Consider the following 144,179-nt stretch of genomic DNA (forward strand, 5'->3'; position numbering starts at 1 on the left):
CACTCTGCCCCTGCATGAGGCGCCTTACAGAATTTTGTACTGGCTAATGGACTTTTTATTGAGCCCATTAACTGCTTATTATCTGTCCGCAGAGTTCTCACAGTGCTATCTGTGGTGTTACATACGACTGCAGGTGTCATCTAATACATTCTGTACTTAGAGAGTTATCAGTGTGTTATCTGTGATGTAGTTTATTTTGTGGTGGTGGTTGGAGGAAGTGTTTTTGGCAAAAAAAATTGTCTTGGGGCTTGAACCCTTTATCTTTATAGATCTTAACAACACCCCTGTCAGCATGTGATGCTCTGGCATAAGCACAAGACTTCAGAGTCCTGCCGATGTCAATGACAGCACGTTGGCCTGCCCGCGCTTTGTGGGATGGACTCATTGTGATCCTGGATTAGGTGAGTACAGGATTTTTTTTATTTTATTTAAAATGTGTGGTATGACTCTGGGGACATTGTAGGTATGGGGGACCCTCATACAGTGTAGGGGGCCCCTTCATATATTGTAGGTGTTGTGTTCTGCTACCAGAGCTAAGGAAAGAGAGGAGATCTGTCCCTACGATAGAACTCAGCTTAATCCCTACGATGTAACAGGGGACCTGATCCTGCGATCAGACCTGCTAAAGTCCTAAGCTAGTCTGTACGGAGACCTATAGATGTGGGGAAGGAATCCCTACAAGTACTAAGGACTGGGAGGAATATGGGACACCTCCTAACAGAAATAATAGCAGACAGACGAACAAACAAAATATATAGAACATAGAGATCAGTAGACCAAGCAAACTAACAGAGCAAGACACAGAGCACAGGCTAGCTAGAAAGTAGATATACAATGAAGTCCAGCAAAGCCAGAAGGGCGGAGCAGGATTAAATAGGCCAACAAGGTCATGTGACCAGCAAAGGAAAAAAAAACCTAAGAGCAAGGTTCTAACAGTACCCCCCCTTCTAAGAGGATCCTCCGGATCCCCTAGGACCAGGCTTATCAGGAAATCTCCTGTGAAACGCTCTGATAAGTCTGGACGCGGAAACATCATCCGACCTCACCCAAGAGTTATCCTCGGGACCGAAACCTTTCCAGGCCACAAGATACTGCAAACTACCTCTATACCGTCTAGAGTTAAGGATGCGAGAAATTTCATATTCCCCGTCCTCCACCACCGGAGGAACAGAGGCAGAGGCGTCACAATCCGATACAACAGCTTTTTTCAACAGAGAGACATGAAATACCGGATTAATTCTCCAGGAGGTAGGAACCTCCAACCTAACAGCAGATTGGTTGACAACCTGAAGCACCTTAAAGGGCCCTACAAACTTGGGACCCAATTTCTTTGAAGGAATCCTCAACCGCAGATTCCTAGAGGACAACCAAACCATGTCACCAACAGCGAACAAAACCTCCTGTCGTTTCCTATCAAAGTAGTCTTTAGATTTTCTGTTGGCCTCCTGAAGATTACCACGCACATCCGTCCAAACTCTCTCCAAATCACCGGAAAAATTCTCCTCCTCAGGCACGGCAGATCCCAACTTGGAGAACGACCCAAACGACGGATGTCTCCCAGAACAACAAAAAAAAGGCGAACAACCAGCAGAAGAAGATGTATGATTGTTCAGAGCAAATTCAGCAAGTGGCAGAAACTCAGACCACCCCTCTTGATTGTCTGCCACAAAACAACGCAAGAACTGCTCAACATCCTGGTTTTTCCTTTCTGTCTGGCCATTAGATTCTGGATGATATCCGGACGAGAACGACAAATGAACTCCCAACCTATCACAAAAGGCACGCCAAAAACGAGCCACGAACTGAGGACCCCTATCAGAAACAATGTCAGTAGGAACGCCATGAAGTCTGACAATTTCCTTGACAAAGGCCTTAGCGAGAGTTTTAGCGCAGGGCAGTTTGACGAAGGGAACCAAGTGACACATCTTGCTAAAACGGTCCACGACCACCCAGATGACAGTAAAACCCTCAGAGGGGGGAAGGTCAGTTATAAAGTCCATAGCCAAATGTGTCCAAGGAGCACTGGGGACCTCCAAAGGACAAAGCAACCCCGCAGCAGGAGTATGTGAGGACTTAGATCTAGCACATATAGTACATTGACGCACCCACTTAATGACTTCCTTCTGCCATCCAGGCCACCAAAAACTGCGACCCACCAGTCTCTTGGTCTCAGAGATTCCGGGATGACCTGCCAACCGAGATTCGTGACACTCAACAAACAAATCTCTCCTAAAGGTCCCAGGCACAAACAACCTCCCATGAGGAGTGTTAGAAGGGGCATTCTCCTGTGCTTTAAGAATCTCATTTTCCAAAACGGAGTCCAAAGCAGCTATCACAACACCTTCTTGTAAAATGTTCTCCTCTTTCTCAGCACCGACTATGGGAGAAAAACTGCGAGACAAGGCATCCGCCTTAACATTCTTAGTACCAGGGATGTAAGTAACGGAGAAATTAAACCCCGAGAAAAACAGTGCCCACCTAGCCTGACGGGCATTCAGGCGCTTGGCAGCATCAAGATATATCAGATTTTTATGATCCGTAAGAACCTGAACGGGAAATTCCGCACCTTCCAAGAAATGGCGCCAGTGTTCAAATGCGAGTTTAATAGCCAATAATTCCCGATTACCAATATCGTAATTCAGTTCAGTCTCCGAAAATTTTTTTGAAAAAAAGGCACAGGGATGTAATCCATCCCCGTTATCCTGAGACAATACTGCGCCAACCCCCACAGAGGAAGCATCAACCTCAACCAAAAACGGCCTAGTAACATCAGGCTGCATAAGGATGGGAGCAGAGGTGAACCTCTCCTTGAGATACACAAAAGCTTCAATGGCCTCAGAAGACCACTGAACCGCATCAGCACCTTTCCTGGTGAGATCAGTCAGAGGTTTGACAATACTAGAAAAATTTTTTATGAGTTTTCTATAGTAATTGGCGAAACCCAAAAACCTCTGTATCGATTTCAAACCAATAGGCCTAGGCCATTCCTGCACAGCCTGAACCTTAACCGGATCCATCTCAAAACCTTTGCTGGAGATAATGTAGCCCAAAAAACTAATTCTCTGTACAGCGAACTCACATTTCTCCAGCTTAGCAAAAAGCGAATTGTCCATTAATAACTGTAATACCTCACGCACGCTCCGCCAATGAGACTCCAGATCCGGCGAATAAATCAAAATGTCATCCAAATACACAACCACATTTTTACCGATCAAAGGTCTAAGGATGTCATTAATCAGATTCTGAAAAAATGCAGGAGCATTAGTAAGACCAAAAGGCATAACCAGATTCTCAAAATGACCCACAGGAGTGTTAAAAGCAGTCTTCCATTCGTCACCCTCCTTCATGCGCAACAGATTGTATGCCCCCTTAAGGTCAATTTTAGAGAACCACTTGGCCCCCATTAACTGGTTAAACAGATCAGGAATCAATGGCAGTGGGTAAGGATTGCGTACAGTAATTTTGTTAATCTCACGAAAATCCAGACAAGGACGTAAACCGCCGTCCTTTTTTTTTACAAAAAAAAATCCAACCGCCACAGGAGACTTAGAGGGCCTAATGTGACCGGCGGCCAAACTTGTCTGTATGTATTCCTCCAAAGCCTTCCTCTCAGGAATAGTAAGGTTAAATAAACGACTTTTAGGAAGAGTCGCTCCAGGGACAAATTCAATAGAACAATCATAGTCTCTATGGGGAGGCAAAACCTGCGATTCCTTCTCAGAAAAAACTCTCCAAAAATCCTGAATAGGAACAGGCAATTCTCCCCTATCCAAAGCTGCAATACGCCCGTTACAACACTTGTCATAACATTTATGGCTCTAGGATTTAATTTCACTGGTAGACCAATCCAGTACAGGATTGTGAAATTTTAACCAGGGCAATCCCAATATTACTGGAGAAAGCAAGTTATTCAACACTACCAAATCCAATTTCTCATGGTGAACACCATTAATAGTGAGAGGAAATTCACAGACCTTGAGAGTAATATTCTTCAAAGGGGAACCATCCACAGAAACCACAGCAATGGGGGATGATAAAGGTTCAGGTTTTAAATTGAGTCTTTCCACGAATCCCCCATCAATTACATTCAGAGTAGACCCACAATCGACAAACACCCGAAATTCCATTAATTTTTCCTGAGCAATCGTGGAAGCAGCTAAAAATACACCCTTGGAATTTAAACAGGCAATACGGGCATGACTGACCATTTTTTTTTCTTTCTTCATACGAAGCTCACAGCCTTTAATCAAATGACCAGATTTTCCGCAATAGAAACACAAGCCTTCAAAAAATCGACGGTCTTTTTCTTGAGAGCGAGGTGCCACCGATCCAATCTCCATCGGTTGACCACTGTTAGTACACACATTCTCATAACCATAAACTGACATAGCAGAGGATTTGCTCTCATTAACCCTTGCACGCAGTCTTCTATCCACCCGTATAGCTAATTGCATAGCCTGTTGCAAATCTTCAGGTGTAGGATAAGCAATTAGCAGGTCTTTAACCCTTTCACTGAGCCCAGCAAGAAATAGACTTTTCAGAGCAGAATCGTTCCACCCTGTTTGAGTAGACCAACGACGGAAATGAGTACAATATTTTTCCACATTACCTGATCCCTGTTTTAAACGTCTCAACTCAGTCTCAGCTGATGCGACACGGTCAGGATCATCATATAATAGTCCCAAAGCAGAAAAAAAACTATCCACTGATCTGAAGCATGTATCACTAGGTTGCAAAGAAAAGGCCCACTCCTGAGGCTCTTTGCGCAAAAGTGACATTATGAACCCTACGCGCTGGGATTCATCCCCAGAGGACTTAGGTCTCAAACGAAAATACAATAAGCAAGCATTTTTAAATGAAAAAAATTCTCGGTGTTCACCAAAAAATAAATCCGGCAAACATACCTTAGGCTCCAAGAAATGTGCTCCAGGACAGCTACTCACGTGCTGACGGAGCTCGGCCACCTCCAGAGAGAGTCCCTGCAGGCGATGAACCAAATCCTGAACCGACACCATGATGGAACAGAAAAATCTTTCCTTAGAGAATTTGCTGGCTGGACTTACTGTTGTGTTCTGCTACCAGAGCTAAGGAAAGAGAGGAGATCTGTCCCTACGATAGAACTCAGCTTAATCCCTACGATGTAACAGGGGACCTGATCCTGCGATCAGACCTGCTAAAGTCCTAAGCTAGTCTGTACGGAGACCTATAGATGTGGGGAAGGAATCCCTACAAGTACTAAGGACTGGGAGGAATATGGGACACCTCCTAACAGAAATAGTAGCAGACAGACGAACAAACAAAATATATAGAACATAGAGGTCAGTAGACCAAGCAAACTAACAGAGCAAGACACAGAGCACAGGCTAGCTAGAAAGTAGATATACAATGAAGTCCAGCAAAGCCAGAAGGGCGGAGCAGGATTAAATAGGCCAACAAGGTCATGTGACCAGCAAAGGAAAAAAAAACCTAAGAGCAAGGTTCTAACAGTAGGGACTACTGTGGGGGATCCATATACAGTGTGGTAGCTAAGGCGAGGGCCATTATAAAGCATGGGAGTTAATGCAGGGACTATTATACAGCATTGGAGCTAGTTCAGGGGCAATTATACAACGTAAAACTAATGCGGGGACCATCATACAGCACGGGAACTAATGCATAGGCCATTATACAGTGTGGCAACTAATGCAGGGCCATTATACAGCACGTGAGCTAACGAGGAGGCCATTATACAGCGTGGGAGTTAATACAGGAGCAATTATTCAGTTTGGGGCCTACCTTGGGTGCCGACAAACGATGTGAGGACTATTGTGCAGGCCATTATACAGTGTGGGTGCTAATTATACAGTTTGAAGGCTACTATCAGTGTCATCATACACTGTAGGTGCCTTTATACAGTATGGGAACTACTGTGGAGGGCTGTAATAAACCATGGGGGCCATAATACAATGTGAGCATTACAGTGGATTCTTTTATACAGTGTGGGAGCTACAGTATGGGGTGATCATAAACTGTGGGAACTACTTTGGGGGCCATTATTCAGTGTGGCAGCTAATATGAGGGCCATTATATAGTTTGGGGGCTACTGTGAGGGCCCTCAAAGTGTGGGAGCCATTATACAGTGTGACAGCTAATGTGAGTGCCATAATACAGCTGGGGTCTACTGTGGGGGCCATTATACAGTGTGGAGGCTACAGCTGTCATGTGATCTGAGCAACATGGAAAAGACTGGAAAAGTGAAGAAAGAACATCAGCTGTAAGTCACCATCTATAACTGTACTGTAATACATTGTTTGTTCTTCAGCACTGGTATCTACCACTATATGGCGGTAATATCAATGTTTTGTCTTTGTGTAGAGATTTTATTCCAGTATCGACGTGGTCATCTGTTAAGGTTTCCCTATGCCCACGATTAGGCTGCGGCACCATAGTTGTGATCAGGGTTACCGGTTAGGGGCCCACTCTCCGGTGGGCCTCTTGCTGACAGGCATTGATATGTTGTTTGACAGGCGTGGGGAGAAATTTCCATACCTTTGTAAGACAGGTACTTTAGATGCAGCGACACCGAAACACAGAGCAGCCAATACGGGGTTAATAAACAGGGGAAGTTTATAATAACAGGGTAAATCTCCACGCAGGGAGTATCAGGGGAAAATATGGGGGAAAAACAAGGGAAAAGCAGGTCAAAGTCTATCACTGACAGTTCACAGTTTAACTGGATGTAGCAGAGTCAAACAGTTTTTTTCCACTTAGCTGACTCTCGCTCCTCACAAGGCAGATGCACCCTGATGCCGGTGTTGATTTTTCAGGCGTCCCCGCCCAAACAATGCTCTGTCTTCTGGCGGCAGTAGGCGGTCTCCGGTTTTACCCGCTGAGCCCCTAGTCCATAACACGGCACCTCACGTGCCCGGCTCCACAGACCCTGTGTCTCTTCTCTAGTTGGCCTGACTCCTCCAGTCCACTGCACTTGGCTCTTGCTCCCAGTCCTGGAGCCAGGAGCCTGGACCCTCTCACACTGCTCTGCTGAGCCGGATCCAGCTCCGCTTTCCCGCGCAAAACGTACTCGTCTCTTCCTCTCTTCTGTCACACCAGGAGTTCCCCTGTCACCTGACCTCCCAGCTCTCTCTCTCGACACACCCCCTTCTTCCCTGTCACATGACTCCTCTGCTTGCAGTCTGTCTTCCCCCTGCAACAAGAGGTACGGCCCCTGCAGTTCCGGATCCCTTGCACTGAAAGCACTCACACCCCGGTCTTCCCCCTTACACTCCCGCTCTCCTTTAACTCGCCATTCCACGGGCGACAGTTCCTTCATCAAACGTTCACATTCTTGGACTTCCTGGACGATACGGTACCATATGAATTGATCTTGTTCGTAACGGTGAGGAGGCACTCCTGCTGTTGTCCGTTCTGACCGGCGTAACTCAGTTTGACCGATGGGGGGTGCAGGGTCACTCGGATTTCCAATCTCCACCTGCCCGGTGGCTTCAACCGATGTTGTTCCCTCTCCGCCTGCACTGGGGACTGCAGGTAATCGAGTGCTGGGGCTCGGAGGTAGAATCAACAACTCTTCTTCGTCCACATCGTGGCTTGGGGCAACTGTGACAGGTCCCTCTCTAGAAGCAGGTGATTCTTTTCCACCCTCGTCATCTTTAAACAGAGAGGGTCGCAGCATACATACTCTGGTACAGGCACCTTCAGCCCCCTCGGGTTGAATTTCATACACAGGTCCTTCAGCGCCAATCCTGCACTTCACTCGGTGCGGGGTCCGTTCCCACCACCTACTCAATTTTCCCCGGGGCCGCCTGTCCCGAACCAACACCCGCTCCCCGGTCCTCAGAGCTGTCCCTCGAAGAGGCAATGTCTCATGATGATTGAGCTCCTGAAACTTTTGTTGTACCAACCGTCGGAGGGTCTGCAGTCGATGCCGATGTTCTCGGACTCAGGAAGACACCCCCGTCCATGGGTAGTCCTCCTCGGGGTCCAGCTCTAACTCGGTGATCTCTCGCCCCTTTCATCCGAACAGCAAGGTATAAGGAGTGAACCCCGTCGTACTATTCACTCGGTTGTTGTAGACCCACACCAGCTCGGCTACAAACTCAGGCCATCGTACCTTCCGATCTTCCTCCAACGTGCGGAGCATTTGGATCAGTGTCCGATTAAATCGTTCACAGGCCCCATTTCCTTGAGGGTGGTAAGGAGTAGTCCGTGACTTCTCAATCTTGTACAACCGGTGCAGCTCTTCCATCACCCGGCCTTGGAAGCAGGCGCCTTGATCAGAATGAATCCTCTTTGGGCAGCCGTACACCCGAATGAAGTCTCGGCAGATGGCAGGCGCAGCTGACTCGGCGGTCTGGTCTCTGGTCAGAGTCACTACCGCAAACTTGGTGAAGTGGTCTGTCATTACCAGGCAATGTTGATACCCGAGATGCGCCGGTCCAACAGTCAAATAGTCGATCATTAGCACCTCCAAGGGGGCAGAAGTCACAATAGTTTGTATGGGGACCCGCTGCTCCAGGTGCTTTACCAGCTCACATCTCCGACATCTTCGACAAGTGTCTTCTATTGTTGCTCGCAGTCGGGGATGATACACCAGCCTCTGCAACCACTGAAATATCTTCTCTGGTCCGAAGTGAGCCCTTCGTTCATGAGCCTCCTTAGCCACTACTCTGACCAACTTCTCTGGGATCACCACTTGCCAGGAGGTCCCAAACTCTCGCAGTAGCTGCACCAGTCGGTATAGCAGCCCGTCTCGCAAACACAGTCTCTCTCATTGTCCCAGCATTTTCAGTGCTCCCGAGGACAGGATACTCCTCTCTTCTCGACTGGGGACTTGCCGCAAAGCCACCCATTGACGTAATTGAGCAACTTCTCTGTCAGTCTGTTGAAGTCGGATCCAGTCATCTCTTGGCCATCCTAGCACTTGTTCTTCCGATGTCTCCTGAGCCTGGGCAGTTCGGATTAGTTGTTGAAAGACCCTCTTTTGGGGAGTTCGCGGGTCCCACTGGTCTAGAGAAATCTCCTTCGGCTCACTAAGCAGGATTTGCCTGATCACTTTCAGCACATTCATTCCGAGGGTCACCGGGGGTCCACTTTCCGTTCCCCCTGCGACCAGTACGACTCCTTTTTTTCCCACATCTTTTCCACACACTCGTATCTTCATCCACACCACCCCTGCGACCGGGATGGGTAATTGATTAGCTGCCGTGAGTCTAATTACTGGTCCCCATTCAGGCTGCGCTATCTCTGGAAATCGCTGTTGAAAGTAGGCTTCTGTCATCGTAGTCACCTGGGATCCCGTGTCAACCAGGCAGTGAACAGCCCGACCGCTTATTTTGGCCCAGACAGTCGGGCTGCTGGAAACTAGGTCCTTGGGACTTCCTCTTTTTCTTTCCCCTTCCTCAGGCTCCATGCTGTGTCCCCCGAACACTGAGCCCGCTAGTTTAACGGCTGTCGCGACAGGGGCTGCCCTCGGCTAGCACAGCCCCTGGCGTAATGTCCTGCGCCTCCACACTTCCAGCAGGTCATGTCTCTGTCTGTGTAGGGCTGCCTCCCTCCTCTATGGAACTCTCCTGCAGGGGGGGTCCTGAATTCAATTCTTTCCTTAACTGGGGCAATCGATCTGGGTATCTCTGGTGTCGGGGCAGGGGTCTTCTTAAGACTGGACCATTCATCCCACATCTCCTGTATCTCCTTCCGCATCTCTCGAGCCCATTCCGGTTCAGCTGCAGGCGGGGTGGGTACTTCAGTACTCCGGATCATCCCTGCCAGGGCCGTCACCCCCATCTCCTGCTCTCTCACACGTGCCTCCACCCCCACTTCTAGAAAAGTCATACGTGGGTTGGCGCGCAGGCGCTCCCGCAAGGCCTGCTTCAGATGCACATCCCTGAGGCCAGCCACAAACTGGTCCCTTAAGATCACGTCAGGGGGGCCCATTCCCAAATTCCCCATGTCGCCTTTTCTAGTGATATAGGCATGCACCCTCTGTAAGGCATTAACATACTGCGTCACAGTCTCCCCCTCCTGCTGCACTTGGTGAAACAGCCGTATCCTCAGGTCTCCTACATTGGTGGGATCCCCATACATCTCCTCCAGTATCTGCACCACTTTTTCTACAGTATCCAGGACATGGGGAGGGCGGTACATCACGGACTGTCGGGCCTCGCCGTCCAGGGCCAGTAAGGCTATTTCGGCTTGCATAGCTGGGGTCATCGGATGCATACGTAACATACTCCTAACTCTCTCAGTCCAGTCCCACAGCATCATATTGTCCCCGGTGAACTTTAGGAGATTGCTGAGCAAGGCCCCCAGCGGCAAGCTAGATCTACGGGCTCCCAGGATGGACTGCTCTGCAGTGTCTGTGTCTAACGACTGCATCCTGCCGACTACGCCAAATGTAACACAGGTACTTTAGATGCAGCGACACCGAAACACAGAGCAGCCAATACGGGGTAAATAAACAGGGGAAGTTTATAATAACAGGGTAAATCTCAACGCAGGGAGTATCAGGGGAAAATATGGGGGAAAAACAAGGGAAAAGCAGGTCAAAGTCTATCACTGACAGTTCACAGTTTAACTGGATGTAGCAGAATCAAACCGGTTATAATCAATAGTTTTTTTCACTTAGCTGACTCTCGCTCCTCACAAGGCAGATGCACCCTGATGCCGGTGTTGATTTTTCAGGCGTCCCCGCCCAAACAATGCTCTGTCTTCTGGCGGCAGCGGGCGGTCTCCGGTTTTACCCGCTGAGCCCCTAGTCCATAACACGGCACCTCACGTGCCCGGCTCCACAGACCCTGTGTCTCTTCTCTAGTCGGCCTGACTCCTCCGGTCCGCTGCACTCGGCTCTTGCTCCCAGTCCTGGAGCCAGGAGCCTGGACCCTCTCACACTGCTCTGCTGAGCCGGATCCAGCTCCACTTTCCCGCTCAAAACGTACTCGTCTCTTCCTCTCTTCTGTCACACCAGGAGCTCCCCTCTCACCTGACCTCCCAGCCCTCTCTCTCGACACACCCTCTGCTTCCCTGTCACATGACTCCTCTGCTTGCAGTCTGTCTTCCCCCTGCAACAAGAGGTACGGCCCCGGCAGTTCCGGATCCCTTGCTCTGAAAGCACTCACACCCCAGTCTTCCCCCTTACACCTTTGCCCCTCTGTCTGAGTCTTGTCAGAGATGGATTCTGTGTCTCCCTGATCTTCATTCTGCTCATCAGCTGTAGCAGATACACATGCTGGAGGAGTCAGTGAGGGGATCACAGCTACAGGGGAACTTGACCAGGTGCGATGGAGGTAACTTAAACCCCTTTGCTTCACTGTAGGAGACTCATCATGTCCTGCAATGTCTAAGGGGGGGTCTTCTGAGCAGGGTCTTCTGTTCCTTCTCTTTCAGAGAGACAGAGCCATTCTCTTTGTGTGCAGAGATGTTTTTCAGCTTGCCAGGCTTCAGTGAGGATGACTCAGCAGATGTGCTATTTGTTACAGCCAGTCTTCTCCCAGAGGAGTCAGATAAAGGCTATGTGCCCACGATGCAGAAGTGCTCCGGATTTTTTACTGAGCGTTTCTGCATCTCCCTGGCAGAAAAAACGCATGCGGATTGTACATGTGTTTTCCTGCCAGGGACATGCGGATGTGAAGCGTTCTTCACATGCATTTCCGCATGCGGGTTGTCAAGCGCTTTCCAAGCAATTTTAGCATCACTTGGAAAGTGCTTGTCAACTTGATCACACTATATAAATCCATGCAAAAGGCATGGATTTATTTTGCATGGATTTATATACTGTGGCCTTAAAGAATGGTATAAAATAAAAAATAAATCTATACTTACCTTCCGATGGCCCCCGGAGTCTTGCTTCGCTCCGTCCTGGCTGCTGGCAGCTCGCTGTACACTACACTGAAGGACCTGCCGTCACATGACTATGATGTCAGCGCAGGTCCTCCAGTCCACCGCGAGTTGCCGGCAAGTGAAGACAAGAAGAGCGGGGGCCATCAGAAGGTAAATATAATATTTATTTTTTATTTTATTCTTTTTTTCACAGGTTCTATGGTACCCGGGTCCGGAGGAGAGTCTCTTCTCCTCCACACCCGGGTACCATCCGCACATTGGAACGCATTGGAATCCGCATGTACAGATGCAGTGATGCGGATTCCATGAGTTCCAATGCAAGTCAATGGCGGCGAAAACGCAGCGCTTCCACAAAATAATTGGTAGTGCTGCGTTTTTTTCCGCATTGATAACCCGCAGCGGAAGTTTCCGCAGCATGCGTTTCTGCAGCGTTTTTGCCACTGCGGAAACGCTTAAAAAACGCATCGTGGGCACACAGCCAAAAAGTGTTTCTTCTTTTTTTCAGCAGGCTCCTTGCTTGTAATCCTTTTGAACATGGTCCAGGTACTCTTCCTTATCAATTGGTCCAAAAAAGTCCAGTTAAAAAGGTGAAAAAGTAGCTTTTTTCAAGGGTTTGTCTGGAGCTCAGTAAAAGTGCTACTGCTAAGTAAACTATGCCCCAACACAATTGATTTTACCATATAGTGTACTGGAAAACATTCCAAGTGATGTGAAATTGCAAGAAAAAAGTGCAATTCCCTTTTTTTTTACCATGTTCACTAAATGCTAAAACTGACCTGCCATTATGATAGTAGATACCAAACATGTATAGGTTCTTTTTCATTTATGTGGTGAAAAAAAAATCCAGAGTTTGTAAAGAAAAAAAAAATTGTGTCATTTTCCGAGATCCGTAGCATCTCCATTTTTCAGGATCTGGGGCCGGGTGAGGGCTTTTTTTTAGCATGCCAAGCTGACGTTTTTATTGATATAATTTTGGGATAGATACGATGTTTTGATCGCCTGTTATTGCATTTAATTGCAATGTTGAGGCTGCCAAAAAAACTTAATTCTGGTGTTTTGATTTCTTTTCTCATTACACCATTTACCAATCGGAGTAATTGTTTTTATGCAGTGGGTATGGAAAGTATTCAGAGCCCTTTAAATTTTTCACTCTTTGTTTCATTGCAGCCATTTGGTAAATTCTAAAAAGTTCATTTTTTTTTCTCGTTAAAGTACACTCTGCACCCCATCTTGACTGAACAAAAACAGAAATGTAGAAATTTTTTGCAAATTTATTAAAAAAAAACAACTGAAATATCACATGGTCATAAGTATTCAGACCCTTTTATCAGACACTCATATTTAAATCACATGCTGTCCATTTCCTTGTGATAATCCTTGAGATGGTTCCACTCCTTCATTGGAGTCCAGCTGTGTTTAATTAAACTGATAGAACTTGATTTGGAAAGGCACACACCTGTCTATATAAGACCTCACAGCTCACAGTGCATGTCAGACCAAATGAGAATCATGAGCTCAAAGGAACTGCCCAACGAGCTCAGAGACAGAATTGTGGCAATGCACAGATCTGGCCAAGGTTACAAAATAATTTCTGCATTACTCTAGGTTCTTAAGAGCACAGTGGCCTCCATAATACTTAAATGGAAGAAGTTTGGGACCACCAGATGTCTTCCTAGACCTGGGCGTCCAGCAAACTGAGCAAATGTGGGAGAAGAGCCTTGGTGAGAGAGGTAAAGAAGAACCCCAAGATCACTGTGGCTGAGCTCCAGAGATGCAGTAGGGAGATGCGAGAAAGTTCCACAAAGTCAACTATCACTGCAGTCCTCCACCACTTGGACCTTTATGGCAGAGTGACCCGACGGAAGCCTCTCCTCAGTGCAAGACATATGAAAGCCCACATAGAGTTTGCTCAAGAACACATGAAGGACTCCCAGACTATGAGAAATAAGATTCTCTGGTCTGATGAGACGAAGGTAAAACTTTTTGGTGATAATTGTAAGCGGTATGTGTGGAGAAAAACAGGCACTGCTCATCACCTGCCCAATACAATCCCAACAGTGAAACATGGTGGTGGCAGCATCATGCTATGGGGGTGTTTTTCAGCTGCAGGACAGGATGACTAGATGCAGTTGAAGGAAACATGAATGCAGCCAAGTACAGAGATATCCTGGATGAAAACCTATTCCAGAGTGCTCTGGACCTCAGACTTGGCCGAAGGTTCACCTTCCAACAAGACAATGACCCTAAGCACACAGCTAAAATAACAAAGGAGTGGCTTCAGAACAACTCTGTGACCATTCTTGACTGGTCCAGCCAGAGCCTTGACCTAAACCCAAATGAGCATCTCTGGAGAGACCTGAAAATGGCTGTCCACCAACGTTCACCATCCAACCTGACGGAACTGGAGAGGATCTGCAAGGAAGAATGGCAGAAGATCCCCAAATCCAGGTGTGGAAAACTTGTTGCATCATTCCCAAGAAGACTCATGGCTGTACTAGCTCAAAAGGGTGCTTCTACTCAATACTGAGCAAAGGGTCTGAATACTTATGACCATGTTATATGTCAGTTTTTCTTTTTTAAGAAATATGCAAAAATTTCTACATTTCTGTTTTTTTCAGTCAAGATGGTGTGCAGAGTGTACTTTAATGAGAAAAAAAAAGAATTTTTTAGAATTTACCAAATGGCTGCAATGAAACAAAGAGTGAAACATTTAAAGGGGTCAGAATACTTTCCGTACCCACTGTATGTCGATAGATCGGGTGATTCTGAACGTGGCGATACCAAATATGCTCATATTCTATAGGCGGCGGCCACTGGACAGCGCTATGTCGGCAATGACAACAACAGGGGTCTCCTGCAGATCATGTTAAATGCCACTGTCAGAGATTGACAGCGGCATTTAACATGCTAACAGCTACGGGTGGATCGCGATTCCACCTGCGGTTGTTAGGGGCAGGTGACCTATGATGTACCTATATGTCATAGGTTGTAAAAGGGGTTAAAGGACTCTTGTCAGTACAGAAGGACTGTTCAAACCAAGTATAAAATCTCGGTGCTGTATAATGACCCCTGTATTAGTCCCCAAACTGTATAATGGTCCCCCTCATTAGTCCCTAAGCTATATAGTGGCCCCCACATTAGTCCCCAAACTGTATAATGGCCCCACATTAGTCCCCAACTGTATAATGACTCTTGCATTAGTGCCTAAGCTGTATAATGGCCCCCACATTAGTCCCCAAACTATATAGTGGCCCCACACATTAGTCCCCAAGCTGTATAATGACCCCTCCATTAGTTCTCAAGCTGTATAATGACACTTGCATTAGTCTCCAAACAGTATAATGGCCCTCACATTAGTCCTCAAGCTGTATAATAACCCCTGCTTTTGTCCCCCGGAAGTGTAATGGCCCTCACATTAGTCCCTAGCTGTGTAATGGCCCCTGCATTAGTCCACAAGCTGTATAATGGCCCCCACATTAGCTCCCACACTGTATAATAGCCCCCACATTAGTCCCAAAGCCGTATAATGCCCCCCCCCTGCATTAGTCCACAAGCTGTGTAATGGTCCCTGCATTAGGCCCCAAACTATATAATGGCCCCTGCTTTAGGCCGCAAGCTGTATAATGGTCCCTGCTTTAGTCCTGAAGCTGTATAATGGCCCATGTATTAGTTCCTAAATTGTATGATGGCCTCTCAAAACGGTTTCAGGGTCTCCTATACCATGTATAAGGGTCCCCCATTATTTATGATGCCCCCACAACACACCACAAGTTTTAATAATAAAAAAAATCATATACTCACCTAATCCCGGATCCCGACGACTCCATCAGCAAGGCAAAGCACTACTCTGTCACAGCGCCGATGCTTGTACAGAACATCAGAGTCCCAGCGCGGTGTGATGATGTGTGCTAATGATGAAGCCACACATTTAGTGACGATATTCATGGGGTCTGTACCCCTATCTGCCTCTTTGATTTTTGCACAGGTTGCCTCCACATCTTTATCTTTTATCCAACTAATGATCCCTTGGTTGTGATAGTAGTATGCTGCATTTATCTATTTATTTTTTCAAATTTTTGCAATTTTTGCATATATTCTTTTTCATTTGTGCCAGAGCGACTGTATTTGTATTTGTTCTGGCATTTTATTATTGTTATTCTTCAAGTTTATTGTGTCTGTTTAATTTAGGTGTAACATCCCTTTAAGCCGCCTCCGTGGGCAGGGTGTCCGGTAGTTCTCACTTCAATATGGCGCAGTGCCTCCACCCGAATCTTGCTGGGAGCTGTAATGGGATGCAAGAGGGTCTTCCTCTTCTGCTTGGGGTCGACTCGGGAAACCCCTGTCCACACTCCGTATGCATGCACACACAAGAGATTAAGTTGGAACAATTAACAGGTTTATTTATAAAGCGGATAAATGGTAAATAGGGTGAGGGGAATAGCAAGTAACAATAAAACAAATAGTTTTACACAATCTAAAAATACAAATACAATATAGGGATTTGCAGTTAACCTGAATGTTAGGGATAACACTTGACCTTTAAATCGCAACAAGCACACTCCTAACTAATGCTGCTTAAACTATAAATGGCTGCAGCAATGGAAACAACAAAGTTCAATGTTGGGGCCTGGTTGCCGTGGGTGATGGCACACTTTCAGAGTCCGTTGGTGCACGTAATGCCATAGGAAAAAAGATCCCCTCCACAGCTGGTTCTACTATAACTCCTAGTGCGTTGAACCACAAGTCCCAGCAATGCTCCCTTATAAGTAACTATTATATACTTCTCCCCATTGGAACCACAAGCCCAGCAAGCTACTCTTTGATGAAGCATTTCTGCAATCACACAGGTTTCCAGACTGGGCTTCAGGATTCAGTTGCTTAAAGGGAATCTGTCACCCCCCTGGGACCTATCATCCCTCTAATATGGGCATACAGGTGATAGAAATGTGAATCTATACTTACCTGTATGTCCCATATTAGAGGTTTGCTTGCTGTGAAATACCTTTTTATTAAATTCGTTTTGACAAGCTTCGCGTCCGGGGGAAACTTGTGCGCAGGCGCCGGTGAGTCACTCTGCCTTCCCGGCGCCTGTGCACAAGTTTCCTGCTCCACAAGGCTACACAGATGGCAGGGATTACTGCCCCTTCCGTACAAGGTAAATTGCGCAGGCGCGGGATCTGGCCGGGAACTGGACGTCACAGGGCAGGGGGAGAATTTGGAAATGAAGTTAACAGGTGGGGATTTCTTCGCGTCCCCCAGACGGGAAGCTTGTCAAAACTAATTTAATATAAAGGTATTTCAAAGCAAGTAAACCTCTAATATGGGACATACAGGTAAGTATAGATTCACATTTCTATCACCCATATTAAAGGTCTGATAGGTCCCAGGGGGGTGACAGATTCCCTTTAAGGATGCAAGGCAGAGTTCTTTTCCTTGATGGAAAGCCAGGAGGAAGTGGGCATTCCCGGGTACCCTGGCTGGTCTGTGGTTGTAGTGCATCTCGAAAGCGCACTGTCCTCTCACATGGAGCAGCAGAACTATCAGTCTGTGCACTGTGCTCGCCTTCTGGTTCACTGCTGTCTCTACTCAGTAATAACTGACAACCCTCATGTCCTCTAGTATTGTCTCCTCCCCCCTCTTCTCCAGCTTGCTCAGCCAGTCAGTCCTGTCCTCTTCTGTTGCTCCTCCTCTTACAGCTTGCCAAGGCAATGAAGGGATTAATGTCTCTTACTGAGAAACTCTGTCTGCTCCTATCAGACTCAGTTTCTGTGCACCAGTCTCCCCCCACAAGGTTTACATAAGGTGTTTAGTGTTTTGTCGCTCTGTATATTTTTTCACAAACAAGCACTGCATTACATTCAGTCAGACATGTTTTATTGGCAGGCTTTCTGTTAAATCTGATGCTATCAGGCTGGGAAGGTCAATGGTTATTGGGTCCTTCCAAGCCTAAAATTACCAAGAAGGAGAGTGATGGGGTGCTACGCCAGATGACCTGGCCTCCACCGTCACCAGACCTGAACCCAATCGAGATGGTTTGGGGTGAGCTGGACCGCAGAGTGAAGGCAAAAGGGCCAACAAGTGCTAAGCATCTCTGGGAACTCCTTCAAGATTGTTGGAAGACCATTTCCGGTGACTACCTCTTGAAGCTCATCAAGAGAATGCCAAGAGTGTGCAAAGCAGTCATCAAAGCAAAAGGTGGCTACTTTGAAGAACCTAGAATATAAGACATATTTTCAGTTGTTTCACACTTTTTTGTTAAGTATATAATTCCACATGTGTTAATTCATAGTTTTGATGCCTTCAGTGTGAAAGTACAATTTTCAAAGTCATGAAAATACAGAAAAATCTTTAAATGAGAAGGTGTGTCCAAACTTTTGGTCTGTACTGTATACCAATGGACAGACAGTAACATCCAATTACATAGTAAAAATAGTAGATCAATGTTGCAATGGCAAAAAAACGTACTTCTTGTGTTTTGATTACTTTTCTTGTTACACCGTTTACCAATGGGATTAATTTCTTTTATACTTTGATAGATCAGTTTTTTATGAACGTAGCAATGCCAAATATGTTTATTTTTTAAGTTTTAGTTTTATTTTTAATGGGGCAAAAAAGGGTGATTTCAACATTTATATTTTTTAAAAAAAAATTCTAACTTTTTCCTGTATTTGTTAGTCCCCTTAAGGTACTTGAAGTTCTTATCGCTTGTACTATACATAGCAATACATCAGCACTGCTATATATAGTGAAATCACGGTTTCCAGCTAAACGCTGGCTTTCACATGAGAATCGTCATGACAAACACAGAGGTTTTGCAGCAGACCCCCAGCTGTCATGGCAACCTATTGGTGCCCCGCGATCGTGTGACATGGAATGACGCACCCCCTGCCAGCGCTCATTAAATGCCGCTGTCAGAGACTGGCTCTCCTTCCCTTGTGAGCCTTGACTAGTGCCCAAACAGTAGTTTTTTATCCCCTATGGGGTATCGGTGTACTCAGGAAAAATTGTACAACAAATTGAACAGTTCACTTTCTCCTGTTACCCTTGTGAAAATGAAAAATTTTGGGCAAAATCAAAATTTTTGCAGGAAAAGTGTATTTTTTTCATTTTCACAGCTCAATGTTATAAAATTCTGTGAGGCACTTGTGGGTTCAAGGTGCTCACCACACCTCTAGATTAGTTCCTTGAGGGGTGTAGTTTCAATAATGTGGTCACTTTTGTGGGGTTTCCACTGTTTAGGCACAGCAAGGGCTCTGCAAACGCGACATGGCGTCTTCTATGTATTCCAGCCAATTTTGCGCTCCAAAAGTCAAATAGTTCTCCTTCCTTTCCGAGCCCTGAAGTGCGCCCAAACAGTAGTTTTCCAACACATATGGAGTATCGGTGTACCCAGGATAATTTCGACAACAAATTGTACCATTTTTCTCCTGTTACCCTTGTGAAAATGATAAATTTGGGGAAAAGACTAAATTTTTGCAGGAAAAAGTAAAATTTTTATTTTTTCCTTCCACTTTGCTTTAATTCCTGTGAAGCACCTGAAGGGTTAATAAACATCTTGAATGTGGTTTTGAGCACTTTGAGGGGTACAGTTTTTTTTAGAATGGGGTCACTTTTGGGTATTTTCTGTCATATAGGCCACTACAAAAATTGGTTTTGTAAATTTTGCTGGAAAATTGAGAAATTGCTTCTAACCCTTCTAACTTCCTAAAAAAAAATTATGTTTCACAAATAATTCTTATGTAAAATAGACATGTGGCAAATATGATTTCTGGTTTAAGGGCATAAAAGTTTGAAAATTGCGAAATTTTCAAAATTGTGGCCAAATTTCCAATTTTTTCACAAATCAACAGAAAAAATATTGGCCTAAATTTACTACTAACATGAAGTAGTAACATGTCGTGAGAAAACAATCTCAGAATCACTGGGATAAGTTGAAGCGTTCCAGAGTTGTTACCACATAAAGTGACACTGGTCAGAATTGTAAAATTTGGCCTGATCAGGAAGGTGAAAACAGGCTCAGGGTTGAAGGTGTTAAATAATTTTACAAAAGATCAATAATATTTATTTCCCTTATAGGAATCGAGCCAGTTAGTGATATGTAGCTAGGTAAGAAGCAGTTCTACAATTTCATATTGACCAGTAAGTGGCTGCAAGAAGCTTTACACAAGTTCTGCTACTAACTATACATGCTGTAATTAGAAAACATGATCTTCTGGACAGCAGTAATGAAACACATTCTCTTTAGTACCATACATACATAGCCCAGACGTTGCAGACTGGGTCTGATATGTGTCAATGAAGAAGACAAGGCTGTAGGAGAAAGATTTGTTACAGAATGTTACAGGCATCTATTCATCAATTTCTTTTGTATTTGCAAGATTTACAGGCATGCTCCTCGCCTTTTTGCACATTTTCTGATTATAGTGTATTCCAGTCAACTCATTCGTTCTCCATTTAGTACAGATATCTGTGTCCCATCCACAGCGGTCTTCGGCATCTAACTTTCAGTCTACGAGGCTTCTCTAGACACAAGGTTGAGTATAATAGGTTTAGTTGTCTTCAGGAATCCTCGGGTGTCAATTTCCAGAGGTATCTGTAAAATTAGATTTATCAGATTAAGGGTAGGTTCACATGAGAGTATAAAAATCGTTTACAGTTTCATCCAGAAAAGTGGGACGTTTTATTTCTCACTTGTCATCCGTGTGCAGTCCATATACAATCCGTTTTTTTATAGCAGCAGCTATTAATCATTCACAAAACCATTTAGTTTCCTATGTTACAAAATAGTAATGTATCCGTAAACATCAGATGCCATACTATGGCTCCATTTGGCATATGATTTATTTTTACGCACCCATAGACTTGAATGGGCAAGTGTAATCGGATTTATGCAAGAAACTAGTGAATGCTGCTATTTGTTTCACACGCAGTGAAAAAATCACCCATCTGCACTGCCTCATTGAATAACATTGGTCCAAGTTCTGTCCGTTTTTTCACAGACTGGACTCAGACTGAGAATATGGTCATGTGAACGAGCCCTAAGACTTGTAAAACCAGCTTCTGTATAATGGTAATAAATGTTAATAATTTTTTAAAGGGAATCTGAGAATCTGCAGGGTTGGGATGTGTAAAACCTTTCCAGGTATATTTTTGTCTGAATTTAATGCTCCTTTGCTGTGGAATTCATATATAAATTCATATGCAAATTAGCTTTGCAAGTGCACTGATGGGCATATAAGTGCAGTTGCAGTCCCTGGCTCGTCTTCGCTTCTCCCTCCGGTACTGGCCCCCAGGTTTATATGCATTCTTTGTAGAGTTTATCACAGCTCTAGCCTACATCACCTATGCTTGCCTAGGGCAAATCTTACTGACATATTCCCATTATTCTCAGGAGGGCACTGCTCCCTTGCCTCCCACTTGATAGGGGGAGGTGGGCTCCTGAAGATCAACCGTACAGGCTGGCAGCATGAATGCGCCACTGGCCAGAACTGTGCACTCTCCTATTCTCCAAACAGAGGCAGCATTACTACTATAGCATCGTGGTAAGGCAAGGACATCAGATCCAGCAATCTGATCAGCTTTAGAGCAGCGCTTGAAAGCTCTAAAACAGGTGAGGATGGCCGTAGATTCTCTCATCTGAGAGAATCGGGTCGATTATGCAAATTACACACTGATCAAACTTTGACCATAGTGTAATCTGATTATCTCTTATAACAGAATCAGAGCACACTGAGGATAAGATCGAGAAAAAAATTTCACCATTTTCTCCATTGTGTCGGTGCACAGAAATAGGACTGCACTCAGATGTCATCTGAATGCAGTCCTATGATTTCCACGCACTCTTTGACTTGCATGTGTAAGCAGGTGACCGGATGCAATACGCAGTGAGGGACAAGGTGGAAGTAACCATTGAAACCGTTTAATTCTCTAGGGTGGCGGGAAATTGTGGGAACTATAGTAATGGTGAATAATACAAAGCAGAGTAATTACAGCGTGAAATATATATATATAGATATACAATGAATCTTCAGGTTCATGCTAACTATTACAACAGTCTCTTGTTATATATTCTTATAACTTTCCAACATGGGTAATGATCTCAGTACTATGAGAATCACTGAACTGCTTTTCCTTATCACAGGCCCCAACCAGAGGTCTCCGGTTCTTCCCACTAGGTCGCAAGTCCTCATGACAAAGACTCACTCGCATCTCCCATTCACCACCGCAGGCGTCCACCCCCAAACGGGTTTCCTCACAGATCTTTGGTGCTTGACCAACGGTGGATGTCTCCCGTACAATGTGGGATGAGGGCTGGGCCTCGGCTCTTGACTGCCGTTGTCTGGGCTCCAGATGTCAACAGGCGCAGGTCTGGCCTCTGGGTCTAGACTGGTGTAGCATGGGTTCCGGAGCTTGCTTGGCGCAGGTCTGGTCTTCTGGCCTTGATTGGTGGCATCTGGGTTCCAGAGCTTATCTGGCGCCACCTGAGTTCTGCTTACAGGTGCGCCACAGTCCACTGGTTCACGCTTCTTTTCATGGCCTGATACCCCGGCCTCAGTGTCTTCATCAACACACGTCCTAACCGTATCTTCTCTTGGTGCCAAATCCACTCCTGTTTTGGTTTTCTGTGACCTTTTATACCAGGGAACCACATCCTCAAGGTCATCTGACCGGTTACTCCATCCACACTTGTCCCTCCTGAAACTCTCCCTCTTCCAGTCAGTTTCGCAAGGTCCCATTTGGACAGTAGAAGACAGTTCTCGCACACAAATGCCACACAGTGCTGGGAATTCTCTGGAATCCTGAATGTTTGGCCCACAAGTGATTATCTAGTCCAGTATTTCCCAAACTTTTCAACTTTGGGGCACCACGATGAAAAAAAATTACCCCAGAGTACCCCTATAAATAATTTTTGTACAAGTGACCAAAATACATACACTTGGCACCCTTAATATCATAAAACATATTATGTGCCTCCTGTATCATGTATATAAAAATACACATAGTGCTTAAAGAATATATAAAACAAATTATGCACAGTGCACCCTGAATACCTGTGCCCCCTGGTATATAAAAAAATATACACCATGCCTCTTCAGTATATATACATATACACACACACTGAAGGGGTACAGTATATACTTACTGGAGTGTCTTTGCACGTTCGGAAAGAGAAGTTCTGCAGTAGCAGGGAGATGACTGATTTCATACTGATCATGGCAAATCTCATCCCTATGCAGTTCCGTGGTCCAGCTCCAAAGGGTAGGAAGGTATAAGGGTCTTGTGTCTCCCTGTTCTCTTTACTAAATCTGTGCATGAAAAAGATATAACACAAACCGTAAAAAAAATTAATAATGCATGACCAGCTTAGCATTTCAATCATAGTGTATAGACCCCAAACACATTAGAGTAAAGCTATCAGAACCCATTGATTGCAGCAGAATTGGACGGCTATTTAATATTCAATATGATTGAGTTTTTCTCTGTATACTCATTGGCCCCAATTCATCATTGCCTTTGCGCCTATTTTTTGCCTAGTTTTGTGTGATTTGCACCTTTTTTTTGCACTCAATTATTTATTCTATTTGTGCCTTTTTTAAACGATATTTTATAAGTGGTTGCCTGTTTTTTCTGCTTTGTGGGCAGAGTTTAGCAATTCCAGATGTTTTCTCCTGAATTTTAAAAATTTGCAAAATTTGGCGCAACTTCACTTTAGCGCCCCTGGTGTATTTTCATATATTCCCACAATCTGACACAATTTTTGCACCAAAAGTCCCAAATACAGTTCAAGACAGGAAAAAAGCCAATTTTTTACGTTGTGCCAAATTCATGAATTGTGTGCGTCATTTTGACGCAAAAATGGCAACTAATGCCACAAGACAAAAAAGAAAAGGGACTTAAAAAAACACAAAATGATGAATAGAGCCCATTGAGTTTTCAAGAAAATGTCCTTACATATATGATACCTTTCAGGTCGGAATTCCTCTGGATCAGGCCAGAACTCAGGGTCACGGTGCAGCACAAAGACTGGGATAACAGTCACCATGTCCTTTGGGATAGTCACTCCATTGATCTCAGTTGTGGTCTTACAAACACGTTCAATTCTCCCAGCTACGGGATAGAGTCGTAAGGTTTCATGAACCACCATATCAAGGTACTCCATCTGCATCAGAGCTTCATATGTCGGGGGAGCCTGAAGACAACGATGAATACATTGAATACTTTGCTTTTTCACCTTTGGTATACTCAAGGTCATCTTCTAATGTAATCAAAACATTCAGAAATTTCTACCACATTCCCAAATGATAGCAAGTTGTTACAAATTATGCTATTAGTAATTAATTTTCCGTGAGAGGGGTGTTTTGCTATTTTGGCCATTATTATGTCTATTCTGGCTTTAATGTGGAAGTTTGCTTAAAATCTTGCAACGTTGAAACGCAACATGTGAACAAGCCCTTAGAGCTGAAAACAGGAGCAGGTCATATTTAACTGAAAGAATATTTAGCTTCTTGACAGAAAAGCATGGATTTATGTCATTCTTCATCAACTAAGGAATGTGCTCCTCAGACCTGTGGGGGCATCACAAAACTGGCATGTTTCAATCACAGAACAATAAAACTTTCACACTCCTTATCTATGAACTATTCCAATATTTACGGCCACAAACTATTTATCCCTCTCCCATAATGATAGTTCTGCTTTACGTCACTTGTCTCATCTATTGCATTATTTCTGTGTCTTATTGGGTATAAATATGTGATTCTTCAGATTTTGTGTTATACTCGAAAGCTTGCAATTTGTTACCATCTTTTCAGTTAGCCATTAAAAGGTATCAACCACTGAGGACTCTCAAATCTAAAATATTTTTGACAAAAGAAGACAATTTTTTTGATTTTAACTGAAAAAAATGCTGTGTCTACAGTGCTGGACATAATGATAAATGCTATTTGCTGCATATATTAATAGGGCTACTATTAGAATGAAATAGGAATTTTCAATCATCACACTATTGATGAGAATGTGCTGGAAAATCGTTTACAAATATCATCAATATATATTTATATAAAGTAAATTACTTCATTACTTCTCTATATTGTACCATTATACTAGTTATTTTAATGAAAACAGAAATTGGAACCCTATGCAAAGTAGGGAGTCCAAATCCAAGACTATGAAACAAGATCCAAAAACCTGCAGCTACCAAAGTTGTTGTAAAAGCGTAAAAATTGGCTTTAATTAAATATAAGTTAAAAAGCATAAATATGTCCAACACAACAGGACCCCTGACAAAGTATTTGTGAAATGCTATTTTTCTGCTACTATTGCTTGTACCTTTTCTAACCCTCTTTTCACGAAATCATTCTTTTGGCACTTCAATTTAATTTAGTCTATATATCATTCTCATTTGGGCATTTTGTATACACTGTCTTATTATGGTGACTGGTTCCATGTTACTATGGGTGTTTTCCTGTAGGCTCACCCATCAATATGTCTTTGTGCCAGTTGTGTTGGATATATTTAAAGTAGTTGTAATTATTTTTCAGGGTAAATATTTTTGGCCTGGTTTGTATCTACGATTTTTGGCTCTGTACATGTCCCAAGTTTCCAAGCTTTTCTATTTCAAATTTTTGGGACCTTAGACACCCAAAACATTGTATTGAATATGAGACACCATATTGATACATATAGTATACAATTAGCGAGCACTATTTCGTGCCATTATTCCATATCGGTGTACCTTATTGGGAAGAAAGGTGTCAATGTCCTCCTGAAGTTTGGTTTGGACATCCGGATGAGTTGCCAGATGGTAAGCCAGAAACATGAGTGTAGTGCTGGTGGTGTCATAACCAGCCATAATGAAGATAAGTCCCTGAGCCATAATTTCCGTGTCTGTCAATTCTGTGAAGTACATAGAGTTGGTTATCTTACAAGTGAGTGGGCGTAAACCTTTCTGCACCAAAAACCTGAAAGTTATATTGGCTAACTTGTGCATCAAATCACAAATATGTCGATAGAGCACAAAGCAAAATAGAGTAGGCTATAGTCGCACTGGTCAATAAAAAGACAAAAACATATTTTTGTTGTTTAAGGGGTCTTATATTATTTTAAAATGCTGGGTTTCTTCTTCTACAATCCTAAGTGGTGTGCCAAAGACAAACAGGCAGTGGTCTTCTTGAAGGAACCCACCCGCCATCAGTATGCTTCGGATGCAATGAAGATTAGTGTCCAGTAAATTCTCTTCTACTAATGTTTTACGCCAAGTTACATAATAATACTGTACATTGTATCACGAAATTATTTTATAATAGGTTCTAGCAAAATTCTAATGTGTAAAAGCCCAATAGCGTCTGAAGGCCACATGGAACACCATTTAAGAAAGATACGGAAAGTCAGCCTTCATACCTTTATAGCCATGATCTGACTCTCCTGTACTGTTGCCTCTAGACTGTGCATCTACCATGAGTTGCAGGAAATCTACTCGATCCTGAAAGACATAAGAAAAGATCAGAACAAGCAAAGATGCAGTATTCTTATTCCTTTGCATTCTACTTTAGTACTATGTCTCAGATAATTGAGTGACTACCTTCACTACTTTTTACATTGTGGCATCATATATTATTCCCAGCCTTTTTATTAATGGAGTTCTCCAATATTTAAAAATCAACTTGGGCTCAGAATTATAAAATATCAACATTTTATCCCTTCCATAACAATCAAGATGGGTGGTAGAGGACAAAGAGGGAATCCCACCACTATATATTTCCCAGTTGGAATTACACATTCACAAGGGGGCGTGACCGGAAGGAAGTCAGACATGTTTGACTGAGCTCTGAACCCCAAACACTTTATCTCAAGCAATCCTCATGTCTTAATAGACATCCAGGAAATTAAATATCCACCTGATTACACCCCAACATCCAGCTTTCATTTGAACCCTTTTTTGACAGGATCAGCCTTATCAAGAGGAAGAATTGACTTGCGGCCTGCTACTAACACACAGCTGTGGCCTCTCCTGTGGGCATCCGACCACCGCTCATCTGGGGCCGGCTTGTCCCGTTGGCAGTGGAACCCAAGGACTCAGCGTGGGACACATAGGTGAAGAGGGGTCCCCTGAGATTTCCCTGATGCCCGTTGCGCGAGGACCTGGATATCGAAGCGGGTGCATGTGCGCCTTGGCCAGCAAGTGGCTGCGGCCTCTACGGTAGGGTGCCTGCCCACTTTCCAGACAACACCAGCTTACCCTGCCGGTGGCGGAGCTCAGAGTTGCGGCAAGGGGCATAGAGGTGAGGCGGTGCCTGCGCTTGTTGCTGCAGCAGAGCTTCTCTCTCCAGCAGCACTTCACTGCACCAGAACTGCTGCTCACCCTCAGAGTTTCCTCCGACGGCTGCGGCTGGCTTGGAGGTGATCCCCCTGCTGGCTTCCTGACTTTGCCCTCTGTGGGTTGTCTGCATCACTAATGGTGGTGCCCCTGCCTCAGTACCCAAGCCTCTCCATCTTAAACACTCAGTGCGGCAGTAGTTGAGAGCCCCCATCCTCTTGCCTCCCCCCTGCAAAATTGAGCCAGCCTGCCTTCAATACCATTATAGAACTTTATAAGACTTCAAAGCATCTTTTGAGTAGATTATATCAAACTCCCCCCCAACCTGATATTTTAGCCCTGGAGCAAAACATAAGAACTTTCTTTAGTCTATACAAAGAGAGAACAATATTTCACTTGCAAAACATTAAATTTGAAGCATCTCTATTTATAATATATCAGAACAGTACTTAGGGAGATCATAGTCTCTTCTTACCGGAACTGTACATTTTGTGAAAATGGTACTCGGCTGACACCGTGTGGCCAAAAGATACAACACATGCTATAATTTCATCATTCTTGGCTCTGCTACCTTTCCATTACAAACTAATATAATTACATTCTACATCGCCATGTAATCATTTCTGGCAGTAACACGGAACTCTATATAATGTGATACAACAACGAACAAATATCCCTTCAAAATGGTTAAAATTGGGGGTGGTCCAACTAAAGAAATGAATACAAACTTAAAAAGCACAAAGGGAGAGATGGGGAAATTCGTCAAGAAAACAAGTACTCCTTTTTCTGCATCTTCTAATAAAAATGCATCTCTCCCCAAAAAGGATCTAGATGACAATGACAATGATTGTACATTAGATTCAATGCCGATCTCCCAATCCTTCATTCAAGAAACTCTTGCTAGTGCATTAGACCCTCTTATGAAAGAAATTAAAGATGTTAGACAGGAAATTAAACAGCTGGGAACAAGAGTTGAATCAGTAGAAGCAACTCAAGAATTTTCAGTGGCGGCCTCAGAAGGACTTCAAAGATGTCAGCAATATATACAGTACAGACCAAAAGTTTGGACACACCTTCTCATTTAAAGATTTTTCTGTATTTTCATGACTATGAAAATTGTACATTCACACTGAAGGCATCAAAACTATGAATTAACACATGTGGAATTATATACTTAACAAAAAAGTGTGAAACAACTGAAAATATGTTTTATATTCTTGGTTCTTCAAAGTAGCCACCTTTTGCTTTGATGACTGCTTTGCACACTCTTGGCATTTTCTTGATGAGCTTCAAGAGGTATTCACCGGAAATGGTTTTCACTTCACAGGTGTGCCCTGTCAGGATTAATAAGTGGGATCTCTTGCCTTATAAATGGGGTTGGGACCATCAGTTGTGTTGTGCAGAAGTCAGTTGGATACACAGCTGATAGTCCCACTGAATAGACTGTTAGAATTTGTATTATGGCAAGAAAAAAGCAGCTAAGTAAAGAAAAACGAGTGGCCATCATTACTTTAAGAAATTAAGGTCAGTCAGTGCGAAAAATTGGGAAAACTTTGAAAGTGTCCCCAAGTGCAGTTGCAAAAATCATCAAGCGCTACAAAGAAACTGGCTCACATGAGGACAGCCCCAGGAAAGGAAGACCAAGAGTCACCTCTGCTCATGAGGATAAGTTTATCCGAGTCACCAGCCTCAGAAATCGCAGGTTAACAGCAGCTCAGATTAGAGACCAGGTCAATGCCACACAAGAGTTCTAGCAGCAGACACATCTTTTCAACAACTGTTAAGAGGAGACTTTGTGCAGCAGGCCTTCATGGTAAAATAGCTGCTAGGAAACCACTGCTAAGGACAGGCAACAAGCAGAAGAGACTTGTTTCGGCTAAAGAAAACAAGGAATGGACATTAGACCAGTGGAAATCTGTGCTTTGGTCTGATGAGTCCAAATTTGAGATCTTTGGTTCCAACCACCGTGTCTTTGTGCGACGTAGAAAAGGTGAACGGATGGACTCTTCATGCCGGGTTCCCACCGTGAAGCATGAAGGAGGAAATGTGATGGTGTGGGGGTACTTTGCTAGTGACACTGTTGGGGATTAATTCAAAATTGAAGGCATACTGAACCACATGGCTACCACAGCATCTTGCAGCGGCATGCTATTCCATCCGGTTTGCTTTTAGTTGGACCATCATTTATTTTTCAACAGGACAATGACCCCAGACACACCTCCAGGCTGTGTAAGGGCTATTTGACCAAGAAGGAGAGTGATGGGGTGCTACACCAGATGACCTGGCCTCCACAGTCACCAGACCTGAACCCAATCGAGATGGTTTGGGGTGAGCTGGACCGCAGAGTGAAGGCAAAAGGGCCAACAAGTGCTAAGCATCTCTGGGAACTCCTTCAAGATTGTTGGAAGACCATTTCCAGTGACTACCTCTTGAAGCTCATCAAGAGAATGCCAAGAGTGTGCAAAGCAGTCATCAAAGCAAAAGGTGGCTACTTTGAAGAACCTAGAATATAAGACATATTTTCAGTTGTTTCACACTTTTTTGTTAAGTATCTAATTCCACATGTGTTAATTCATAGTTTTGATGCCTTCAGTGTGAAAGTACAATTTTCATAGTCATGAAAATACAGAAAAATCTTTAAATGAGAAGGTGTGTCCAAACTTTAGGTCTGTACTGTAGACTAGAAGAACTTGCGAGTTGGGACTTGAAAAAACATACTTACTTTACGGATATCTGGTCTCCCTGGAGTAAGGCACACACTTGACTATCAATTGCTTTAGACATAAAATACATGTACCACGCCCCCCCACAAACCTTTTCCTACACTGTTTCCTCCCCCCCCTTGTAACTCAATTACTTATCCTGATATTTGCAATAATTAGACTTCTAGGATGATAAGGATTATACTTACCCTGTTTACTATTGTTGATTACTCTTAAGGATATGAACGAGTGTCCTTTTTAATGCGTATTGTTTATATGTTGATGTTGATGAGGTGACACCCGAATCATATACCTGTAATTTCCTTTGTTTATTCTTTATAATAAAAAATAATAAAAGAAACTTTAAAGAAAAGGGAATTACACATTCACTTACCTTATGAATTCCTTTCTGTCTGTTTTTCTTAATGCTTCTAATAGCATCTTGAAAAAAGTTGAGGACGCTCATTGGAAGGAAGCAGAAATTCAGTTTTTCCAAAAGAGGAATCAGGAATGGACACAGAACTGTAAGAAAAATTATGGAGACTGAAGAAGTGATGGCTATACTTGGTGTGAGGTGTAAATCAATCAATCAAGTGGCGCATATCATATGCCAAATGTAACTAAATCTGATTTCAAAGTATGACATTAAGACATCATCATAAAGTTTTTGCACAACATATGACCAAATCATACATAAGATCTTAAAGAGAACCTGTCATTTGCTATAAATATGTGATTTTTTTTCGGTATAAATTCTGCTGTTCTGCTGAATCTGGAATTGATTTTCTTTTGTTCATGTGCCCCTGTATTCCTGAGATATGGCCTTGTCTTCTCTATATATTAATCTAGTCATTTTAGCAAATTGAGCATGGTTCCCAACTCATCTCTACAGGAGTCTTCTTTTTAGCCATCTGGGTGTGGTCCTCGAGGCTAGCATTATGTAGAAAGATGAGGGGGCCATATCTCAGGAGCAGATAGGCATTGAAACAAATAATGACCCATTCCAGACTTTAGAAGATCAGCAACATTTACACCAGGTATAAAGTTGCCTATCTATCTTTAATAGATGTGATTGAATAGTGCATTAACTTACGTGTTGTTAAGAACAGAGGGTTGAAAACGGAGAAGGTGAAAAGTTTTTTTCCATTGGTCACAAATGGATCATTGGGATTGTTCAATGAATCCACATTCACACTGAATGATGTGCTCAGGATAATGTCCATGCTGTAGCTTCCAAAGATGCTGAAAAGACAAAATGGTGAAATACCCGGCTGAACTTAATAAACCTAATACCCTCATGTATCACCTTCATACTCTCCATCTACAAGAGAAGGATCCAAAAGTTTACACTGCAAATCACTTCCTATGTACTAGCTAAAAAGATAATGCTTGTCCTGTGCATGTATAATACAGTGCCTTGTGAAAGTATTTGGCCCCCTTCAACTTTTCTACCTTTTGCCACATTTCTGGCTTCAAACATAAAGATATAAAATTCTAATTTTTTTGGGGAAGAATCAACAACAAGTGGGACACAATCGTGAAGTGGAACGAAATGTATTGGATATTTTAAACTTTTTTAAAAAAATGTAAAACTGAAAAGTGGGGCGTGCAATATTATTCGACCCCTTTACTTTCAGTGCAGCAAACTCACTCCAGAAGTTCAGTGAGGATCTCTGAATGATCCAATAGGAATCTGGTAACAACTGTGCGGTAGTGCATGGAAACTGTAATAAATCTGTGTACTTACTCCTTTATGTCTAGAAATTCTTTGTTATCAACTTTCTTCTGAATATTCTTAACTAAAAGGTCTCCATACTGTTTTATTATCGGGAACATCTGTAAGGATGACAACAAATGGTTTGTTTCATGATGTATCATTTTCCTGAAAAAATTTCCAGTAGTCTACAACTGAGGCGCTTAATAAAGTATAAATGTAGAGATGGTGCAGACAATATGGCTCATATATCAATATTGGTTGACGCGGCCTGAAGGTGCACAGGAATGGTCGCATGTTTCTGAGGCTCTGAAGCCTGAGGTCCTGAAATTTACATTTAAGAACTAAATTGAAGACAGGGAACCTAGCACACTCAACTACAACCTCTCTGCATATTCCTGGATCATTTGGAGACCTCCCTGGACTATGTAGACCGTATAATAGCTGAAATATCGAAGAAAGAAGATTTCTGTGAGGAATTTCTGGATCCACAGCTGAAAGCCAGTGAGTATGTGAGTTAAATTTCCCCTCCTGCTTCAGTGCTTCCCTCATCACACTGCTCAGACCATCAAGGGACCCTGGAAACTCCCCCTCAAAACCCCATGGAACTATCTATGGTGGTCAGAAGAAAAATTACTCATCCTGCCAAAGAAGTCACTGCGCAGACTGGAGGATCCGAAGACACTGCTGCGGTGAGTGTAACTTCTTTCCCGCAGTGAAGCACATCACTTCCCAGCAGCAGTAGTGACACGGAGCGCCACGCAAATAACCGCGCAGGTTACTGTGGTGTTAGTATCAAAAAGGACTCTTATAGAAGCTCGCTGAAGTCCCTGCACTCTGGGAAATCCCTTCAGGGGAAAAATAGCAGCGCGTCGCAAGAGCTCACAATTCAAACTACGGCTCAACCAGGTGATTCTTGAGCTTAGGCTCAGAAAGACCCCACTGTCAGAGACACTAACACAGAGCAAAGGAACAATACTAAAAGAGGCTCTAAATATCCCACTAAAGCCATTGATCACAATAGGTCATTTTCCTCAGAGGAATCCCTCTCCAGGAATGAAAAAAATCGGCTAGCAATAATAAAGAAAATAAAAATCTAATGGAAATTCAGCATCAGAGACTGAGAAGGACTCTGAGGATATCTCTCTAAATGTCTCTCCATACAAACAGCGCCCAATTTTGGACACAATGAGTCCTCCTGCTTTTCATCCTACTAGTACATATGATTCCAAAATTTCTGAAGAAACACATGCTCTCTTGATTGGCAACCAGGAGTCAACTCAATCTGAGAGATTTCTGAACTATTTAAGTCCACAATCCAACAGCTGGACATTAACATGAATAAAAGATTTTACTGTATTCAAAATTCATTGCAAGAAATCAATTAGAAGCTTAACGTAACTGATGTGATGACACAGTGGAATCTGTTTCTATTAAGCAAATGTCCTTGAAAAAGATCACACGAGATTACTAATGATGACCAAGCACTAAAATGCTCGGGTACTCGTTGTTCGAGTCGAGCAAGTTGGGATGTTCGACCTGAGTAACGAGCCCAATGTAAGTCTATGGGAAACTCAAGCATTTTTCCAGCTGTCCCCCCGGTGGTCTGCAGGGGGCCTAGAAATTGCCGAAATCGATGGGAACAGTGCTCAAATGACATAGGAACAGCATGGAGAACAGGTCACTGCTGTGAATAATTTTGTCAGAGTATTACGCCACTTTTACGGACTCACATTAAAATATACAAAAATTAAACCATACTGGATTTTCCTGGGAAAAATGGTAAGGAACATCCATTCCATGGTAATGACATGTATATTAAGTAAAATACACAACCAAAATCAAAAATGCTCCTCCACACCTTGGGCTATGTTCACACGTAGCATTTTTGATGTGTTTTTTGCACTTTTGCATTGCTTTCAACAGTGAAAAATACATTTACAGGTAAATGTCATTTTAACATTTTACTACCTTATCTTCCCATGTGGTGTGCGAGACATGATCAGACACATCCTGTTTCATTTATGAAGGAGGGACTCTGAAAGTCACAAAGCCTATTTTTATAGGGCCTTCAGGCAGCCCTTACTATTGTTAGAGAGCCATCAGCCGGCTAAGCTTTGTTGTTCCCATTATTAAAGAGTGGGTCTGTTATACTGTTATTGCATATTGAGTGACTGCAAGGGCTGCCAAAAATTTGGATGCACCCCAATACCCCTTTGAAGAGACATACAGGAGGGCCTCAATAAAAAAAAAGTTCCCATTATAAAGGAGTGGGTCTCCTATAGTGGTAATGCCCATGCAGTGACTGCAAGAGCTGCCTAAATTTGGGAAAAACTTCAATACCAATTTAAAGACATATAGAGGAGGGCCTCCGTAATGACATGTTCCCATTAGAAAAGAGTGGTTCTGCTATACAGTTATTGCGTATACAGTGAGTACAACGGCTGCTTAAATTTGGGAAAAACCCCAATATAAATTTAAAGACACATAGAGGAGGGCCTCAGAAACGACATGTTACCATTAGAAATTAGTGGTTCTGCTATACAGTTATTGAGTATGCAGTGAGTACAATGGCTACATAAATTTGGGAAAAACCCCAATACCAATTTGAAGACACATAGAGCTTGACCTCAGTAACGGCGTTCCCATTAGAAAGGAGCAGTTCTGCTATACAGTTATTGCGTATGCAGTGAGTACAACGGCTGCCTAAATTTGGGAAAAACCCCAATACCAATTTGAAAACACATAGAGGTGGGCCTCAGTAATGACATGTTCTCATTACAAAGGAGCGGTTCTGCTATGCAGTTATTGCGAATGCAGTGAGTAGTGTTGAGTGAATTTGTTCGGCAAATGTTCGAAAGTTTCAAATTCGGCACGAATATGGCATGTTCGGATTCGTGATCGCAAAGGCGAGCAAATTTGAAAAGTTTGTCGAATTTGCGTGGCGTTTTGAACAGTTTTGTTAGCATAGTGCAAGTGTATGATGAGTGCTGACATGTGCCAGGTGAGTGTGGGGGCTGTGGAGAGCTTAGAACAGGTCAGATCAGCGGCGCACTGTTTTTTTTTCTTGTGGGCGGTAACTTTAACTGAGGAAAACGCGGCCAGTCAATCATAGCGCAGGAAGCATCTACACTATCCAGACATAAGGGCTTCTACAATTGGCTGCAGAAATCACATGTCGTCTCAATATAAAAAGCGGCCATGTTCCCTCAGCACCATTATATCCATGTCATTGCTGGAGACAGACGCAGCTCAGTGTTCTCCTGTGTAATGAGAGATATTAACTAGATAGATGGGCACTTGTGTGGTAGTCAGATAGTTTAGATAATTCCTGGCCTGTGTACCTCTGCAACCGCTGGTGCAGCACATTTTTGGTGTTCTTGTGCAAGTACTGAGATTCTGACAGAAACAGAAGGCCCATGCCATACAATAGTGCTGTGCACCGCTGGTATAGAGCTCCATGTTTCAGTATACCTTGAATCTTTTTTTGCGCTTGCTAATGTGATCAAGCAAGTGCAGTGCACCTTTTTCATTTAGTGGGGTTGAAATTGTGCTCTGCACAGTCTGCAGAGCTACTTATTGCAGAGCACAAATCTGTTTTTTTTTCTGTTGCTATTGTGATATTGAAAGCTGTGTGCACTAAAGTTTTTTTTAGTGTCAGATACTATTTTAGTGGCGTTGAACTTCAGGTGGTTTCAGAGTAAAAAAATAAGCCCAGTCCACAGTACTATAAGTCATACAGTGCTATAAGCCAGCTACTACATCAGTGGCGGTCAAATTCAGCTTGTACGCACAGTCAAACCTATATATATTTTTGGTTGGCAGGCAGAGTCCACCAAAGGTTTTTTTATTGTGGCAAAGTTGATCCAGTCTGCTAAAAGGCAGATCCTATTTTAGTGGCGTTGAACTTGTCCTGGTTTCACAGTAAGAAAAAAAAACTTCTCTTACTAGGCCCAGTCCAAAAAATATTTTTTCCTGTGCCAAAAGTCATACAGTGCTATAAGCCAGCTACTACGTCAGTGGCGATCAAAGTCAGCTGGACGCAGAGCTTATGCAGAATAACCCAAAAATATTTTTTGCTCTGAGTAAAGTGATACAGCTAGCTAGATCTGAGTTTGAAATATTTTGGAGCATATATTCTATGTCATACTGGCCTCATCCACATTAAAAAAAAAAATTCTTCTGTTCCTAAAGTAATACAGCAGGGGACATCTCAGTTTGAAATTGTTTGGAGAATATCTCGTAGGTTTTATCGGCCTCATGCACACTAACAAATTTCTTTTGTCTGTTAGTAACGTTATACGGCAGGCCATATCTTACCTTGTCATTTAGTGTTGCTGAAATTCAGGTGGGTGCAGAACTATTGCACAGGAAAAAAAAAATTCTTTAGTTAATTGCATGCTCCTACCACTGTATCTGACCAACATGAGTGGGAAAAAGAGAGGGCATGGTGGAAGGGGGAATAGGCTTGGTGTTCAAGGTGTACGTGGGGTATGTGGTAATGTTAGTGAAAGCACTAGTGAACCAACACAAACAGGTCCTATCCAAAGACAACTGACAACTTATGTTAGTGGACGGCCTACTGCACTCCCTTCCTTTGGCAGTCGCACAGCGATACGCCTTGTTGATGAGACCCAGAAAGAGCAGGTGCTCCATTGGACGGCAAGCTCTGCTTCCAGTGCCCTCTCGTCTTCTTCCTCCACCTCAACATCACATGCAGTACAGTCCACAGAGGTGGCACCCCAATTACCCATGCTTCCCCCCCGCGTCACAACTGGCCAACTGCCCAACTGACTGTAGCGAACCACAGATGGGCAAGTCTGTAGAACTCTTCACCCATTCTACACCATGGGCATCAGAAGTATACTCCAAACAGTCACAGAGTCAAGGGGAGGAAAGCATCTGCACTGATGCCCCAAATTTTTTTACCTTGGATTCGGGGCAGGACGAAGTAGGGTCCGAGTAAGTTCCTGACCCTCATCACCAGACGTTAACCGCAGGGGAGGTGATCCCGATGAGACTCAAGATACCTGAGGCTCATGCGGACTGTACTGTGCTGTCAGGGCAACAAGAGGAGAGGGGTCACTCTGAGGGCGAGGAATGGGATAACTCATTGGATGATGACGAGGTTGAAGATCCTGCTTGGTGTGAACCCAGAGTCACGCAGCCGAGTAGCTCATCTGAGGAGGTGGAGTAGGAAGATGAGAAGGTTACATTTCGCCCTAAGGCGCAGGCACGGAGTGATACAAGCACGAGGAGCACTGCATCCTTAGCCACAACCATAGCTGTGGCCAGCAGCGGTCAAGGGTCTGCAGCTCGCAGGGGCAGCAAGGGTTGCCTAGCATGGGCCTTTTTTGTCACTGCAAAGGATGAGCCAACTCACGTTATCTGCAAATTTTGCGATAAAAACTCAGTAGAGGGAAAAACTGCAATAATTTGACTACTACATGCATGAACGTTCACATGCTCAAACAACATTCTTTACACTGGGAATCTTACTGAGCTGAAATGCGGACCAGCGCACCTCAACAACCATCAGCTGCCCCATCAAACGCATCCGCTGCTTCTTCCTCCTCTTTTACCATGCCAAGTATTGTCACGCAGGTCTCCCATTGCAGAAACTGTGGTTCTTTAGCCGCTCTAGTCAGGCTGAGTGACAGCCCGTCACCTGTAACAGAAGCTTACACGCCTGCTGTGTTTGTTTCACCGAGCACACCGCATGTTTCTCAATCCACTGTAACACCTGCACTGCTCCACCAGTTTTTCCTGTTCACCATACTCCACCCTCTCTCAGAACCTTAGTCAACCCTTGGTCACGCAGTTGTAGTCACCTAAAAGATTGTTTCATCCCACGCATGACAAAGCTAAGAGGTTGAACTCCACCATCTCCAATCTGTTGGCCATGGAAATGCTGCCTTTCCGCCTGGTAGATACAGACGGTTTCAGAAAACTGATGGCCATCGCAGTCCCCCAGTACCAGTTGCCCAGTCGCCATTACTTCTCTAAGAAAGCTGTGCCTGGGCTACACCAGCATGTCGCAGACAACATCACCCGTTCCTTGTCTAAATCTATATGTGCCAGGGTGCATTTCACCACAGACACATGGAGGAGTAAGCATGGCCAAGGGCGTTAAATCTCGCTTACTGGGCACTGGGTGACTCTGGTGGCTGTGGGGGCAGGCGGGGAAGGGGCTGCCCCACAAATCTTGGAATCCCCAAGGCTTGCAGAAGAAACCTCTGTATTTCCCACTTCCTCCACTTCTTCTGCGTCCTCCGCCTCCTCTAGGGCCTCCACCTGTGCACTCAACCTCTGCCTTAACGAGACATGTGTTCCAAGGGTGCAGAGTGAATACACACCACCTCCGTACTGCACAGTCAGGGCTCACCGTAATCAGGCAGTCTTTAAATTAATATGCTTTGGAGATCGCAGTCATACAGCTGAAGAGTTGTGGGCAGCTCTCCAGGCTCAGTTTGAGCAATGGCTGTCTCCGCTGAACCTAGAGCCAGGGAAGGCCATGTGTGATAACGGTGCGAACCTGTTAGCGGCCCTATGCCGAGGCAAGCTCGCACATGTGTCTTGCATGGCTCACGTCCTCAACTTGGTGGTATAGCGATTTCTCCGGCACTATCCTGGCCTGGATGAGCTGCTTCACAAAGTACGGAAGCTGTGCGCTCACTTCCACCTTTCGCACCCCTCATGTCACCAACTTGCATCGATACAGAGGTCTTTGTCCGTGCCAGTTAACAGGCTGATCTGCGATGTGCTGACGCGGTGGAATTCCACTCTGCACATGTTGCAGCGACTGTGCCAGTAGCAACGAGCTCTGACGCAGTATGTCATGACGTATAGCTTGGGGCAACGCACTACGGACTTGGGGCATATCACGTTTGAGGTTAACGCTGACGATGCCATCATCAGCATCACTATTCCGGTCATATACATGCTGGATCAAACTGTGAATAAGGAGGAGGTGGTGGCCCCAGAAGAAGAGGAGGATGCGGAAGGGATACCAATGTCTCAAATATCCAGACTGTCGTCACACAGGCGGATGCCAAGTGACGGTGGATTACAGCAATCGAGGAGGGTTTGGTGATACTAGGCAAACTGTTAGTGAAGGCGCAAGAGCCAAGGAACTAATGGAGGAGGAAGAGGTAATGGGCGAGCAGCTGTCAGAGAATGAAGAGGATAATCATCCCCTCTCGTTTGAACGTGGTTGACAGGAGGGGACGGAGGAAACAAGCATCAGTGTTAAGCAGCCCACAGTACAGCCTGGCTTTGGACCTCCTGGAAGAGCCCGACATATGAGTGCCTTCTTGATGCTCTATCTGCAACATGATCCCCGTATACTTAGGATTCGAAATAATGCTGACTACTGGGTTGTCACTCCATTAGATCCACGTTATAAGAGTCAATTTTGCCAGATACTTCCCGCCCTGGAAACGGATCCGCTTATGTTGGAGTATCGAAATAAACTTTTAAGCAACCTTAATAGAGGTTTTCCCCAAGATAACACGGAGGCACACAGTGTGCATCGCAGCTGTAATCTTTCAACCTCCAGCACGTCAGTTCATCAACGCCAAAACATTAGCAGCATCAGCAGAGTAAGTGGCAGAAGCAATTTCTTTGAGTCCTTTCACACATTTTTTAGACCAGCTCATACAACAGAGTACAAGTCTGACACGTGGTGAATGACTGGAGAGGATGGTGCAGGAGTATCTAGAGTTCAATATAATTACCATCAGGGAGGGTTTGGACCCTTTTACATTTTGGTCTTCAAAAATGGATGAATGGTCTGAGCTTGCCTCTAACGCCTTGGAGGTTTTATCATGCCCAGCAGCCAGAGTTCTCTCTGAACGTGTCTTCAGCGCTGCTGGTAGTGTCTTGACGGATAAGTGTAGACCACCTAACTTTCATCAAGATGAACAAGTCATGGATCTCCAAGGACTTTTGCACCCCAATTGCAGACTGTACAGAGTAAGCGATGTTGTTGTTTTGAGTGTGCTGCATTGATCTCTTGAAATTGCAGTCTGTGATATGGCTTCTGTGCCTGCTCTTGCTGTTGCTGCTGCTGCAGGTTTTAGGCCCTAATTTTGGGAAATGTAGAGAATTCTGATTGTGTCTCCATCCATTGGGTTGGCTGTAGTGGGACAGGTTTGGGTCTGCGTTAAACTACTTGTAGTTGATGACATTGATGCCACTTCGGTCATGTTAGGCTCTCATTTAGGGCAATGTGACCACTCCTGGTTAGGTCTCCATCTCCTGGGTTGGCTGTACTGGAAGAGGTGTGGGTCTTATTTACACTATTTGTACAGTAGTGAAATTGATGCCACTTTGCTGGCGTCTGCCGCAAATTTTTTTAAATGTGGGGAATCCTGATTGGGTCTCCATCTATTGGGTTGGCTTTAGTGGAACCTTCCTGTTCTGCAATCTAAGTTGTGTAAGGTTGCGTACCAGTCCTTGCTGCACTCCTGATACAGATTCTGCCTGCTGCACTCCTGATACAGACTCTGCCTGCTGCACTCCTGATATAGACTCTGCCTGCTGCACTCCTGATACAGACGCTGCCTACCGCACTCCAGATACAGACTATGCCTGCTGCACTCCTGATACAGACTCTGCCTGCTGCACTCCTGATACAGACTCTGCTGGAGGGCCTCATGAAAAAAATGTTCCCATTATTAGGAAGTGGTTCTCCCATACTGTTATTGCCTATGCAGTGAAGGCAAGGGCTGCCAAAAATTTGGAGGCACTCCAATGCCCCTTTCAAGAGACGTAGAGGAGGGCCTCATGAAAAAAATGTTCCCATTATTAGGAAGTAGGTCTCCCATACTGTTATTGCCTATGCAGTGAATGCAAGGGCTGTCAAAAATTTGGAGGCACTCCAATGCCCCTTGTAAGAGATGTAGATATGGTGATATGGTAGATATGGTGGTGGAGGATGAGGAGAAGGAGGAGGACAACAGCAAATAGACAAAATCAGGAAGCGTATACCCATGTGTGAAGAGGTGCATGGGAATAGACCTTCCAAAAAGAAGACACTGGATTTGAGTTTATGTTACCCTGCTATCATTCGGTGGTGTTGAGAAATCTGGCCCAATCCAGCCCTTGTTCATTTTTATAAGAGTCAGCATTATCAGTTGATAGGTGGATGCGCCTATCAGTTATAATTTCCCCGGCGGCACTAAAAACCCGCTCTGACAAAATGCTAGCAGCAGGGCAGGCCAGGACCCCCAAGGTGTAGATGCCCTATTTACCATTACTGACCCAATTAATTCCTTAACAGCTGTCTCCTCAGTAATACTTTGCCTCGGTTTCTTACTATAAAATTAATGTTAAAAGTCAGAAATCCTAGGTTTTAAATTGGACTCCCACCTAAGATACTCAATCCAGAACAAGTTTCTTTACTATTGGGAAACATCTAAATATTCCTTATTTAGGAATGAAAATAACAAAACCACTATATAATACTCTGGATGAGAACCAGTCTAATATTTTAAAGCTGATCCAAAATTCCATTAACAAATTTGATAAAGTAAATACTCGTGGTTAGCAAGAATTGCCCTTTATATAATAATTATTTTACCGAAGTTACAATATTTTTTAGGACAATTCGTATCCTGATCCAAGATCTTTGGATTAAAAAGCTTCATAAGCAATTATCTAATTATATGACAAGCTAAATCGGCAGGAATTGCAAAAACACTACTATTTAAGTCCAAAGATAAAAAAGGTATTGGGTTACCTAATATCCAAGCCTATAGTGATACCAACAATTTTACAAATTAGAAATTGGTTTATAAAGGAAGGTAGGCCTTGTTGGGTAAGTATGGAGAAATCCTTTAACAAGAGTTCTCTTTTGTCATCTCTCATTTGCTAGATCATTATTTACCAATCCCAGATCACCCATTAATAGAATCTACTATACTTTTATGGAAAAAGTTGCAAAAACTTAGTCTTAGCTATTATCCTTTGGATAAACTTCCTTTAACTATATTTCAATCTGCACTCCCTAATTTTCCATTCGACAAATGGGGAAAATTTGGGATATCAAAGTGCTCAGCAGTAGTGTTGAGCGAATGTGCTCGGCATTTCAAATTCGGGTTCGTGTTCGGGGCTCAACTCTACTCAGCAGTTATTACAGTCCCCAATTTGGATACAATTATAAATTTTCATTCTTTAAAATTGTCTTACAATCTAACGGATGAGGAACTTTATAACTTTTTGGACTTGAGAAAATATATCAAAAAGGAGCTTTCTCTTCCCATTTCCCTTCCTCGATCCATAATTACTCTATTGTTGTTTTTTGGAATACAAAACTTATAGTGCTAGGAAAATTGCTTAAATCACCGCAGGCAAATCATTTTTTAGCTTATTACTTCATCTATGATCATAATAAATGTGCAAATACATACAGTGGTGACCAAAAGTTTAGTGTGATTACTTCTGTCTGGTTGTTGTGATGCCATTTTCCTGGTGATGAATTGAAAGTGCATGAAGTTCTCATCATGCAAGACCTTAATTTTAACCAAAATGCTTTTGAATATAGGTATGGTCATTTAATTAAAGAAAACTGACTGTCAAAAGTTTTGCATATACTATTTATTGATCATATCAGAGAGAAATTCATTGTTTACAATGCAATAACTTAGTATTTTGTATCATAACTAGAGATGAGCGAATGTTTCAATGTTCGGTTAGGATTACGATCGTCAAATTTGCAATATTTGCCGATTTATTCATCGAATATTCGCCGAACATTGCCAAACGCCATTGGATTCAATGGGGGGTAAAACCAAACGCATACAATACATCTTCAAACGGGCCCAAAAGCTGCCAAAACACATCAAATTAAGGGCAGACACCAGGAAAGTGTATCGATTGACCCAGAGTACAAGTACTATAATTATTATTTATTATTATAGCGACATTTATTCCATGGCGCTTTACATGTGAAATGGGGTCACCGACTGGTACAAGAGGACTAGGTGGCTTATAGCAGACTGTATCATGTTTGCCACACAAAAAAATATAGTTTTTACTCTGGCTAGCAACAGAAAAAAAATATATTTTTACTGTGCATACAGCTGAATTTCACACCCCAAAAATGACAAGGTGGGCTACTGTAGCTTGCGGTATCACATTAGCAAATGAAAAAAAAAATAGATTTTTGTACTCTGCACTCAGGAGCTCTGCATACAGATGAATTTCAACCCCACAAAATGAAAGGAGGGCTAGTAGGGCTAGCTTGCCGTATCACATTAGAAAGTGAAAAAATAGATTTTTTTAAGGGATACTCATGCATGGAGCACAATAGAAGCAGTGCACAACATAGTTCTATGACATGGGCCCTGCTGTCTTTGTCTGGACCTCAGTAATAGCACAAGGAAAAAATATCTGCTGGAAGGTCGATTTCACTGACACACAGGACACTAGTTATCTAAACTATCTGACTTAGAAGAAACCCTATCTATCTAGCTAACATCTCCAATCCAGCAGCAGCGTCTGTGATCACTTATAAGCATTAAATGGCGCTCACACAACATGTCCGCTCTTTATATAGAAGGACATATGATTTCAGCAGCCAATGGCACAAGCCCTTGTGTCTGGACAGTGTGGATGCTTCCTGCGCTCTGATTGGCTAGCCACGATTTGCACACATAAAGTTAGAAAAAAAAAATAGAAGCATGGTGCTGCTCTCAGCTTCTGTCTGCTCTCCCCCCAGCCCATCCCATCATCAAACACGTTCCCCCGCTCATCATACACAAGTAGTATGCTAGCCAAACTGTTAAAAACACTTTAGTTGCACAGCAATAATTTTTCTGCACTTTTTCACCAAATGTTACCGATTTCTGCCAATTTTAAAATTTAAAAATGCCTGCGTTTCCGATCACGAATCCGAATGTGCCATATTCGTGTCGAATTTAACATTTGCGATCGGATTTCGAACATATTCGCTCATCACTAATCATAACCTCTTGCTTTAATTACTGCACCACACCGACGGGGCATTGAAGTCATTAGGGTACTCAAGACATCTTGCTCCATTCCATTTGCAAATCTGCAAACAATTCATCTTTATTGCTATGGGTACGAGCTCCAACTCGTCGCTCTAACTCATCCCAAAGGTGCTCTATAGGGTTGAAATCAGGTGATTGGCTTGGCCATTGCAACCGGTGAACATTTTTCTTTGCTAACCAATTTTTGATTAAATTGGATGTGCGCTGAGGATCATTGTCTTGCTGGAATTTTCATACCTTGCCTACTTTGGTTTTACCATGTAGCAGCATTACATTCTACAGTATATCCTTGTACATGGTAGCATTCATATTTCATCAGAAAAGCAGTTGCAAACCATGACATTGCCACCAACATGTTTCACTGTAGGTGTTTGGTACCTTGCAGAATTACGTTTTCCAGTTGGGTGGTATATATAGTGCTTGCCATCACTACCAAACAGATTGAACTTGGATTCATTCGACCAATCTGCCTCTTTCTATTGGCTGTGTTCGTTGGCAATCTCAAGTTGGACCTTCTGGTCCTTTGCAGAGATGAAAGGCTTCTTGACTGGAACTCGTACATTCAACCCTACTGCTCTTAGCCGTCGCATCGCAGTTTGGCGACTCACTTTGACCCCATATTCTTCATTCATTTTATGCAAAATCTGTACAGCACTTTTATGGACATCAGATACTGACTTTTTCTTAATAATGTGATCAACTCTGGAGGAAGTTTTCCGTGGTCGTCCACTTCTAGGTTTGTCAGCTGTTCGATAACCTTCTTTTTCTTTTCTTTAATATCCGCGACACTTGACTTTGAGAACAGCTGAATTCCATAGCTACCTCTTTTTAGCTTTTGCCTGACTTCACTCTCAGAATAATAAGCTTCCTGACATCTGGTGATAAATTTGGCTTTGTCTTTACCATGTTTTAACCTAAAAATACACACTCACAAAAAAAAATGTAGGCAAAATTCGACTACTCATGACAAAATATGCAAAACATTTGGCCCAGGAAATGTTGAAAACTAACACATAAAGGGATAAAACAATGTCAAGCACAATTTTCGTCCTTATAGCTGACAACCATTTGCTTTCAATTTACTAAAATCACCAAGAAAATGGCATCACATCAACCAGACAGAGGTAATAATCACACTAAAAAATGCTAAACCTTTGGTCGCCACTGTATATACATCTTTATAATCTGTCTACATTTTACCTGCTTAAGTTTACCGCTGGTGAATGTTGGTGACAACACTGTCCGTATCCTTTTCCATTGATCATCAACAGCATTTGATACTGCAGATTCTAAAGGGCCATTAAGGCCAAAATTCTAAAAGGAAGCAATTTTTTTAAATTAATATACATAACAAGAATCACTAGAAATATACAATATCATACCAGGATTTGGTTGTAGGACTTACCCTTCTGTTGGTAAATATAGTATAGCATTCCTTAACTAGGATGGACTTAATGATTGCGGGGTCCATTACTGCCAGCACCGGCTGTCTCCCATCAAAGAACCTGGTTCAGAAAACAGATATGTTCAGGTATATTGTGAGACCAGCACTATAGACACAAGATGATTGCTTACATTTACCAAATACAAGTTGAACAGTCTCAGCCGTGTACATCAGTGATGAGATTACAGTACATGATCCTTTGTAATGTGTAATAAGCTCAGACTTACCTTACCGTTATTTCTATAGACAAAGGGATTTTACCAGGGTTGAAAGTTATTGACTATTCATAAAATGGGATAACGTACTGAGAGCTGGAGTCCAACCACTGGACCCCACTGATTCAGAAAATGGGGCCCTGTATAATGTTAAATGCAGAAGAGGTCAAGTGTGTGCACTTCCACTCATTCATAGTGTAAGGCAGAAATAGCCGAGCGCTGTACTCAGCTTTCTCCAGTAGTCCCATAATAGACAATGTATATAAGAAATCATCCAGTGTTCATTCTGCCTGTGAATTATAATGGCTGAGGGAAAGACTACACAGTCTCTACCAGATCCACTGTTAGATGAAGAATGTGTTGAGTTTAATTCCCAGTCCAGTGAGAAGACTACATTCTACAAAACCTACATGGAAAGTTAGAGAGAACTTTGAATCCATTAAACATGAACTTTCTTGTGTTATAGCAGACTTATGGTAAAAATTGCTGAGTCACATCAAAAGCCTCTCTCAGCCTGCTTCTCTCGAACTACCACAAGAGGGAGCCCTAGGACAACTGTGTTCAGATACCTATGCCAGAAAGAGAAACTAATACATTATAATTCTGTAAAGGCTTAATATTTCACTTGAAGAAGAGTTGCAGGTTTTCCAAAAACTTAACTCTGTCAGAGAATGCATAGTATGTGATATTAAAGCCAAGACAGAAGCAAGAATTGTACAAATAGCTGAGACGTCATCTCGCATTGCTAGATTCGCCAGGCAGTCAAAACAATTATCTAAGTCACACTCTTCGAAATCTTCAACGCTCAGCGAACAGCTTATAAGAGCACGTGCAGAAGCCAAAGCTACTAAGGTACAAGCCGCTTTTGCGCAAAATAAAACTAAAATGGAAGTGGAAGCAGCATGCTAGAAGGCAGAAATGGAAGCGAGCGCAGCAGCTGAAGCAGCACGCAAGAAGGCAGAAATGGAAGCGAGCGCAGCAGCTGAAGCAGCACACAAGAAGGCAGAAATGGAAGCGAGCGCAGCAGCTGAAGCAGCACGCAAGAAGCACACAGGAAGACAGAAATGGAAGCCAGCGCAGCACGCAAAAAAGCAGAAATAAAGGCCCTAGAAGAGAAATGTGAACATGCCACAGCCATGACAGCCATGACAAGGTTAAAGGTCCTGGAACAAGCTATCAGTGGGAGCCAAAGAGACAGCATCAGTTTAAGTGATTTTGATACGGAAGACCCTTTTAAGTGTACAAGAGACTAAGTACTAAAGCAAAATAGTGCACCCCCGACTCCAGCAATCTTTCCTGACAGCACAGACATCCCTCTAAGGCAACAGGATGCAGATTGTTCGCCAGCATCCTGCATTCAAGGTCAGTAAAACAGGCTGCTAACCCTACATCCTGAACCTTCTTCATGCACAAGAATGTACCAGGCCCCTGTAACTCACCAAACCCTATACACTGAAGCCCAAGTGCAAGCCAATATGCAGACAAGTCATCACATTCTGGTCAGCCACACAATTCCTGCTACATGCGTGGCAGAATCTTTGCACATTACACCAGTTACTGAACTGAATGCTTATGCTACACCATACTTCCCGGCGTTCCTAGGTCAAAACTTCACATGTCTGACAAGTCATGACATGTCTGAGTTTGCAAGGTACATGGTTCGTTGAAAACTTACTAAGTTTGGTCTCACAAACTTCGATCAACCTGAAAACTACAGAGGTTGGAAATGTACCTTTAGAACCATAATTAGGGGGCTTGGCATCACTGCTGCTGAAGAGCTAGATCTGCTGATCAGATGACTTGGTCCACAATCCACAGAACGGGTCAAGAGACTTAGATCTATTCACATCAATAATCCAGTGGCTGGTCTCATGGCTGCATGGGAGAGACTAGAATGAAGCTATGGTAGTCCTGAAGATATAGAAAATTCTCTGTTCAAGCATCTACGGGATTTTCCAAAAATATCTAGTAAGAACAGTTCAAAATTCCAAGAGCTCAGTGACCTCCTGATAGAGCTCCAGATGGCCAAAGCAGGCACGCACCTACCTGGCCTCAGCTACCTGGACACTGCTTATGGGGTAAACCTAATAGTTTCCAAGCTACCGTATAATATTCAAGAAAAGTGGACCATAATTGGATCAAGATACAAAACAGCTAACCAAGTCTCCTTTCCTCCATTTTCCTACTTCTGTGAGTTTATCAAGGACCTTGCAGAGTGTAAGACTGACCCAAGCTTTTCCTACGGAGCACCCAGCGGCCCTGGTTCATCCCCTCCTAAGTATGAAAGTCCAAGTTCAAGTAACAGAAACCGCAGCAGTTAAGTTTCAGGGAAAAAGACTGATGTTCTTCCCACACCTTCAACAGCTCCAATTGAAAATCCTAATTGAATGTGTCCCATGCATAAGAAGCCACATCCCTTAAAGAAGTGCATTGGCTTCAGAAAGAAACCGCTTCAGGAACACAAGGAGATTCTAAAGAACTTTGGGGTATGTTACAGATGTTGTGCTTCTAATGAACACTTTGCTAAGAGCTGTAAAATCCCTATTAAGTGTGTGGAGGGCGACAGTGAGGACCACATACAAGCACTCCATCCATCCCAATCTAACTCTGTACCGCTTACACCTTCTCCCACCACAACGCAAGACCGGTGAGGATGTAGATAAAGCAGTGAGTCATATCACAATATCTTCTTCATGCACAAAAGTCTGCGGGGAAGGCCTCTGGGACAAATCGTGTGCGAAGATATGCCTGGTAGTGTTGATTGAGCGTGTATTGTTAACCCTTTCGGTGAGCATGCTTGGGTACTCGCCGAGTATTTGCGGTGCGCTCGGCATCTATGTTAGTGTCACCGCGGCAGCATATGTCATGGCTGTTAAACAGCTGTGACACATGCAGGGATTGCCTAATAAACAGGCAATCCCTGCATGTGTCACAGCTGTTTAACAGCCATGAGACATGCAGCCGCGGTAACACTAACATACAGTGGCATGTAAAAGTTTGGGCACCCCTGGTCAAAATCACTGTTATTGTGAACAGTTAAGCAAGTTGAAGATGAAATGATCTCTAAAAGGCATATTGTTAAAGATCATAGAATCATAGAATGGTAGAGTTGGAAGGGACCTCCTGGGTCATCTGGTCCAACCCCCTGCTCAAAGCAGGATTCACTAGATCATCTCAGACAGATGTCTGTCCAGCCTCTGTTTGAAGACGTCCATTGAAGGGGAACTCACCACCTCTCGTGGCAGCCTGTTCCACTCATTAATCACCCTAACTGTCAAAAAGTTTTTTCTAATATCTAATCTGTGTCTCCTCCCATTTAGTTTCATCCCATTGCTTCTAGTCTTTCCTTGTGCAAATGAGAATAAAGATGATCCTTCTACAATGTGACAGCCCTTGACATATTTGTAGACAGCTATTAAGTCTCCTCTCAGTCTTCTTTTTTGCAAGCTAAACATTCCCAAATCCTGCAACCGTTCCTCATAGGACATGGTTTGCAGACCAGTCACCATTCTGGTCGCTCTTCTCTGAACTTGCTCCAGTTTGTCTATGTCTTTTTTAAAATGTGGTGCCCAAAACTGTACACAGTATTCCAGATGAGGTCTGACCAAAGAGGAGTAAAGACCGATAATGACTTCACGTGATCTAGACTGTATGCTTCTGTTAATACATCCCAGAATTGTATTTGCCTTTTTTGCTGCTGCATCACACTGTTGACTCATGTTCAGTCTATGATCTATTAGTATACCTAAGTCTTTTTCACATGTACTGTTGCTTAGCTCTATTCCTCCCATTCTGTATATGCTTTTTTCATTTTTATTGCCCAGATGTAGTACTTTGCATTTTTCCCTGTTAAAAACCATTCTGTTGGTTGCTGCCCACTGCTTCAGTTTATTTAGGTCTTTTTGAATCCTCTCTCTCTCTTCTCTAGTATTAGCTATCCCTCCTAGCTTTGTGTCATCAGCAAATTTAATCAGTTTACCCTCAATTCCTTCATCTAAATCATTGATAAAGATGTTGAACAATACAGGTCCCAGGACGGAGCCCTGTGACATATTTCAGTTGTATTTTAGGCAAATAAATATATATATTGTCTTTTTTTTTTCTTTTTAAAAAATTACAATAAGGGAAATGGGCCTATACAAAAGTTTGGGCACGCTTGGAGATTTGTGTGCTTTGATAATTTTGACCAAGGTTTCTGACCTTAATTAGCCTGTTAGGGTTATGTCTTGTTCACTACCTGTAATGCACACGCCCGGGCTGAGTGGCGTGTGCGTGTATATGTAGTGATTCCACTGGACCGTGCCGGAGAGTGAATGCTTGGAGGGGCGTAACTAAGTATCCACCCGATCTGACCAGGGTCGCTCGACGGCATACGACGCCAGTGCACCAAGGAGGAACCGAGCAGAGGGACCAGGTGCTACTCCAGGACAGACCCCGGACACGGCTGTTGACCCACACAGGGGAATACAGGAACAGGCAGGTTAGGCTGGCACACAGACTGCTGGGTATAGGCAGACACGGCTGGTATGCAGACTGGCGGATGCTGGTAAGCACGACTGGTATGCAGGCAGGGAGGTACTGGCAGGTACGACAGGTTGGAGCACCGAGTGGATAGGACCCAGTACAGACTGGGACTCAGGAACAGAACCACAGATGTGGTGGACAAACACAGCAGAGTGAGGCCGCCCAGAGCGGCGAGCAAGAGCAGAACAAGACGAGACCGCCTGGAGCGGTGGGCGAGAGAAGAGCAGGACAAGGCCGCCTGGAGCGGTGAGCGAGAGAGGAGCAGGACGAGACTGCCGGAGCAGCGAGCAAAGGGTCAGAGCAGAGCGAGACTGCCGGAGCAGCGAGCAAAGGGTCAGAGCAGAGCGAGACTACCGGAGCAGCGAGCAAAGGGTCAGAGCAGAGCGAGACTGCCGGAGCAGCGAGCAAAGGGTCAGAGCAGAGCGAGACTGCCGGAGCAGTGAGCAAAGGGTCAGAGTAGAGCGAGACTGCCGGAGCTGTGAGCAAGGCAGAGCAGGCAAGAACCGCCGGAGCGGTGAGCAAGGCAGAGCAGAGGGGACAGGGCTCTGTTCACACGGAACAGACAGGAAGGGAAAGGCAGAACCAGGTACACACAGGATACTAGCAATGAAGTAGCGAGTGGACTCTAAACTCACAAACGGGAGTACAGGGACAACGAGTAGGAGTAGGTACGGGATAGATTCTGCAGGAAAAGGGAAGGTACGGACATAGAGAAAAACAGGAAACAGGCTAGGAGAGTATTCAGACAAGAACAGCAGCAAGATACAGGAGCGGGTCTAGGTATGCGGCCCCTAGAAGGCGGAACGAAAAGGCTAGGAGCGTGTACACACTGGCCTGGAAATACAGCCTCCAGGATAGGCAGAAGACAACAGGCTAGAAGATAGTTCAGACAGGACACAGTTCAGACACGGGAACTGATACCGCAAGACAGGAAGCATAGACAGGACCTGGCACATCAGTGACCAGAAGCCAACTGACAGAACACAATGCTCAGGCAAGGATTCCAGGAAAGTGCTGGGTTAAATACCAGGTGACAGACAGCAATAGGCTGAGGACGCACAAGGGGTGTGCCTGCAGCAGCTACAAGAAGCAGGAAGTGATCGGGCGCCGCCCTTAAGCAGCAGAAACAGAGGCAAGCAGACAGCATGGAGGGAAGCCAGGCTAGCAGACTGGACTGGAGATCAAGTGCGCGCTCTTGCACAGTGGGAGATGGACCACTATGCAAGGACGCCGCCAGGTATGTTACACTACCATCGTTAGGAAATGCCAGGTGATGAAAATTTCCCAGCTTTATAAAAACCAAGCCTCCTCTAACTTTATGCCAAAAAATCAGCAGCCATGGGTTATTCTAAGCAGCTGCCTAGCACTCTGAAAATGAAAATGGTGGAGGCCCATAAAGCAGGAGAAGGCTAAAAGAAGATAGCAAAGTGTTTTCAAGTTGCCCTTTCCTCAGTTTGAAATGTAATTAAGAAATGGCAGTTAACAGGAACAGTGAAGGTCAAGATAAGGACTGGAAGACCAAGCAAAATTTCAGTGAGAGCTGTTCGTACGATTGCTAGAGAGGCAAATCAGAACCCCTGCTTAACCTCAAAAGACCTACAGAAAGATTTAGCAGACTCTAGCTTTGTGGTTCATTGTTCTACTGTTCAGAGACACCTGCACAAATATGACCTTCATGGAAGAGTCATCAGAAGAAAACCTCTCCTGCAGCCTCACCATAAAATTCAGCATCAGAAGTATGCAAAAGAACATCTAAACTACCCTGATACATTTTGGAAACAAGTTCTATCGACCGAAAAGGTTAAAATAGAAGTCTTTGGCCACAATGATCAAAGGTATGTGTGGAGAAAAAAGGCCACCAAATTTCAGGAAAATAACATCTCGCCAACTATTAAGCATGGGGGTGGATCAGTCATGCTTTGGGGTTGTGTTGCAGCCGATGGTGCAGGGGACATTTCACGGGTAGAGGGAACAATGGATTCAATGAAATTTCAACAAATTCTTAATGCAAACATAACACCATCTGTAAAAAAGCTGAAGTTGAAAGGAGGATGGCTTCTACAAATGGTTAATGATCCTAAACAAACATCAAAATCCACAATAGGCTACCTCAAAAGTTGCAAGCTGAAGGTTTTACAATGGCCCTCACAGTCCCCTCTTCTGAACATCAATGAAAATCTGTGGCTAGACCTCAAAATAGCAGTGCATGCAAGATGACCAAGGAATCTCACAGAACTGGAAGGATTTTCCAAGGAAGAATGGATGAAAATCCCTCAAACAAGAATTGAAAGACTCTTGTCTTGCTACAAAAAGCTTTTACAAGCTGTGATACTTTCAAAACCGGGTGCTACTAGGTACTAACCATGCAGGATGCCCAAACTTTTGCATTGGTCCATTTTCCTTTTTCGTCATTTTTAAAATGTAAAAGATTAAAAAATATATATTTTTTGCCTAAAATACAAAGGAAATCTGTTATCTTTAACTTCAGGCCTTTTAGAGATCATTTCATCTTCAACTTGCTTAACTGTTCACAATAACAATAACTTTGACCAGGGGTGCCCAAACTTTTACATGCCACTGTAGATGCTGAGCATGATACAAATACTTGGCGAGCCCCTGAGCGTGCTCACCAGAAGAGTTAACAATACACGCTTGATCAACACTAATTCCTGGTGAACGTGCATCACAAGGGTCAATCACAGAAAACTGCAAAGGTGTATGTCATCCTGGACATCAGAGTAACCGATCATTTGCAAGGTCAGAACTCTTTGATCTGTTTAACTTAAAGGGAAATGCTCATTCTTACACCCTGGGCACCTGTAGTGGCATTACGGAGGTCTCTGGGAGAAGGGCCAATGGACTCATAGTGTCTTCTTTCGGGAACAATGTGGAGATACTCCTACCCACTCTCGTTGAGTGCAACCAGATACCATCCAACAGAGAGGAGATCAAAACTCCAGAGGCTGCTCTTCCTCACTCTCATCTAAAAACTATAGCCAACAAGATACCAGTGCAAATATCCTGATTCTGCTTGGCAGAGACATTCTCCGGCTACACAAGGTACGTCAACAAATCAACGGACCACATAATTCTCCATTTTCTCAACATTTTGATCTAGGCTGGCTTATCATAGGTAATGTCTGCATAGAAAAGATGAAGAGACCTACAAGGATGATTCCTGGGTAGCACCTTTACCCTTTCATTCTCCAAGAACAAGGTTTCCTAAAAATCTGCAGCAAGCAACGGTGAGGTTTTCATGTTTAAAACGTAACATAAGAGAAAACAGAGATGGAGAAATATTTTGTCGACTTTATGCAGAATATCTTTGACAGAGGTCATGCAGAGCCTGCACCACCATTGAAGGAAGGAGAAGAATGCTGGTACCTTCCATCCTTTCGTGTCTATCACCCTCGCAAACCTAACCAAATCGGAGTGGTGTTTGACTCCAGTGCTCAGTATGAAGGCATCTCTCTCAATAGCTTGCTCCTAACTGGGCCTAACTTAAACAACATCCTTATAGGAGTACTGATATGCTTCAGACAAGAACCTGTTGCAGTAATCGCCAACAGTCAGCAAATGTTCCATTTTTTTTATTTTGAGAGAAGACAGTAGAAACTACCTCAGGTTTCTATGGCACAAGGACAATGACGTTCAAAAGGAGGTCGTAGACTACCGGATGAAGGTACTGTATATGTCTTCAGTAACAGACCCTCACCTGCCGTGGAAAACTATGGACTTGTGAGAGTGTGAAATGTGATAACAGCAGGAGAGCACTAGGACCCTGTGACTTTTGCCTGGCTAAGCTCAGAGGAGGGGCAGTGCAAGAAACTGTGTGTTTTAAGAGTGTCTTAGGTGTGAGAGGCTAGACAGGAAGTCTGTGAGAACTGAGCTGCAAGAAGATGCTGTCTTTACATGCTTCCCTGTGGAGTTTGTTTACCCCTTTCTCTGTTTAAGAACAAGTGCTGAACTGGGGAAAGCTGTGTGGCTCTGTGGAGTTTTGTGGAAGTCCATGCTGAGTGGATTAGAGACTTTGTGCTGAAGGAGTCACGTGTCGAGTGATAAAGGAAGGGACTGAGGAATCCATTTCTGTGACAGAGCACATGGTTGGTGTACTGGATAAGAGTGAGAGACTTCGGGAGGAAAGAAGGTATCTGGTGCCATTTCTACTGAGAGGATATTGACAAGTCTTTGTGAAGAGATCTTCCCAGACCTTAATCTGAGGCTACAGGACTAAAGTCCCCGGCGTGTGGGCTCGGCATCGGCTGACAAGACAAGGAATTTTTGCTGTTTTTGTGAACTTTGTTTTTGTTTTGGCGCCAAAGTTTTCCGGGACTAGCTGCAGCCACCGTGATTCACAGGCCTGTGATAGACTGCATCTGAGGTTAACGGTACCATAACTTTAAGATACCCGGGTATCCTGATAATAAGGGTATAAGAGCAATTTATATAGTTTCATGCATTATTATTGTTAATAGTGGTAGGATTGTATTCAGTGTGCCATCTCAGGGGGTCCCCATATACCGCCCTCACTAGACTGACTTTGTGTTTAGGTAAAATTGTTCCAGATCCCTAGAATAATTCACATAAGCTGGAAACCTTGAGATTGGCACATTGATTTCAGCTTTTGCTGATTGCGTGTATTTAGTAGAGACAGTGTCCCAGGCAGAACCTGAGACTGATTCATTCAATACTGAATTTTAGTCTAATCCCTGGTTTAGTAAAGAAAGTGTTGTTTATTTCTGCCTCTGTCTCAGTTTGTGACTCACTGGATCTCTCTCGGACCCCCGGTCATTAGAGTCAAACAGCCCAGGAAGGTGAGAGAGAGTATAGATCTGATGCTCATCTATTTGTGGAGAAGAACTTCTATGTAGATGATGGGCTTAAGTTTCTGCCCACAAGTGAAGAAGCAATTGATCTGCTCTCTAGAACTCAGGAAATGCTGTCGCCAGCAAACCTTAGACTTCACATGATCATCTTCAACAGCCAGGAGGTAATGAAAGCATTTCCATCTGAGGACCATGCAACGAGCCTAAAGGATATCGATTCTGACGTTCCTTCTATGCAATGCAGCCTTGCTCTGCTTCGGGACATTAAACAGGACAAGTTATTATTCCAGGTGTCAGTCTATAATAAACCCTTCACTAAATGAGGAGTCTTACCTGTTGTGAACAGCATCTGTGATCCTCTTGGGTTTATAGCACCCATCCCTATTCAAGGCAAGATACTGTTGAGACAGTTGACCTCTGAGAACACGGACTGCAACACTTCACTACCGTCCCAGAAACAACAAAGGTGGGAGACAAGGAAGACATCTCTGAAGATCTTAGAACATCCTATCTTGTTGCCACATTGTTCCGCCTTAAAGGGGTATTCCCTTCTCCAAGATCTTATCCCAATATGTAGTAGGTGTAATAATAATAATATTAGCAAATATCTCCAATTAGAAATGTAGAATAGTATTTTTGATTCGCTTTGCCACTTACCTCATGTGCAGGCATTGCAGGACCTTAGGTATCCAGGGTTACAACCACTAGCAGCGAGCTAACTAACTTTCGCTATATCAGTGGACGTAACCATGGATACCTAAGGTCCTGCAATGCCTGCACATGAGGAAAGAGACATAGCGAATCAAAAATGGTATACTACATTTCTAATTGTAGGTATTTGCTAATATTATTATTATTACACCCAGGGCCGACGTCAGCATCCGGCGCACCCGGGCAAGTGCCGGGGCCCTAAGCAGACGGGGGGCCCACTCACGGTCGGGCACCCCGCCAGGCTATGGGCGGAGGAGAGCGGTGCCAGCACCCGCCCTTCTCCCCCATTTGCTCAGGGCCCCGGCAGCCGGACACTTACCTCTCCCTGTGCCTCCAGAGATCCGCTGTCTTCCTGCTGTGCGCTCCCTGTGACGTCTCAGGTGAGAGGGTGCGGTGATGTCTTTCCACCGCGTCCTCCCCTGAGCCATCACAGGCAGCGCAGAGCGGGAAGACGCTAGCAACGAAGTCCAGACTTGAGCAGCGGCAGCAGGTGAGGAGGAGTGAGGTGAGTATTTGATTTTTTTTTTTTTTAATGTATGGAGGCATGGGGCATTATATGGTGGGGGTGACATCCGGCATGGGACATTATATGGGGGGGAAAGGGACATCCTGCATGGGGCATTATATGGGGGGGAAGGGACATCCTGCATGGGGCATTATATGGGGGGGAGAAGTGACATCCTGCATGGGGCATTATATGAGGGGTGACATCCTGCATGGGACATTATATGGGGGGGAGGGACATCCTGCATGGGGGCATTATATGGGGGGGAGGGACATCCTGCATGGGGCATTATATGGGGGGAAGGGACATCCTGCATGGGGCATTATATGGGGGGAAGGGACATCCTGCATGGGGCATTATATGGATGGGGGGACATCCTGCATGGGGCATTACATGGGGGGAGAAGTGACATCCTGCATGGGGCATTATATGGGGGAGAAGGGACATCCTGCATAGGGCATTATATGGGGGGGAAGGGACATCCTGCATAGGGCATTATATGGGGGGGAGAAGTGACATCCTGCATAGGGCATTATATGAGGGGTGACATCCTGCATGGGGCATTATATGGGGGGTGACATCCTGCATGGGGCATTATATGGGGGGGAAAGGGACATCCTGCATGGGGCATTATATGGGGGGAGTGACATCCTGCATGGGGCATTATATGGGGGTGACATCCTGCATGGGGCATTATATGGGGGGTGACATCCTGCATGGGGCATTATAAGGGGGGGGGAACAGCCTGCATGGGGCATTATAAGGGGGTTATAGCCTGCATAGGGCATTATGTGAGGGGAACGGAACAGCCTGCATGGAGCATTATATGGGGGTCAGTATCCTGTATGGAGCGTTATAAGGGGACCAGTATCCTGTACGGAGCATTTTATAGGGGCCAATATTCTGTATGGAGCGTTATATGGGGGCCAGTATTCTGTATGGAGCGTTATATGGAGGTCAGTATTCTGTATGGAGCGTTATATGGGGGCCAGTATTCTGTATGGAGCATTTTATGGGGGCCAGTATACTGTGTGAAGCGATTCACCAGTTTCTGAGCCATTGTGGAATTTACAATAGATATTGCTCATGTAATGTAAGAAGTGAAATCTTTGCATTGTACTATATATATTTCTCTGCGGTATCTGTGCATCATGAATCGTGGTATGTGTTAAAGGGGCCCACTGAGACTCTCTCGCCCGGGCCCAGAAAAACCTGGAGCCGGCCCTGATTACACCTACTACATATTGGGATAGGATCTTGGAGATGGGAATACCCCTTTAAGGTACCTTTCAGCCTCCACCAGAAGAGAAGTTCACATTTTCTCTGACTCATCTACAGAGGTTATACCTGCAGTAGCCTATCTGAAGACCTCAGAAGCCATCAACAGGGTACATTGTGGATTTGTCCTGGACAAAGCCAAACTAGCCTCAAGGCCTGCTCACTCTGTACCAAGACTTGGTCTTTGTGCTGCTGTACTGCTGGTGGAGGTTGCCGAAGTTGCCCCTGAACAGTGCCATCACAACTCCATTGACCTGCATCCAGCTTACCGAGGACTTGATTCATGGCTGCATCTAGCTTTTGTGACAACACCTGGCTGTCTTCCCCAACTTTCTACATGAGGACCCTTGTTCTGTTGATGCTAGCAGAACATTTGAACTTGAACAACCAGACACTGACGGAGAGATCAGACCAGCAGGCTCTAAACGCTGCATATCTATGACACCAAAGTTGAAGCTGAGGTCTCACCACTCTGGACACTTCTCAAGCTGGTCATCAGTCGTGCAGGCTGGTATTCACCTCACTTATATCTCCAAGTGCTTCATGAGAGAAGGCATCACATGAAGGACATTTGTACTGGACACAGCTTACGGCAGGGAGTATACCGCCATATACCTCCAGCTGTGTTAGGACATGGAACTTTCACCATTTTGATTGTTGGGTTGGTGGAAGTGTTTGCATGTTGCGGCTTCCCCAATCCGAAGATGGGTTTCCAATTGGACTTGGATTATCCTACTGTTGTGGACTTCAGGCCACCAACCGGAAAACTGGACTTACAACTGTTATAGCAATTGTTGTATGCTTGTGTGTTTCTTTTTTATCTTTTAGATTACAGATTGACGATGGACATCATCAGAAGACATCAAGTCAAAATGGATCATTGTGAAATCTAAAGATTTCAGATGGGGATTGTCATGTCCCATGATTTGGGAATCGTTCAGACAGTATTACACCATTATTGAGTTGTTTTATATTGCTGTTTCCTTGCTATTCAATAAGGTTTGCTGTCTTTAGAAGTTTATCCTTTCTCTCTCCCTGTCTCTCTCTGATGTAGCTATGAGGTCAGTAACCCCTCCCTTCTTCCCCATTCTTTTTCCTCATTCACCATCTTCATCCATGTTAGAGTATGTGCCCACGATAAGAAGTCGCTGCTGCCGCGACGCTGCTGAACATCCGCGTGGCTTCCACCCTCATTATGCAAAAGAACATCAGCAATTTTTTTTTTCACATGCGGACTCTCCTCATTGATGTTAGACTATGGGGAAAGTCCACATGCAGACCCGCAAGAGAAATTGACATGCTGCGGTCCTGAAAGACGCGCCGCATGTCAGTTTCCACGGGTGATCCACAGGTGCACGAAATTCCATACACTATGCTGTAACATCTGGAAGCTGCGGGTTTGACGCTGCATAAACACGCAGCTTCAAACCTGTAGCGGCTCCTGATTCTGGGCAGATACCCTTAGAAACTAGTGCTTTCAGCCTGTTTCTAAAAAAGTCCTTTTTACCTGATGTATGTTTGCAGATCATCAAGAATTCGGCTGGAAAAATAAATCCTCTTTTGAATCTTCATGCAGTCGAGTAAACTGTTATGCACACGCCCGGGCTGAGCGGCGTGTGCGTGTGATTGGTAGTGATTCCACTGGACCGTGCCGGAGAGTGAATGCCTGGAGGGGCGTGACTAGGTATTCACCCGATCCGACCAGGGTCGCACGACGGCATACGACGCCAGTGCACCAAGGAGGAACCGAGCAGAGGGACCAGGTGCTACTCCAGGACAGACCCCGGACACGGCTGTTGACCCACACAGGGGAATACAGGAACAGGCTGGTAGGCTGGCACACAGACTGGTGGGTATAGGCAGGCACGACTGGTATGCAGGCAGGCGGGTATGCAGGCAGGGGGGTAAAGGCAAGCACAGCTAGAGTGCAGACAGGGAGGCACTAGCAGGTAGGAACACAGGCGGGATAGGACCCAGTACACACCGGGACACAGGAACAATACAGGCAAAGGGGTACAGGCAAGCACGGCTAGAGTGCAGACAAGGCTGAGCAGGGAGGACAGGGCTCTGTTCACACGGAACAGACAGGAAGGGAAAGACAGAGCCAGACACCCACAGGGTACTTGCAGTGAAGTAGCGAGTGGACCACAAACTCACAAACGGGAGTACAGAGACAACTGGCAGGAGTTAGGTACGAGTTCAGACTCTGCAGAAAAAGGAAGGGAACGGACATAGAGGCAAAAACAGGTAAAGGATAGGAGAGAGTTCAGACTGGAACTGAGTGTACGGAGGAGACCGACACTGCAGCGGGATACAGGAGCGGGTCTGGGAATACTGCCCCCAGAGAGGCGGGACGAACAGGCAAGGAGCGTGTTCAGACAGGACAGACAAGATACAGGAGCGGGTCTAGGTAATCGGCCCCTAGAAGGCAGGAGGAACAGGCTAGGAGCGTGTTCAGACAGGACAGACAAGAGAACACAGAAAGGACTCAGTTCAGACACGGGAGCTGATACCGCAAAGCAGGAGACATACAGGACTCAGTTCAGACACGGGAGCTGAAACCGCAAAGCAGGAGACATACAGGACTCAGTTCAGACACGGGAGCTGATACCGCAAAGCAGGAGACATACAGGACACAGTTCAGACACGGGAGCTGATACCGCAAAGCAGGAGACATACAGGACTCAGTTCAGACACGGGAACTGATACAAAAAGCAGGAGACAAGAGACGGGACCTGGCACCTTCAGAGTGCAAGCACACACTGAAGGAAACACTATGCTCAGGCAGGGATAGAAGGGAGCTGCTGAGCTATATACCAGGTGACAGACAGCAATAGGCTGAGGACGCACAAGGGGTGTGACCCACAGCAGGTACAAAAGGCAGGAAGTGATCGGGCGCCGCCCTTAAGCAGCAGAAACAGACACAAACAGACAGCATGGAGGGAAGCCAGAGAGACATTCTGGACAGGAGATCAAGTGCGCCCTCTTGCACAGTGGGAGATGGACCACCATGCAAGGACGCCGCCAGGTATGTTACAGTACCTCCCCCCTTACGCCCCCTCTTCTTCAGGCCTGCCAGAATCTTCCGCAGGGAATTCGAGGGCCAGTCGTTCACTGGGTTGGAGGGGGACAGAGACTTAAGGGTAATCTCTGCTTCGAGGTACATCTTGTCAAGCTCACAGGAAGAAATAGACGGGTTATCAGGTACATAATGAGGAAAAGTCACTGTCTCTTTGTTATCTGGTGATATCCCGGAGGATTCAGGAAACAACTGGAGGTCCTCCGCCGGGTCAGAAGAGTGCAGAGGCTCAGAGAAAACAACTGCTTCAGAGTACACTAGGTCGGACTCACTGGAGGAAGCAGGCGAGGTATCGGGTACCGAGTATAGGAAAGTCTCTGTCCATTCACCACCAGGTGGCACCCCGAAGGGTTCTGGAGACAGCTGGCGGACCTCCGCCTGGTCAGAGGGGTGTAGAGACTCACGGGTAACCTCTGCTTCAGAGTACACTAGGTCGGACTCACTGGAGGAAGCAGGCGAGGTATCGGGTACCGAGTATAGGAAAGTCTCTGTCCATTCACCACCAGGTGGCACCCCGAAGGGTTCTGGAGACAGCTGGCGGTCCTCCGCCTGGTCAGAGGGGTGTAGAGACTCACGGGTAACCTCTGCTTCAGAGTACACTAGGTCGGACTCACTGGACGAAGCAAGCGAGGTATCAGATCCAGGATATAGGAAAGTCTCTGTCCATTCACCACCAGGTGGCACCCCGAAGGATTCTGAACACAACTGGAGGTCCTCCGCCTGGTCGGAGGGGTGTAGAGACTCAGGAGTAACCTCTGCTTCGGAGTACACTAAGTTGGACTCACTGGACGAAGCGAGCGAGGTATCAGTTACAGAGTATAGGAGAGTCTCTGTCCTTTCGCTACCAGGTAGCACCCCGAAGGGTTCAGGAGACAACTGGAGATCCTCCGCCTGGTCGGAGGGGTGTAGAGACTCGGAGGTAACTACCACTTTGGGGTACCCATTGTCAGGCTCACAGGACGAAGCGGACAAAGTATTGAGTACCGGGTGTAGAGAAGTCTCTCTCCATTTGTCATCGAGTGGTATCCCGGAGGGTTCAGGAGGCAACAGGGGATCCTCCGCCAGGTAGTAGAGGTGCACAGACTCTGAGGTAACCACAGCTTTGGAGCATCCTTGGACATGCACACCGGTTAAAGAGAAAGAAGCATCTGATGCCGGGTGCAGGAAGTTCTCCTGTGTGGAGTCTGGATGGGCAGAAGTCTCTTCGGCCAGGAGAACTGGTGCACTACCCACGCACATTACCCATTGGGGTTTCTCCGGGATACAGGGAGATGAAGCTTCAGTAGGGACTTCAAGGTTGGGGTCAGGAGGTCTCAGGGAGGACAGACCCTGGCGTGACGGCTTGCCTCTAAGTCTAGCACGTCTGGACTGCCTCTTGAGGTTGAGAGAAGTATTCCGGAAAGCGTAGTCACCCTGTGAGGATTCTGGGTGGGCAGTAGTCTCATTGGGCTGGAGGACTATTGCGCTACCCACACACATTACCCGTCGGGGCTGCTCCGGGATATTGGGAAGTGAAGCTTCAGCAGGGGCTTCAGAGTTAGGGTCCTCGAAGACCATACGAAAGGCCACCAGGAAGGCCTGCAGGTCAAGGATGACAGGATCCCATGCTTCCCATAGGGGGGTGACCCATTTCAAGGCATCACCCGCTAGGTAGTCAATCATAAAGGCCACTTTAGCCCAATCGGAAGGAAAATAGAGAGGGTAGGCCTTAAAGTGTAGCATGCATTGCTCCACAAATGCACGACACTGTCTTGGATCCCCATAGTAACGTGGCGGATCCGCAGGAACGAGGGCTGATAGATCCATCTGGACGGGTGCGTAATTCGCCTGGAACTCAGCTAAAGGGGGAAAAAAATTTATTTATTTTATTTTAATGCATGTATTCGCTGGAAAAACTTCTCAAAGAGCGAAGGCCGTGGGGCTCAACGGGAACCATGGCCTGAGCATGCTGTTATGCACACGCCCGGGCTGAGCGGCGTGTGCGTGTGATTGGTAGTGATTCCACTGGACCGTGCCGGAGAGTGAATGCCTGGAGGGGCGTGACTAGGTATTCACCCGATCCGACCAGGGTCGCACGACGGCATACGACGCCAGTGCACCAAGGAGGAACCGAGCAGAGGGACCAGGTGCTACTCCAGGACAGACCCCGGACACGGCTGTTGACCCACACAGGGGAATACAGGAACAGGCTGGTAGGCTGGCACACAGACTGGTGGGTATAGGCAGGCACGACTGGTATGCAGGCAGGCGGGTATGCAGGCAGGGGGGTAAAGGCAAGCACAGCTAGAGTGCAGACAGGGAGGCACTAGCAGGTAGGAACACAGGCGGGATAGGACCCAGTACACACCGGGACACAGGAACAATACAGGCAAAGGGGTACAGGCAAGCACGGCTAGAGTGCAGACAAGGCTGAGCAGGGAGGACAGGGCTCTGTTCACACGGAACAGACAGGAAGGGAAAGACAGAGCCAGACACCCACAGGGTACTTGCAGTGAAGTAGCGAGTGGACCACAAACTCACAAACGGGAGTACAGAGACAACTGGCAGGAGTTAGGTACGAGTTCAGACTCTGCAGAAAAAGGAAGGGAACGGACATAGAGGCAAAAACAGGTAAAGGATAGGAGAGAGTTCAGACTGGAACTGAGTGTACGGAGGAGACCGACACTGCAGCGGGATACAGGAGCGGGTCTGGGAATACTGCCCCCAGAGAGGCGGGACGAACAGGCAAGGAGCGTGTTCAGACAGGACAGACAAGATACAGGAGCGGGTCTAGGTAATCGGCCCCTAGAAGGCAGGAGGAACAGGCTAGGAGCGTGTTCAGACAGGACAGACAAGAGAACACAGAAAGGACTCAGTTCAGACACGGGAGCTGATACCGCAAAGCAGGAGACATACAGGACTCAGTTCAGACACGGGAGCTGAAACCGCAAAGCAGGAGACATACAGGACTCAGTTCAGACACGGGAGCTGATACCGCAAAGCAGGAGACATACAGGACACAGTTCAGACACGGGAGCTGATACCGCAAAGCAGGAGACATACAGGACTCAGTTCAGACACGGGAACTGATACAAAAAGCAGGAGACAAGAGACGGGACCTGGCACCTTCAGAGTGCAAGCACACACTGAAGGAAACACTATGCTCAGGCAGGGATAGAAGGGAGCTGCTGAGCTATATACCAGGTGACAGACAGCAATAGGCTGAGGACGCACAAGGGGTGTGACCCACAGCAGGTACAAAAGGCAGGAAGTGATCGGGCGCCGCCCTTAAGCAGCAGAAACAGACACAAACAGACAGCATGGAGGGAAGCCAGAGAGACATTCTGGACAGGAGATCAAGTGCGCCCTCTTGCACAGTGGGAGATGGACCACCATGCAAGGACGCCGCCAGGTATGTTACATAAACTATCTTAGGACATCACTTTGTGTGAGTACGGTTAAAAAGAGACAGCCTAGAAATGGTGTCTCACAGCGCTCTATGCTTGCAGCTAAGCCATGGAGTAAGAAGAGTAGAGGACTACATGGGGCTACATGGCTCACTGGATGGCCAAACAGAACCAATCTATTCAGTCTGGAGTATAGTCAGAAACTCAGTTAAGTTTAGCGGAGAATCAATATTCGCCCACACGGATCCCCAGTAGGTACCAGTGAGCACTCACCCAGTTCCTGCTGGTCTATAATTCTTGATCTCGACCTTGACACACTGAGAATTCCAAATGTGACATGCAGAAGTAGTGATGTTGCTTCAAAAGCATCCAGCAACTATAAGAGTTAACACAGTCACAAGAGACAGGAAGTGTTGTGCTTCAGAAGCATCCAGCAACTAGAGGGGTTAACACAGTCACAGGAGACAGGGAGTGTTTAGCAGAACCCTAGGGGAATTGTGGAGAACTTGTTTATTAGTCTGGCTGGAGTCTAAGAGAAAATTGGTGTGTGATCTGTATCTCACAGAAGGCAAGTGAACAGAATTCAGGTCAGGAGGAAAGCTAAACATGGGTCAGATAAACTCCCTGAGCTAACTGTGCAGAGTATTATCGAGCAGAAAGATAAGGACTGGAAGGAATCGTGTCACCGGGATCATCTCCCTCATCAAACCCTCCCCCCTTCCATCTCTATGCAGGATAAAGAATGCTGTGCACTATTGTATCCTTGTGAAGGAAAAACCTGTGGTTGTGTATGCATAGAAGTGTGCTTCAAAGAGATCTAATCTCTGCTGAATTACGCTACTGAAGAGACTAACGTTACTGTGCCTGCTTTAATAGACTGTACTGTGGTGAAGCCTGTTGCTTCAAAGAGTTAAATGGTACTGGCCGTACTTGATTAAACGTCACTGTTCAACTGTTTATGAAGACTCGTCAGATGTTTCTAGTCAGCAATTGAATCTATCGTGTGCCTGAGAGAAGCTGCAGGCTATGGTCGCCCTGGGTAACGGTTCCCCCAGGATTCCAACGAATTCATGAAACCCGTCTCGCCCTATCTAAACCTAGCGGCAAGCGTGTAACACAAACTAGAAAATAACTGGCTGCTGCGGTGACCTGACTTCACTCGTGACTGGCTGAGTGGACTTTTCAGGCCATTTTCAGTGTGTTGAGGATACAACTAGAGGGCGTCTGGGTGAGCTCCGGAGTGGTACCTGCTGGGCATCGATGAAGGTGAGTAATGATTATATTTTTTTAACCAGACTGAGTCTTAAGAAATTTTCATTACCTGGAAAACCTCTTTTATAAAGAAGAAAACACAAATTTACTTCACCTTGATAAGTCCCTTAAAAAGTATAGAATCTTAAAGCTACCTAAGTTTGCTTTGGTTGTATTGTTCTAGGTTTCTATCCATTATTTTCTAATTAAGGCACTGTTCTTTTTCATATCATATGTTAACATATTGGGTTAGAGGTTTTACTTCAACCTTAAAAATTATGAAACTATATCAAAAAGAGCACTGCCTCCAGTGTCCGAATTTTTAAGGTTGAAGTTTAACCTATAACCCAATATGTTAACATTAGTGTTGAGCGAGCACTAAAATGCTCGGGAGCTCGAAGCTCGGGCCGTGCTCGTCGTGATACTCGGGTGCTCGACCCGAGCAACGAGCCCAATGTTAGTCTATGGGAGACCCGAGCATTTTTGCGGCGGCACCCCCGGCAGTCTGTAGAAAGCCTAAAAAGTGCCCAAAACGATAGTGACAGTGCTCAAAAGACATGGGGACAGCATGGGCATCGCCCCAGTAAGCATTTCTGACCCCCAGGTCACTGCTGTCAACAACGTGGTCAGAGGTATTAAGCCACTTTTACGGGCTCACAATAAAACGTTCAAAAACTAAACTGAAACGGTTTTCCTGTGAAATATGTTAAGGAACTTCCTTTCCAGGGTAAAGACTTGTGTATAAGGTAAAATAAATAACCAAAAACAAAAATACTCCTCCACACCTTGGGCTATGTTCACAAGTAGAATTTTTTATGCGTTTTTGCACTTTTGTGTTGCTTTCAACCGTCACAAATGCATTCACCGGGAAATGTCATTTTAATATTTTACAATCTTATCTGGCCATGTGCTGTGCGACACATGCATACAGTGCTGAAAAGACATGAGAACAGCATGGGGAAGACCCCTGGAAGCATCTCTGACACCCAGGTCACTGCCTATAAGTGTGTCCATCAGAAGTGATCCTTTCCACATCAGAAGATGCAGACTTGCAACTATCCCCGTGCAAGTCCTTGTCCCAGGGCAGTGTTCAATTGTACCTCCCCCATTCCTTGCAATGCAAGCGCAAGTATGCAGCCTGCCACCCACCCACCCCCAGGCTGCAATACCATACTGCTAGCTTGCTTGCACTTGAAATGGGGCCTTTTAGTTTGGAGGAGGCCGAAGCTGGCCACTACCTCATGGTTGCTTCGGCAGCGAGGTATCCATACTCAGTCCCCAGCCGCCTGGCGGCCGGGTGTCCACGCTCGGTCCCCAGCCGCCAGGGGGCGGCCGGGTGTCCATACTTGGTCCCCAGCCGCCCCGCAGCCGGGTGTCCATACACGCTCTCCAGCCGCCTGGGGGGCGGCCGGGTGTCCATAAATGGTCCCCAGCCGCCACCATTTCTCCTTGGAACATCCCTCACACACTTTTCTTAGCCCGGCCTGCTTTAGGGCAGCATTTGATGAGCCCACCAGAGAACCAGACTCCTCCGGTGGGCCCTGGCTTCTCCATCAGGGGAGTTGAGAGTGCCAAGGTGAGGAGCATGATGATGATGATAGAAGTTAGCATCTGCTTTGTTTTCTTGGAATGCAAGCGTAAGTGTGCAACCAAACACCCACCCACCCCCAGGCTGCAATACCATACTGCTAGCTTGCACTTGAAATGGGGCCTTTTAGTTTGGAGGAGGCCGAAGCTGGCCACTACCTTATGGCTGCTTCAGCAGCGAGGTATCTATACTCAGTCCCCAGCCGCCCGGCGGCCGGGTGTCCACGCTCGGTTCCCAGCCGCCAGGGGGTGGCCGGGTGTCCATACTCGATCCCCAGCCGCCTAGGGGCGGCCGGGTGTACATAAACGGTCCCCAGCCGCCCCCATTTCTCCTTGGAACATCCCCCCACACAATTTTCTTAGCCCGGCCTGCTTTAGGACAGCATTGGACGAGCCCACCAGAGAACCACACTCCTCAGGTGGGCCCTGGCTTCTCCATCAGGGGATTTGAGAGTGCCAAGATGAGGAGCATGATGATCATGATAGAAGTTAGCATCTGCTTTGTTTTCTTGGAATGCAAGTGCATGTATGTAGTAGCGGCCAGGCCTGAGGTGGTCAGCGTTTTGGCGCATATCCTACCTCCTCCGAGGATTGCTGGATGTTTTCCTGCTACTATCCCAGTTCTATGACTCCCGTTAAAACAAAGCTTCAGGTGATGAATGATGGATGAGGTGGTGGCAAAGGAGAAGGAGCAGGAGGAACAGGGACCATTCACATCAATATCAGGCCAGTCAACCACACATGTCTTGTAGGATATGTTTCGGTACCAAAAGGACCAATACGGCTACACAGTTAAAGGGCATGCAGTGAGTGCAATGCCTACCAAAAATTTTGAGGCACTCCAATTCCCCTTGGAAGTGACATGGAGGTCAGAGGGCCTTAACTAAACTGTTTTTTCCATTTATAGAAACTGGGTCTCCTGTGCACTGTTGGCCTAAGCAGTGAATGGAAGGCTTTCCAAAAATTATGAGGAACTGAAATGCCCCTTGAAACAGACGTGGATTACAGCATACTAAAAACCTTCTACACATTATTGGGGAGTGGGTCTCCCTTAGTGTTCGCCTATGCATTGAAAAGCAAAAGCTGACTAAAATTAGGAAGAAATGCAATGTCCGTTGGAAGAATGGTGGAGATCGCAGTGGAATAAAAAGACAATATCAATGCCCCTTGGAAAAGTGGTGGAGGTCGCAGTAGCTTAACAAGATTGTTTCAATGCCCCTTGGAAGAGATGTGGAGGTTGCAGTAGCTTAACAAGATGGTTTAAATGCCCCTTAGAAGAGCCATGCAGTACAGCATCTTAAAAACATTATTCCCATTAATGGGGAGTGGGTCTCCCATAGTCTTTGCCTATGCCTTCCAAGCAAAAGCTGCCAAAAATTAGGATGGAGGAACTTGCAATGCTGGCAACAAGGACCAAGGTCACCCTGGTGGTATAGTGGTGGTGGAGGCTGAGGATAAGGAGAAGAGCAAAATACAGCCGAAATGAGGAAGCGTATACCCATGTGTGGGTGTGAAGCGGTGCATGTGAATACACCTCCCGAAATAACACAGTGGATTTGACTTTATGTTACTCTGCTGTCATTTGGTGGTGATGAGAAGTCTGGCCCAATCCAGCCCTTGTTCATTTTGATAAGGGTCAGCTTGTCAGCATTGTCAGTTGACAGGCGAGTGCGCTTATCTGTTATAATTCCCCCAGCGGCACTAAAAACAAGCTCCGATAACACGCTAGCGGCAGGGCAGGCCAGGACCTCCAAGGCGTACAGAGAGAGTTCATTCCAAGTGTCCAGCTTGGATACCCAATAATTAAAAGGCACAGAGGAATCACGGAGGACGCTGGTACGGTCGGCAAGGTACTCCCTCACCATCTTTTGAAACTTTCCACTCCTTGTGAGAGTACCCCACGCCTCAGGGCCTGTAAGCTGGGCGGGTCTCAGAAAACTGACCCAGAACGTGTTCCCCTGCCTCTGCTGGATTGGAGTTGCGTCTCTCTCGCCTGTATGTCTTGGTTGGGCAACTAACTGTGACCTCCGCCGCTAGCGTGTTCAGATGGGAATTTTTTTAACTGTTCTGCAGCAAGGGCCTTCTGGTACTGTTCCATTTTTGTAGACCTCTCCACCTCAGGAATAAGAGAGTGAAAGTTCTCCTTGTAGTGAGGGTCTAAAAGTGTCACCAGCCAGTAATGACTGTCACCCAACATTTTTACTACGCGAGGGTCACGGTTAAGGCAGCGTAACATAAAGTCAGCCATGCGTGCCAGACTGGTAACGGGCAAGACTTCCATGTCCTCACCAAGATGACGACTGACCATGCTCTCCTCCTCCTCCTCCCCCCTGTCCTCAGGCCACCCACGCTGAACCGACGGTATGACAGTTGTACAGGTACTACCGTCTACAGCGCAAGATACCAGCTCCTGTTCTTCCTCCTCCTCCTCCTCTCCCTCATTGTCCCCCAATGCACATTGTGATGAGATGAGGCTGGGCTGTGTGTAATCGCCCGCTACGGCTTCTTGATCCATCTCATCATACTCTGGCTGCAATGCCTCCTCTTTAATTCTCTGCAGAGAACGTTGCAAAAGACAGACAAGTGGGATGCTGATGCGAATGATGGCGTCATCGCCACTCACCATCTTGGTGGACTCCTCCAAGTTTGTCAGGATGGTACATATGTCAGACATCCAGGTCCACTCCTGAGGTCTTATGTGTGGAGTCTGACCTGAATATCGACGGACTTGTTGCAGTTGGTACTCCACAACTGCTCTCTTCTGCTCACAATTCCTTTGCAACATGTGGAGGGTAGAGTTCCAACGTGTTGGGACATCACACACCAGTCGGTGTGCTGGAAGCTGCAAACGCTGCTGCAACACAGCAAGGGCGGCGGAAGCTGTAGCCGACTTGCGAAAATGAGCACACAGGTGGCGTACTTTGACGAGCAGATCTGGCAACTCAGGGTACGATTTTAGAAACCGCTGAACCACGAGGTTAAGCACATGAGCCAGGCATGGTACGTGTGTGATCTCGCCTCGCCTCAGAGCCGCCACCAGGTTACGGCCATTGTCACACACGACCATGCCTGGATGTAGGTTCAGCAGTCTCAGCCACAGATCTGCCTGCTCTTCACAGCTGTCCACAACTCACAAGCAGTGTGAGGTTTCTCACCTAAGCTTATGAGTTTCAGCACAGCCTGTTGCCGCTTGGCTGAGGCAGTACTGCAGTGCTTCCAGCTTGTAACTGATGTGGTGATATCTGAGATGGTGGCTGAACATGAGGAAGAGGAGGATGATGATGCGCAGGAGCTGTACACTGTGGGGGCAACTCTGACTGACATAGGGCCCGCAATCCTCGGTGTGGGGAGGATGTGTTCCGTCCCAAGGTCCGACTGGGTCCCGGCTTCCACTATGTTTACCCAGTGTGCCGTCAGGGAGATGTACCGTCCCTGGCCACAAGCGCTTGTCCACGTGTCCGTTGTCAGGTGTACTCTCCCAGTAACTGCGTTGCTGAGGGCACGGCAGATGTTTTGGGACACGTGCTTGTGTAGTGCGGGGATAGCACACCGGGCAAAATAGTGTCGGCTGGGGACCGAGTACTGAGGGATAGCCACCGCCATAAGGTGGCGGAAGGATTCCGTCTCCACCAGCCTAAAAGGCAGCATTTCCAACGCAAGCAGTCGTGAAATGTGCGCATTTAGGACTGTGGCCTGTGGGGCGTTGGCTGCGAATTTGCGCTTTCGTTCAAAGCTCTGGGATATGGACAATTGAACGCTGCGGTGGGACGTGGATGTGGACGTTGATGCTGTTTCTTGAGAAACTGCCATAACAAGTGAAGACTGAGAGGAGGGGGCATCTTTGCATGCAATATGGACAGGGGATTGCCTTGCACGCACAACAGGGGGTTCTATTACACGCACAACAGCGGAAGAAGCAATGGTAACACCTGCTGACACTGGTCGTGGACCCTGGGGTATGCACCACAAAGTCGGGTGCTTTGCTGCCATGTGCCTGATCATGCTGGTGGTGGTCACCCCTGCTGATGCTGGCATGGCAGGTGGTACAAATGGCCTTTTTGGGGTTATCAGCAGAGTCTTTAAAAAAGTAGGAAGACCTACCGGTTGTACTGGCAACGTCCCTCGTGTTGGTGTTACGGGGAAAGGTTGCCTGCCTTCTGTCTGCGGCCACCACACTGCTTCTTCCTGCCTGTTGGGGTACTCTGCCTCCCTCCCCCTGTGTGCTGCTGGCCTCGCTCTGCGTGTCCTCCTGCCACGTTGGGTCAGTTACTAGATCATCCATCACCTCCTCCTCTTCCACACCACGATCCTCCTCCTCAGTTCGTAGCAATTGTGTCTCGTCATCGTCCACCTCTTGTGACAAATTGCCAGCGTCGACTTCCTGTGGCCGTGGCTGTTCAAATATTTGGGCATCGCTACATGGGATCTCCTCTTCCACCACTTCCAGCGGAGCAGGCGAGGGGCACAAATATGGAAATGGACCAATGAACAGCTCTTCAGAGTGTCCAAGTGTGGGATCAGTTGCTGTCTGACGACACTCGGCATGTTGGGAGGAAGGAGCATCAGGGTGAGGAGGAGTACGGCTACTAAAACTTGACCGTGTGGAAGACAGACCGGAGGTGGTGGTGCCCAGGTAACTGGAAGAATTATCTGCTATCCAATTAATAACCTGTTCACACTGATCAGTTCGCAATACTGGTGTTGTAGTAGTAATTCGGTCAAGAAGTGGGAGCGAGAATATGTGGCTGTTGGTTGTGGCACATTTTCACCTTGGCCACGACCCCGTGCTCTACACACACCATCACCAGAACGTCCAGTTCCACGTCCCTTGCCACGCGCCTTGCCCATTGTAAATGAAGTAAAATAGCTTACACTCGCACTATCAATGGAAAAAGGGTAATAAAAAGGAGATTAGAACGGTGGAAGAGGAAAACCACAGTTCTATTTGTCTGGCCTACACCAGAATCTTTTAAACAGATATATTTGTGACTGAACAGACAGGGAGACACAATTTTTTTTTTTCACGTAAAACAGGCCAAAAGCTGGATAATACAGAGATTTGAACCGTGGAACTGCAAAACCACAGTTCTAATTTACTGGCATATACCAGACTTTTTTTAATAGATATATTTGGGGCTGAACAGTCAGCGACACACTCAAACTGTTTTTTTTTATGTGAAAAAGGCCCAAAAGTGGATAATACAGAGATTTGAACCGTGGAACTGCAAAACCACAGTTATATTTTTCTGGCCTTCACCAGACTCTTTTAAACAGATATATTGGTGTCTGACCAGTCAGGGAGACACTATTACAGTTTTTTTTTACGGCAAAAAATGCCAAAAACAGGATAATACAGAGATTTGACCCGTGGAACTGCAAAACCACAGTTATATTTTTCTGGCCTGCACCATAATCTTTTAAACAGATATATTTTTGACTGAACAGACAGGGAGACACAATTTTTTTTTTTACGTAAAACAGGCCAAAAGCTGGATAATACAGAGATTTGAACGGTGGAACTGCAAAACCACAGATGTATTTTTCTGGCCTACACCAGACTCTTTTAAACAGATATATTGGTGTCTGACCAATCAGGGAGACACTATTTACAGTTTTTTTTACGGCAAAAAATGCCAAAAACAGGATAATACAGAGATTTGAACCGTGGAACTGCAAAACCACAGTTATATTTTTCTGGCCTACACCAGACTCTTTTAAACAGATATATTGGTGTCTGACCAGTCAGGGAGAAACTATTACAGTTTTTTTTACGGCAAAAAATGCCAAAAACAGGATAATACAGAGATTTGACCCGTGGAACTGCAAAACCACAGTTATATTTTTCTGGCCTACACCAGACTCTTTTAAACAGATATATTGGTGTCTGACCAGTCAGAGAGACACTATTACAGTTTTTTTTACGGCAAAAAATGCCAAAAACAGGATAATACAGAGATTTGACCCGTGGAACTGCAAAACCACAGTTATATTTTTCTGGCCTACACCAGACTCTTTTAAACAGATATATTGGTGTCTGACCAGTCAGGGTGACACTATTACAGTTTTTTTTTACGGCAAAAAATGCCAAAAAAGGATAATACGAGAGATTTGACCCATGGAACTGCAAAACCACAGTTCTATTTTTCTGGCCTACCCAAGACTTTTTTAAACAGGTATATTGGTGTCTGAACAGTCACAGACACACTAAAAAATTTTTTTTTTGGGGGGGGGATACCAAAGGGTTAATAAGACGCGTATTTGGACAGTCTGACTAAGGAAAAAAAAACAGGATTTAGATGAAAAAAAAAAATTTTCCTGGCCCCTGAGACCGGGGTGATAAGTCTAGCAATTTGACCAACAGGAGCACACAGGACTGTAATGCAGCATTTTCTGGTATAACCACTGCGTCTCCTATACAGCCTGCCTGCCTGATATCTGGGATGGATATTAGTCCTGAGAAGGACTGTTTGTTTGATCTGGCAGGCTTTAGAGACCCTACACTAACTATTTCGGAGTATAAATCTCTCTCTAGCTCAGCAGCACTGACCCTACACTGGCTGATCTGAAGCGACTGTGTCCAAGATGGCGGCGCCCGGTTTTAATTACTCGAGGTGATGCTGTGCGGCCATCCAATCACTGTAATGCCCACAAACAACATGGCTGAGGCATTAAAGTGACTGGCTGGCAATCCCTGCATGTTCATTGGCTCTGTAAAGAGCGCCAAACGTGCAGGGCGGTGACCCGAGATCCCTCCTGAGTAACCCGGAAATGCTCGGTGCTCGCCGAACATCCCGAGTAGTGAGATGCTCGGGCGAGTACCGAGCAGTGTTGAGCATGCTCGCTCAACACTAGTTAACAAATGATATGAAAAAGAACGGCGCCTTAATTGTAAAATAGGTTTTAGCAGCATGAGGTCTGTCGTAGAGATGAGCGAATGTTTTGATGTTTGGGTTGACAGCACGGGAATCAGGGCCTGTTATCGGCTGTAATATTATTACCGCCGGTAACAGCGCTGTGGGGTCATGCTGTCAGCATAATCCCTGCTGCTGTGACAGTTACCCGCGGTAAAAAGCTTACTGCAGGTGACAGGCGCAGGCTGATGGGGCTACTACCGCCATCATCCGGCGCCTCCTGTCACTGTACACAAGCGCCAATGATGGGACAAGTAATCTCTCATCAGCACGCATGCGCGATGAAAGTGAAAGTAAAAAAAAATAAAAATAAATAAATATTTCAATAAAAATAATAAAACACATTATACTCACCTACCATTTACCTGCACTTGACCCCAATGTACTCATCCTCCCACAATATACTCAACTTACACCTAGTCCCCGAAGCCCATGGTCACTTGCAATTAAGGTAAAATAATAAACCAACCTCATCCTCACCTGTCCGCCACAGTCAATATACCGAGTGTCCCAAGACGATATCAGTGATAGCACGGCCACATCTGGAGATGTGACCATCCTATCAGGCAGCCGGCGATACACTGACAGGAGCGCGCTCGCTCCCGCAGTGTTTCACGAGAAGTTGTCGGCTGTGGTCATTCGAGTTCACACAGCTGATCATCAGCTGTTTGAACTCCAGTGATCTTAGTGCCGGCATCTTCTCGCGATACACTGCGGGAGGCATAGCTGTCAGTGTATCGCCGGCTGCCAGAAAGCACAGTCACATCTCCCGATGTGGCCGTGCTATCACTGAGATCGTCATGGGACACTCGGTATATCGACTGTGGCGGACAGGTGAGGATGAGGTTGGTTTATTATTTTACCTTTATTGCAGGTGACCATTGGCTTTGGGGACTAGGTGTAAGGTGAGTATATGGTGTTTTTTTTTTTTTTTATAGGAGATGAGAACATCGAGGACAAGGTGTAGGTAAGTGGTAGGTGAGTATAATGTGTTTTATTATTTTTATTTAAATATTTATTTAACTTTTATTTTACTTTTCACTATCACCGCGCAAGCTCCCTGATGAGAGATTACTTCAGCGGCGCTTGTGTACAGTAACAGGAGGCGTTGGATGACGGGGTTAGTAGACTCATCAGCCGGCGCCTGTCACCCGTGATAAGCTTTTTACCGCTGGTGACTGTCATAGCTGCGGGATCATGCTGACAGCTGACTGCATGATCCTCGCATCGCTGTGACCGATGGTAGCCTACTTACCGCTGGTCACAGCCCCTGATTCCCACGCTGTCACGCAGATGACAGCATGGGAAACCAGGGATGTTTGTGTTCGGGGCCGACTTTTGCCAATTTTTGCGCAAAAGAACACGAATCCGAATGTGCCGTATTCGTGCCGAATTTGAAACTGGCGATCATTCGCCGAACAAATTCACTCATCTCTAGTCTGTCGGTTGACATAATTTTAATAGACATTAACAGACATGAAATGATGGAAACTGACAGACCTCATTATACATTATTGGAGTTCATCAGATGCTGTTGTCATATGATGGATCCCTGGCATTGCATCAATGTTTCCATTATAAATAGAAGTCACAATTCAGATGTGAACAAGGCATATTAACATAGTATTTTTTTGTATCCAGATCCATCATATCATCTGAGGATGTTGAGCATCTATCATGTTTTCATTTGCAAATGCTGATGCAAAATATCGTTGCTGTAAAGTGCTGTTATACAATCTTGTATACTGATAATTTCTCGAAAGTCAACAGATGGAAACAAATAGCTCTGGATAATTTTCAAAGCTATAGAAAATTATAGAAAAACAGGCTGACATGCTATCAAATAAAAAATATACAGTACAGACCAAAAGTTTGGACACACCTTTTCATTTAAAGATTTTTCTGTATTTTCATGACTTTGAAAATTGTACATTCACACTGAAGGCATCAAAACTATGAATTAACTCATGTGGAATTATATACTTAACAAAAAAGTGTGAAACAACTGAAAATATGTCTTATATTCTAGGTTCTTCAAAGTAGCCACCTTTTGCTTTGATGACTGCTTTGCACACTCTTGGCATTCTCTTGATGAGCTTCAAGAGGTAGTCACCGGAAATGGTTTTCACTTCACAGGTGTGCCCTGTCAGGTTTAATAAGTGGGATTTCTTGCCTTATAAATGGGGTTGGGACCATCAGTTGTGTTGTGCAGAAGTCAGGTGGATACACAGCTGATAGTCCTACTGAATAGACTGTTAGAATTTGTATTATGGCAAGAAAAAAGCAGCTAAGTAAAATGGCCATCATTACTTTAAGAAATGAAGGTCAGTCAGTGCGAAAAATTGGGCAAACTTTGAATGTGTCCCCAAGTGCAGTTGCAAAAACCATCAAGCGCTACAAAGAAACTGGCTGACACGAGGACCGCCCCAGGAAAGGAAGACCAACAGTCACCTCTGCTTCTGAGGATAAGTTTATCCGAGTCACCAGCCTCAGAAATCGCAGGTTAACAGCAGCTCAGATTAGAGACCAGGTCAATGCCACACAGAGTTCTAGCAGCAGACACATCTCCTCAACAACTGTTAAGAGGAGACTTTGTGCAGCAGGCATTCATGGTAAAATAGCTGCTAGGAAACCACTGCTAAGGACATGCAACAAGCAGAAGAGACTTGTTTGGGCTAAAGAACACAAGAAATGTACATTAGACCAGTGGAAATCTGTGCTTTGGTCTAATGAGTCCAAATTTGAGATCTTTGGTTCCAACCACCGTGTCTTTGTGCGACGCAGAAAAGGTGAACGGATGGACTCTACATGCTTGGTTCCCACCGTGAAGCATGGAGGAGGAGGTGTGATGGTGTGGGGGTGCTTTGCTGGTGACACTGTTGGGGATTTATTCAAAATTGAAGGCATACTGAACCAGCATGGCTACCACAGCAACTTGCAGCGGCATGCTATTCCATCCAGTTTGCGTTTAGTTGGACCATCATTTATTTTTCAACAGTACAATGACCTCAAACACACCTCCAGGCTGTGTAAGGGCTATTTGACCAAGAGGGAGAGTGATGGGGTGCTACGCCAGATGACCTGGCCTCCACAGTCACCAGACCTGAACCCAATCGAGATGGTTTGGGGTGAGCTGGACCGCAGAGTGAAGGCAAAGGGGCCAACAAGTGCTAAGTATCTCTGGGAACTCCTTCAAGATTGTTGGAAGACCATTTCCGGTGACTACCTCTTGAAACTCATCAAGAGAATGCCAAGAGTGTGCAAAGCAATCATCAAAGCAAAAGGTGGCTACTTTGAAGAACCTAGAATATAAGACATATTTTCAGTTGTTTCACACTTTTTTGTTAAGTATATAATTCCACATGTGTTAATTCATAGTTTTGATGCCTTCAGTGTGAATGTACAATTTTCATAGTAATGAAAATACAGAAAAATCTTTAAATGAGAAGGTGTGTCCAAACTTTTGGTCTATACTGTATGTAAAATTCTGGTTTCAACTGTGTATATATATATATCATGGTGCGTGTATGTGTATATATATATATATATATATATATATATACACATACACGCAGCATGATGGAAACAGCAGTCCAATGGAAATAAGTAAAAAACGTGGACTTTATTTACCCAGATACATACAAGACTTTTAATGAATTTAGTGCATCTTTTCAGCCTGCCTGCGCACCAGAGTCAGAAATGTACTCCAGTCATGAGCCACGGTACAGTTTTGCTATAATTCACTCAGATTCTGGCATAAATTATTACAAAATCTGTTGAGCTGTTCTAGGTCACACTTTTCCTCTAAGCCATGCTCTCTTTTCAGAAATTCTTTCATACCAGTTTCTCCGCATGAAGAGACAAATTCTCCGTTATATCGTTTACCTACCCCCATATTTTTCCATATTTTTTGAAACATTCCATGTCACATTCAAAAACTCCCTAAAAACAAAAAAAGTATTTGCTTTACTAGTAAGTAGTAAAAAAGCGATAATCTGCAAACTAAGAAAAGAACATTGTTAGATGTAGATAGAGTAACTGGTTTATAAAGTCGGTTATTACAGGCAGATGTAGCAAGCTCTCACAAAACACAAAAATCAGCGAGATATATTATTCACCTTGAAATTGGGACATTGCTCTGTCTCTGGTGTGTGACGACATTTCTGCTTCTGTTATACAATCTCATATGCTACTTCTCTAACATTCAAAATTGCTGCTACATGTTCCATTTTCTGCACCGAGCTCTAGAGCATGGGTGCACAACTTTTTTTGGCCCATGGCCACATTGTCATACTGAACGAATCCAGGGGCTGCGCTAAAAATTAAAGTTGTATTACCTTCCGTGACATTTGGGGCTTATCGAAAGTATATAAAATAAATGTCTGATAAGTACAAATTCAAATTCCAGAACTCTTACCTCCAAAAATCAGCCCTCTAATGCTATGTTCACATTGAGGTTTTTTTTACGAGAATTTAGAAATAGATTCTGTTCCTAAATCCACATCAAAAACCATGTCAAATACTCTTTGAACAAGTTTCCGACTGATTTTAATGAGTAAAGTTCCTTTAGTGTATAAGCAGGTATCAGAATGCAACAGCGGAGACACAGGCAGAACAACAGTATATTTATTTTATTTAACAAGTAATATTAATTATAAAACACATATTATATGGTAACAATTTCCTTATAATGTTTGGCAGTAAATCACATCACAGAATAAATTATCAGAATACACTAGAATTCAGGGGCTGGTAGTTTAAAATGATCTACTGGAGGGAAGGGGAACTAGATTGTCATTAAGTATACTGGGCAAGGTTTCCCCCATCACTCTCTATCCACTTTCGCGATGTCGCTCTGGCGTCTGCTGGTCCCCGTTTGACTACTGTCTTTCCCTTTATCTGTGCCCGGTACCACGTGTCTCTGGCGCACACATCTGAGAACCATGCCCTGCAGCCTGCTCCCGACCTGTCAACCTACGTCACCTGGGTGAGGAACCTTGACTGGCATTGCTCGGGTCTTCAGGGCTTGACCATTGACATCTGGGCGGATATGCGGCACTTTTCTTCCTGACAGGAGCTCCGGTCGCTGCTGTCGCTCCTCCCTTCTCTCTCCTTGGTGCCAGAATCACCTCAGAACTTGCACACGCGCTGTTTTTCTCTGACAATACTGTACCCGGGCTCCTGATCAGACTCCTCCCCTTTGCCACATCTCCTCACTGTTCTGGTTCCACAGTGTCTTGTCTCTTTACAAGTGGACACAGTGCTGTTTTTTTCACGTTATTTTGAACATTTCACAGTAAAACCAATATGAAGCTTATTCAAAGAGTATTTGAAGCATTTTTATGTGCATCTGCAGTAAAATCCTTTTCTAAATCCTTGTAAAATACTGTGTGAATAAGCCCAAAAGAGGAAGAGGTCATGCACACGGCTCTCTTCAATAGACCATGGGTTTTTGCTTACTGCCTAAAGATTCGGAACTAGTATTGAGCATTCCGATACTGAAATATCGGGTATCAACCGATATTCGCTGTATCGGAGTTCCGATACTGAGTTCCGATACTTTTAGAATATCGAATACCGGAATCGGAAGTTCCCATAATGCAATGAGCTAGTTTGATTTTATTCAGCCAATCAGGATCCTAAGAAGTGTGGGCACATCCTGTTAGGCATGTTAACTAATGGCATGGCTGTGATTGGCTGATGAAATGATGTCATGACGCACTATAAAAGCCGCCGCCGCCATTTTGTGTTCACTCTGCTGTGAATTCAGTTAGGGACAGGACGCTGCTGTTCTGAGGGACAGTTTGAGATAGCGATTTGCTTTATTGTGCTTTACCCAGGCTACTTTATAAACTGCTGTGCGAGAAGCTTTCTTTTGCCTTGCAGCGCTAGTGCATAGTTCTCTGCACTGTTCACGGCTGTCTGCGAGGTCTCTGCGTGTGAGTGCTGCTCATGCTGTAGTGTGTTCTGCAGCCACGTCCAGTTGTAGTCCGCTCAGCGTGCGTCACTGCCTCATACATTGTCCTTTTTTGCATTAGTGCTGCTAATTTTTCATGATTTCTCCTATTAGTGTGGTTCCATCCGTATCCAGCTACATTGCTTCCAAACACACTATATAGGAGTAGATAGAGAAGCCTTTCTGCAGCCTTGTGCCCTGCAGCCCCAGCCAGATTAGTATTAGCCTATTTTTTGTAGCCTCATCTATTGCATTGTAGGTTACCTTCCTGCATTGTAATAGCTAAAAAAAGTTTGTGATACTATCGGTTTTACATCTTTGGGCACATCCAGTGTCTTTTTGTTATAAAAAAAAACATAAATAAAGTTCACCAAACACTCCACTTTACAGTTGTGTAGGCCACATTAGCTCATATTAAAGTCTAGTCCACACTAGTGTTTCTTATACCTGTTAGCAGCTGTTCAGGAATAAGCACACTAAGCCCTTAGTACTTTTCTGCCTATCTTTATCAGTCTACCAAGATGAAGAAGGCAGGGAGTAAGGCATGTGGTCGTGGGCGTGGGCGTGGAGTTTCTGCAGGGAGAGGACTTGGGGATTCTGTGCCTGCTGCGGGCACCAGTGACTCAGCATCCCCCAGTTTTACCAGGGAACAGTCCTTTATGCGCAGCTTTGTAGGAGCTCGCTATACCCCACAGCTGCGGGAGGACCAAATTGAAGCCGTTATCGGATGGATGGCAGCTAACGCATCGACTTCAATTAGTTCCAGATCCTCTCAGGTCCTGAGCACTGAAGAGCACCCATCTGTCTCTTCACCACCTGCCAAATTGCCCAGGCAGTCAGAGAGCCCTGGACAGGAGCCATCTCTACTTCTGTTCTCTGAATCTCTTGGCTTGGAAAGAGAGGGCCAGCCAAGCAGAATTCTAGAATTTGAAGAAGAGGTAGTATGTAGTGATGCGCAACCGCTTTGTCTCTCTGAATCTGAAGAGGCGGGTGGGTCAGTGCCTATGGTCAGCACACCTCAGTACGCATCTGATGATGAGACTCAGGTGCCACTTTCTAGTGCGTACTGTGCTCTCGAGACTACCCAGGAGAAGCAGTTGTTTGAAGAGGGCAGTGTAGATGATGAGGTCCTTGACCCATCATAGCGTGAGGTACAGGAAGGTGGTGGGAACAGCTCTGGAAGAGATTCCCCGAACGGCCCAAAAAGGAGGGAGAGGGAGGGGGCCGACTTGGTTGCCTGTAGCCTCCACTTCAGCACCCATTAAGAGCAAGCGTCTTTCAAAACCCAAAACGGGCGCTCCCAAGACTTGCATTGCCTAATCCTTTTTTGACACAGTTGCAGATGACATTTGCTTTGTCAAATGCAAGCTGTGTAATCAGAAAGTGAAAAGAGGGAAAAGTGTCAGCAACCTCAATACAAATATGTGGAAACATGTGCGGACCAAGCACATGGTAGAGTTACAAAGACACACTGAAGACCTAGGCCAACCTACAGCGCCACCTATCACCTCTTCAGCTCGTGTTGTAGCCTCTTCCTCCAGCTCACACACAGCTGGTTCGGCTTCCTCACAGGATCGCCATGGAAGAACCTCTGGCACTGTTGTACAGAGACACAGTGTCATTCCACCCACAGCACCACGTTCCCTGTCATCCTCACACTCCCAGGCCAGTCTACAGCCATCGTTAGCACAGGCATGGGAGAAAAGGCGCCCATACTCGGCAAACCACCCCCGAGCACAGGCTCTGAATGCTTGCATTGCAAAATTACTGTCCCTTGAAATGCTATCATTCAGGCTGGTGGAGACTGACACCTTCCGTAACTTGATGGTATTGGCAGTCCCACAATACAATGTGCCCAGCCGCTTTTATTTCAGCAGGCAAGCCGTCCCTGCCCTGCAACAGCATGTGGAGGGAAAAATTAAACATGCGCTACAAAACGCCGTAGCAAGGTCCACCTGACCACCGATGCGTGGACCAGTAAGCATGGACACGGACGATACCTTTCCCTCACTGCCCATTGGGTAAATGTTGTGGAGCCGGGTACAGATCTTGAGAGTGGCGCTGTACGTGTTCTGCCAACTCCAAGGATTGCAGGAATCCAGTCTGTACACATTGACTCCTCCTCATACTCCAGTTCCTCTGAATCAGCGCTGCAGGAGCCGTCACGGTTTACCTCCACATCGACCCATGAACGGTTGGTTACCTGTTACGACCGATATGAGCACAGCCGTGGCCAAACGTCAACAGGCCGTATTGAAATTAATTTCTTTGGGGAATCAAAGCCACACAGCGCAGGAGCTCTGGAATGCCATCAATCAGCAGAGGGACGTGTGGATTGTGCCAGCGAATCTCCAGCCAGGCATGGTAGTGTGTGACAATGGCCGAAATCTGGTGGCAGCTCTGGGCCTAAGCAACCTCACTCACATCCCATGTCTGGCACATGTGCTCAACTTGGTCGTGCAGAGTTTTTTGAGGGACTATCCAGATCTTGATGCACTGCTGCACAAGGTCCGCATAGAGTGCGCTCACTTGCGGCGTTCCAGCATCACAAGATCGCGCATTGCAGCTCTGCAGCGCCGATTACGCCTTCCGGAACATCACATAATATGTGACCTACCCACCAGGTGGAATTCAACGTTACATATGTTGGAGAGGTTGTGTGAGCAGCAGGCAGCAGTAATGGAGTACCAGCTGCAGCAGGCGCAAACAAGTCGCACTGCGCGCCGTTCACACTTCACCACCACTGAGTGGGCCTCTATGAAGGACATCTGCCAGGTTTTGCGTGCCTTCGATTATTCCATGCGGATGGCGAGTGCAGATGATGCACTAGTCAGCATGACTATCCCCCTTATCTGCCTGCTTGAAAAAACACTGCAAGCACTAAGGGAGGAGGTTTTGGAAGAGGTGGAGGATGAGGAGCCACAAATGCCATCTGCTTCTGTACAGTCTGCGCAACGTGGTTCCTCACAAAGGCCTAGGCAGGGGACACTTTGTGAGGAGGATGAGGAGGAGTCAATGGAGGAGGAAGATATCTGTCCAGAGGATGGAGGTACACAATGCTCTAGTAGTCAGTATCTAGAGCGAGGGTGGGGTGATGCAAAGCAGGCAGAGATCACACCTCAAGCAGGGGACAGCATTTCTTGGCCAGTTGGCAGTCTGCAGCACATGGTTGATTTCATGCTGCAGTGCCTGAGAAACGACCGCCGCATCGCCCACATTCTCAACACGGCTGATTATTGGGTGTCCATCCTCCTACATCCTCGCTACCGGGACAACTTACAAAGCCTCATAACACCGTTGAATCGGGAGCGTAAAATGCGGGAGTACCAAGACACACTGGTGCATTCCATCATGTTCTCCATTCCACCCGAGAGCAGTGCTGCTAGTACTTTACAAAGCAGCTCAGTGCGTCGAGGCAGTGGAGGAAGCTCTGCACAAAGAGGGAGCAGAAGCAGCGCCTCAGCACAAGGCAAGAGCAGTATGGCCCAAATGGGACAAAGTTTTGTGTCCCCGCCACAAATGTCTACACCATCGCAGACGGCTCCAGTCAGCCTTCTCAGTGTACTCCCAGACGGCTCTTCCCCCTTTAAGTTTTGGGTCTCTAAGCTGGATACATGGCCAGAGCTTAGCCAGTATGCACTGGAGGTGCTGGCTTGCCCTGCTGCTAGTGTATTACCGGAACGCTTCTTTAGTGTCGCAGGTGGTGTACTAACAGACCGTCGCATCCGACTATCCTCCGATAACGTTGACAGGCTTACTTTTCTGAAAATGAACAAGGCCTGGATCTCGCATGAATTTGCCAGTCCTCTTCCAGATTAAATAATTGGTTGTCAACAGTATCCAGGTCTCCTGTTGTGTTCATGTTTCTACCAACTGAACTGTAATCCCTGGGCTCCAACACCGCCAGTTGCTGCTCAGAAGTGCCGTCTGCACAGTAAACACTTGCTCCAGTGTTATTGGGGTTCAGTAACGTCAGCTGATCCGCCGCTGTGTGTCCGGCAATTTCTCCTGCTCTGTCCACATTCACACTACTACTGATTTTAAACTTACTCCAATTAGGCCTCTGGCTCCTCTCTGTTTTCAGTATTTACCCAGGGCTCCAACACCACCAGTTGCTGCTCAGAAGTGCCGTCTGCACAGTCAACACTTGCTCCAGTGTTATTGGGGTTCAGTAACGTCAGCTGATCCCCTGCTGTGTGTTCGGCAATTTCTCCTGCTCTGTCCATATTCACACTACTACTGATTTTAAACTTGCTCCAATTAGGCCTCTGGCTACTCTCCGTTTTCAGTATTTACCCTGGGCTCGAACACCGCCAGTTGCTGCTCAGAAGTGCCGTCTGCACAGTCAACACTTGCTCCAGTATTATTGGGGTTCAGTAACGTCAGCTGATCCCCTGCTGTGTGTCCGGCAATTTCTCCTGCTCTGTCCACATTCACACTACTACAGATTTTAAACTTGCTCCAATTAGGCCTCTGGCTCCTCTCTGTTTTCAGTATTTACCCTGGGCTCCAACAACGCCAGTTGCTGCTCAGAAGTGCCGTCTGCACAGTCAACACTTGCTCCAGTGTTATTGGGGTTCAGTAACGTCAGCTGATCCCCTGCTGTGTGTCCGGCAATTTCTCCTGCTCTGTCCACATTCACACTACTACTGATTTTAAACTTGCTCCAATTAGGCCTCTGGCTCCTCTCTGTTTTCAGTATTTACCCTGGGCTCCAACACCGCCAGTTGCTGCTCAGAAGTGCCGTCTGCACAGTCAACACTTGCTCCAGTGTTACTGGGGTTCAGTAACGTCAGCTGATCCCCTGCTGTGTATCCGGCAATTTCTCCTGCTCTGTCCACATTCACACTACTACTGATTTTAAACTTGCTTCAATTAGGCCTCTGGCTCCACTCTGTTTTCAGTATTTACCCTGGGCTCCAACACCGCCAGTTGCTGCTCAGAAGTGCCGTCTGCACAGTCAACACTTGCTCCAGTGTTATTGGGGTTCAGTAACGTCAGCTGATCCCCTGCTGTGTGTCCGGCAATTTCTCCTGCTCTGTCCACATTCACACTACTACTGATTTTAAACTTGCTCCAATTAGGCCTCTGGCTCCTCTCTGTTTTCAGTATTTACCCTGGGCTCCAACACCGCCAGTTGCTGCTCAGAAGTGTCGTCTGCACAGTCAACACTTGCTCCAGTGTTATTGAGGTTCAGTAACGTCAGCTGATCCCCTGCTGTGTGTCCGGCAATTTCTCCTGCTCTGTCCACATTCACACTACTACTGATTTTAAACTTGCTCCAATTAGGCCTCTGGCTCCTCTCCGTTTTCAGTATTTACCCTGGGCTCCAACACCGCCAGTTGCTGCTCAGAAGTGCCGTTTGCACAGTCAACACTTGCTCCTGTGTTATTGGGGTTCAGTAACGTCAGCTAATCCCCTGCTGTGTGTCCGGCAATTTCTCCTGCTCTGTCCACATTCACACTACTACTGATTTTAAACTTGCTCCAATTAGGCCTCTGGCTCCACTCTGTTTTTAGTATTTACCCTGGGTTCCAGCACTGCCAGCTGTTTCCCAGCAGTGTCTTTGGCACGGGTACTCCCTCCTGCCCAGCCTGGTTCCAGCACCCCAGCTGTTTCCGGGTAGTGTCAACGTCAGTTTGCCTCCAATACGTTGTCCTGTCGTGTTGCGGTCGGGTTAGCCGACTCTATGGTGCCTGCAGTTTAGGTGACTCCTATGTGGGCTGCTGGATCTGGCAATGAAGGCTGGTTCCATAGTGGCAATAGGACAAGCACCCCCTGTAGGACTGTGGGTTTCAGTAACTCCGGCCGGCTCGCGGCCTTGCAACGTTTTTTTTCATGTGTACCTTCTGCTGCCTATCTGAGTTCCAGTACCATTAGCTGGTTCTTTGGAAGTCAATCTTGAACATGTCCCCCTGGGTTCCAGTAACATCAGCTGGTTCCAGGCAGTGCCTTTGGCTTAGGTGCCTCCTTCTCGGTATCCGAGTTCCACTAACGTCTGCTGGTCCTTGGTAGTGCTTTCTGGCACAGGTACCTCCTGCTTGGTAACTGGGTTCCAGTACCATCAGCTGGTCCTCGGTAGTTCCATTGGCTCTTGTACCTTCTGCTACCCATCCGGGTTCCAGTTCCGTCAGCTGGTTTTCGGCAGTTCCTCATCCTTCTTGTACCTTCTGCTACATTTCCAAATTCAAACTTTTTGAAATGGTTTTTGGTAATCACTCTGGATCTCCCTGACGACGACCCTGAAGACGACGACCCAGAAGACCACCGCGAAGAAGACGAGGACCCCGAAGACGACGACCCTGAAGATGACGACCCTGAAGACCACCCCGAAGAAGACAACGACCCTGAAGACGACGACCCTGAAGACGACGACCCTGAAGACCACCCCGAAGAAGACAAGGACCCCAAAGATGACGACCCTGAAAACGACGACCCTGAAGACCACCCCAAAGAAGACGAGGACCCCGAAGACGACGACCCTGAAGACCACCCTGAAGAAGAAGATGACCCTGAAGACGACGACCCTGAAGACCACCCCAAAGAAGACCAAGAAGATGACCCTGAAGAAGATGACCAAGAAGACTAAGCAGTGTATGGGGGTGAGTCCGTTCCTCCTCGTGGTGCCCCTGGAAAATACCTGCTGCTGCAGGCCAAACTGAAGGCGGACAAATCCTGCTGTAAATCTTTTGTGACAGGCAGAACGGAAGATGTAATCTTCAAACTTTTATAGATAACAACTACAGGAATGCCTGTCACAACTAAGAATATGATGTAGAAGAAGAATAGTTGAATAAGAAGAATATGAAGAATGTAAAAAAAAAGAATAATAGGAAGAAGGTGAAGAAGAAGAAGATGAATAAGGTGAAGAAGAAATTGATGAAAAAGATGCTGCTGCTGAGGATGATGAAGGAGAAAGTGTGGGAGAAGTAAAAAAGAAGGTGAAGAGCATGGAAGTAGTGAAACATAAATATCTGACAAAATATAAAAAGCTTAACATACTCAATATCTTTGTAACTCCGAATGTCTTAAAAAAAATTAATTCCTGATATTCCATTTGATTGGGCTAAACCTCTATGCCTTTAATGTCACCTCCACCTCCCCCAATACATTCTACATTATTCTTAGTTGTTTTCCTTCATGTAGAATTAACCTACAAGGAAAGAAAGGGTTTATTTTCATTCCAATATTTGTGTCCCATTGACTTGCATTGGTTTCCGGTATTGGAATCGGCGATATCCGATATTTTTTGGGTATCGGTCCGATCCAATCCGATCCGATATTTCCCGATATTGGAAGGTATCGCTCAACACTATTCAGAACTCCTATAATCTACAGTACAGCGAGCCATAGACAGGAAAGGCCGCCTGTCTAATTCACATATGACTTTCTGGAGTTTCAAATAAAATAAGAGACCTAATTCTCCTGATGTATGAGGCACCCTGAGATGTCTACACAGGGTGCCATTAGTACTTGCCAGTCCCTGCCTGCTCCTCAGCTGCTGCTACTACTCTTCTATGTGTGGCTGCTCAGATACAGCTAACCTGTCAGTCAAGCATTTTTCCGTCGATATGGTTGGGGGGGGGGGGTGTCGCACAGAATGACATTCCATGCCGCGAGTGTCCTTTGTGTCACAGACTGTGCACCCCTGCTGTAGAGGATCCTTCTTTATAGAGTTATGTGTCTGTGTGTTGTGACAAAGTCACTGGCAAAGTACTGGAGTGGGGTGGGCCTGAATGTAGCAGCTCTGGAGCTGTTTGTTTCACACATGCTGAATGTATGGAGACTGCAGGTCTCCTGGAAGAAATTCCTTTGCTAAAGGACTTGGAAACTGGTGGGCTAACAAGCACTATTGTATGAACTTGTTATTTTACGTTTTACCTTCTGCCGGACAAAGGCTGTATTTATGTTTTCTGGGGACGTGGTTTATGAGGATTGCAATAAACCAGCCGCACTTTAATTTTTGGTCAGATGTCAAAGTCACTTATCAAAGTGACATATCAAAGTCACTTGACAAAGTCATATATCAAAATCACTTAACAAAATCAGTTCTCAGACAGGGTATTTAGCCTCAAACTGACATCATTCTGATGTTTGACTTTGATATCTGATCATGTCCTAAAATGGACACTGTATTGTTCTGTTGAAAAAGGAACAAGAGTCTGTGCTTGGTTGTCTGCCTGCAGCTCAAGTTGGAACCCTGGAGCAGATTTGACTCTCAAGGAAAACTGTGAGTGTTATTCAGTACACGCAAACTACAAAACAGACTGAACACTATTTTCTCTTTGTGGGTAGTCAGGATGTGGGAGCACAGCAGTAGTCCTTCGCCATAACTACCACCCTGCACCCATCACATTTGTTCTACACAAATACTTTTTGTCAGTGAAGCTTTACCTTGGCCAGTAATAAAAAACCTTTAGTCTTTCATATTGATACAGTTCAAACATGCGCCTTGTTTGCCTGTAGTTGCACAAACAGGGAAACGAAGTAAACTATACTAAGGAATAATGTGGAATTGTAATAGTAAGAATAGTTTTCCGAAGTTTTGCTGCTTACTGAAATAAGTTATACCCGCAAAACTAATAATAGAGTCTATTATTTTATTTGCTTTATTTAGTAAACACATTTATAATAGAATACACTAATATAATGTATGGAATAAGATGAGTCCATCTTTATACTCACATCTTTGTTTTCAAGAAAAGTTCCAATAAATGGTAGGGGTCTTGGACCGGGTATTCCATGTTTTTTGAATATTCTGTATGGCCAGATCCCATAACTGGAAAGAAGATGGCAAATTAAAAAATAGGTTTTATTTATTTTATATTGAATCTAATAATTGCAGAATATTTATCGACATTTCTAATATTAGAACTTGTTCATATGTGATTATAATTAAAGAGATCCTGACACCCGATACATACTGTCCTATTCGTGGGCAATGGTGACCACGTTATTTAAATGCTATTGTCTGAGATTGTGCCAAAACTACCAAAAAACTATTTACTTATGACGTTAGGGGGCCAAAAAAAAAAAACTAAAGAAGAATATCCCCCACTAAAAACTATAATTTTATTAAATTATATTAAAACCACACAGATGATTCATCACAATAGTACTGGTTATATAAATGACCAATACTAAATCAAAAATCATACAATAGATATTAATTAGGGACAGAGCAGATAGATTGCATAAATTTCACAATAATCGAAGGCAGGGTAAATATAAGACAGTATTCTATGGCCAGTCAGCAGAGCAGAGCGGAAGAGAAGTCGCTGCTCTGTCGACATGACGTCAGCAGGAGCTGTTGAATCTTCGTCTGCTCTGTGCCGGCAGAGATCAGCGCCGGGCACAACAGACAGATAGTTAACAACTACTTATTTGCCTGTTGGTTCTTAGGCCCTTGGTAAAAAAATGAAGTAATCCTGGATAACCTGATCAAAGGAGCTCGTACTGAGCATATGTCGGAATTGACAACTGACACATGCTCAGTAGAGCAGGGACTAACCGGCCCCTGTAATGGATATCACTGATGATGCTTCTTTCAGGGAGTGGGCAGAGGCTGTGGCAGTGATCACAGCCTCTGTACCATGATGGCGCCCCAGTTGAATATCCCAGCATTAGTGGTGAGCGAGCACTAAAATGCTCAGGTGCTCATTGCTCGGGTCGAGTAAATTGGAATGCTCGGGTGCTCAACCCAAGTAACGAGCCCAATGTAAGTCATTGGGAAAATCTAGTATTTTTCCGGCAGCCCACCCCAGAGGTCTGCAGGGGGCTGAAAAATTGGTCAAATCAATATATATCAGTGCTCAAATGACATAGAAACATGGGGAAGACCCTTGGAAGCATCTCTGACTTCCAGGTCACTGCTGTGAACAATGTTGTCAAAGTATTACACGACTTTTACAGACTCACAATAAAACATACCAAAACAAAGCCAAAATGGATTTTCCTGGACGTTAAGAAACAGTCTTTCCAGGGTAATGATTTGTATATAAGGCAAAAACATACACACAAACAAAATGCTCCTCCTGACCTTGCGCTATGTTCACACGTAGCATTTTTTTCTGCGTTTTTGCAGTTTTGCATTGCTTTCAATGGCGAAAAATACATTCACCTGTAAATGTCATTTTAACATTTTACTACCTTATCGGCCCATGTGGTATGTGAGACATGATCAGACATATCCTGTTTCATTTATGAAGGAAGGACTCTGAAAGTCACAAAGCCTATTGTTACAGGGCCATCAGGCGGCACTTACTATTGTTAAAGGGCCAGCAGTCGGTCCTCACTATTGTTAGAGGGCTTTGCTGTTTCCATTATTAACTATACTGTTATTGCATATGCAGTGACTGCAAGGCCTGGCCAAAATTTGAGAAAACCTCAATACCCCTTTGAAGAGACATAGAAGAGGGTCTCAGTTTAAAAAAATGTTCCCATTATAAAGTAGCGGGTCTGCTATACTGTTATTGCGTATGCAGTGACTGCAAGTGTTGCCCAAAATTTGGAAAAATGACAAAACCCCTTTGAAGACTCATACAGGAGGGCCTAGGTAAAAAAATGTTCTCATTACAAAAGGAGCGGATCTCCTATACTGTTATTGCATATCTAGTGAATGCAGCGGCTGCCTATATTTTCGAAATACCCCAATACCAATTTGAAGACACATAGAGGAGGGCTTCAGTAACAAAATATTCCCATTATAAAGGAGCGGTTCTGCTATACAGTTATTGCGTATGCAATGACTACAACGGCTGCCTAAATTTTTGACGCATCCCAATACCTGTCACAAGTGTGTCAGATGCAACAGAGTCACTCTGCATCTGGCTGCAGAAGGTCTCTGCGTTTGGCATTGCAGACGCCTTCTTAATCTTTCTGACTTTTGGAACCAGCGGCAACCTTCCTCCTACTCTGATTGACACATTTTGGTGTTTATAAACTCTCAGTCTTCTTCAGGGAGTCGCCAGTGATATTCACACTATCCCTTGTGAAGGCTTGGAGCTTCAGCAGTCGGCTTACTTCCTCTCTGGTGCCCTTGGAGGACGTTTGGTGTTATCTCTCTGGAGTCTGCTCAAGCTAAGTTTCTCCACCTTTGGTTGTCTCTCTTGTTGTCTTTAGTTTATAGTGGGAACTAACCAGTGCTCACCCCCCTCCCTATCCAGGGCGTAGCTCTAGGAATATACAGGGCTTAGGTTTCCTGCTCGGCAATTGATGTGGAACAAATATAGGGACGGTAGGTGAGGCATGGTGTTATTAAACCTGACTAGGGGTCTCAACTCCCCCTTTCCCTAGTGTCTGGACTTCCTTCCCCTCGTCCCTTCGTGTTGCACTTAGTCTTTCCCACACTGTGCGCGATAATACCCCTTTGAAAAGACAGGGCCTCAGTAAAAAAAAAGTTCCCATTATAAAAGGAGCGGGTCTCCTATACTGTTTTTGCGTATGCAGTGACTACAAGGGCTGCCAAAAATTTGGACGCAATCCAATGCCCCTTGGAAGAGACTTAGAGGAGGGCCTCATTTAAAAAAATGTCCCCATTACAAAGAAGTGGGTCTCCTATACTTGTATAGGAGATACTTGTATAGGCTGAAAAACATTTACCCTTGGGGGGTATACATGAACATACTATATAACAAACATCTCCTACAGGCATAATAAACACCCTTAAAAAAAATTATGTGGGTGATGCATCACGGTTACTCTGGCGATATGGTGATGGAGGATGAGGATGAGGAGAAGGAGGAGGACAACAGAAAATAGACAAAATCAGGAAGAATACCCATGTCTGGGTGTGAAGAGGTGCATGGGAATAGACCTCCCAAAAAAAGACACTGGATTTGAGTTTGTTACGCTGCTATTATTCGGTGGTGTTGAGACGTCTTCCCCAATCCAGCCCTTGTTCATTTTTATAAGAGTCAACCTGTCAGCATTTTCAGTTGACAGGTGGATGCGCCTATCAATTATAATTCCCCCGTTGGCACTAAAAACCTGCTCTGACAAAAGGCTAGCGACAGGGCAGGCCAGGACCTCCAAGGCGTAGAGAGCCAGTTCATGCCACGTGTCCCGCTTGGATACCCAATAATTATAAGGCACAGAGGAATCACGGAGGATGTTGGTATGGTCGGCAAGGTACTCCCTCACCATCTTTCCAAACTTTTCACTCCTTGTGAGGGTACCCCGCGCCTCAGGGCCTGTGTGATGGGAGGATATGTATCCTGGTGTGAAATACCTATACCTTACTATTACACCGCCAATTCTGTCCCTCACACAGCAGCACCTCTGCCTGTCTGAAGGTTAGACTGTGATGAGCATAGGCTCACCAGGTTTCATATAGACCTGATGACGCTATGGGGGCAGCCAATCACTGTAATGCCACTACCAAGATGGCTACGGCATTACAGTGAGTGGCAGACAATCCCTGCATGTTCATTGGCTCTCTAAAGTGCGCTAAGCAAGCAGGGAGGGGACCCGAACTCTCGCCCGAGCATCCCGGAAATACTTGCCGAGCGCCGAGCATCTCAAGCAGTGAGATGCTCGGGCAAGTACCAAGCAGTGACAAGCAGGTTCGCTCATCACTAGTGGTACTGGTCAGCGACCAAGTGTGAATAGGATGAACAACACCCAGGTGGCAGACTTTAAATGGAGAGTAATATTTGACACGCTCAAAAAAATGTCACAATTATTACCGCAGTAATATGGGATCACTTCTGATGACAATTTGCGACCGCTGACACAGAGGAGCTAGGGAGAGTGAGCAGCTCCGGAGCAGCGCTCAGTGAGTGACAGGACACCGCTAGTGATGAGCGAGTACTAAAATGCTCGTTACTCGTTGCTCGGGTCGAGCAAATTGGAATGCTCGAGTGCTCAGTCCGAGCAACGAGCCCAATGTAAGTCTATGGGAAACTCGAGCATTTTTCCGGCGGCTCTCCCCGGTGGTCTGCAGAGGGCCTAAAAATTGCTCAAATCGATGGGAACAGTGCTCAAATGACATGGGAACAACATAAGGAAGACCCCTGGAAGCATTTCTGACTCTCAGGTCACTGCTATCAACAACATTGTCAGAGGTATTATGCCACTTTTACGGACTCACAATAAAACATACAAAAACGAAACCAAAATGGATTGTCCTGGGAAATATGTTAAAGAACATCCTTTCCAGGACAATGACTTGTATATAAGGGAAAATAAATAACCAAAAACAAAAATGCTCCTCCACACCTAGGGCTATGCTCACACATAGCGTTTTTGATGCGTTTTTACACTTTTGCATTGCTTTCAACCAAAATAAATGCATTCACCGGGAAATGTCATTTTGACATTTTACAACCTTATCTGGCCATATGGTGTGTGAAACATCATCAGACACATCCTGTTACTATTCTTAAAGGGCCAGCAGTCGGCAATGCTTTGTTGTTCCCATAATTAGAGAGTGGGTCTCCTATACTATTGTGTATGCAGTGACTGCAAGGGCTGCCAAAAATTTGGACGCAACCCAATACCCCTTTGAAGAGACATAGAGGAGGGTCTCAGTGAAAAAATGGGTCTCCTATAGTGTTAATGCCCATGCTGTGACTGCAAGGGCTGCCAAAATTTAGGAAAAACATCACTAACAATTTAAAGACACATAGAGCTGGGCCACAGTAACGACATGTTCCCATTAAAAAGGAGGCGGTCTGCTATACAGTTATAGAGTAAGCAGTGAGTCCAACGGCTGCCAAAATTTAGGAAAAACCCCCACTAACAATTTAAAGACACATAGAGCTGGGCCACAGTAACGACCTGTTCCCATTAGAAAGGAGAATGTCTGCTATACAGTGAGTCCAACGGCTGCCAAAATTTAGGAAAAACCCCACTAACAATTTAAAGACACATAGAGCTGGGCCACTGTAACAACATGTTCATATTAGAAAGAGAAGGTCTGCTATCCAGTTATAGGGTATGCAGTGAGTCCATCGGCTGCCACAATTTAGGAAAAACCCCACTGACAATTTAAAGACACATTATGCTGGGCCACAGTAACGATATGTTCCCATTAGAAAGGAGATGGTCTGCTATCAAGTTATAGGGTATGCAGTGAATCCAAAGGCAAACAAAAGTTAGGAAAACCCTACTAACAATTTAAAGACTGGGCTACAGTAACGAGTACGAAATGTTCCCATTAAAATGGAGTGGGTCTCCCATACTGTTTGCCTACGGAGTGAATGCAACGGCTGCCAAACACACATAGAGGTGGGCCACAGTAACGAGTACGACATGTTTCCATTATAAAGTAGAAGGTCTGCTTTTCAGTTATAGGGTATGCAGTGAGTCCAACGGCTGCCAAAATTTATGAAAAACCCTACTAACAATTTAAAGACACATGGAGCTGGGCTACAGTAACGAGTACAAAATGTTCCCTTTAAAATGGAGTGGGTCTACCATACTGTTTGCTTAAGTAGTGAATGCAATGGCTGCCAAATATTTGGAAGTACTCCAATGCCCCTTGCAAGAGACGTAGAGGTCGGAGGACCTCCTGAAAACAATGTTCCCATTATTAGGAAGTGGGTCTCTCATACTGTTTGCCTATGCAGTGAATGCAACGGCTGCCAAAAATTTGGAGAAACTCTAATGTCCCTTGCAAGAGATGTAGATATGGTAGATATAGTGGTGATATGAAGGAGGATGATGATGCGGAGAAAGAGGAGGACAAGAGCAAATAGACAAAATCAGGAAGCGTATACCCATATCTGGGTGTGAAGACAGAGGTGCATGGGAATAGAGTTAGACCTCCCAAAAAATACCCCACTAAATTTGAGTTTATATTACGCTGCTATCATTCGGTGGTGTTGAGAAGTCTGGCCCAATCCAACCCTTGTTCATTTTTATAAGTGTCAGCCTGTCAGCATTTTCAGTTGACAGGCGGATGCACCTATCGGTTTAATTCCACTGGTGTTACTGAAAACCCGCTCTGACAAAACGCTAGCGGCAGGGCAGGCCAGGACCTCTAAGGCATAGAGAGCGAGTTCATGCGACGTGTCCAGCTTGGATACCCAATAATTATAAGGCACAGAGGAATCACGGAGGACGTTGGTACGGTCGGCAAGATACTCCCTCACTATCTTCCCAAACTTTTCCCTCCTTGTGAGAGTACCCCACGCCTCAGGGCCTGTGCAATGGGAGGGTCTGAGAAAACTGTCCCAGAAGTTTGACAGTGTTCCCCTGTCTCTGCTGGATAGCATTTGTGTCTCTCTCGTCTGTTCTCCTTCATTGTCCAACGAACTGTGACCTCTGTCGCCAGCATTTTCAGATGGAATTTTTTCAATAATTCTGCAACAAGGGCCTTCTCGTACTGCCCCATTTTATTAGGCCTGTCCTGCACAGGAATAAGAGGCAGAAAGTTCTCCTTGTAGCGTGGGTCTAGAAGTGTCACCAACCAGTAATGACTGTCACCCAAAATTTGGACAACGCGAGGGTCACGGGAAAGGCAGCGTAACATAAACTCAGCCATATGTGCCAGACTGCAAAGAGGCAAGACTTCCGTGTCTTCACCAAGAGGAAGACTGACCATGCTCTCCTCCTCATCCTCCTCGTCCCTGTCCTCAGGCCATCCACGCTGAACAGACGGTATGACAATTGTGCAGATAGTACCGTCTATAGCGCAGGAAACTAGCTCCTGTTCTTCCTCCTCCTCTTCCTCATTGTCACCCAATCACGTTGTGATGAGATGAGGCTGGGCTCTGTGGAATCACCCTGTATGGTTCCTTGCTCCATCTCATCATGCTCCGCCTGCAATGCATCCTCTTTAATTGTGAGCAGAGAGCATTTTAGAAGACAGAGAAGCGGAATGGTGTCGCTAATTATGGTGTCATCGTCACTCACCATCTTGGAGGAGTCCTCAAAGTTTTGGAGGATGGTACATATGTCTGACATCCATGTAAATTCCTGAGGTCTTATTTGTGGAGTCTGAACTAAATACTGATGGCCTTGTTGATTTTGGTGGTCAACAACTGCCCTCTTCTGCTCACAAATCCTTCCCAAAATCTGCAATGTAGAGTTCCAACGCGTGGGGACATCGCAAATCAGTCAGTGAGCTAGAAGCTGCAAACTAAGCATATTAGCTTCAGCACAGACTGTTGCCGCTTGGCCAAGGCAGTGCTGCAGTGCTTCCAGCTTGCGACTGATGTGGTCATTTCGGAAATGGAGGTGCAGGAGCTGTAGAATGTGGGGGAAACCCTGATTGACCCAGGGCCCGCAATCCTCAGCATCGAGAGGACGTGTTACGTCCCAAGGTCCGACTGGGTCCCGGCTTCCATTATATTAACCCAGAGTGTCGTCAGCGAGATGTACTATCCCTGCCCACAAGAGCTTGTCCACATGTCCATGGTAATAGGTGGACTTTCCCAGTAACTGTGTTGTTGAGGGCACGGCTAATGTTGTGGGACACGTGCTTGTGAAATGTGGGGACGGAACACAGGGAGAAATAGTGGAGGCTGGGGACAACTGAACGCTGCTCTGGGACAAGGATGTGGATGTGCTTGCTGATGGTGCTAGTTGAGAGTATGCAGCGACAGGTGCAGGGCGGGAGGCATCTTGGCATGCGACATGGACAGGGGATTGGCGTACACGCACAACAGCGGAAGATGCAGTGGTGTCACCCGCAGACACTGTTTCTGGACCCTGGGGTTCGGCCCACAAAGTTGGGTGCTCCCCTGCTGATGCTGGCCTGGCAGGTAATGCAAATGGCCTTTTTGAGGTTATCTGCAGAGTCTTTAAAAAATAACCAGACTCAGGAAGACCTAACAGTTGTATGGCAACTTCAGTCGTGATGGCATTACGAGGAACGCTTTCCCACCTTGTGTCTGCGGCCACAACACTGCTTCTTCCTGCCTGTTGTGGTGCTACGCCTCCCACCCCATGTGTGCTGCTGTCCTCGCTCTGTATTTTCCCCTGCCAGGTTGGGTCAGTTACTATATCATTATATCATCTACCACCTCTTCAACTTCCGCACCCTAGTCCTCCTCCTGACTTTCTGGCAATTGGGTCTCATCAGCAACGTCATTCACCTCTTGCGACAGTAATTGCACTTTTCCACCGTTGCCATGGTGTGACCGTGGCTGCTCAAATATTTTGGCATCGCTACACACATTCTCCTCTTGACTCACTTGAAGCTGGCCTGGCGAGAGTTCCTAATCTACAAATGGAAAGTGAACAGCTCTTCTGAGTGTCCAAGTGTGGGATCAGTTGTCTCCAGGCACTCGGAATGGTGAGAGGAAAAAGGATCAGGGTGAGGAATATGCAGTCCAGACTCACGGCTACTGAGACTTGACCGTATGGAAGACAGTGTGGTAGTGGTGGTGGCAAATGCCTGGAAGCATTATCTGCTATCCAACCAACAACCTTTTGACACTGCTCTGGGTTCAATAGTGGTGTACTGCGGTCCCCTAGTAATTGGGACAGAAAGGTCGGGTGACAAGATGTGAGTGTTTGTTGTGGCACAATTTCAGCTTGCCTACGGCAACGTCCTCGGCCTCTGCATGCACCATCACCATCACGTCCACTTCCACGTCCCTTGCCACGCACCTTGCCCATTTTTAATGGAGGACAATATTTTCCACGTTCACGAGAATTGGCTGATTTTGGAACACTCTTATAGGTGATATGTCTGACAGAGAACCACGGTTTTAAATAGCAGGCCTGTAATTTACTAATTCTATTCTTCACAGACACCTAGTGTGAATAGCTTGACCGCAACAGAATGATAAAGGAGGCCAATTTTTTCCACGTTCAGTTCAAATTTCTGGATTTTTATCGCTGTAATATGGAACTGATCTGGTTGTATTCTGCAGTGCTATCAAGCAAATGGAGCAGAAAAATTGTGTACTCTGGATTGCTTTTTAAGCAAATAACCAGAATTAAGATTAAAAAAAAAATTTGCCCTGGCCCCTGATATCTGGGGCTATGTCTATAAATATCTGTAATTGTTACAGCAGCAGACCCTCTTGCACTATATGCACTGCAGTCTGCGACATACACTGCCTGCCTGCCTAACACTGATTATATGTAGATGGATTAGTTCTCAGAAAGACTGTTAGTTCAGATGGATATATATATACGTTGTGGAATACCTATACTAACAGGACGTTCAATGGACCCTCTTGCACTATATGCACTGTGGTCAGCCACATATACTGCCTGCCTAGCTCCTGCTATCACCATTGAATATATGCAGCTGGATTAGTCCTCAGAAGGACTGTTAGTTCAGATAGATATACACTGCTCAAAAAAATAAAGGGAACACTTAACAGAATATAACTCCAAGTGAATCAAACTTCTGTGAAATCAAACTGTCCACTTAGGAAGCAACACTGATTGACAATCAATTTCACATGCTGTTGTGCAAATGGAATAGACAATAGATGGAAATTATTGGCAATTATCAAGACACCCTCAATAAAGGAGTGGTTCTGCAGGTGGGGACCACAGACCACATCTCAGTACCATGCTTTGGTCACTTTTGAATGCTGGTTGTGCTTTCACACTTGTTGTAGCATGAGATGGACTCTACAACCCACAGAAGTTGCTCAGGTAGTGCAGCTCATCCAGGATGGCACATCAATGCAAGCTGTGGCAAGAAGGTTTGCTGTGTCTGTCAGCGTAGTGTCCAGAGGCTGGAGGCGCTACCAGGAGACAGGCCAGTACACCAGAAGACGTGGAGGGCGCCGTAGGAGGGCAACAACCCAGCAGCAGGACCGTTACCTCCGCCTTTGTGCAAAGAGGAACAGGAGGAGCACTGCCAGAGCCCTGCAAAATGACCTCCAGCAGGCCACAAATGTGCATGTGTCTGCACAAACGGTTAGAAACTGACTCCATGAGGGTGGTATGAGGGCCTGACGTCCACAGATGGGGGTTGTGCTCACAGCCCAACACCGTGCAGGATGCTTGGCATTTGCCACAGAACACCAGGATTGGCAAAGTCGCCACTGGCACCATGTGCTCTTCAGAGATGAAAGCAGGTTCACACTGAGGTTCACACACCCTCCCCTCTATTATCTCGATGAGTGGTATGTTCCCTCTAATGTGGCCAATGAGAGCAGGAATGGCTAGTACAGCCACTTCCTCTTACTTTAATGTTCCCTCAGAGCCAGTATCATCCTCCTCCCATTTTGGGTCGTAGAGGTGCTGGATCAGCAGCACTGTCTGGCAGGAGAGATGTCTCATCCCCTCATCCAAGCAGTATGTGGTAGTACAGGAAGGTGAGCACTGGCTACAAGCCTATAGTTCTGGGCTCAGCAGTCGTCTCACTGCTCCTGCTGCAGCAATGCCCGGAGGCCGGCAGTCCGCATGGGGTTCCTGCCCTCCAGCATACCTTAGCCCCAGCTCCCCTGCTCCAGTAACTGCAGGCTGCTTAGACACGCGCCGAGATAAAAGTTTAGCCCTACTAACTCTTTCCCCTTGTTCTTTTCAGAGCGCGGCGCCATTAGCCAACCGCCGACTCTTGTTACCACTCTGCCCCTGCAATAGCCACTTTTTTAATTCCCCCATCAGTCTGCACCAATCACACACTCACATCCCTGCAGCCAGCCTGCAACAGCCTGTGACTCTGTACCAATCACACCCACACATCCCTGCACCAGCCTGTGCCTCTGCACCAATCACACCCACACATCCCTGCAGCCAGCCTGCACCAGCCTGTGCCTCTGCACCAATCACACCCACACATCCCTGCACCAGCCTGTGCCTCTGCACCAATCATACACTCGCATCACTGCAGCCAGCCTGCACCAGCCTGTGCCTCTGCACCAATCACACCCACACATCTCTGCAGCCAGCCTGTGCCTCTGCACCAATCACACACTCACATCCCTGCAGCCAGCCTGCACCAGCCTGTGCCTCTGCACCAATCAGACCCACACATCCCTGCAGCCAGCCTGTGCCTCTGCACCAATCACACACTCGCATCCCTGCAGCCAGCCTGCACCAGCCTGTGCCTCTGCACCAATCACACCCACACATCCCTGCAGCCCGCCTGTGCCTCTGCACCAATCACACACTCGCATCCCTGCAGCCAGCCTGTGCCTCTGCACCAATCACACACTCGCATCCCTGCAGCCAGCCTGCACCAGCCTGTGCCTCTGCACCAATCACACCCACACATCCCTGCAGCCAGCCTGTGCCTCTGCACCAATCACACACGCACATCCCTGCAGCCAGCCTGTGCCTCTGCACCAATCACACACTCGCATCCCTGCAGCCAGCCTGCACCAGCCTGTGCCTCTGCACCAATCACACCCACACATCCCTGCAGCCAGCCTGTGCCTCTGCACCAATCACACACTCGCATCCCTGCAGCCAGCCTGTGCCTCTGCACCAATCACACACTCGCATCCCTGCACCAGCCTGTGCCTCTGCACCAATCACACCCATACATCCCTGCAGCCAGCCTGTGCCTCTGCACCAATCACACACTCGCATCCCTGCAGCCAGCCTGTGCCTCTGCACCAATCACACACTCGCATCCCTGCAGCCAGCCTGCACCAGCCTGTGCCTCTGCACCAATCACACCCATACATCCCTGCAGCCAGCCTGTGCTCTGCACCAATCACACATGCACATCCCTGCAGCCAGCCTGTGCCTCTGCACCAATCACACACTCGCATCCCTGCAGCCAGCCTGCACCAGCCTGTGCCTCTGCACCAATCACACCCATACATCCCTGCAGCCAGCCTGTGCCTCTGCACCAATCACACACGCACATCCCTGCAGCCAGCCTGCACCAGCCTCTGCACCAATCACACACTCACATCCCTGCAGCCAGCCTGTGTCTCTGCACCAATCACACACGCACATCCCTGCAGCCAGCCTGCACCAGCCTCTGCACCAATCACACCCACACATCCCTGCAGCCAGCCTGTGCCTCTGCACCAATCACACCCACACATCCCTGCAGCCAGCCAGTGCCTTTGCACCAATCACACACTCGCATCCCTGCAGCCAGCCTGCACCAGCCTGTGCCTCTGCACCAATCACACCCATACATCCCTGCAGCCAGCCTGTGCCTCTGCACCAATCACACACGCATATCCCTGCAGCCAGCCTGCACCAGCCTCTGCACCAATCACACCCACACATCCCTGCAGCCAGCCTGTGCCTCTGCACCAATCACACCCACACATCCCTGCAGCCAGCCAGTGCCTTTGCACCAATCACACACTCGCATCCCTGCAGCCAGCCTGCACCAGCCTGTGCCTCTGCACCAATCACACCCATACATCCCTGCAGCCAGCCTGTGCCTCTGCACCAATCACACACGCACATCCCTGCAGCCAGCCTGCACCAGCCTCTGCACCAATCACACACGCACATCCCTGCAGCCAGCCTGCACCAGCCTCTGCACCAATCACACCCACACATCCCTGCAGCCAGCCTGTGCCTCTGCACCAATCACACCCACACATCCCTGCAGCCAGCCAGTGCCTTTGCACCAATCACACACTCGCATCCCTGCAGCCAGCCTGCACCAGCCTGTGCCTCTGCACCAATCACATCCACACATCCCTGCAGCCAGCCTGTGCCTCTGCACCAATCACACACTCACATCCCTGCAGCCAGCCTGTGTCTCTGCACCAATCACACCCACACATCCCTGCAGCCAGCCTGTGCCTCTGCACCAATCACACACTCGCATCCCTGCAGCCAGCCTGCACCAGCCTGTGCCTCTGCACCAATCACACCCATACATCCCTGCAGCCAGCCTGTGCCTCTGCACCAATCACACACGCACATCCCTGCAGCCAGCCTGCACCAGCCTCTGCACCAATCACACCCACACATCCCTGCAGCCAGCCTGTGCCTCTGCACCAATCACACACTCACATCCCTGCAGCCAGCCTGCACCAGCCTCTGCACTAGTGTTGAGCCACCCCCGTAGTGTTCGGGTTCGGTTCGGTTCGTCGAACACCGGGATGTTCGAGGAACTGTTCGTCGAACTGTTCGTCGAACACCTTAGAACACCGTCGAGCACCGTTAAAACCAATGGCAGTCAAACAAAAACACATAGGAACACATAGAAAACACCTTCAAAGGTGTCCAAAAGCTGACAAACTGCTCAGAAGACGCTTTCTTTAAAAAAGCCGGCCGGCAATTCAGCAGCGGCATACACCGGTACCCGACAATTTAGACATGAAGGAATAGAGCATCACACATAGATTAGATAGATAGAAACATGTCAGTCACATATATATGAAGTACAGTGACAGTGTTGCTTACTGTACTTGTCATTTAGTGTAAAGGATTTATTAAAAAATATAATAGTGTTTTCGTGCACCGTCTCTTTAAAAAAGCCGGCCGGCAATTCAGCAGCAGTACCCGACAATTTATAACAGACAGAATAGAGCTTCACACATAGATTAGATAGATAGAAACATGTCAGTCACATATATATGAAGTACAGTGACAGTGTTGCTTACTGTACTTGTCATTTACTGCAAAGGATTTATTAAAAAAAATAATAGTGTTTTCATGCACCGTCTCTTTAAAAAAGCCGGCCGGCAATTCAGCATCTGTACCCGACAATTTATAACAGACAGAATAGAGCTTCACACATAGATTAGATAGATAGAAACATGTCAGTCACATATATATGAAGTACAGTGACAGTGTTGGTTACTGTAGTTGTCATTTAGTATTAAAATAAAGGATTTATTATTAAAAAAAATTGGCGTGGGGTTCCCCGTAATTTTAGTCTCTAGCGGAGGTTAAGCAGACAGCTGGGGCAGATGTTTGAAGCCTGGGAAGGGGGTAATACCCACGGAGCTTCCCAGACTACTAATATCAGCCCCCAGCTGAATACCTAGCCTTTACTAGCTATTAAAATGGAGGACCCCCCCCCAAAAAAATGACGTGGGGTCCCCCCTAATTTAATAGCTAGCAAAGGCTAGGCAGACAGCTGGGGGCTGATATTAATAGCCCAGGAAGGGAGCCATGAATATTGGCCCCCTCCCAGGCTAGAAACACCAGCCGTCAGCCGCCCCAGAAATGGCGCATCCATAGGATGCGCCAATTCTGGCACTTAGCCTCGCTCTTCCACGCTGCCCTGTAGCGGTGGCAGGGGGTAATAGGGTTGGGGTTGATGTCAGCTTATAATGCCAGCTGACATCAAGCCCAGGTTAGTAATGGAGAGGCGTCTATAAGACACCCCCATTACTAACCCCATAGTCAAAGTTAAAAAAAAAACACAAACACCCAGAATAAAGTCCTTTAATTGAAATAAAGACACAATTCTTTATTGTTCTAAATTAAACCATACTTACCATCACACCCATTCCAGCTGAAGCCAACGATCTCCTGCAATAAAAGAAAAATAATAAAGCAACCTCATCCTTACCTTTCCATGGTTCCCAGGACAGCTTCAGCTCTGCTACATCGAGATGACAGGCTGGACCGCAGCAGAACGCTGCCATCCAGCCTGTCATCCCGCAGACACTGAGAAGCGCAGGCATGCTTGCGCTCCTCAGTGTCTGACTGTGACGGCATCCAGATGAGCCGACAATGAACTCGGCTCACCTCATGTACGTCACTGACAGCGTGGGAAAATTCTCCTGCACTCAGCGCTTCAGCGTGAGAATTTTCCCACGCTGTCAGTGACGTGCATGAGGTGAGCCGAGTTCATTGTCGGCTCATCTGGATGCCGTCACAGCCAGACACTGAGTAGCGCAAGCATGCCTGTGCTTCTCAGTGTCTGCGGGATGACAGGCTGGAAGGCAGCGTTCTGCTGCGGTCCAGCCTGTCATCTCGATGTAGCAGAGCTGAAGCTGTCGTGGGAGCCATGGAAAGGTAAGGATGATGTTGCTTTATTATTTTACTTTTATTGCAGGAGATCATTGGCTTCAGCTGGAATGGGCGTGGCGGTAAGTATGGTTTAATTTGGAACAATAAAGAATTGTGTGTTTATTTCAATTAAAGGACTTTTTTCTGGGTGTTGTGTTTTTTTTAAATACTTTACTAGAAATTCATGGCTGTCATGTCTAATATTGGCGTGACCCCATGAATTTCGGGCTTAGGGCCAGCTGATAATGCCAAGCTGGCCTTAACCCCTTTATTACCCAGTGAGCCACCGCACCAGGGCCCTGGATGAGTTGGGTACAGCGCCAGAAGATGGCGCTTCTATGAACGCGCCATTTTCCGGGGCGGCTGCGGACTGCAATTTGCAGCGGGTGGGGCCCAGAAAGCTTGGGCCTCCCTGCGCTGCAGATTCCAGCCCCCAGCTGCCTAGTTGTACCTGGCTGGACACAAAAATAGGGCGAAGCTCCACGCATTTTTTTTTTAAATTCATGAAATTCATGGAATAATTAAGAAAAAAAGGGCTTCCCTATATTGTTGTGTCCGGCTAGGTACAAATAGGCAGCTGGTGGTTGGGAGCAGCCCGTTCCTGCCTGCTGTACCTGACTGGACACAAATATAGGGCGATTTTTAATAAATCCTTTGCACTAAATGACAAGTACAGTAAGCAACACTGTCACTGTACTTATTATATATGTGACTGACATGTTTCTATCTATCTAATCTATGTGTGAAGCTCTATTCTGTCTGTTATAAATTGTCGGGTACAGTACAGATGCTGAATTGCCGGCCGGCTTTTTTAAAGAGACGGTGCATGAAAACACTTATTTTTTTTGATAAATCCTTTACACTAAATGACAAGTACAGTAAGCAACACTGTCACTGTGCTTCTTATATGTGTGACTGACATGTTTCTATCTATCTAATCTATGTGTGAAGCTCTATTCTTTCGGTTCTAAATTGTCGGGTACCGGTGTATGCCGCTGCTGAATTGCCGGCTTTTCATGTTTCACTGTGAGCACTGTTCCCATCGATTTGGGCAATCACTGTAATGCCACAACCACCATGGCTGTGGCATTACAGTGAGTGGCAGACAATCCCTGCATGATTGGTGCTCTAAATAGCGCCAGACATGCAGGACACGCTTTTGGTGCACGAACAGTTATCGAACATAACCTCGAACAGCCGAATTTTTTGCAAATCGTTCGGGTTCGTCGAACAACTCGAACACCGCCCTAAACAGCTCGAATTTGAGATTGGCGAACAGTTCTAGTCGAACACCGCTCATCTCTACTCTGCACCAATCACACCCACACATCCCTGCAGCCAGCCTGTGCCTCTGCACCAATCACACCCACACATCCCTGCAGCCAGCCAGTGCCTTTGCACCAATCACACACTCGCATCCCTGCAGCCAGCCTGCACCAGCCTGTGCCTCTGCACCAATCACACCCACACATCCCTGCAGCCAGCCAGTGCCTCTGCACCAATCACACACTCGCATCCCTGCAGCCAGCCTGCACCAGCCTGTGCCTCTGCACCAATCACACCCACACATCCCTGCAGCCAGCCTGTGCCTCTGCACCAATCACACACTCGCATCCCTGCAGCCAGCCTGCACCAGCCTGTGCCTCTGCACCAATCACACCCACACATCCCTGCAGCCAGCCTGTGTCTCTGCACCAATCACACACACACACATCCCTGCAGCCAGCCTGTGTCTCTGCAACAGCTTAATTGTCCCCTTGGTGCCAGAGGTAGTAGCTCTTGTGTAGAATTACACAGGATCCTCCTTAGGTGTTTAATCCAAAAAATGAAGCACCGGAATGTTTTGACTATGTAGGCTGACTGGCCTGTTGAAGGGCATTTGGCTACTAGTCCAGCTCTTCTAAAGTTTTAAGTGCCTTCCTTGTTATTGTACTATAAAAATATATATTAATGAGTAAAGCTGTGACCGACCTTCACCCATCAATTCGTGTTAGTGTCTTTTATTTGTTCTACTGGATATTGGTGGGGATGTAGGCAGCTGGTTTTTCGCTTGGGGTCACTGCAGTCAATCTGCAACATCAAAAACTCACTCATCAAAAGATCATCGTGAGAACGGAGCACTTAAGCTATTGGTTAATACACTGTGCTGGTTATAAAAACTATATGCCCAATTCATCATTTGGGATTGATGGTGTACAAGGTTCATGAATTTAGTGCACAATCACATTTTTTTTTCTTAAACCAGTTTTTCCAACTTTTTAGCACCAACAGTTGCAAATCTAAAATGCATTAAATCTTAATCTCCTTCAGAAATCTTACTCCAAAAAAGAAAAAAAATGCATCAAGTCACATTCCATGAATCTGTCTAAGGCTATGTGCAGACGATGCGTTTTTCAAGCATTTTTGCTGCGGAATTTCTGCTGCGAAACGCTTGAAAAACGCTTGGTAATACGTGCCTCATGTTCCCCAATGACAATCAGCATGTCCTGTGCCCATGCTGCGGAATTTTCGCAGCGGATTTTATGTGCGGAAAAATCCGCAGCATGTCCATTATTTGTGCGTTTACGCATGCGGAATTGCCTACTCAATGCATTAGAAAAATGCATGGCAAATCCGCATGTCAAAAACGCGTGCAAAAATCCGCACGCGTTTTTACTGTCAAAGACATGCAGAAATGAAGCGGAAATTTTTGTGGGCGCATCGTGGGCACATAGCCTAAAACATCTAAAGAAGCAAAGTTTTTAAGAAAGAATAAAAAAAAACTTTAAAAAGAAAAATAACTAAAAAAAATGGCAAAAAAAGCATAGACAATAAGGTGCAAATACTAAACTCACTAAAAAGGAGCAAATTACTGCAGAATCGTGGAGAAACTAAATGATGAATAGAGGTCTACATATTCCCCATCTTACCTTCTAGTTAATATTTTATTAAAGGGTGTTCATTTAACAGAACATGATGTGCAGTAATGTGGTAACATAGTACATGTTTAGGCTCGGTACCTACTGCTGATTTTAGGAATAGCAACCGTGGGGCAAAATTTCACAAAAAACATCACAGAAAAAGATAAAGCCTTGGCAACACCAGGTCAGATTACCAATGCACTAGCAAGATGCAGCAGACCCCCATGATAAAGGTGGGGGCAGCACATGACACCCATACTATTAGATTAAGCGTGCTGCTCAGCACTATATATGTATGTATAAATATATATTTATATACTATTTTTCATGTTTTTTGCACAGGAAGCAGCCAGGCCCCTTTTAGTGCTGGCTTGGTTATTTGGTGCATCTGTCCTGTGTTGGTGCGCTTATATAATGCTGAGCAGCTCGCCTGATCTAATAGTGTGGGTGTCATCAATAGGCTGTAAGTCAGACACTGTGCATCACACGTATCTGTGTGACTTGTGCCCTATGCAAGCTCCATCTGTGTGCATGTATAATACTACACAGCCACCCCCTCCATGAATTGGTAGGTTAGTGAGTGGCTGTCGCATCAGTATTTTGCACATGTGCTCCTCCTGCCTTTATCATGGAGGCTTGCTGCATCTTGCTAGTGCATAGGTAACCTGACATGGTGTTGCTAAGGCTTTATCTTTTTCTGTGATGTTTTTTGATCTTAGGAATAGGAGGCAACAGGAATGTTTATGGTAAATATGTCCCATCCATTAATGAAGAATACGTACATTCAGGTTCATGGATGTAAAGCCATTATCTTTCTCCTATTATATTGAAAGAACAGACAAACCACTTCATATAAAGAGAGAGTGAAGGATGGGAATCTTACCAAGTGAGAAGTGCCAGCAGTGTGATGAGCAGAATCCATGTTTCAATGGAGAAATCTGGGATGAGGTACATTCTTAAGCTTTATTCGATGTTACGCTCTTTTCTATATGCCCTGTCTTTCCCTTCTTGTTGTTGGTGGTCTTTCTGCATTTCCGGCTACCTTACTCCCCCCCTCCTCCCCTGTGATGCTGCCCTGGAGGATGGATCAAATAGATGAGAACAGTTTTGGCCACAGACCAGGGACTTGTGTGCACAGATATAGCATATACTTCTTTTTCTACTTCTATAATTTTTCTAGCATGTACAGAAAAGACTAGAATTTTTTGTTATGCTGAGTTTACATAATTTGACTGCAGTGATCAGCTACATGCAAGTTGGTTGGCCGACGACAGCTAATACGATTGTTCTGTGCACAAAGGACATCATTGTTCTCAGCAGCCCGTGTCCCGTTTACACAAGACGATGTGAAGCCAAGAACTATAATTTTTAAACAGGCTGAAACATAATCACACCTGACAAACAAGTGTTTTGCTGGCCTGTTTAGATGGCTTGACAGTTGAAAACTCAATTATTTACCCATCTAAAAGCTGCATTAGGCCTTGTCTACATCATATTAGTGAGCTACAGGTAGAGAAGGCTCACCACAAATGACACCCTATATATAAATTACTCAAAATTAGGCAAATAACTATGATTAAAAAATATATTTTTTATTGAACACAATTATCATAAAAACACATGATTAAAAAACAAAGGTTTGTGAAAAAAAAGAAGAAAAAGAGATAATAAAATCACAAAAATGGAGGGGGATGGATGAGCCACAAATATTTGTATATACCAGGCCCAAAAACAAAGATGCAAGGATGTCACTAGAGTTGTAAGAAAATAAAGACATTATATTCATGATTTCATTACACAAAAAAACATCAGATTAAGGCTGTGTGCTCACGATGCGTATTTCATGCGTTTTTGGTGCGGAAATTTCCGCAGCGTAAACGCATGATAAACGCATGGTAAGCCTTCTGCCATGGTCCCCTATGCAATTCCGCACTTTCAATGCCCATACGCAGCATGTCCATTAATTTTGCGGAAGCACGGCGTAATCGCCGCCATTGACTTGCATTGAGACGCACATAATCCGTGTCAGTACATTTGTACTTACGGATTATATGCGTTTCAATGTGCGGATGGTACCCAGTTCTGGATAAGAGGAGACTCTCATCCAGACCTGGGTACCATTGTACCTGTAAAAAAAAGAATAAATTAAAAAATAAAGATTATATTCACCTTCCGACGGCCCCCGGTCTCCTTCCCTGTGCTTGCGGGCAGGACTGAAGGACCTGCGGTGATGTCACAGTCATGTGACCGCAGGCCCTTCAGTGCAGTGTCCCGCGATCAGCTGGCAGCCAGGAAGGAGCGCAGCAACACACGCCGGGCCATCGGAAGGTAAGTATAGGTTTATTTTTTTATTTTTAAACATTCTTTTACGGTCACACTATATAAATCCATGCTGTTTGCATGGATTTATATAGTGTGACCTAGTTGTCAAGCACTTTCCAAGTGATGCTAAAATCGCCTAGAAAGCGCTTGTCAATCCGCATGCGGAAACGCATGTGAATAACGCTTCAAATCCGCATGTATTTGGCAGGAAAAACGCATGCACAATCTGCATGCGTTTTTTCTGCCATTGAGATGCAGAAATGCTGCAGAAATTTTCTGCTTCTTTCTGCATCGTGGGCACATAGCCTTAAAGTGCAAGTGTGCATGGTCACATGAAAATGACCAATATACAGATCTATGATCACAGTGACTGCCTACCTGGCCAGTTATCAAATGTGCAATGTTATTTGATCATAATTATTGGTCTATAAGTCTATGAGGGTAGCTGAAACATCATTTTTACATTCTTTATCCATAAAGGAATCAGGGAAATGTTGCAAACACAGCTGAACCCAAATTAAACATACAGGTGCATCTCACTAAATTAGAATATCATCAAAAAGTAAATTTATTTCAGTTCTTCAATACAAAAAGTGAAACGCATATATTACATAGAGTCATTACAAACCGAGTGATCTATTTCCCGTGTTTATTTCCGTTAATGTTGATGATTAAGGCTTCCAGCCAATGAAAACACTAAAGAAATTATCTTAGTAAATTAAAATAATTAACAAAAAACTCCTGCAAAAGCTTCCTAAGCGTTTAAAAAGGTCCCTTAGTCTGTTTCAGTAGGCTCCACAATCATGGGGAAGACTGCTGACTTGACAGATGTCCAAAAGGCAGTCATTGACACACTCCACAAGGTCCCAGAGTTCCAATTTTCATTTGGAAATCAAGGTCCTAGAGGCTGGAAGAAGAGTGGAGAGGCACACAGTCCAAGCCGCTTGAGGTCTAGTTTGAAGTTTCCAGAGATGGCTTGGGGAGCCATGTCATCTGCTGGTGTAGGTCCACTGTGTTTTATCAAGACCAAAGTCAGCACAGCCGTCTACCAGGAAGTTTTAGAGCACTTCATGCTTCCCTCTGCCGATAAGCTTTTTGGAGATGGAAATTTCATTCTCCGGCAGGACTTGGCACCTGTCCACACTGCCAAAAGTACCAATACCTGGTGTAAAAACTTCAGTATCACTGTTCTTGATTGGCCAGCAAGCTCGCCTGACCTTAACCCCATAGAGAATCTATGGGGTATTGTCAAGAGGAAGATGAGAGACACCAGACCCAACAATGTGGACGAGCTGAAGGCTGCTATCAAAGCAAACTGGGCTTCCATAACACCTCAGCGGTGCCACAGGCTGATCGCCTCCATGCGACACCGCATTGATGCAGTAATTGATGCAAAAAGAGCCCCGACCAAGTATTGAGTGCATTTACTGAACATACATTTCAGTAGGCCAACATTTCGGATTTTAAAAACATTTTTTAAGCTTTTGTTATAAAGTATTCTAATTTACTGAGATAATGACTTTTGTGTTTTTATTGGCTGTAAGCCATAATCATTAACATTAACAGAAATAAACACTTGAAATAGATCACTCTGTTTGTAATGACTCTATATAATATATAAGTTTCACTTTTTGTATTGAAGAACTGAAATAAATTAACTTTTTGATGATATTCTAATTTAGTGAGATGCACCTGTATATTGCACATGCCCAAAGGTCGCCAACTCCTGTATCAAATTTATACCTAATCTTATCACACATTGCACTGACCAAAAAAGGCCTTTTAACCCTATTCAAATGTTGGGCAAAGGATCATCTCTTGCATGAGCCCAGGTACATCAGGTATGAAACAATTAATTGAATTGATTCCAAGCACCGGTAGAATACCGACCTGTGAGGCACACCACATCCCCCTCCACCTACTCCAATGCGCGTTTCGCTTCTGCTTCATCAGGGAGTAAGGTGGAAAGGCTGTGTAGGCTTTAAATAGGGCCACAACAGCTGAATCGACTTACCAAGAAGGACTCTCTAATTACCGGGCGCCGTACCCGCGCACAACCCGCCATCGCCTCCACCACCGGATGTACATCACCAGAGTGCGACCATGTCGCAGTCGGATGAAGCAGCATCTGGAAAGTGAGGGAGAGAGCGAGAGGCGCGTACGCGGCACACAATGTCCCCGCAGCCATTGTGAAGTAGGGCAGACAAAAGGGCAAAACAAGCTGCAGAGATCCCTATTTGTGTACTCTAATCATTCTATGGCTTCAATGTCACCATGCCAGGATGCTCTATGCAGATGATATATCTGATATAAAGGAAACATCATGCTATTACCTTAGATAATGAATCACTGCAAATGACAGTCTTAATGAATCGGGCCCTCAGTGTATCTATATGGTTACATTAAGCTGACAAAAGCCCAAAAATGTCCTTTTTGTCACGGTTCCACCCCCCACTATGTCTGGGACGCAATTACTGACAGCTCAGCCGCCCAATCTTGTACAGGGGCGTGCTGGGGCTGTCAGTACTGTGATTGACAACTCGACCATCCTATCTGGTACAGGGGCGTGCAATAGCTGTCAGTGTGGTGATTGACATCTCAGCTGTCCAATCTGAGACTGGGAGGCAATGGCTATCTTCAGGTGTTCATTATCCCATGTGAATGCCTGGCTACTTAACTGAGCTGTTTGTCCCAGATCTCTGCCAGACGTACATTCAGCTAGTGTGTGGTTTGTGCTCTGTGCCTTGCTTTCTGTTTATTGATCTTCTGCTGCCTGACCTTGGACCTTTTTCTGACCATCCGTCTGTTTAACCCCTTCTGCTCTGATCTGCTTCCTCCTGGTATTCTGACCAATGGTACGCTACCTGACTACGCCTTTGCCTCTTCCCTCTGTTTATGACGTACCCTCCTGGCTTTGAGTTCGGATTCCTTGACTACCCCGTCTCACGGCCTGGCCGTGAAAACTGACTCAGCATCACACTTTTGTTATCCATCAAGTTAATATATGTTAACACAGGAACAGAAAAAAAGCATGGTATATCAAAATGTATTGGAATACTTACTGTCCTGGCTTCTAGTGATGAGCGAGTGTTCTCGATACTTGATCGAGCATCGGGTGCTTGGGTACGCTCTTTACTTGATCGAGTATCGCAGGTGTTCAAGTGCCATGCTCGAGTCCCCGCCACACATGTTTTGCTGCTGTTAGATAACCAGTGAACATGCGGGATTACCCGCCATGTACGATAATGCCATAGCCATGTTGGCTACTGGCATTACTGTGATTGGCCACCCGCATCACATCTTTGGGTCTTATATAAGACCTGGTGAGGCGATCCTCGGCACACTGTCTTCAGGAAGCAGTTCAGGGAGAGTTGATCTAGGAGGGAGAGCTTAGATTAGAGTAGGCATATAGGTAGTGTTTAATTGCTATTGTACACTGCTGCTGCACCATTCAAACAAAAGTCCTTTTCAGGGCCACAAACTGTCCTTTCTCTAGTAAAACTAGACATGCGGTAAGGGACAGGGAAGTGGACAAGTTGCTGATGGTGCACTCAGATTTCGAGACCATGTGCCTGGTGAAACTGTGCCTGCTGCAGGAGCACAACAAACACGCTCATCCATGAGACCTAGCTTCTAGTTACATGCACCAAATGTCCAGCTGGGGGTCTTTATGTAGGGGAGACAGGGCAAAAACTTAGAACAAGGGTGAATCATCATCGCCACACAATAAAAGAAAGAAGAATAGATCTGCCTGTAGCCAAGCATTTTTGTTCCCCTGATCACAGCATAAAAGATATGAAATTACTAGTATTAAAAGGTAATTTCAAATCTCAAAGAGAAAGAAGAGTCTCAGAATATAAACTGATGATGACCTTTAACACTTTCAGAGCAGGAATGAATGTGTCGCATGGATTTATGTCATTCTACATCAACTAAGGAATGTGCTCCTCAGACTCTCAGACCTGTGAGGTCATCACAACACTGGACACAGGACAATAAAACCTTCACACTCCTTATCTATTAACTGCTAAAATATTTATAGTCAGAACTGTTTATTTCTTCCATAATAACTCTGCTTTTCATCACCTGTCTTACCTATTTTTTTTTTATTTTTTATTTTCTCTTGTGTGACTTATTGTGTATAAATATGTGACTCTTCAGATTTTGTGTTATACTAGCCTGATGAAGAGACCTGAGTAGTCTTGAAAGCTTGCAATTTGTTACCATCTTTTCAGTTAGCCATTAAAAGGTATCAACCACTGAGGACTCTCAAATCTAAATATTTTTCTATTTACTGGCTAACACGATACAAGAATATATATTTTCCCTATATCAAAATGGAGGATACCAGAATGTACCGCATCGTCATGGAACTTAAGCCACTTCTGAAGAAACGTGCACAATTGGACAGCGACATTTTTTTCTTATCTAAATGCAAAAAGGAGAATCTAATTCCCAAAGGACTCTGGATTTCAAACCCAATTCTTCATACCTACAATACTCGTTATGCACAAAACCTTTGTCACAGGACTTCTGAGAGACTAAGGAACCACCTTTTAAATGTCTTCTAGAGCATCAAGAGTAAAGTCCAAGGGCAATTTGAAACTCGGAGGAAAACACAGAAAACACAGAGCAAAAATTGCAGCAATACTATAACAAACTACGGACCCTTCTGATTTATAACAAGGAAAAGAAGCTGCACAGATTGCGCCTAAACTCAGGACGCTATACAAACAGTTACAAAACAAAGCCAAAACCTGACAATTTGGACAACCACTCCATTCCAGACACAGAAGCATCTAACTGTGTCATCAATCTCTCAGATTATACACCAAACAAAGTGGAGCTGACCATGCTTTCTAGAGGACTCTCATTTTGTCCTACTAAGGCCCTAGATAAAACTGAACTCTGTAGTGATATGGAAAATTATTTCAGGAGACTGCGCCTGAGGGAATACTTCAATGCTACAGAAGATTCAGAACCCACCCTAACTGAAGGAAAAGGGATTTTGACAACCAAGTAGAGGTCAGATTGGACACCTCCACCTGGACGAAACCCTCATTTGGATACATATATAGACTCCTTCAGACATGTGATAAAATCCACCATCTTAGACACAAACAGGAGACAAGCATCCAACATCAGTGCCCAGGAGAGAAAGGCCATACAATCTTTGAAAACCAACAAAGAAATCATCATTAAACCTGCTGACAAGGGTGGTGCAATAGTCATGATGAACACATCAGACTACATGAAGGAAGCAAACAGACAACTGGTGGACACGCGCTACTACAAAAAAATGGAGTCTGATCCTACACAGGACTATTACAAGGAACTAAACAACTTGGTATCGTGTCTGCCTGACGAATCCATAAGAGCCGATGACCTGATACCAGAGAGTCCAAGAATTGGGACATTCTATATGCTCTCCAAAATCCACAAATCTGGAAATCCAGGAAGACCAATTATTTCATGTGTGGGCACCCTTACTGAGCAAGTTTATGGATGGGTAGAGTGTGTTCTTAAACCCCTGGTAAAGAGTACACCCAGCTACATTCAGGACACGACAGATCTACTAAATAAACTAGCAGCAGTAGGTCCTCTACCAGAAGGAACCATCCTGGCCACCATGGATGTGGAATCTTTGTATTCTAATATCCCACACAAGGATGGACTAAATGCCTGCAAATTCTTCATAGAAAATACAGGAATTGTTGCTGATTCTGTGGTCAAACTTACAGAATTCATCCTCACCCACAATTACTTTGAATTTGATAACAACATATATCTACAGGAAACTGGTACAGCTATGGGAAGTAAAATGGCTCCACAGTACGCAAATCTTTTCATGGCCAAGCTTGAAAGTGACTTTTTGTCCTCATGTCCCATCAGGCCTCTGGCCTACTATCGTTTCATTGACGATATTTTAATCATCTGGACGGGGTCTGAGCAACAGCTAAAGACGTTCCATGAACACTTTAATCAATTTCATCCCACCATCAACCTAACACTCAACTACTCCTGTACTGAAATTAACTTTTTGGACACCATCATCAAGCTACAGAACAATGAAATAGAGACATCCTTGTACCGGAAACCAATCGACCGTCCTACATACCTTAAATGGGACAGTTTCCATCCAAAACACATAAAAAACTCTATTGTTTACAGCCAAGCCATCAGATACAATCGGATATTTTCCAACCATATGGATAGAGACAAACACCTTGATGGCCTCAGAAAGACCTTTTTGAAACAGGGCTACCATCCGAGAACAATTGAGAGCCAGATTACAAGAGCCACCAGAATATCGAGGAATCATCTCCTACATTACAAAACTAAACAAGAAAGCAACCGGGTGCCTCTAGTAGTCACCTACAATCCAAATCTGGAGGCGCTAAGAAGAGCTGCACGGAAACTACAACCCCTACTACAAAAAGATGCCCGATTACAATCCATATTTCCAGACCCCCCCACTTCTGTGTTTCAGGCAGCCCCCAAATCTAAGAAGCATCATTGTCAGAAGCTCCCTGTCATCTCCACCAGCTACAGGAACCTTTCCTTGCAACCAGAAAAAATGTAAAACCTGTCCATGTATAACGATCACAGACAAGATAAAGATCCCCAATTCACATCAGGACTATAAGATCCCTGGTACGTTCAGCTGTATCACATCTAATGTAGTGTACTTAATTATATGCACCAAATGTCCAGCTGGGGGTCTTTATGTAGGGGAGACAGGGCAAAAACTTAGAACAAGGGTGAATCATCATCGCCACACAATAAAAGAAAGAAGAATAGATCTGCCTGTAGCCAAGCATTTTTGTTCCCCTGATCACAGCATAAAAGATATGAAATTACTAGTATTAAAAGGTAATTTCAAATCTCAAAGAGAAAGAAGAGTCTCAGAATATAAACTGATGATGACCTTTAACACTTTCAGAGCAGGAATGAATGTGTCGCATGGATTTATGTCATTCTACATCAACTAAGGAATGTGCTCCTCAGACTCTCAGACCTGTGAGGTCATCACAACACTGGACACAGGACAATAAAACCTTCACACTCCTTATCTATTAACTGCTAAAATATTTATAGTCAGAACTGTTTATTTCTTCCATAATAACTCTGCTTTTCATCACCTGTCTTAACTATTTTTTTTTTGTCTTATTGTGTATAAATATGTGACTCTTCAGATTTTGTGTTATACTAGCCTGATGAAGAGTCCTGAGTAGTCTCGAAAGCTTGCAATTTTTTACCATCTTTTCAGTTAGCCATTAAAAGGTATCAACCACTGAGGACTCTCAAATCTAAATATTTTTCTATTTACTGGCTAACACGGTACAAGAATATATATTTTCCCTATATAACCAGTATATAAATTTCCACTCAAAATATAGAAACTCAATATGTGCAAATAATAGAATTAATAACCAAATGAGCAGATGACATATGAATCAGTTGTTATGAACAAGATCGCAGGAAAGAGTCAGTGTGTTATGAATTCATAAAGACAATGTGATAGATATGCTGGAACAGGGGTTAGAAAAAAACAATAAAAATAAAGGTAAAAAAAAATCTCATCTCATCTCAGCCAGTCTCCAGAATTGAAAGATATGTTCTCCAAATTAGAGAAGCTTTCAAGCCAGAAACTTTGTACTTGCTGGGACCGCAATACTATAAAAAAGTATGTGGAGAAAAAATGGTTCCCAGGGGTTTACGTTTAAAAAAATCTCCCACATATATTTTCAGATCAATTTATGAATGAATGGAATGCTATTTTGACCCAATGTTCATTAAAGCTGATGGAGTTAATTGTTTCTTACGAGGAAGTCAGGCTTGGTGAACTGAAAATTAGTATTGAAAAAATCCAAGGTGAAGTTAACAAATCACTGGATACTCCCGACTATAATCAACTTAATAAAAGGATGATGGACAACCTAAAATCCTTAGAGGATTTAATCACCAAAACCAAAGAGTCTAAATTCCACAGAGATTTAATTGACTATAAATATGCCAAAACTTACACGTTGTCCAGGAATAATGTGGATGACCCTCTCAAACCAATCCTAAGAAAACGCATCGCATGGGGCACAAACGCCGTGAATTTGGAGGCAATAAATCAGTCTCATTTTCATCGGCAGAGTATAACATCTCCGACCGTGGAACTGATACATCGTGTTCCAGTGCTGATTCTAGACATCAGGCACATTCCTATGTGCCAAAAAACGCAATAGGGTGACGAAGGGTGGCAGGAGAGCCAGACACAGGAGATTGGAGAACATATCCTGTGAGGGAGAGAAGATGCCGCTTCTTTCATTAGAAAAGAATTTGCAAAGTGTCATTATACTAACTCCCACCATTCTTTCTGACATACAAATTAACGTTTTGGCCAAAGGATTAAATTATGTTCCTGCAAAGAAATTTAACCTTTTCAACACCATCTGGGACGTCAACAAATGTTCGAGATTACTCACGGTTAAGAAGCATTTTTTTTCAGAACAATCCAATAATTCTCCTGAATCAATGGACAATATACCAACTCCCTGTACCAATAATGCTTCTCTTATGCTTTCTGAACAAAGTGCACTATTAATCCTTACTTTCTTACAGGATGAATCAGTTGGTCTCCACAAAGTCCAAGACAGTGACATTACTGTCACTCCATATAATCCCTCTTATTACCCGCTTCAATCTAGGGCCCCTTGTTTGGACCTTTTCCAAAGTTTGGTGGAGAGAGACCTCAGAAATTGACATAAAGAAACGTGTTCTACCCAAGTTTCCAGTAATTTCACTGCCAGTCAGTTTAAAGCTGTTCAGGAGCTACGAGCTAATCCAAACATTGTCATACGTTAGTCTGATAAGGGCGGCTGCATTACTATTCTTGATTCTACCCTCTATTGTAATATGGTTTGGAATATTTTACGTGATCCTTCTACCTACAAAATTTTATGGTCAGATCCTACCATTGCATTTAAAGTAGAATTATCGCAAATTGTAAATGACGGTCTCATAATGGGTGTGTTCAACAATAAAATTTCTAGATGGCTATTGCCTGACCACCCTATTATACCAATTTTTCATGGTCTTCCCAAGCTGCATAAGGAGTCCTTTCCCCCTCCACTTCGCCCGATTATATCGGGCATTGGTTCGCTCGATGAGAATTTGAGTGAATGGCTTGACAACCACTTACAGCCTCTCATTTCTTGGACCCTGGGTTGTCTTATGGATACTTACACCGTTTTGAAAATCTTTGACAAATTTAAATGGCAACCTAGTTATTTTTTTTTCCACATGCAACGTCATTAATCTGTATTCTTCGATACCTCACCATCTAGCAATTTTGGCCATAAAATATCATTTGGATAAATATACAACGTATTCTTCCCCGTTAAAGCAATTTATTCTGACATCACTCAATTATCTTCTCCAACTAGTGATGGGCGAGCACTAAAATGCTCGGGTGCTCGATGCTCGGGTCGAGCAAATTGGAATGCTCAGGTGCTCAACCATAACAACGACCCCAATGTAAGTCTATGGGAAACGCAAGCATTTTTCAGGCGACTCCCCCCGGCGGTCTGCAGAGGGCCTAAAAATTGCCCAAATTGATGGGAACAGTGCTCAAATGACATGGGAACAGCATGGGGAAGACCCCTGAAAGTATTTCTGAGTCCCAGGTCACTGCTGTCAACAACGTTGTCAGAGGTATTACGCCACTTTTAAGGACTCACAATAAAACATACAAAAACAAAACCAAAATGGATTTTCCTGGGAACTATGTTAAGGAACTTCCTTTCCAGGGTAAAGACTTGTGTTTAAGGCAAAATAAATGACCAAAAACAAAAATGCTCCTCCACACCTTGGGCTATGTTCACACGTAGCGTTTTTGATGCGTTTTTTCTTTTTTGCATTGCTTTCAACCGTGACAAATGCATTCACCAGTAAATGCCATTTTAACATTTTACAACCTTATCTGGCCATGTGTTGTGTGAAACATGATCAGACACATCCTGTTTCATTTATGAAGGAGGGACTCTGAAAGTCACAAAGCCTATTTTTATAGGGCTATCAGGCGGCCTTTACTATTCTTAAAGGGCCAGCAGTGGGCCCTCACTATTCTTAGAGAGCCATCAGCCGGCTATGCTTTGTTGTTCACATTACTAAAGAGTGGGTCTCCTATACTGTTATTGCGTATGCAGTGAGTGGCAGGTCTGCCCAAAATTTTGATGCACCCCAATACCCCTTAGAAAATTTGGGCGCACCATAATACCCCTTTGAAGAGACTTAGAGGAGGTCCTCCTGAAAACAATGTTCCCATTATTAGGAAGTGGGTCTACCATACTGTTCGCCTATGCAGTGAATGCAAGGGTTGCCAAAAATTGGGAGGCACTCCAATGCCCCTTGGAAGAGACGTAGAGGGCCTCATGAAAAAATGTTCTCATTATTAGGAAGTGGGTCTCCCATAGTGTTGGCTTATGCAGTGAATGCAAGGGCTGCCAAAAATTGGGAGGCACTCCAATGCCCCTTGGAAGAGACATGGAGGTCAGAGGGCCTCCTGAAAACAATGTTCCCATTATTAGGAAGTGGGTCTACCATACTGTTTGCCTATGCAGTGAATGCAAGGGTTGCCAAAAATTGGGAGGCACTCCAATGCCCCTTGGAAGAGACGTAGAGGGCCTCATGAAAAAATGTTCTCATTATTAGGAAGTGGGTCTCCCATTGTGTTTGCCTATGCAGTGAATGCAAGGGTTGCCAAAAATTTGGAGGCACTCAAATGTCCCTTGGAAGAGACGTAGCGGGCTTCATGAAAAAATGTTCCCGTTATTAGGAAGTGGGTCTCCCATAGTGTTGGCCTATGCAGTGAATGCAAGGGTTACCAAAAAATTGGAGGCACTCCAATGCCCCTTGGAAGAGACGAGGAGGTCAGAGGGCCTCCTGAAAACAATGTTCTTCTTATTAGGAAGTGGGTCTATCATAGTGTTGGCCTATGTAGTGAATGCAAGGGCTGCCAAAAATTGGGAGGCACTCCAATGTAGCTTGGAAAAGACGTGCAGGAGGGCTCATAAAAAATTGTTCCCATTAGAAAAGAGCGGGTCTCCTATACTTGTAATGCCCATGCACTAAGTGTATTGGCTGACAAACAATTACCCCTGGGTGGTATACATGAACATATTGTATAAAAAAATTTTTTTGCGGGCATCATAAACACCCTTTAAAAAAATTATGTGGGTGTTGCACCACGGACCATGGTCACCCTGGTGATATGGTGGTGGAGGATGAGGATAAGGAGAAGGAGGGAGACAATAGCAAATAGCCAAAATCAGGAACCGTATACCTATGTGTGGGTGTGAAAAGGTGCATTAGAATACACCTCCCAAAAAAAGACACTGGATTTGAGTTTATGTTGCGCTATCATTCGGTGCTGTTGAGAAGTCTGGCCCAATCCAGCCCTTGTTCATTTTTATAAGAGTCAGCCTGTGAGCATTTTCAGTTGACAGGCGGATGCACTTATCAGTTATAATTCCACCAGCGGCACTAAAAACCCACTCTGATTAGACGCTATCAGCAGGGCAGGCCAGGACCTCCAAGGCGTAGAGAGCCAGTTCATTCCACGTGTCCAGCTTGGATACCCAATAATTATTAGGCACAGAGGAATCAAGGCGGACGTTGGTACGGTCAGCAAGGTACTCCCTCAGCATCTTCCCAAACTTTGCACTACTTGTGAGAGTACCCCATGCCTCAGGGCCTGTGCAATGGGAGGGTCTGTCCCAGAACTTTGACGGTGTTCCCCTGCCTCTGCTGGATTGGAGTTGTGTCTCTCTCGCCTGTACTCCTTGGTTGTCCAACGAACTTTGACCTCGCCGCCAGTATTTTCAGATGGGAATTTTTTTAATAGTTCCGCAACAAGGGCCTTCTCGTACTGCCTCATTTTTGTAGGCCTTGCCGCCTCAGGAATAAGAGATATAAAGTTCACCTTGTAGCGTGGGTCTATTAATGACTGTCACCAAAAATTTTGAGAACGTGAGGGTCACGGAAAGGCAGAGTAACATAAACTCAGCCATGCGTGCCAGACTGCTAACAGGCAAGACTTCCATGCCCTCACCAAGAGAAAAACTGACCATGCTCTTCTCCTCCTCCTCCTCCTCCTCTTCCACCTACTCCTCCTCCCTGTCCTCAGGCCATCCACGCTGAGCAGACGATATGACAGTTGTACAGATAGTACCGTCTATAGCGCATGAAACTAGCTCCTGTTCTCCCTCCTCCTCCTGTTCCTCATTGTCACCTAATCCACATTGTGATGAGATGAGGCTGGGCTGTGTATAATCACCCTGCATGGTTCCTTGCTCCATCTCATCGTGCTCCGCCTGCAATGCATCCTCTTTGATTGTGAGCAGAGAGCATTTGAGAAGACAGAGAAGCGGGATGGTGATTGATTACAGCATCATCGCTGCTCACCATCTTGGTAGTGTCCTCAAAGTTTTGGAGCTTGGAACATATGTCTGAAATCCATGTCCACTCCTGAAGTCTTATGTGTGGAGTCTGAACTGAATACCGACGGCCTTGTTGATGCTGGTAGTCAACAACTGCCCTCCATGCTCACAAATCCTTCCCAACATCTGCAGTGTAGAGTTCCAACGCGTGGGAACATCACACACCAGTCTATTAGCCAGAAGCTGCAAACGCTGCTGAAGTACGGCAAGGGCAGCAGAAGCTGTAGTTGATTTTCTAAAATGGGCACATAGGCGGCGTACTTTGACAAGCAGATCTGGCAGCTCCAGGTAGGTTTTGAGAAACCGCTGAGCCACAAGGTTAAGCACATGGGCCAGGCATGGTACATGTGTGAGCTCGCCTCACCTCAGAGCTGCCACCAGGTCCCGGCCATTGTCACACACCACCATGCCTGGCTGTAGGTTCAGCGGTGTCAGCCACAGATCTGCCTGCTCTTTCAGAGATGTCCACTACTCTTCTGCATTGTGCTGTTTGTCATCTAAGCATATTAGCTTCAGCACAGCCTGTTGCCGCTTGGCTGAGGCAGTGTTTTCAGCTTGTGACTGATGTGGTCATTTCGGAGATGGAGGCTGAAGAGGAGGAGGAGGCTGAGGAGGATGAGTTGCAGGAGCTGTAGACTGTGGGGGCAAACCTGATTGACCTAGGGCCCACAATCCTCGGTGTCGGGAGGATGTGTTCCGCCCCAAAGTCCGACTGGGTCCTGGCTTCCACTATGTTAACCCAGTGTGCCGTCAGCGAGATGTACCATCCCTGCCCACAAGTGTCCGTGGTTAGGCTGACTTTCCCAGTAACTGCATTGTTGAGGGCACGGCTAATGTTGTGGGACACGTGCTTGTGTAATGCGGGGACGGCACACCGGGAGAAATAGTGGCGGCTGGGGACAGAGTACCGAGGGACGGCCGCCACCATCAGGTTCCGGAAAGCTTCCGTCTCCACGAACCTAAAAGGCAACATTTCGAGCGCAAGCAGTCGCGAAATGTGGGAATTTAGTAGTGTCCCCTGTGGGGTGTTTTTACTTTCCAAGGACTGGGGTATGAACAACTGAATGCTGCGCTGGGACAAGGACGTGCTTCCTGATGCTGCTACTTGAGAGTGTGCAACGACAGGTGCAAGGCAGGAGGCATCTTCACATGCACCATGGACAGGGGATTGGCTTGCACGTACAACAGCGGAAGAAGAAGTGGTGTCACCTGCAGATACTGTTCCTGGACCCTGGGGTTCGGCCCACAAAGTCGGGTGCTTTGCTGCCTAGTGCCTGATCATGCTGGTGGTGGTCAGGCTGGTAGTTTTGATACCCCTGCCTAGCAGGTAGTACAAATGGCCTTTTTGGGGTTATCGGCAGAGTCTTTAAAAAACAACCAGACTCGGGAAGACCTAACAGTTGTACTGGCAACTTCCGTCATGTTGCTGTTACGGGGAACGGTTGCCCCCCTTTTGTCTGCGGCCACCACACTGCTTCTTCCTGCTTGTTGGGGTGCTCTGCCTCCCTCCCCCTCTGTGCTGCTGTCCTCGCTCTGCATGTCCTCCGGCCAGGTTGGGTCAGTTACCATATCATCCACCACCTCGTCTTCCACTTCCACACCCAGGTCCTCTTCCTGACTTTCTAGCAATTGTGTCTCATCATCGTCCACCTTTTGTGACACTTTCCCACAGTCGCCTTCGTATGAGCTTGGCTGCTCAAATGTTTGGGCATCGCTACATGCGATCTCCTCTTTCCCCTCTTTAAGTGGACCAGGCGACAGGCCCAAATCTATAAATGGAAAAGTGAACAGCTTTTCAGAGTGTCGAAGTGTGGGATCAGTTGTCTCTGGGCACTTGGCACGGTGGGAGGAAGGAAGATCAGGGTGAGGAATATGCTCTCCAGACTCACGGCTACTGAGACTTGACCTTGTGGAAGACAGGATGGTGGTGGTGGTGGTGGTGGCTAAGTAACTGGAAGCATTATCTGCTATCCAACCAATAACCTTTTCACACTGCTCTGTGTTCAATAGTGGTGTTCTGTGGTCCCTTATTAATTGGGACAGGATGGTCGAGCGAGAAGATGTGGGTGTTTGTCAAGGCACAATTTCAGCTTTCCCCCGACCTCGGCCTCTGCATGCTCCATCACCATCACGTCCAGTTCCCCGTCCCTTGCCACGAGCCTTGCCCATTTTAAATGGAGGACAATATCTTCCACGCTCACTACAAATGGCTGAATTTGGAGCGAACTTATATGTGATCCGTGTGATGGACAAACCACAGTTTTAAATAGCTGGCCTGTAGGTAACTATTTTTAACAGCAAACAGGTGTCAATAAGTTCACTGGCACACTGCAACAAAATTTCAATGGAGGCCAGAAATGGCAATATTTTCAGCTCAATTCTATGTGATCCGTGTGACGGACAAATCACAGTTTTAAATATCTGGCCTGTAGGTAACTATTTTTAACATCGCCGACCTCATGTCAATAAGTTCACTGACACACTGAAACAAAATTTTAATGGAGGCCAGAAATGGCAGCATTTTCAGCTCAATTATATGTGATCCGTGTGACGGACAAACCACTGTTTTAAATAGCTGGCCTGTAGGTAACTATTTTTAACAGCGCCGAGTTCGTGTCAATAAGTTCACTGACATACTGCAACAAAATTTCAATGGAGGCCAGAAATGGCAATATTTTCTGCGCAATTATATGTGATCCATGTGACTGACAAAACACAGTTTTAAATAGTTAGTCGCAGAAAAACGGTGTTCTCTGGATTGCTTTTTAAGCAAATAATCAGGATTAACATAAAAAAAATATTCCTGGCCCCTGATACCTGGGGCTATTTCTTCAAATATTTGTAAAAGCACCAGCAGACAGAACTGGAATGGACCCTCTTGTATGTGCAGTGCAGTCTGCTATATATCCTGACTGCCTGCCTAGCTAGATATCTCTGCAGCTGGATTAGTCCTCAGAAGGACTGTTAGTTGAGATGGATATGTAGAGAATCTAGTAGAATACCTACACTAACTAATAAACAAAAAAATCTCTCCCTAGCTCAGCAGCACCTCTCCCTACACAGCCTGATTGCGGAGTACACTGTGACGAGCACTGCGGCGCCAGGTCTGATATAAACTGATGACGCTGTGTGGCCAGCCAATTACTGTAATGCCACAACCACCATGGCTGCGGCATTACAGTGTGTGGCAGACAATCCCTGCATGTTGATCTAAAGAGAGCCAAACATGCAGGGTGGGTACCTGAGGTCCCGCCGAGCAACCCCGGAAATATTCGGCGAGCGCCGAGCATCTCGAGCGGTGAGATGCTCGGGCGAGCACCGAGCAGTAGCGAGCATTCTCACTCATCACTATCTCCAACATAATTGTTTTATGTTTAATTCAGAGTTCTATCTTCAGATTTTGGGCACCCCCGATGGGCTCTAAATTTTCTCCTTCATTAGCTATTTTGTTCGTTTCATGGTGGGAGGAATTCTTTATATTTTCTGACCACAATCCATTTCAATCTCACATTGTCTGGTATGGTAGGTACGTGGACGATGCACTCCTTGTCTGGTGGGGTGACTAGTCCACGTATCAAAATTTCATTTCTTACATCAATGCCAATGAATTGAACTTGCTTGTTATGCACACGCCCGGACTGACTGGCGTGTGCGGGTGTTGTGGTTCCACTGGACCATGGACCGGAGAGTGCCTGGAGGGGCGTGACTAAGTATCTGGCCGATCCGACCAAGGTGGCACGACGGCATACGACGCCAGTGCACCAGGGAGAAACCGGGCAGAGGGACCAGGTGCTACTCCAGGTCAAACTCCGGACACGGGGGTTGACCCACACTGGGATTACTGGAACAGGCAGGTTAGGCTGGCACAGACTGGTGGATGTAAGCAAACACGGCAGGTATGCAGATGGGTGGATACAGGCAGGGAGGTACTGGCCGAAAGGACGGGCTGGAGCACAGAAAGGTTAAGACCCAGTACAGACTGGGTCACAGAACCGCAGATGCGGTAGACAACCACAGCAGAGAGGGAACGCCCAAAGCGGTGGGCAAGAACAGAGCAGGACGGGGCTGCAGGAGCAGCGAGCACAAGCAGGGCAGGACAGGACTGCCGGAGCAGCGGGCAGAAGCAGGGCAGGACAGGACTGCCGGAGCAGCGGGCAGAAGCAGGGCAGGACAGGACTGCCGGAGCAGCGGGCAGAAGCAGGGCAGGACAGGACTGCCGGAGCAGCGGGCAGAAGCAGGGCAGGACAGGACTGCCGGAGCAGTGAACAAAAGGGTCAGAGCGGAGCAAGGCTGCCGGAGCAGTGAGCAAAAGGGTCAGAGCGGAGCAAGGCTGCCGGAGCAGTGAGCAAAAGGGTCAGAGCAGGACGGACAGGGCTCTGTTCACACGGAACAGACAGGAAGGGAAAGGCAGAGCCAGATACCCACAGGGTATTTGCAGTGAAGTAGCAAGTGGACCACAAACTCACAAACGGGAGTACAGAGACAACAAGCAGGAGTTAGGTACGAGTTCAGACTCTGCAGAAAAAGGAAAGGAACGGACATAGAGGCAAAACAGGTAAAGGATAGGAGAGAGTTCAGACTGGAACTGAGTGTACGAAAGAGACCGACACTGCAGCGGGATACAGGAGCGGGTCTGGGAATACGGCCCCCAGAGAGGCGGGACGAACAGGCAAGGAGCGTGTTCAGACAGGACAGACAAGATACAGGAACGGATCTAGGTAATCGGCCCCTAGAAGGCGGGAGGAACAGGCTAGGAGCGTGTTCAGACAGGCCTGGAAATACAGCCTCCAGGAAAGGCAGCAGGCAAGAGTACACAGACAGGACTCAGTTCAGACACGGGAACTGACACCGCAAGGCAGGAGACATAGACAGGACTCAGTTCAGACAGGAACAGATACCGCAAGGCAGGGACACAAACAGGACTCTGTTCAGACGGGAACAGATACCGCAAGGCACAGACAGGCAGATCTAGGAATACGGCCCTTAGAAGGCGAAAGAACAGGCAAGAAGCGTGTTCACAAGAACAGACCACAGTTCAGACACAGAACTGGAAAACAGGCAGGAAAACAGGATAGGACCTGGCATGTCAGAGACAAAAAGCCAACTGACAGGACACAATGCTCAGGCGCCATCTTGAGGCAGAAGGTGGTATAAATACCCAAAGATGGACAGCAATAGGCTGAAGGTGCAACAGGGGCGTGTCCGCAGCAGGTACAAGAAACAGGAAGTTCAGTGGGCGTCGCCCTATGCAGCCAAAACAGACAAACAGACAGCAAGGAGGGAAGCCAGAGAGACATTCTGGACTGGAGATCAAGTGCGCGCTCTTGCACAGTGGGAGATGGACCACCATGCAAGGACGCCGCCAGGTATGTTACATTGCTCTTCACTTGTAGTGACCTATCTATGGAAATTTTATTTTTGGATGTTGTCCTTTGTGGTGATATTGCATTTGACAGGGTTCACACCAGACTGCATCTCAAAAAAACTGCAGGCAATACTATTTTATTGTCCACGAGTTCACACTCCAAACACACAATTAGGGCCATCCCTAAGGGGAAGTTCATTCAAGCTAAAGGAATATGCTCCACTCATGATGATTTTTTTGCGGAGAGTTTTCTCATTAACAGGAGACTCACTGACAGAGGTTATAGTAGATCGAATATTAGGAGCTGTTTTGGTCATGTAAATAAAATTTCTCGCCATGACCTGCTGTGTATGAATCTGACAACATCAGCAATAAATTAAATTTCTCCCTCCAATATTATGTTTACAACTGCCTATAGCCCTCAGGTCAATGCTATAAAGAACATCATATTAAAATACCTACCTGTTGTCAATCAGGATGACACCCTCCACAAGGTTATTCAAGGAGGTTGCAAATATGTTACTAAAAGGGGTGTTTCTCTTGGAGATATGCAGTCACAAAGTCTATTGCGCTGTTCTAAGATCAAAACATCGTGGCTTTCCATTGCAGGTTTCTACAAATGTTCATTTAGCAGATGTTGGGTTTGCTGCTATGCGCAGCATAGAAAACGCACCTTCAGTTCACACAATGCATTCAGCATCGCATAAACTCGTTAATAAACTGTGAGACAAGCCATGTTGTATATTGTATTCAATGCAGTATATGCAACCTTTATTACATAAGATACACCACTAGATAAACAAAGAAACGCATAGCTGAACACATTTCCAATATTATTAAAAATAATCCAGGTTATTCTGGAGCTGCAAAGCACTTTGTTGTTATGTGCAAGGGAGATTTATCATCTTTTTCTTTTTTTGCCATTGAAAAGGTCCAGTATCCCACACGCAGCGGCAGCTGGCAACAACAGCTGGCGCTGCGTGAGGCATTTTGAATACTGGAATAGGATATCAAGTTTCCTCTTGGTATGAATTTCAATAATTATTTATTTTACATTTATTAATTTCTTGGTTGATATATTTTTTGCAGTTATTTCTTTTATAGGTTGCATATAACACTTTATCACATGGCAACGGAGAGAAAAGAGAAGGAAAATACAAATGAAAAAAATATATATATTTTTATTTTTTGGATTTTTTTTTTTTACTGCTATTTTTATTGTTTTTTTTCTAACCCCTGTTCCAGCATATTTACCACATTGTCTTTATGAATTCATAACACACTGACTCTTTCCTGCAATCTTGTTTATAACAACTGATTCATATGTCATATGCTTATTTGGTTATTAATTCTATTATTTGCACATATTGAGTTGGTATATTTTGAGTGGAAATTTATATACTGTTTATCGTGATTTATCTCATGGTCATTCTATGCTCCATTTTTGTCCTCTAGGTTCAAATTTTCAGCTGATCTTATTCTTGTCCTAATTGGCACTTTAATTGATGTGAATATTCACTCCTTTTCTATATAACAGCATTTTCAAATTTTCTTGTATATCCTATGACTAAGGGTGCACTGTTCTAGCACCAGAAACGCATCAGGTTTCCTTGTTTTTAATGACTTTTTAATGATTTTCCAATAAGTTTTCATATTTTTTATTATCTGACTGGTAGTGCTGTATACGTCCTTTTCTTGTTTTTTTTCTAATTTGACTGCAATAACCAGTGTATGTGGCACCCGCCCGATGAACTCCTTTAATGAACTGAAGTTATTCAGGATTCGACATGTCTCAGCTCCCACCCTCCTCCCCTTTTCTCCCTTGCCTGGTGCTAAGTGAGTATTTTTTTTTTAGCTAGAGCACTATTCTGAGTGTGCAGAAGGGGCATCATACTGTAAGGGCATGACATTGTGTTTGGGGGCATCATAAGGACACCATAATATGTGGGACACTGTGAGGAGCATCATGCTGTGTGGAACAGCACTGTAAGGGGTATCACAGTGTGTGGTAGGCACTATATGGGCATCTTAATATATATATGCCTGGTGTGTCTAGGTGGGCGTCGTCGGTTATACTCATTTCTACTTGGAACTTAGCTGAAGCAGCATCACATCCTCTTTGGAGTCTTGAGACCGTCTGCCCTGTTGGAGTTTCTTCTAAAGTCAAGTTGTAATTCCCCTGTGTTGTCTTCCTCTTTTGTCTTTAGAGTGCTAACGGAGGTTGACTAGTGCTCATCTCCTTCCACCCCAAGCTATAGCCTTACACCAGGGATGGTAGGGCGAGGCACATGATCAGCGACTGCTGCGGAGGCTGTATAGGGCATACTGCAGAAAGTTAACAGGCTCTGTAATGGCTGTTAGGGTAGACATGGGTGTAACATACCTGGCGGCGTCCTTGCATGGTGGTCCATCTCCCACTGTGCAAGAGCGCGCACTTGATCTCCAGTCCAGAATGTCTCTCTGGCTTCCCTCCATGCTGTCTGTTTGTGTCTGTTTCTGCTGCTTAAGGGCGGCGCCCGATCACTTCCTGCTTTTTGTACCTGCTGTGGGTCACACCCCTTGTGCGTCCTCAGCCTATTGCTGTCTGTCACCTGGTATATAGCTCAGCTGCTCCCATCTATTCCTGCCTGAGCATAGTGTTTCTTTCAGTGTGTGCTTGCACTCTGAAGGTGCCAGGTCCCGTTCTGTGTTCTCTTGTCTGCCTATCCTGGAGGCTGTATTTCCAGGCCTGTCTGAACACGCTCCTAGCCTGTTCCTCCTGCCTTCTAGGGGCCGATTACCTAGACCCGTTCCTGTATCTTGTCTGACCTGTCTGAACACGCTCCTAGCCTGTTCCTCCTGCCTTCTAGGGGCCGATTACCTAGACCCGCTCCTGTATCTTGTCTGTCCTGTCTGAACACGCTCCTTGCCTGTTCGTCCTGCCTCTCTGGGGGCCGTATTCCCAGACCCGCTCCTGTATTCCGCTGCAGTGTCGGTCTCCTCCGTACACTCAGTTCCAGTCTGAACTCTCTCCTATCCTTTACCTGTTTTGCCTCTATGTCCGTTCCCTTCCTTTTTTTGCAGAGTCTGAACTCGTACCTAACTCCTGCTTGTTGTCTCTGTACTCCCGTTTGTGAGTTTGTGGTCCACTCGCTACTTCTCTGCAAGTACCCTGTGGGTGTCTGGCTCTGCCTTTCCCTTCCTGTCTGTTCCGTGTGAACAGAGCCCTGTCCCCCCTACTCAGCCTTGCCTGCTCTGACTCCTTTGCTTACCGCTCCGGCGGTTCTAGCCTGCTCTGACTCCTTTGCTCACCGCTCCGGCGGTTCTAGTCTGCTCTGACTCCTTTGCTCACCGCTCCGGCGGTTCTAGTCTGCTCTGACTCCTTTGCTTACCGCTCCGGCGGTTCTAGCCTGCTCTTACTCCTTGCTCACTGCTCCGCAGCCTTGCTCCGCTCTGACCCTTTTGCTCACTGCTCCGGCAGCCTTGCTCCGCTCTGACCCTTGTGTTCACTGCTCCGGCAGTCCAGTCCTGCCCTGCTTCTGCCCGCTGCTCTGGCAGTCCTGTCCTGCCCTGCTTCTGCCCGCTGCTCCGGCAGTCCTGTCCTGCCCTGCTTCTGCCCGCTGCTCCGGCAGTCCTGCCCTGCCCTGCTTCTGCCCGCTGCTCCGGCAGTCCTGCCCTGCCCTGCTTCTGCCCGCTGCTCCGGCAGTCCTGTCCTGCCCTGCTTCTGCCCGCTGCTTCGGCAGTCCTGTCCTGCCCTGCTTGTGCTCGCTGCTCCTGCAGCCCCGTCCTGCTCTGTTCTTGCCCACTGCTTCGGGCGTTCCCTCTCTGCTGTGGTTGTCTACCGCATCTGCGGTTCTGTGGCCCAGTCTGTACTGGGTCTTAACCTTTCTGTGCTCCAGCCCGTCCTTTCGGCCAGTACCTCCCTGCCTGCATACTCGCCTGTATCCACCCATCTGCATACCTGCCGTGTTTGCTTACATCCACCAGTCTGTGCCAGCCTAACCTGCCTGTTCCAGTAATCCCAGTGTGTGTCAACCCCCGTGTCCGGAGTTTGACCTGGAGTAGCACCTGGTCCCTCTGCCCGGTTTCTCCCTGGTGCACTGGCGTCGTATGCCGTCGTGCCACCTTGGTCGGATCGGCCAGATACTTAGTCACGCCCCTCCAGGCACTCTCCGGTCCATGGTCCAGTGGAACCACAACACCCGCACACGCCAGTCAGTCCGGGCGTGTGCATAACAATGGGCCTAGTATCCCAGACAGTGGATTGCCAGAGAATCCCTCCCTTAGCTGGCCTGGGAACCTCGAGAAAGTTATCGAGGCCTGGGGGCGCATTCTGTCTGCGAAGCTGCAGAAGAAGTCAGGACTCAAGCTCTAGGAGGTGGAGTGAATTGAGATCCAGATATACTGTCATTGGTAAGGAAGAGTCTCTAGGGCTAGAGAAGAAATCAACAGAGATGCTTTAACTAAATCAGGAACCAGGGCTGAAGTTGTATCTGGTACCTGTGGGAAAGATGACAACCCATTGGGCCTTGTCAATTATGCATGCCTGTAAATACTGCCAGTTGCCAAGTAAAGTTCTGGTTGTTTTTATAAACTTTGTGTCCTCTGAATTGATTGCTGCCCTGGTTCCAGAAGAATTCCTGGAGTCAGAAGAGGCCGGCTGGCCAAAAGTAACATATACAGCAGCATACCAGAGCGAGGACACATTTTGTCTGTAGGGTGCCAAAACGAGCATGGGCTACAGCTCACACATGACTATCTTGTTTGGCCACCTTACACACTCAGATGATTTCCTGCTTTTGTTTTTTTAGGGGGAAGAAGGAGCTTATGAATTGTAGCGCTGGCGTCCCTGCCCTCTGCTAGGCAGGGACGCTGCTCCCCTCACCGCTCTGCTGTCAGCGCGCGCTCCGTCCCGGCGTCCTCTCCCCGCTCTGCTGTCAGCGCGCGCTCCGTCCTGGCGTCCTCCTCCTGCTCTGCTGTCAGCGCGCGCTCCGTCCCGGCGTCCTCCTCCTGCTCTGCTGTCAGCGCGCGCTCCGTCCCGGCGTCCTCCTCCTGCTCTGCTCTCAGCGCGCGCTCCTTCCCGGCCCCTGTGCTTAGGGCGCGCGCGCGCGCGCTTCCCTCCTCTTAAAGGGGCCGCGCGCGCCGCCCTAAAGAGTCCCCGGCCAATGGCCGGAGGACTTCATCATATATAAGGCACCTCCTCCAAAATGGAGGTGCCCGAGCAATGTTGTTTGCACCTGTGTCTCACCTGTGCTTCAGCCCTCAGGTCCCGTTGCCAGTTACCTGCCAGTTACCTGCCAGTTACCTGCCAGTTACCTGCCAGTTTCCTGCCAGTTTCCTGCTAGTTACCTGCCTGATTCCTGCCTGAATACTTGTTACCTGCCTGCCTGCCTGAGGTCCGACGGTCTGCCTTACAACTCCGGTCAGTCTGTCTAAGGACCAACTTGTCCGCTCACCTGGGAGCGCACATCAGCTACCTGCCTGCTTGCCTGAGGTCCGACGGTCTGCCTTACAACTCCGGTCAGTCTGTCTATGGACCAGCTTGCCCGCTCACCTGGGAGCGCTTCTCCGCTACCTGCCTGCTTGCCAGCCCGGAGGCTCCGTTGTCACGTGCTGTGACCACCAGCTATCTCAGAGACTCTTGCCCGCTCACCTGGGAGCGCATCTCCGTTACCTGCCTGCTTGCCAGCCCGGAGGTCCCGTTGTCACGTGCGGTGACCACCAGCTTTTCCAGAGACTCTTGCCCGCTCACCTGGGAGCGCTTCTCCGTTACCTACCTGCCTGCCAGCCCGGAGGTTCCGCCGTCACGTGCCGTGACCACCTGCTATTCCAGAGACTCTCGCTTGCTCACCTGGGAGCACACATCTACCATCTGCCTGCTAGCCTACCCGGAGGCTCTGCCATCACAGGTCGTACCTACCCCTTACCCAGAGACTGCCCTGATCACTTGCCGTAACTCCCTGTCCGTTCACCCAGAGACTGCCACCCGCTCCCTTACAAGGGCCGCCCCCTTGTATAGTAGCTCAGAGGTTCCGCCTCCCGGACCCGTTACAGTTTGCTCGGGCCATGGAACCCGGTGGCACCCAAGCTCCCTCGCTCTCGGACCTCTGTCTTGAACTGTCCCGTCAGAAGTCCCAACAGGAGGCCATCCTGGGTCATCTGCGGAATGTTAATACTCGCCTGAACACCCTGTCTGATCCTGCAACTACGGCCAGTACCATGGTATCCTTTTCCGGACCCCGGCTCTCTGCACCTCCTCGCTTCGGAGGCGACTCCGTCCTGGCTCGGGGCTTCATAAATCAGTGCACCCTGCATTTTGAACTATTGTCCCACCAGTTTAACTCCGACCGAGCCAAAATTGCATTCATCATGTCCCATCTCACCGGGGAGGCTCTGGCCTGGCTAAATCCTCTATGGGAGAGAGGAGACCCCCTGGTGTCCGACTTGCCTGCCTTTCTCACGGCTTTCCGGAAAGCCTTCGACGAACCCGGACGGAGGACCTCATCCGCATCATCTCTGCTACGCCTCCGTCAGGGAAGCCTCACCGTGGGTCAATATGCCATACGGTTCCGTACCCTTGCCTCGGAGCTGGCCTGGGATAACGAAGCTCTGGTATCCGTCTTCTGGGAGGGTCTGTCCGGCCGTATTAAAGATGAACTTGCTGGTCGGGACATTCCTACCACTCTCGATGACCTAATAACTCTTGCCACCCGGATTGACCTACGGTTCCAGGAACGTGCCAAAGAGGTCACCCGTGAAAAGGGGCTTCCACGTCTGGTTCCTACTTTTCTGAAACCCGTCACTCCTTCCGTTTCTCCCCAGGTACACTCTCCTGAGCCTATGCAGGTCGACCAGACCAAGATGGTCAAATCCCGTCAGGACTTTCGCCGTGCCGAGGGGAGCTGCTTCTACTGTGGCAGTAAGGAGCATCGGATCCGTGCCTGCCCGGAGAGGTCGGGAGAACACCTGTGTCTAGGTTCGCTCAGAGGACTTGATCTAGACAAAAATAAATCCTCTCCATCCCTGCTGCTGTCTGTCTCAATCATCTGCGGGGAGAATCGTTATTCCGAACTAGCCCAACTTGACTCTGGAGCAGCCGGAAATCTTATTTCACTGTCCTTGGTGGAGAAATACCGCATCCCCACCAAACCTCTGGCTGTACCCTTGTCTGTTGTTGCCGTGGATGGGGGCCTCTTATCTCGCCCCATCCAATTCATCACCGAATCCATTACTCTGCAAGTGGGTATGCTGCATTCAGAGAGTATCTCCCTTCACGTTCTGCCTGGACTCTCTCACGCCCTCTTGCTAGGTCTGCCTTGGCTCCAGAGACATGCACCCGTGCTTGACTGGCAAACCGGAGAAGTCCTTCGCTGGGGACAAGACTGTCATAAAACCTGTCTGGTTCCCGTCCATTCCGTCCGTCCCTCTCCTATCCCAGCTAATCTACCTGGACTTCCGATTCCTTATTGGTCTTGTGCTGATGTCTTTGATATGGAGGAGGCAGAGACATTACCACCTCGTAGACCATGTGACTGCCCCATCGATCCCGCCAGAGTAATGCAGGTGGCCCCCGTGAGTCTAAATTGTCTCCCTCCTGGTAAGACGTTCGTATCGGTACCTGATCGGGAGAGGATCCTACACTGGGGTCATTCGTCTAAACTAGCTGGCCACGCCGGTCAGAAAAAGACCCTCCAGCTTATTACCCGGCACTACTGGTGGCCTAACCTGCACAAGGATGTTATGGACTTTGTTTCTGCCTGTGTGTCCTGCGCCCGCAACAAGGTTCCGAGACACCTGTCGGCCGGCCGCCTTCTTCCTCTGCCAGCACCTGCTGCCCCCTGGCAGCATATAGCGATGGACTTCGTAACTGATCTGCCCGTCTCTGCCGGTTGTACGGTCATTTGGGTGGTCGCTGACCGCTTTTCCAAGATGGCTCACTTCATTCCCCTGCCAGGTCTTCCGTCTGCACCCGAGCTGGCCAGAGTCTTTATCCGCCACATCTTCCGTCTTCATGGCCTGCCCCGTCACATCGTGTCGGATCGAGGAGTACAGTTCACTTCTCGTTTCTGGAGAGCCACTTGTAAATTGCTAGACGTCACTCTGGACTTCTCCTCCGCTTACCACCCACAGTCTAATGGTCAAGTGGAGCGGATCAATCAGAACCTGACCAGTTACCTCCGGGACTTCGTTAATGCTCACCATTCTGACTGGGTGGATCTCCTGCCATGGGCCGAATTCTCGTACAACAATCACAAGAGCGAGTCTTCCTCCATATGGGAGAGTACCCGGTCCGCACTCCTTCTGTCATCCGAGCGTATGAAAAGGCACGCTGACAAAGGACGTCTGGATCCTCCTCAATTCCGTCCTGGGGATAAAGTCTGGCTCTCGTCCAAATATGTCCGGCTCAAGATCCCTTCCTATAAGTTGGGGCCTCGGTTCATCGGCCCACTGGAGTTTATCAGTCAGATCAACCCGGTGGCCTATAAATTGAAACTCCCGGCCAACTTACGGATCCCTAACTCCTTCCATGTATCTCTCCTCAAACCTGTGGTACTTAACTCTTTTTCTAAGTCTACAGGTACGCCTCTTGCTCCGGTTTCTGCTGAGGACGAGTTTGAGGTAGAGAACATTCTTGCCACCAAAAGGGTAAGAGGAAAGACCTTTTTCTTGGTAGATTGGAGGGGGTTTGGTCCTGAGGAGAGAACGTGGGAGCCCCGGGAGAATATCCATGCCCCTCTCATCCTAGCTAAATTTCTGTCTGGCCTAAAAAAGGGGGGGCCTAAAGGGGGGGGTACTGTAGCGCTGGCGTCCCTGCCCTCTGCTAGGCAGGGACGCTGCTCCCCTCACCGCTCTGCTGTCAGCGCGCGCTCCGTCCCGGCGTCCTCTCCCCGCTCTGCTGTCAGCGCGCGCTCCGTCCCGGCGTCCTCCTCCTGCTCTGCTGTCAGCGCGCGCTCCGTCCCGGCGTCCTCCTCCTGCTCTGCTGTCAGCGCGCGCTCCGTCCCGGCGTCCTCCTCCTGCTCTGCTCTCAGCGCGCGCTCCTTCCCGGCCCCTGTGCTTAGGGCGCGCGCGCGCGCGCTTCCCTCCTCTTAAAGGGGCCGCGCGCGCCGCCCTAAAGAGTCCCCGGCCAATGGCCGGAGGACTTCATCATATATAAGGCACCTCCTCCAAAATGGAGGTGCCCGAGCAATGTTGTTTGCACCTGTGTCTCACCTGTGCTTCAGCCCTCAGGTCCCGTTGCCAGTTACCTGCCAGTTACCTGCCAGTTACCTGCCAGTTTCCTGCCAGTTTCCTGCTAGTTACCTGCCTGATTCCTGCCTGAATACTTGTTACCTGCCTGCCTGCCTGAGGTCCGACGGTCTGCCTTACAACTCCGGTCAGTCTGTCTAAGGACCAACTTGTCCGCTCACCTGGGAGCGCACATCAGCTACCTGCCTGCTTGCCTGAGGTCCGACGGTCTGCCTTACAACTCCGGTCAGTCTGTCTATGGACCAGCTTGCCCGCTCACCTGGGAGCGCTTCTCCGCTACCTGCCTGCTTGCCAGCCCGGAGGCTCCGTTGTCACGTGCTGTGACCACCAGCTATCTCAGAGACTCTTGCCCGCTCACCTGGGAGCGCATCTCCGTTACCTGCCTGCTTGCCAGCCCGGAGGTCCCGTTGTCACGTGCGGTGACCACCAGCTTTTCCAGAGACTCTTGCCCGCTCACCTGGGAGCGCTTCTCCGTTACCTACCTGCCTGCCAGCCCGGAGGTTCCGCCGTCACGTGCCGTGACCACCTGCTATTCCAGAGACTCTCGCTTGCTCACCTGGGAGCACACATCTACCATCTGCCTGCTAGCCTACCCGGAGGCTCTGCCATCACAGGTCGTACCTACCCCTTACCCAGAGACTGCCCTGATCACTTGCCGTAACTCCCTGTCCGTTCACCCAGAGACTGCCACCCGCTCCCTTACAAGGGCCGCCCCCTTGTATAGTAGCTCAGAGGTTCCGCCTCCCGGACCCGTTACATGAATGATGTACTGTAATGCACTGTAAGCCTGTAAAGAAAGAAAGAAACACAAACATATGTAACAGCACGCCAAAATATATGCTAGTGTTAAATATAAATATGGGGAACCTGACATGTGATACATGCTGCCTAATCCAAGATTTCAGCCATAAATTTTTAACTCTGAAAAATTGTGACAATAGTGACTACTCACGGATAAGCCATGAGGCTGGGTAGTCAAGAGGCCTGAGGTCAAAAGCCAGGAGAGAACATCATAGACATAGGGGTGAGATGATAGCGTAGTCAGGAAACAGTTCGAGATCAATACTCTAAGAACATAGCGGATCACAACAAAAGGGCTAGGCAAAAGGATGGTCAAGACAAATTCTAGGTCGAGCAGAAAAGATCCGAATATCAGACAAGGAGCATAGAGCAAGCACACACTTCATGAGCAAAGCTACAACTTGCAGCAATCAAAGCCAGAGAGCTGTTTAATTAGCCAGGTAATTACTCTGGACAAGAGACACATGGATGAAGCCCCGGTTCATCCTGTTTCCGATTGGATGGCTAAACTGTCACTCCAGACACTGACAGCTCAGCACGCCCCCCACATCTGATTGGATGACTGAATTGTCCATCACCATACTGACAGCTCAGCATGCCCTATTCCTAGATTGGATGGAAGAACTGTCATTTACTGTGTCCAGACACTCAGATAGGAGGAATCGGGACAAAAATACAGTTTAAAAGCTACCTTCTCGTTTTGAGTGACAGATCTCTCGTTATACACGCAGTCAGGCTATTCTAGGGCAGGAAAAAGCTGCCAGGGACCCGCCTGTCTGACTAGTCTCTTGTGCTGCTTGGTACCCGGTGGCTACTAAACCATGGTTTTTCTCTGGAATGTCACCAAATTTCAGAATTAAACATATATGGCTAAAATCATGCAGCTAGTGTCGGATACATGCTCACCGTGGATTGCGCAGCATGCATTGGCTGTCAGGTTATCTTTAAATTTCTTATCGAACATTTTGAACCACATTTTATGAGTCTATCTGCCAGACAACAAGGTAAACACTTCAGAAAGGACCCTACACTTACTTCTCCTGGGCTAAGCCCAACAAAATTGGGGCAAAGATCCAGTTTTATTCTGTTCTAATTAAAAATACTTGGACAGATAGTGAGGATACAATTTTCCCTTTCATTTTAGCATTATTCCAGAAAACACCACTGTGTCAAACAACTTCCCCATTTGTCATGGCCAACTGACTTTTCTCAGCACTTAATGTGAAACACTGGGCTGGGCTCTGGGAAACACTGGTGATACATATAAAAATGGATGACACTTTCAGTCCTCTCAAAACACAAAAAAAAGACAGCTCTGCCAATTGCATCTCTATTCTCTATGAGAAAACTGCTGCCTGACTCCTCAGGTGATGGACTATCTCCCAGAGAACAAATTCACAATGTGAGAGAACTGCTAAAAAGTAAAAAAAAAAAGTTTAAAACAATATTAAAACATAAAATGTTGAATTGCCCCCTTTTATTCCTTATTTAAAATACTGTATATTAATATATTTGGTATCACCCTGTCCATGAAAGTCCATTCTATCAAAATATAACATTAATTAACCCACTTAGTAAACACTATAAAGTGAAAAAAAGTCAAAATGTCAGAATTGCAGTAGCCTCAATGATGCATAAATATGCAGTAAGAAGCAATCAAAACATGAAAACATTGTATCTACCTTAAAATTCTCAATAAAAGCATCATCTTTCTCCCTAAAAATAAGCCCTCACACAGCTCTATTGTCCTAAAAATGAAAATGATTCGAGTCTTGGAAAATGACAACACATGCAATTGTTTTTTTCACCACTAAAAAAATATATATATATACATGTTTGGTATCGCTGTAGTTGTACTGACCTGGAGAATTGTAATATCAGATCATTTCAATCACACATTTAAAGCCATTAAAACAAAAAGAAAAAAACAATTATAGAGTTTCGATTTTTGCAATTTTACTGTACTTGGATTTTTTTCCTCTACAAAATACAAACTCTCATACAGCTATGTCGATGGAATAATAAAAAGTTATGACTCTTGGAAGAATGGGAGGAAAAAGGTAAAGCGAAATGCGCCCAATAAGGGGCTAAAGCAGTACAAAATGAAACTGAAAAACAAGGAAAGCTAGGTTAGGGCTCTTTCACATGTCCAGATATTTCCGGTACTGGAAAAAACAGTACCGGAGATATCCGTGTCCGTGTGTACCTGCGTGGTATACGTGTGGCAACCATGTGCCACATCAGTATCACACGTACCGGCACCTGGGAATATGCGGTACAGTTAGTGCTGTTCCCAAGCGCCGGATGCTGAAGGCATCCCTCATCATTGTCCCCTGCTTGCGCACCAGCAGAGGACAATGTTGAGAGTAGTATTCACCTCCCAATGTCTCCAAAACCTGTAAAAATAAGAATAAAATAAAAAAATTATACTCACTTGGCTTGATGCGACCGTCCACGTTGAGGAGCAGAGGAGAATAACTTGTTGCAGCTAGCGAGCACCTGACCTGTGCTGAGCTCAGTGAGCGGTGTCCTGTCACTCAGTGAGCTCAGCAGAGGTCAGGTGTCCGTTAGCTGCAGTGAGTCATTTTCCTCTGCTCCTCAGCATGTGCGGTCGCTTCAAGCCAGGTGAGTATAATCATTTTTTTTTATTGTATTCTTATTTTTACAGGTTTTGGAGACATCTGGAGGTGAATACTACTCTCAACATATCATCCGTGTGTCATCAGTGTTGGGACGTTTTTCAGCTCGTGCAGCGTGTAAAAAAACAGACATGTCAGCGTGTTTTGCCCACAGATGCATGGTTCGTGGAAACACATTGACATGTGTGCAGACTCATTCATTTGAATGGGTCTACGTGTGTCAGTGTCTCCAGTATGTGTTAAAACGGTCACCACACATACTGGAGATGCTGACGTGTGAAAGAGGCCTTAGTGTAGTTCACTTGTGATATCATTGAGAGTGGAAGTAACTTGCTTCTTCTCTGACACTTACTAAGACTGCATAGCAGGCAGTGACAGTAACATGTCAGTAACAATATTAATGTACACATAAACACATTCATGGTTTGTCTTCAAATGCCTGAAACTTTACATTGGTAGTTCCTGTGCTTGTACGCTTACTCAAGAGTCCTGCCAGCAATCTGTCCTTCAATCACAGGGAGTGTCTTACCGCCTCTCCCTGCAATAGTCAAAGCATACCACCATCCGAATTTAAAGGGAATCTGTCAGCAGGTTTTTGCTATGTAAGCGGAGAGCACCATGATGTAGGAGACCCTGATTAGACTATGTGCCCACGATGCAGAAATGCTCCGGATTTTTCCTGAGCGTTTCTGCATCTCCCTGGCAGAAAAAACGCATGCGGATTGTGCATGCGGATTTTACATGCGCTTTTGCTGCCAGGGACATGCGGATGTGAAGCGTTTTTGCATGCATTTCCGCATGCGGGTTGTCAAGCGCTTTCCAAGCGATTTTAGCATCACTTGTAAAGTGCTTGACAACTTGGTCACTCTATATAAATCCATGCAACTGGCATGGATTTATATAGTGTGACCGTAAAAGAAGGGTAAAAAATAAATATTATGCTTACCTTCTGATGGCCCCCGGTGTCCTTATCCCATCCGTCTTGGCTTGCCGGCAGCTCGCGGTGGACTAAAAGGACCTGCCATGACGTCATTTAGTCTTGTAACGGGTCGCGTGACCCGTCACATGACTAAATGACATCATGGCAAATCCTTTTTAGACCATCGCGAGCTGCCAGCAAGCCAGGACGGATCGCTGAGGAGACCGGGGGCCATCAGAAGATAAGTATAATGTATATTTTTTATTTTATTCTTTTGTTTACAGGTACTATGGTACCCGGGTCCGTAGGAGAGTCTTCTCTTCTCCAAACCTGGGTACCATCTGCACATTGAACCGCATGGTATCCGCATCTGCAGATGCAGTGATGCGGATTGCATGCGGTCCAATGCAAGTCAATGGTGGCGAAAATGCCGCGATTCCGCAAAACAATTGGTAGTGCTGCTGATTTTTCCGCAATGATAATCCGCAGCGGAAATTTCCGCAGCATGTGCACAGCACATGTGGATCATCATTGGGGAACATGGCAGGCCTTCTACCATGCATTTTTTAAACGCTTCTGTAGCTGAATTGCCGCTGCGGAAACACTTAAAAAACGCATAGTGGGCAGGGATGTGTCACTTAATGGTCTGTGTTTTTATTAGCAGGACATTATCACTAGAAGACAATTGACTTGTGCTTCCTGGTCCAAAAATGCTCCCAGCACTGATTAGCAGCTCTCTGCCACTATACAATGTACTCAGAAAGATGCCAATCAGTGGTGTGGATGGGATTACACAAGACTCTGAGCGCAGCTATATTTGATGCAGAGAAAAATTGTGATACTATCATAACTGCTGCACCCAGTAAACCAAGTAATTTCCTCTCAGGAATCAAGGTCTCTGCCCCTACCTCATGCTGCTGTCAAATTACATAGCAGAACCCTACTGATACATTCCCTTTAATTGTTCGGATTGAATTCTAAGGCTATATGTAAGGGTGCTGGACAATGACTGTCACATTCCTACCCCTGATGCCATCAAATGCATCATGTGTATTGTGTAATGTGAATTATGTCATGCCTCTTTTGTATATATTGTGTTATGTGATTTGTAATGTATTCTGATGTGGTCATATATAGTGTTATAAGCATAGTAACTGTAGTTTAGGTAGAAAATATTTAGATTTGAGAGTCCTTAGTGGTTGATATCTTTTAATGGCTAACTGAAAAGATGGTAATAAATTGCAAGCTTTCGAAACTACTCAGGTTTCTTCATCAGGCATAGAATAACACAAAATCTGAAGAGTCACATATTTATATTTAGTAATGGGGAAGGACGTAGCTTCCCTCTGGCACTGAAAGAGTTAAAAGAGAATGTTCCCGATAGATCTCTCTGGGCTGCAGTTAGCTCCAGTTAAGGGGTTAGCTATGATTATCCAGCCTAGTAGAGTAAAGGGGAACCCAGTGCTTTGGTTAGGCATAAGATGTGAGTAAATGCCTTGTTGATAACATCTTTCCTTCTGGGCTGTAGTATTGGTAACCAGCCACATGATGCCACTGTCCCGGGTTCAGTTGACAGGTTAAGACTGCCAGTAGGATTGCAGACATGTATGACAGTGAAGGGGTTAATTGTGTGTGGGGACAGCCCGTAGAGGGTGGGCACTTTAGGGAAATCTCTGGTTAGTTTCCAGAAGCAGGAAGTGCAGGCCAGTATTGTGTAGTACCTGGGACAGGACAGACAGGTTTCATATAACTGTCTGTTAGGGTAAACGTGGGCCCCGTACTCCAGACCAGGCCTGGCGTCAGCACCCGGCGCACCTGGGCAAGTGCCGGGGCCCTGAGCAGGCGGGGAGCCCACTCGCTGTCGTGCACCCGGCGAGCTATGGGGCCCGTGAGCGGAGGAGTCTCGTACCGGTGCCAATGCCAGTGCCCACGACTGGGCTCCCCCCCACCCCGATTGCTCAGGGCCCCGGCACAATACTTACCTCTCCCCGTGCCTCCACAGGTCCTGTATCTTCCGCGTCTCCTGGCTGTGACGTCTCAGGTCAGCAGGAGTGATGACCTCCCTCTGCTGAGCAGTCCCAGCGCAAAGAGTGGGAATACGGTGATGCTGAGGAGTCTAGAGCTGATCAGCGGCAGCGAGGAGAGGTGAGTATTTGATTATTTTATTTGTTTTATGTATGGAGGCATGTAGCATTATATGAGGCCCATACAGCATACGTCATTATATGGGGCCCATACAGGATGGGGCATTATATGGGGCCCATACAGGATAGGGCATTATATGGGACCCATACAGGATGGGGCATTATATGGGGCCCATACAGGATGGGGCATTATATGGGGCCCATACAGGATACGGCATTATATGGGGCCTATAAAGCATGGTGCATTATATGGGGCCCATAAAGCATGGAGCATTTTAATGGGGCCCAGCCTGCATGGAGCATTATATGGGGCCCATAGAGCATGGAGCATTATATGGGGCCCAGCCTGCATGGAGCATTATATGGGGGCCAGTATCCTCTATGGAGCATTATATGGGGGCCAGTATCCTGTATGGAGCATTATATAGGGGCCAGTATCCTGTATGGAGCATTATATGGGGGCCATTATTCTGTAACTAGCAATATATGGGGCCCATAATACTGTATGGAGGATTATGTGGTGCCCATAATACTGTACGGAGGATTATGTGGTGCCCATAATACTGTATGGAGGACTATGTGGTGCCCATAATACTGTATGGAGGACTATATTGTCCGGTCTGCACTGTGCGCTGCGAGGATTCCCCAGTTTCTGAGCCATTGTAGAATTTACATTATATATCACTCATGTAATGTAAGAAGTAAGTGAAATCTTTGGCCTTGTACTATACCTATATTTCTCTGCCGTATCTTTACATCATGAATCGTGGTATGTGTTAAAGGGGCCCAGTGAGAATCTTTTGCCCAGGGCCCGTGAAAACCTGGAGCCAACCCTGCTCCAGACAGTAGGATCACCAGAGTGAAGATTCCCCCCACAAGAGTCCCCTTAGCTGTCCCGAGAAACTCAAGAGAGATATTGAGGACCCAGGGGCACATTCTGTCTGCAGGTTGCAGAAGTAGCTAGGACTTAAGTCTAGGACGTGGGGAGAACTAGGATCCAGATATACTGTCATTGGTGAGGAAGATTTTCTAGGGCTAGAGAACAGAGCAACAGAGATGCTTAACTTAAAGAGGGAACCAGGGCTGAAGTTATATCAAGTACCTGTGGGAAAGATAGCAACTAGTGATGAGTGAGCATGCTCGCTACTGCTTGGTGCTCACCCAAGCATCTCACTGCTCGAGATGCTCGGCGCTCGCCGAGTATTTCTGAGGTTGCTCGGCGGGAGCTCGGGTCCCCTCCCTGCATGTTTGGCGCTCTTTACAGAGCCAACGAACATGCAGGGATTGTCTGCCACTCACTGTAATGCCACAGCCCTGTTGGTTGTGGCATTACAGTGATTGGCTGGCCGCACAGTGTCTATATCAGACCTGGCGCCACTGTGCTCGTCACAGTCACTCCGGAATCAGACAGTGTAGGGAGAGATGCTGCTGAGCTAGGGAGAGATTTACTTGTTTCTAGTTAGTGTAGGTATACCAAACTATATTAGAGACACATATCCATCTCAACAAACAGTCCTGAGGACTAATCCATTTGCAGAGATATCAGACAGGCAGTGTATATAAGCAGGCAGGCAGTGTATATAGCAGACTGCAGTGCATATAGCACAAGGGGCTCCATTCCAGTTTTGTCTGCTGTTGCTGCTGTTAGATATTTCTAGAAATAGGCCCAGGTCTCAGGGGCCAGGAATAATTTTTTTTGGATCTTAATCCTCATTATTTGCTTAAAAAGCAATCCAGAGAGCACCGTTTTTCTGCACCATTTGCTTGTTGGCACTGCAGAATACAGCCAGGTCCTTTCCATATTACAGAGCTAAAAATCCAGCTATGTAAAACTGTGGTTTGTCCGTCACACGGATCACATATAATTGAGCTGAAAATACTGCCATTTCTGGCCTCCAATAAAAATTTGTTTCAGTGTGTCAGCAAAGCTATTGACACCAATTTGCTGTTCAAAATAGTTACCTACAGACCAGCTATTCAAAACTGTGTTTTCTCCGTCACATGGATCACATATACGTTTTCAGAAAATTCTGCCATTTCTGGCCTCAATTAAAAATTTGTTTCAGTGTGTCAGTGAAGCTATTGACACCAGTTTGCTGTTCAAAATAGTTACCTACAGGCCAGCTATTTAAAACTGTGTTTTCTCCGTCACACGGATAACATATACGTTTTCAGAAAATACTGCCATTTCTGGCCTCCATTAAAAATTTGTTTCAGTGTGTCAGTGAAGCTATTGACACCAGTTTGCTGTTCAAAATATTTACCTACAGCTATTTAAAACTGTACTTTGTCCGTCAGACGGATCACATAAGTT

The 144,179-nt window shown here is 46.0% G+C and overlaps 1 protein-coding gene across 5 annotated transcripts; it reads right to left on the bottom strand.

Annotated features, from left to right (window-relative positions):
• Positions 1–16,206: 16,206 nt before the first annotated feature.
• LOC141156714 (cytochrome P450 3A24-like) lies at positions 16,207–107,048 on the bottom strand. 5 transcript variants are annotated; one of them, XM_073643007.1, is made up of 13 exons: positions 106,843–107,048; positions 87,940–88,033; positions 77,188–77,240; positions 44,987–45,086; positions 44,782–44,895; positions 31,598–31,686; positions 30,944–31,092; positions 30,245–30,372; positions 26,233–26,314; positions 25,568–25,728; positions 23,796–24,022; positions 22,976–23,138; positions 16,207–20,425 (listed from the first exon to the last, which is right to left on the bottom strand). In XM_073643007.1, the coding sequence occupies exons 1-13, from the start codon at positions 106,911–106,913 to the stop codon at positions 20,342–20,344; spliced, it is 1,515 nt and encodes a 504-aa protein (XP_073499108.1). In that variant the 5' UTR covers positions 106,914–107,048; the 3' UTR covers positions 16,207–20,341. The 5 variants fall into 5 exon arrangements, with proteins under 5 accessions (XP_073499108.1, XP_073499115.1, XP_073499125.1 ...); XM_073643014.1 differs by lacking the exon at positions 77,188–77,240 and adding an exon at positions 105,031–105,129 and having other exon boundaries at positions 106,843–106,998; XM_073643024.1 differs by lacking the exon at positions 87,940–88,033 and having other exon boundaries at positions 106,843–107,045.
• Positions 107,049–144,179: the final 37,131 nt, after the last annotated feature.

The sequence above is a fragment of the Phyllobates terribilis genome, unplaced genomic scaffold (assembly GCF_046119375.1).
Source record: "Phyllobates terribilis strain yellow unplaced genomic scaffold, ASM4611937v1 Scaffold_1__5_contigs__length_1240528914, whole genome shotgun sequence".
Classification (NCBI taxonomy): domain Eukaryota; kingdom Metazoa; phylum Chordata; class Amphibia; order Anura; family Dendrobatidae; genus Phyllobates; species Phyllobates terribilis.

Bases quoted from the DNA above. Each gene is read 5' to 3' on its own strand.
- LOC141156714 (XM_073643007.1), bottom strand. From the start codon at position 106,913: ATGTACCTCATCCCAGATTTCTCCATTGAAACATGGATTCTGCTCATC. The intron at 31,687-44,781 runs GTAAAATGTAGA...TCATCCTTACAG, and splicing joins CCAGCGGTAAACTTAAGCAG to ATGTTCCCGATAATAAAACA. The intron at 24,023-25,567 runs GTACACCGATAT...CGTTGTCTTCAG, and splicing joins ACACCTTTCTTCCCAATAAG to GCTCCCCCGACATATGAAGC.